The following is a 107,223-nucleotide window of genomic DNA, read 5'->3' as shown; positions in this document are numbered from 1 at the left end:
ATAAAGACATAAATGCTTATTTGTATTATCATCAGTAGAGCCAATGTTTGAAGCAATACTAGATTTGATATGGCGAAGACATGTTCTATGAGTGAGACTAGCAATAGTTTAAAATTGAGAGGTCATGTAGGACACGCATTTCTTTTTCTTTTGTCCTTAAATTTAAGCTGCATTTTCGATTATATGGTATTGTGTTTAAACTTTACACTACTGTGCTTGTTTCTGTAGTTCTGCATATAAATATTGTCAGTACGCAGTAGTTAACTCAAATAAACTAATGTTTAATTCATTAACACTTTACAATTCACGTAACTCGTTTATTTTAATGTGGCATATGCGCTTTGAATGCAAACACTAATAATTTAGAATTTGTGTTCAATAGGATGACTTATTAAAAGCATGACCTTCATACAGATATAACATGACTTTTAGTGCAGTGATTTGAACAAAATCGAAAATGGGTACTACATTTCTATTTTGTATGTAGCGCTGGAATTGTGGTATTTTGCTCATCACCAGAGCAAGTGAAACAGGTTGGTCGTTTTTGCTTTACTTTCAAGGCGTTTTTCATAAATAAATAAAAAATATCGTAAAAACATTTGGAACATATTATCAACGCAAAATATACTTTTTTAGAAGTTAGTAATACTATCTATTTCAAAACTAATAATTTTATTAGCAAGATATGCAAAGCTAATTTAATTTTGCAAATACAATTTTCAATTCGATTTGTAAGGTATTAGCCGCGTAATACACACTTTTATAAAAGCTTTAACCGACAACGGAGTTATAATCATAGTACACTATGGAACTTTTTTCCAAATTATGAAGATTTTTTACCGTGAATTAAAAAAGTTATTTATGTTTCATTACACCCACCCCCAAACTCCAAGGGCTACAAAGAGCGACAAGTAAATATTTTGTCTATATTTGATTTTTTTTCGCATTTTCTGAGATAATGAAATGAACACAACAGTTTCTGGTAAAATAAACTTCAGTTAACAGAAAACTAAAGTTCAAACGAACACATTATTGATACACATGGAAAAAAATCATTTTGATTGATCTTGTGAGTCTTCGGAACAGAGCAGTTTTTCGATGTTTGAAAATAAAAAGCAGTTTTATAAAATTCATAAAAAAGTTAAATTTAAGGCAAGCTGCTGAAATCATTTTAAATTTTATCTATGATGTCTTTTGAACAATTTAAAAGACAATTTATGATAGTTTACCGTCCAGTTTTGAGAAAATATACATAATCTCACGTAACCATACATTTTTATAGCTAATAAAATGCTTAAAAATCAACCCTTTTCTTGTAAAAAATTATAAAGCTTAATTGGACTTACTCATAAAATGTACTCTTTCAAATAAATGAATTTTACTTATGATTCTAACTCAGAATACAGAGTTTAAAAAAATGAGTGAATGATTTTTGTCGTAAGCGGCATATGCTATGGCTGTGCTCTTACGGTCTAGAAAATATCGTTGATTTAAAGTATTATTTGGACGACAAAGGTTGTTATTTTGTGTGTAAATATAAAGTGAATACTTTTGTGATTGAAAGGATTATCGGATTACATAGGTATACCGATACAAGGTACTGTTTTATCTACATTTTGACTTGACCTAGTTACGAGTGGCAGTTTTACATAATGGCGGACAATAACACAGTTATAGCGGACACAATCAATAGCGAGGGCAACGCAAGTTCGGACAGCATGTCCGGACAACAGTTGAATATACCACTTGTGTTTATTCGCGAAGTGGAATTGTTTGGGAAACGAACCCCCAGTAAGGAGGAATTTGTTAGGCATGTAGAGCTTTATGAAGCAATTAGTAGGACAATTGAACACACTCATATAACTGGTCTTCAACGCATTCGTGGAATGTGGCGTGTTTACCTAGACAATGTCCATGATAAAGTGCAATTGATGGCTGAGGGGGTAATACTTCGAGGCAAGAAGTTGACGGTCCTTCCTACAAATCCTAACCGGTTCGATGGTGAACGAACAGTTAGGGTTCGGGTCCAAAACATCCCCCTATCTGTTGAATATGGGATAATTGAGCGAACGCTCACTCTAGAAAATCTCACTGTCATTTCGCACTATCGCGAGAAACTCCGCGTCAGTGGAAAGCTCACTAATTGTGAAACCGGTGACCGAATCTTTATTGTAAAAGAGTCTACATTAAAAGCACCTTTACCCAAATTCATGCAATTTGGTAAATTTTCAGGCCGGATTTTTCATTTTGGACAGAATGTGAGGCCGAAAGTACTCAAATGTACAAAATGCTTACAAGAAGGGCACGGTTTTAACGAGTGTCCTAATGACTGGGTATGCTTATACTGTAAGCAGACAGGGCACAAGAAATCAGACTGTAATTGTGCAGATGTGTCAAATGGCGAGGAGTCTGACTCAAGCGTCGAGTCTGATTCCCCGGACAGTCAAGATTCACAGCCAATTCTGCCTTCACAGTCGGAAACCCCCGCTCCTAAAAGTAGAAGCAAAATTCCAGTTTCTGGGTCGTCTACTCCAATTCTAACCTCGAGGAAACCGGACCGTGATATATTTAAAACTAGCCAGCAGTCCATTGACAAATACGTCACACCAAACAAAGGTAAAACCTCGTGCGCGGCAGAGCGATCACCTCCCACGCCAGCTGAAGATCTTCATGACAGAACAGTTACTCACAAGGAAACAAAAAAAAACAGAAAAAAAAGAAATAGTTTACTATCTTTATACTATCAATATTATGTCAACCCCTGGTCAGTTCTACGGACACTTAGCGCTAGATTACGATTTAATGTACGTTTGTTTGGTTCTGATTATTATGATAATCGCACTTCACATGTATTTAAAAACACGCCTGCTGTGGCTATTTATCATTTAAACCCTTGTACGTTTACAAAGACCTTTGTACTACACACACATATATATATATATATATATATATATATATATATATATATATATATATATATATATATATATATATATATATATATATATATATATATATATATATATATATATATACGGTTCAATACTTAAACCACTGTATAACATGTAACTAATACTACGTGACTGTCTATGTCTGTTAACTGTGGCGATTGTTTATTGAGGCGAATAATCCCTTCCACATTAGTATACAGCAATGAATGTTTATACGTCTATACTTTTGTTAGATAAGGGCATTATTATTATATTGTACAACGATAGCATACACTAATGTGGCGCATGGCGCATTCACAAGCATTAATTGTTGTATCATTATTATTGAAATAATTATATTTGTACAACAATACACGTTTCAGCGTGTTCTACGTATTCGTCCATTGACAAGATGGTTTTTTGATAGATGTCTAAATGCAATATTTCTATACATACTAATTCTACTTCGCTATTTGAAGTATTGTTTGTTTCTGTTGTGTATTAGAAATAATTGTTTGTATGGTGCCTTTTTGCACTTCTTATCCTTTCGCATTTGTTTACGATAAGAATGTACTTCGGGCTTACATCATATTAGTTCCTTTTTTCAGTTTAGAAATCTGTCAAAGAACGATTTCTTTTTTCTCTCTCTTAAATCATCTATATTTAGGAATATCCTTATATAATGCAACACAGACAAAGAATCATTCATATTATATCTCTTAACGTTCAAGGTTTAAGGGATAGTAGTAAACGCGCCCGTTTAATTCAATGGTTAAAGAACCAAAAAGCAGATATAGCCTTTCTACAAGAAACACATTTTACTGATAATATCGACAAAATAATTAAAAATGAATTCATTGGGTGGACTCTTATAAATAGTTATGGTGAATCTAATAGTAAGGGTTGTTCAATATTGATAAAAAATGAACTTCAAATAAATATTTTGAACTACGTAAGCGATGTACAAGGCAGATATACTTTACTCAATTTAGACATATTTGATAATTCATACACATTAGTGAACTTATATGCCCCAAATGGTAAAAAAGAAAGAAATGACTTTTATACCAAATTATCAAATATCATATATGAAAATAGTTCAGGTATTAAGATTATTGGGGGTGATTATAATGACACATTAACAATTAGCGATCGAATAAGCAATTCACAAAAGACCGAGATCAATACAGTTAAAAACCTATCGAATCTAATCAAAACGCATAAATTGTGTGATATTTGGAGATTACTTAATCCAGAGAAACAACAATTTACTTGGAGGAGTAAAAATGATATTGAGAAAAGTAAAATAGATTTCTGGCTAATTGAGCATAACTTTGTACCCCAAATATATTCCACAGATAGAAGACCTGCCATCATAAAAACAACGGATCATATGGCTATCTCAATGAAAAACAAAATACCTAATAAACGAGGTCCTTGGGTATTGGAAATTTAATAATTCTCTCCTTGAAAATAATGAGTACAAAACTATTATCGGCATTTCTTTAGATACAATCATTCAACAAGATATTAAACCTCAGATAAAATGGGAAATTTGTAAAATAGAAATTAGAAATCGAACAGTTGAATTTTCGAAACAACAATCGCAAACTCGCCATAACCGTCTGAATGAATTAGAAAAAGAACTTAAGATATTACATGAATCGAATGACAATCACCCAGATGTTGAAATTTCCGCACGTATTATTTTAATTGAAGGAGAAATAAAAGAAATATATAAAAATAAAGCCATAGGCGCACAGAAACGGTCAAAGGTAGATTTTATTGAAAAAGGAGAAAGTAATTCAAAATATCTCTTAAATCTTGAAAAATCACGTCAAAGTAAGAAAGTCATTAATTCACTCAAGATTGATGGGGCCAGAATACTTATAACTCAAGATATACTAAATGCAGAAGTCGAATTTTATAAGAATTTATACACATCAAACTTTAAAAACGACGAACATTATAACCAGTATTTAAATGATATCGAATTAGATTTGACATTGGATTCAAAATTAGCCGATAATTGTGAGGGAGAATTTTTTTATGAAGAAGCTACAAGAGCACTTAATGATATGAAACTTAACAAAAGTCCTGGAATCGATGGTCTTACGGTAGAGTTTTATCAAACGTTTTGGCATTTAATTGGAGACCTAGTTATTTCAGCCTTAAATGAGAGTTATGAAAAAGGTGAATTATCTTTTACTCAAAAACAAAGTGTATTTTCGCTATTATATAAAAAAGGAGACCCAGAAAATCTTGAAAACTGGCGACCTATTTCTCTCTTAAATATTGATTATAAGTTAGCAGCAAAGGTATTAGCAAAACGACTTCAATCCGTTTTACCAAGCATCATAAGTCAAGACCAACAAGGATACATAAAAAATAGAAATATATGTTTTAACATTAGGCAAATAGATGATATAATTGATTATACAGATTTAACTGATTTAGACGGTGCTATTCTATTTTTAGATTTTAAAAAAGCTTTTGATACAGTCGAGTGGCCTTTCCTGTTCGAAATTTTGAATAAATATGGATTTAAACCCTCCTTTCTTAATTGGGTGAAAACTCTGTATTGTAACATAACATCAAAAATTGAAACAACGGATGGATCACAAACTCATTTAGACTACAACGTGGTGTACGGCAAGGTTGTCCTCTTTCTGCGTTGCTTTTTATTATAGTAACTGAAGTCTTATCAACACAGTTAAGAAAATGTGAAAATTATGAAGGTATAAAAGTTCAAGGGAAACATCTTAAAGTTACTCAACTCGCTGATGACACAACTGTCTTTTTAAAAAATCACAATGAAATACAAATTGTTCTTGATATAATCGATCAGTTTGGAAATTATTCTGGACTGAAACTAAATAGGGAAAAAACCCAAGGCCTTTGGATTGGCAAATCAAAAAATAATATAAGTAATATTATGAATAACATAAAGTTTACGTCAAGATACGTTAAATCACTTGGAGTATATTTTGGAAATGATAAACATGAATGTACAAATTTAAGCTGGAATGAAAAAATAGATAAATGTAAACAATTGATAAATAATTGGAATTAAAAAAAATCTAACTGTCTTTGGCAAAATAACTGTTATAAAATCTTTACTTTTTCCAAAACTTGTATATCTTGCTCAAAATAGAGTAACGTCTGATTCAATTATAAAGACTATAAACTCCATGGTTTTTGAATTTCTTTGGAGTGGAAAAAAAGATAAAATCAAGCGTAAACAGTTATGGGAAACAGACTTGAAGGTGGTTTAGAGATGCCAGATTTTGAATATTATTCTAAAACAATGACATTAAAATGGGTGATTAATCTGACTAATACAGTTGATGCCAATTGGAAAATTATACCATCAGTAATATTAGACCAATTTGGAAAGAATTTTCTTATTTTTCATATGAATTTAGACTCCATTAAGTCTTTACCTATTAAAACAAACAAAATCACACTGTTCTATAAGCATTTGTTATTAATATGGATTCAGTTTAAGCAACTTCCAGTTAATCAAACGAAAACACCCAAAAGTTACTTCAATATTAGAAAAGAAATAATATGGGGTAATAAACTCATAAAAATAAAAGATAAAAGTCTTCTATTTAAGAACTGGATTGATTCCAACATACTATACATAAACGATATTCTTTCGAATTCGGGCAACTTAGACGCTAATTGTATTCTTGATAAGCTAAAAAATAAACAAAATTGGATTGCAGAAGTAAATATTTTAAAACAATCAATTTCAAACACTTGGAAAGAAACTCTAACATCGGATATATCTACAAAAACAAACGTCAATCCAAAATTACTAATAAGTATCCAAAATAAACCTTTTAAAGATATGACGAATAAGCAAATATATCAAATATATATAAAGCAATTTTATGAAAAGCCTTACATTCATGGTTATTGGGATCGGCGGTTGCAAGAGCATATTTGCTGGAACTCTTGGTACTATATTGTTCATAAGTCCATTGTGGATAATAAAGTAAAACAATTTAAAATAAAGTTATTGCATAATCTTGTAGCAACGAATTTAAATTTATTTACTTGGAAATTGAAGGATTGCCCTTTATGTATTTATTGTAATGAAGTAGAAGACTACGAACACTTCTTTATTAAATGTCCATTTTTGACAACTTTCTGGAATGCTATACATGATTTCTTTAAAAGATGCGGAATACAGAAAGAAATTAAGAATTTAAGATATATAGTAATAGGTTACAAAATCAACCAAAAAGAGTATAATATTGTAGATTGCCTATTGCATCTATAAGACCTACTTTATTAGTGAAAGGAGATCCAAACCGATAAATATTATGTACCATTTATATAATGATTTGAAAGTTCTTCAAACTCGCTTGAACAATAAAAGCATTTCTAAACGTTTTTTAAACGATTTTGTTAATAAAATTACAATATAATGTTAAGGCATTTTCAAAATGTTTAATATTTACCTCAAATGTTAAATGATATTGTTCCACTTCGATATATATACTTAAATATATTGTATGTAATGTTCGTTTTATAAAATAAATAAAATAAACGGGTTGTCATGAACTGGCAATTCCAAAAAGAAAAAAAAAATGAGTGTACTTTTATACTCAAATATGTGAAGAAACAAGAACACTAAGTGGGCAGTAATGCCCCTCCAAAAATGTCAGAGTGAAATTTCTCAACTAACATTTTTTAATATTATAACATGTAAACAATCTCTGTGGGTAATTTGATGTCTCTCTGTTTTATTCTGTCATTGGTATTCTAACATTTAGATTTTTCACAATAATTCTTCACTCTTCAACATTTGAAGTTTGGTCTGTTCCCATGCGTTTGTACTTGTAGTGTGTGCACAGATGATAACTACTCAATGCTGAGTCAATGGTGATTTGGTTTTCATGCCCCTTCAGGTACTTTACCCATCTAGAATGTTTAGTGCTGTAAAGGAAAACAATTATACTTTAAAGCCTTTCTGACTAATTAATAGTATTGATAATTATACTGCCATACATATACAAAATAAAATATACACAGTTTAATATTTCTCGACATTATTTTAAAAAAATCAACAACAAGCTGATACATACATGTATATATAAAGAAAATTATTAATGTTATCAATAAAATTCATCATCATCATCATCATCATCATCATCATCATCATCATCATCATCATCATCATCATCATCATCATCATCATCATCATCATCATCATCATCATCATCACCACCACCACCACCACTTGATCACCACCTCCACCACCACTACCACTTGATTATTGAATACATTGTGTTTATAAAAAAAACCCAAGTCAAATATGTTTATATGAAATACTCACATCATCTCTACCAGATGCGACTGCCTTGTGGATAGACATGGCTGTCGAATCCGCTCTCAAGGATCCGACATAGTATTTAATACAGGCTTGAATTCTTCATAACCCCGTGTTGTTGACTTAGTAATATTCAGTCATTTCTCTGCCTGAAAAAAATAGACTTCTGATTATCAACCAGCAGAAACTACCACCGTAAAATTCAAATGCACAAGTATTAAACATTCTCCACGAATATCCATTTTAGCCAAGAGTAAGGGGTGGAAGGCACAAATGTGTAGTTGTTCTGCATATATTGTTGATAATGATTCACGACAGTCTGGGGTTTTAACGAAACCTACACCAAGCAAATGAAAGTTGCTAATGTCCAAGCAGTCGTGGCTTAATTTTGAAAATATGCATTTTGTAAACAAATAACGGGTATATACATGCATTATGGTTATGTAAGAAATAGGTCACGTACCAAAACACATCATTTTTAAACAAAATTTTAAGTCTAATATTTTTCTAAGATAAAACAATCAAATTAAAGATTACATACTCATATCATATACATAAATAATGTACATAAGTACATATAAAAATATGTAACATGTACATTAGTACATGTAAAATATGTAACATGCTGTCTCAACATTTAGCTAATAAAAATGATTTTAGAATTTCAAAGATAAATTAAAAAACAAACATTTTGAACACATCAACGTACAAAACTGCTCAAGGATACTTACATTCATAGCCCTTGGATACGAATATCTGAATATCCCAGTTCCATGCTAATTGTTGGCAGTTGGGTTTTTCGACAGAATATCTTCTCTTATGCGTATAATTCACTTATTATCCATGTTTTACTGAAATGACTCAAATTGTTAGATGTAGCGTAATCAACTGACAGTTTGCACTTTTAGTGTTTATTTATTTTAAACGTATATTCATGAGAAAAACATCACCGAGTTTCCAAATACTACGATGTAGAAATTCCTCTATTGACCTATGAATAGCGGGGAAATACCTTCTGTTTCTAAAAAAGCAACATCCGGTACAGGCCGAATACGCCCGATGTTCGTCGCGATCTGTTACGGCGAGTGGCGATATATGTCGATGTTACCCGAACACTAAGTGTGCAGTAACGCCCCTCCAAAAATGTCAGAGTGAAATTTCTCAACTAACATTTTTATTAATATTATAACATGTAAATAATCTCTGTGGGTAATTTGATGTCTATCTGTTTTATTCTGTCATTGGTATTCTAACATTTAGATTTTCACAATAATTCTTCACTCTTCAACATTTGAAGTTTGGTCTGTTCCCATGCGTTTGTACTTGTAGTGTGTGCATAGATGATAACTACTCAATGCTGAGTCAATGGTGATTTGGTTTTCATGCCCCTTCAGGTACTTTACCCATCTAGAATGTTTAGTGCTGTAAAGGAAAACAATTGTAGTTTGAAGCCTTTCTGACTAATTAATAGTATTGATAATTATACTGCCATACATATACAAAATAAAATATACACAGTTTAATATTTCTCGACATTATTTTAAAAAGATCAACAACAAGCTGATACATACATGTATATATAAAGAAAATTATTAATGTTATCAATAAAATTCATCATCATCATCATCATCATCATCATCATCATCATCATCATCATCATCATCATCATCATCATCATCTCATCATCATCATCATCATCATCATCATCACCACCACTTGATCACCACCTCCACCACCACTACCACTTGATTATTGAATACAGTGTGTTTATAAAAAAAACCCAAGTCAAATATGTTTATATGAAATACTCACATCATCTCTACCAGATGCGACTGCCTTGTGGATAGAAATGGCTGTCAAAACCGCTCTCAAGGATCCGACATAGTATTTAATGCAGGCTTGAATTCATCATAACCCCGTGTTGTTGACTTAGTAATATTCAGTCATTTCTCTGCCTGAAAAAAAATAGACTTCTGATTATCAACCAGCAGAAACTACCACCGTAAAATACAAATGCACAAGTATTAAACATTCTCCACGAATATCCATTTTAGCCAAGAGTAAGGGGTGGAAGGCACAAATGTGTAGTTGTTCTGCATATATGGTTGATAATGATTCACGACAGTCTGGGGTTTTAACGAAACCTACACCAAGCAAATGAAAGTTGCTAATGTCCAAGCAGTCGTGGCTTAATTTTGAAAATATGCATCTTGTAAACAAATAACGGGTATATACATGCATTATGGTTATGTAAGAAATAGGTCACGTACCAAAACACATCATTTTTAAACAAAATTTTAAGTCTAATATTTTTCTAAGATAAAACAATCAAATTAAAGATTACATACTCATATCATATACATAAATAATGTACATAAGTACATATAAAAATATGTAACATGTACATTAGTACATGTAAAATATGTAACATGCTGTCTCAACATTTAGCTAATAAAAATGATTTTAGAATTTCAAAGATAAATTAAAAAACAAACATTTTTGAACACATCAACGTACAAAACTGCTCAAGGATACTTACATTCATAGCCCTTGGATACGAATATCTGAATATCCCAGTTCCATGCTGATTGTTGGCAGTTGGGTTTTTCGACAGAATATCTTCTCTTATGCGTATAATTCACTTTTAATCCATGTTTTACTGAAATGACTCAAATTATTAGAGGTAGCGTAATCAACTGACAGTGTGCACTTTTAGTGTTTATTTATTTTAAACGTATATTCATGAGAAAAACATCACCGAGTTTCCAAATACTACGATGTAGAAATTCCTCTATTGACCTATGAATAGCGGGGAAATACCTTCTGTTTCTAAAAAAGCAACATCCGGTACAGGCCGAATACGCCCGATGTTCGTCGCGATCTGTTACGGCGAGTGGCGATATATGTGGATGTTACCCGATGTTTCCCGAGTTGTATTACATGGCTAATACCTTAGATATCAAATTTAAATTCATGATCTTACAATATGTTGTAAACGCTCCTTTGTTATCGTATAGATTCTACCTTTACCAAAGCATCCGTTAAGCATTGTAATGTTTACGACTAAGATATCTTTTTGAAACGGGCCCAAGGGTATCAGAATTGAACTGGTTTTTCATTTCAAGAAATAATACCATTGGTGCAAACTAGGCCATAGGATGAAGAGTATTTACTCATGTCATACTAAGTCCTAACGATCGTCTATATAACTGTGCAGTTACCACTTCCATCAGGAGCCTCTATCATAAACGTATCTCTCTAGGGACAGTGGCTATATTGTGCTCCTAGGTCAGTGTTTATAAATAACTGTTCCTTTTATTGTTCGAAAACTCATTGAGTTTGGCGTTCTTCTCCAAAGACAGTTAGGTTTTACCAGCGTATTTATCTAACCATTTAAAGGGAATGGACTCAATCCTCCAAGGAAACTAGTTATACATAGTGTGTTTCCATTTTGAGAAAAACACAAACTTGACCTACCTTGAGTGAGTTCGAAGAGGAGGGATACTTCTACTGAGATTAAAATAGTTAAGACAGTAACTGTCCTCAGACATGTTGTTAATCTGTGATATGTCCGCAACATAAAATAAACATTTGAGACAATAAGCCTGTGGATTCCGCAATTCGGGTGTTTCCCAATCGGTATATAGCAATACTGTTTTAATAATTCAGTGCGATAAAAGTTTCAGGTACAAGCAAAGTATTCAAAAATACAAACATAAACTCTATTAAGAGGCATAAAACATTGGTCAAAACAACAATACAAAAGGCTGAGAGGTAGACTTATCAAATAAGAAAATAAAGATTCTATGTTTCATCATGACACATATTATGTTGAAAAACTAGAGAGCCAATGGTGCTTGCAGATAGGTATTCGAAACATTTCACATGCAATTAACTTGAAAGTGATACCAAGTAAAAAATAGCTTTGGCCACCAGATATCAAAGATAACCTAAACGGAGCTTAGTTGTGGGTCAGATTATGTAAGATACACGGCATGATAACATGACTAACCTTATGTTAGTCTTTTGGTTAACTTGATACAACTTACCTTCGAGTTTTCTTGCAACAAATTGGCACTGATATTGAACTAGTACGTATATATGATCAAACCTCTCTTTTAACGATGAAGCAGGATTTACAATTCAGGCATCTAGAAAATCCAATACATATTGAAATATGTAGCATATTATGAGAGATCCAGAGTTTCAAATCCAAACGTTCCGCCCAATGCATGTGTTAAAATAGCACCGACAATTAAAAGTTTTACATTAGTTCAAATCCTATGAGTATTAAGAAGCAATATAGAATGCGTGCAATTTCTAGTTCAGGTTTTCTAACGATGTCTAGTAAGTGCCGATTTAAGGCAATTAAGGAGCTTAAATAGTGTATGATTAACAATCACCAAGGACAAACTTACAATAAGAAACATGAAAGAGTGTTCATCAAATAAGTTAAGGTTTCGGACGCAAATAAACTTGAAATGTGATAAAGATATAAAAACAGAGAGAAGAAAAACATTTTAAAAATAGTTTATATAGCTGAAATTCATTTATACTCACTTATGGTGGTATATATCTATTCTCCTTGTCAGGGGAGATCACTGCGTATGATATTGGATCATGTTATACTCTGTTATCGTCTTAATCATTGTAAACGGTCACTAGAAATATTACGACTTCAGTGATTTTTGTACTTACTTTGTTATCTCAAGTAACATTTAAAAAACAGTAAAAGTTTAGCTATGTGAAAAATAACTATAACTCTGTTTTAATTGTTATTCCATTGTCCGTTTTAAAATGTTGATATGTTGATATCACAGGTTGAGAAAATGTTCAGCAAGACTGGGATTCGAGCTCTACGAGAAAATGTATGTGTATGCCAATTAATATTGTTTTATTACTTAGAAGTATCTGTTGTATTGCGCAAAAGTTAAGAACAGTCATGAAGACCTTCTTTCTATGTACTCAGTTGTATCATGTTTTCACCGTCTCTGACTTTCATGGTATAACGCGGTATTTGCCATTTAACTATAGTCCATAGAAGTTATGCAGTTGGTTATCTGGGGGGATATATTGTCGTATATGTCCGTATAAGTGTAAATTGTAATTGTCTAATACATGTGCATGTACATGTACTTGATTGCCATCTTAAAAGTTAAACATTTAGCCAGCCTATATCGGTGTGCCACATTATCATGCGAACTAAGATGATTCCACACACGGCACGAAATATTCAAAGTCTTATCATTCCATGAAGAAATCGGTCGTTAACGGAACATTTCATTTTAGGTTAATGTAAAACTTTTATTCATTATTTTAATGGTGTATGCAGGTTGCGGTAAATACAAAATTATATTCAAGTTTTAACAACGCATTTATTTATTAGTTTTCTTTTTCTTTTCCAGTATTCTTTGGGCTCTCCGCAATCCATTTAAATTCGGCTGCTGGTACAATAAAAGTATACTACATACAACGATTACATTTGTTTATTGCATGTTTTCCGGTGGTCAATAGAAAGTCATCAGTGAGAATTGATATCCCACTATTTTATAACATTATTCATTCTTTTAAAATGTTCATGCTTTGTCCTCCATCGTTCCACAGCTGGGACAAACTATTAATGATGTCACTTGCCAGATGATGTCACGCCAGTAAATATATGTAAGTTTTTAAGATTACCTACGATTATAGTTAAGTCTAGTTATAGACTAATTAGAGTAAAGCTTAAACAATAAAGGACTATGTGTGTTTGGTGCGATTTCGATTATATTTCTTCTTATGAACACCGAAACTTAATAGTTTCACTTATAAATGGCTGCACCACTCTTGAAATATAGCTTTTGTTGCTTACTCGATAAAATAAAGTCAATAACGAACTGAAACGAACTTTTTTCATTTCAAGGAGAGCCAACCTTTATATTGCATGTATTGCTTTGTAAAAATCACAGAATGACAAAATGTCTTTGCTTATCGGACACTAAGTGCGTTCACGTTTAGTTTCATAAAAGCCTACAACAGTTCAATTATATTTTGATTAGTTGTTATTAATAACATATATTGGGGGTTAAAGTAGTTTATGAGTACTAAACGTTTGAGAAATGGACCATTTTCATTGGCTGTCGAAACGCCCCTATTGAAAAATATGCTGGAAATTGTTTTAAATGGAAGCCATTTTGTTTTCGTTTTCCGACTGTTTGTATTGTTTTGTGCTTTGTTTAAACCTATTTGGAATAACAAGAATATTACATTCTTCAACCACATTGTACGGTTGGTGGTGTTTACGACTTAAATGGTTGTGTACACCAAACCAATGGACAACGAAGGCAAATACAGCTAACCTCGAACAAATAACTAGGCCAATATAAAAAAAAACTAATTAATAACGTTATATATATAACTTTATGAAAACTGTACTTTTTGTTATTTATCTTATTATTAGTTATCATTAAGCAATAAGCTTTCAAAGAAGCCATTGTCTTTGGTTCAGATTAAAGTTGATTAAACTACCAATGTACTAGCGTATTTGATATTCAAATTGCTTTAAGGTGTCAGTAGTAGTAATTTCAAAATTATGGTAAAACAAAACAATGACTGCAAAAAAAAGTTTCAATATGTAAAAATATGTGGTTGTTGTAATTTAGAATTATTGCTTGATATTATGAGCTTCAACACACATGGTTTTGGATAAGGTAAGCCGGATGTTCTTTGTACCTAACATCAGCCACAATGCCAGCCACACCACTGAAACGCCTCACCACGCCAGCAAGAATGGCATCCACAACACGGAGAAGCGCAAGGAAGCCACTAACTCCTAGAAACTTGCTGTTTAATTATACTGCCAACATGAAAGCAGGCTACCGAATTTTGTCATTTTAACGATAATTAACATCTTTAAGTATTTAACGAATATACAAAAAAACGTCAGCGTGTTGACAATTGTGTTGTTTGATCCTTATTGTTTGTTTTTACTTAGGTTTATGAAGCTTTATGTACAGTTCAAACCCGTTGGCTTGAGCTCAATCGGCTCGATTTCCTAATTGGCTCAAATTGTATGTAAAGACCGATATATTTTTACCGAATGTAAGAATTTTCGCTTGGTTTGAATTTCACAAGGGTCAAGGTATTTTCGCCAGTCCCTGGGAGTGTCAGTCAATATATTTCATCGTTAAACGGGCATGAGTTCAACTGCGTGTTTTATTTTAATTTTCAATTAAGTCTAATTTGATCTGAAATGATAAATGGTTCTTATCATTGTATGTGAGCATAAAGCAATTACTTCATTTTAGGACCGGTCCGTACCTGATAAAGCGTGGGCAATCCCGTGTCATATGAACCGCACCTGACACTATTGATAAAAAACTGAACTTTAACTCACCTTTCTTCTTAACGTTTTTTCATGTATTAACTAACTATTTTCGCTTACAGTATGAATAAAGTAAAGTATATGTTTATTTTAGTGTTAACCCTTTCAATTCAGGGCCTGTCCAATGTGCTTATGAGACACATGTTTATTTCTGACATCTATCCAATATGCCGGGCGCCTAGCAGGAAGGCAAACGGCAACCATTCCCCAACTAAATGATAGGTCGGCAACCGCCAATATCAGAACCAGTCCCTGGTAAGCCACGAACGGACGCCCTGCTTAACTGACAATCTTGTTCCGACTTCTGACATATGTTTATAAACTTGTTTACATGTATAGGAAGTTCGTACGGGTCTATATAGCGTTACATGAATTCGTATTCTAAATTATAATCGTATGAGAAGAGTTATTCTGACGAGTCGATCGAGACGTTTGCTTAATGAATTAAGCTACTGGCCTCAATTTCTAGAAGCATCTTAAGTCTCTTATAACAGAATTAAGCTAAGATCACAATTTTTGTTTTTCAATAATTTGTGTAATATTTATTTCTTTAAGATTTTTTATACTTAAGATCAGAATTATCTTAATGATAATCACAATTTACCATTTTTCATTTATCAAATTTCAATTAAAGTAAGTTTTTGGATAATTAAAATAAGCTACTTAAGCCAGTTAAGTTTAAGAATTTTCGAGAAATTGGGGCCAGAAGCTTACTACACTTAAGACTTTTCACGAAATTTGGTCTATATGACAAAGCGTCCTATATAAAGGTACCAGATGCATAATTACATGGTTTTTGATCCAATGTGACACCGTTTGATTTTGTTACTAAATGTAAGGATTAAATAAGTGGAGAAATGATTCATTAAAAAACGAACCTGCAAAACTATTACAAACTAGTTTTCAACTCTGATTTCAATTGAAATGTAGAATACATTTATAAACTGCAGTACTCGTATATACAAAATTTGGTCATTCACTTTAAACATATTCCAGGAGGCAATACGCTTTTCAATGATACCAATATATGTAGGATTGGCAAATATCAACAAATAATAATATGGCTAATGGGATTGTTAAACGAATAGATAATTAGTATATCGGAATTCTGGACATATTTTAAAATATTGGACACAATTACAGGATGCCACGCGGCCAGCCATGTGACCGGTCAAGTCTATCATGTCATCAACTTTGTTACATAAATATCAGTCCTTTGTACGCATCTGTTGAATGGATGTCGAGGTAAGATACTTTTCAATAAACTTTTATTTCAATAATTAAATACATTTAATTAAAACTCTGTTTTCAAAAGGAAATTGAAAAGCAAAAGGTAAGATGCTTATAATTTTGTTAAATTAACACTACCATACAATGCGTATATATATTCTAGTCCAATATTTTAGAGTTTACGAAATACTACTTTTTATACTAATTCAATAGTTTACAACTAACGAAATAACACTTTAGAAAGCAGATCAAACTTCTATGAGAATTCCGTCTTGTCCTTTTGAATGACAATTTGATAACATGCAAAGATAAAGATCATTCTAATGTCAGAGCGTGCACTCCGTAAACAAGGTTACCTTTATAAAGCTAAACTACGCAGTTTGCGTTATCTTTCGAAATTCGCAATCGCAAACATGATCGAGAGAAATGGTTATTTTCTTTACTTTTAACAAAATGTTTAATTGCTAATTGTCTAAAATTTGTTTTTTATTACTTTTGTTTATTATGTAATTGACAATTTGATATGTTTTTAAAATATATAAGTATGAATCACTGTAATACAGTTACTTAACTTAAAGTTAAAATTTATGTAAAGTAAGCCATAGCATTACACAAAAACTGTTCAAATTACCGTACTTGTCAAATTTCAAAAGGTGCTCTAAACACTCATTGCATTTCGGTAATGGATATCTGCGTTGATACAAGTGAAGGCAGGTTTTGCCAGTATTATTATTCCAAAAATTCACCATAGCATTATGTTAACTCAATCCGAGCTAAAAATTGAGCAAAGAATTTACGTACGAGGTGCATTCGATTAATTCAAAACAATAACAAAAACATCGCAAAATCTCTTCAGGTAGGAAGCTAAAAAAGTGGCTTGACAATGACGAAAAGTAAACACAGCTCAACCATTGAGCATTAGGGTTCTGTTTTTTTTTATTTTGTATAAAACCAATTTCAATTCATTATTTTGACTTTTCATGTAAAACATAGATGGCGATGGAATTGAACGTCCGGTACTGTTAATATGAGCTTGGATTAACACCTACCTTCAATATTGTCAATATGAACGCACATCTCCACTTTCGGAAGAGGCACACCTCAGTTTAACAGTAGCATCATCGGTGCTGAAGATGCGCTTCTAGCAAGTGTTATAGATATCTGACTGAACTATCAAGCAATCATCAGGATGAGCATGTCAATCATCAACACAAAACAACAGAGGTGAATCCGTGGACTATTGTTAGTACTCTCGACTATCAAACCAGTTGTCGCAGGTTCGATCGCCCGTGTAACAGTGCTAGACGATGGCTCACGTAAAAATATCAAATAGCTTTAACTAGAGTTACATTCAGTGGGTTCTCTTTGCTTAACCATACAACACGACTAAAACTCTCAGCGGAGCTAGTCGGTAGTTTGGTGGCGTCGTACATAAAACGAAAACCCCAACTAATATAACAGTACGACATTAAGCAAGTCTAATTGTATCATCATAGTTGTCCTGATATTTGGTAAAAGGTAGTAAAATATTGACTGGAAGACTTTTTGTGTGCATTTTAACTGCACGAAGTACGTTGACAGCATAATGGCATAGTGGGGTAAAAACTTTATTCGACACTCCAATCTGCTTTTATTTCCGCTATTCATTATTTACGTTGAAGTTGGCGCCAAATAAACTAAGCCAATATCATAAATATAGAAAAAGCTATATGGACATGCTATTTGTATCTGTATTGTTTTTTTTCTCTAATATAATAAGTGTATGGTGGTTTCGCACTGCTAATGAAAAACTCTCCAGTGCATGATCAATGTACGTATTTGGGTTTCAGTTGGAATGAAAAATAAAACTTACGCAATTAAAACGTGGGTAAACAAATTTTTCACTTATCTAAAAAATCAACAACACAGTTCCGGATGTCATATTGGCTTCTTCGCCCCGTTATCAACCCGCATGGATATATCAACATCCGATTGATATCTCTCATAATTGAGTAAAACAGCAACACATATTTTTGCCGAAGCATATCGAAATCAATTTCAATTCACGACCAGAGAAATGAAAACATGCATGTGGTTGAGAAATCGAAAACCAGCTTTCAACAAAAGCCCACTGAACATTTAAAGCAGGGTTGGGAAATGTGGGAACTATGCATGTATTGCATATTGTTTTCTTGACTTTTTATCATTAAAATAAAATTCGTAACCAAAATGCAAAAGCTCTATTGACGAACTAGCAACATTCCTTATTATATTATAAGTATTTATTACAAAATCTCGACGAAATCGATTTTACTATGTAGTCCTTGCCAAAACCCTTTCTACAATTGAATTTAAATAACGTAAATAAGCATATTGATATATACATAAATCTCACGCCTGTCTATATCGAAACGTGAATACAATCAATTATTCACCATCTCAAAACCCATAACACAACAAACAGATTTGGAAATTGCATTTGTATTTAGTGAAATATTTCGACACAAACAAAGAGGGTAATATGATAAATAAACTTTTTGAGAAATACATACAGCCAGGAAAATTCTTTAATTTTGAAAATGTTTAACAAAGAAAACTATAATACACAGACCATAACAAATCAGAATCCATTTAGAAATTTGGATGCTTGGATAAACAAAGAGTTCCGTGAAAACCGTGTCTAAAAATATCTGTCGTATTTACCTCCTTAGTCTTATTCCAAAATAAACAACATAACTTTATTTTATGATTTAAACATTACAATCAATCTCTGACTGATAATAGCACCAAACGATTTAGCAGTTACAAGAATACAAATCCGATATATCAGCCGTCAGAAAGTTAACAATGTATGTACCCTCATACTGAGTCTTAATTTTGCCAATAAGGTGAAGCAGGTTTCCAACTTTTTTTTCCTTTTCACTTGTCTGGGATTGAACAATTTCGAAAGCCCAAGGTCAAGGTTAGCATTAGCATGGGTGATCCCCATTCCACCTGTCTTCAGCTTCTTCAGGGGGTGTGTTGTTAAAAGTTTCAAACCAGCTTGCTGATAGAATCGATCAACTAAGGATGCAATGTATTCAGAGTTTGCATGGCGTGTTACATGGAGTTTATAGGAGAAACAAAACCGTTAATTTCATTCATATTTGCGTTAAGAGATTTTGAAATGCTAGTAATATTTCTAAACCTGAAAACTAAATTTTCCACGTCCATACAGTCGTTCAGCATACTGTGTAAATCTTTAATATATAAACAGTTTCAGTTTTTGTGTAAATTAAAAACTAGACCCATCTGATACATCACTTTAAACAAGGTACAAAAGATAAGATTTGAACAAATTCATCGGACTAAAATCGGCCTGTCTCTAATATCTAAAACAGTCCAAACTTTATTTTAAAAAACAACATATGTAAAAAAGATACCTTTGCGTCGATTTTTTATGAAGTATCACAAAAATCAAAAACCAGATTTGAAAATGCATACATTCAATCCATACAACGATTTAAGAAATGGGGATTTTCAATGTCTGACTTAGATCGGACATAAGTAACCATTCATACATTCACATATATATGTTGGGGTGTTCGCCTTAGTCACGGTAAGTGAAAACTTGGTTTAAGGATAAAAGAAGGAGGGCGGAAGGATACATGCTTGTTTTTGTTTTAATTAATAGCTACGTGGCCACAATTTCCCCCAGTAAAAATCCTGACATTTTTATATGTACACAAAGCAGTGTTTTAATTGTTTTATTAATTAAATTCAAATTACTTAAACATAATTATGCATTTGAAATATAAAAAAATGATTTTCATCAACCTATTTTGAACACATTTACAGCGGAATTCCTTATACAAAAATTGCAATGTCATATTCAACAACCCCAAACGACACGAAAACGAAATCCTAACCGTGAGATATTGGCATAGCTTAATCCCCTACTGTTTATCATCCTTTACTGCCCTAGTGTCGCAACAGGTTGCTAAATGTCCTGTGTAGTGCGGATAGTCTAATTGCCAAATAGAAAAAGGGTTGCACAAGCTGTGTTTGGCAGATCAATTAAATTTGGCAATATATGACGATTGATATCAGTCATCAGAGGGCAAGAAAGAATGTGACCAATCAACAACTTAGTTCAATACTCGGGATTAACGAGGGTGGAGCGGGGGTGGGGTTAATTAAATTAGGCTTAAACAACGGCGTAAACGACAAAACCAACACAGTACTTTACTATAATTATTTATATGAAAACGTGTGTTTTTTCTTTATTATATCGATCATGTTGCATACTTATACCATTAAACATAACTATGCGGAAAATAATTAATTTGACCACTTACAAAGAAGGAAATGGAGAACATGGACATCTCTTCGTAAAGATAATTGTTAGAAATAGCGACAACCATCAGTTACAAGCTCATCAAGTGTCATGATAATTGTTTCATTCAAGTTGACAATTAGTACTACTTGACGCCACTTACTAATACAATCACATCAATGAGAACCGCATACTTTGAAATCGCTTTAATTTATGAGTGTTTCGAAAATACTCGGGATATTTTTTCACGTGCTCTCCTGCGTTCTTGACAGCATAGGCGTACGAAAAAAACAATTACACATTATATTTAGATATTAAATAAATATCCAAGTATCAAATATGCATCATGATTAAAATATACCTTAATCGTCTGCAGTTAAGTTTTTATTGTTAACATTTATTTAAAGAAATGAAATGCCTGTACAAAAGAATAGCCAATAATTCAAACATTGCACGACATTAATAGACAGAGCCATTATATACAGAGAAACCTTATTGTACATATCAAACAGTGTCAGCAATGCCATATATTTACCGGTTGTATGTTACAAATTGATACTAACTATTGTCAGTTTTAGCAAATACCTAAGTTTATAAATAAATATAGAATCTTTGTTTTTGGTGTCATGGGACAATATTTATGCAAAAAGCTGCAGAAACAAGCTCAGTAGCAAAAAGTTTAAACATAAACCCGGTTCAATGGCACTGGGTACACGCCAAAGACATAGAACATAAAATCGCAAACAAGAAATATAGAAGAACAGCACAAAAGTCCACAAACAGCACAGTGCATACAAACCAAATCTAAAAATTACAACCCACTTTAAACTATTGTTTAACATTTAAGTTAACCTTTTTCCTTCTGCCCCTTTTTTATTCTTACTTTATTAAGTTATGTTTTTTTTCATCCACTGCTACAAGTTATGCATTTTGCTTTCTTGCATTTCTATATAGCATTGATAACACTTCCGTCTACTTCACGACACTGATCATTTTGTGCGTTTTGCTTTCTTGTATTTCTATTTTACCTTAACTGTATCATATTTGATTATACTGCACGACACTGACCATTTTGTGCGTTTTGCTTTCTTGCATTTCTATTTTACCTTAACTGTATCATATTTAATTATACTGCACGACACTGATCATTTTGTGTCTTTTGCTTTCTTGCATTTCTTTATTACTTTACCTGTATTATATTTAATTTTACCTCCCAAAACTCATAATTTTCTACGTTTTGCTCTCTTGTATTTGTATATTGCTTTAACATGGATTACATTTGAATATACTGAAAAAGGATAGTTTTATGTCCACTGGAAGAGCTGCCTGTCTTGAATTCATACAAATATTTACATTCAGTACATATATTGGCACATCATGCAGCGGCACATTGAATTGTCATTTTGTTATATCATGAAATTTATCTTAAATAACATTCACTGGCTCGACCTTTCTTTGTGTTGTGAAATAAGGAGAGCGATTTTTAATAAAACATTTGGACAAAATAAAAAAAATATCAGTGTTGGTTTAACATGTCGTTTTGTTATATCCTTTCCGGTGGTCTATAGATATTTATCAGTTTTTCCCTGTTTCAGCAGTGAACATATCAAAAAGTTATGTGTCAACGTTTTGAAAAACTAACTCGGTCTCGGTTCCAAATCAAACTTCAGCGCGCACAGGACTGATCACAATTTCAAAGACGTCAATTCCGAAATGACATTACGCGCGCATACAAATGGGCGCATTTTTCTACAAAATGTAATAAGATTACTTTTAATTCCAATTTTAAGCATGTAATGAAATTTTTATTTGTTTAAGTGTAAGTTAATAGTATAGTTTACCTCATGAACACAAGAAGTGAATATTTCGAGGCTACACCACCCGTGAAATATAACATTTGGCGCTCACTCGGCGAAATACATAACGATCTTACACCAAAACAAACAATTATCATATTTAGTTGTCGTTATGAACAAGTTTCACGATATGCCTCCACAATCATTAATATAGATATGCGATGTCTTTCTTTGATACATTCGGCGACATTTTGCGTAACTATTATACATGTATTACCTAGTATGTGGAATTAAAAAATAACCTTATATTATGATATTTGTCATGTAATCTGCTCTTAATATGTAAGGTTTTTCGTACATAAAGTGAGCACATTCCAAGTACTCAACAATAATCATTGTCTTGGCTGGACAATTAAACCACTTAAAGCTGAAGCACGTGAGATATAACATAAGTAGTAAAATCATTGTTAGATCGAAACTGGTACTCAGCCATGATAGTATAAAACAGTCAGTAAACAACTGAACAGAGCCTGTGCATTGAATGACATTTATGGTTTGAAGTGAATATAAGGTTTCAGCAGTTTTTTATACTGCGAAAATGTCGATAATCCTTAATCTCGTTATTCTTGCCATGGTCGTTCATGTTTCTCAAGCCGCCTCACTTAAGTTTGAAAGGGAATTAATTCAGGCTACGACGGATACTCAAGGTAAGCGTGTATGCTAATATTTCGGAGTGAAGTAAAAAAGTAGTTTTTAGTTTAAAACTAAATTCATGACTCCAACATTTTGTTTCTGATTAAAAGATGACATATTCAATCGAATAACTGGGGTTTATGGCGTTTACATATTAACGTTGAAAATATAAAATAGGTAGAGAAACACACAGTCCGGAAAGAATTTATGTGTCTGGCGTTCCGGAATATACTGTATTTTAAATTTCACATTTAACTAAAAGTTCACTTCTCTCAAACTTTTTCGAACTTAACGTTAACATACTATTGATAAAAACTCCATTGCTTCGCATTCAATGTCGCGCAGAAGAAGTTTCGAACAGGAATGCTGTAAGTAGGATTTCACACGAACAGTCTGCCTTGTACTACAATTATAGCAAATATTCCATTGGTACGATTGTTGTTCTGTAAGTTTGAGAAATTTGAGCATAATATAAGCGCATGTTTGAAGATGGTCTTAAAACAGTATTTACTTCGATCAGTCAACTTCATATAGGTGTGTTGTCAGGGAAACCTGAATTCCACACGACGTGTTTGATTGAATACACCAAATTACTACAATCAATTGCATTGAATGGATTGTGTTGTAATTAACCATTTTCCAAAATATTTATCATTTCATGGTTCAATTCCACGAGCTTACAGAACAACCATCGTATATTATATTTTAGTCCCTGCAGTAAATTTTGCTTGTATTTTACAGATCTTGGTTTCATATGTAAGAACAAGGAATGTAAGGAATGCTTGAAATTCACCACGACAGACACGAGTAAGCTTATTTTTGTAAAATAGGTTGAGTTAGTAAATATATAACGTGTAGACTAATCCGTATTCTGCATTGAAACATACGCTAACTGGATTCCTATGTCAACCGGCCGGTTGTTCTTTTAAAATCGAGTCCAAAGTGTTCAAAGTCAAAATAAAACAAATAGCAATTGAATTTATCAAGCTAATTGAAGGTAACACACCCCTAATAAAAACCTCCGCTTGAGTCTCTTCAATGTTAATGCTTAAGCCAATGTTTTAAGCACAGGACTACAAGTTTTTAAGGGTTTCATGATAACGGTTAGAACCGATCCAATAGCATTTGTGTGTTTTCTTTTTTCATGAGCTAAGATTTCTAACAGAAGTTTATACAGTAGTTTCATTTTAAAGTAAATAATTTCTTTGGTTTTCATTTTTATCAAAATTCTGAAATGGGGGGGGGGGGGGGTATTTCAATTTATATTAAATTAATATTTGATGGTAAATGTCTTTTAAATTTAGTATTTTAAACCAGGAAATTAAACATAACTATTAAGAAATTGTCGAGCTGATCATAGTTTAAAATGATGTGCTACCTTAATGATTCCACTAGATTATAATTATATGATAAACCAAATGCAATATGTGCCAAAATAATAAAAACGTATCGTGTTTTATAAACTTCTTATAAAGTTCTTATAAACTAGTACATTAGTATTTCTGCAATATTATCTTCTATTTTTTCTAAATATACAAATAATTACATCGTTGTTTCTTCCAGGGGTCGTATTCAATAAGAAACGTAAATTGCACTTAAATTTAAGATGCGCTGAAAGACGATCTGCAGTCAAATATGTGATAGTTGCAAATTTTATTTGAACAATGGGAATGGGTCAAGGACATATAGATAAAAGTGAAAATTGTACCGAGGGTCAAGAGAGCTTGTGCCCAGTTTGGGCAAGGAAACAAATATATATCTATTTTATGGCGTCTTGTGTCATTTTGTATATGTAAACGTCACTTGTTCATTTGTTAAACCCCCATCCTCATGTATTTCATGTTACAATGCATGCCCCTTTCAATCGTTTCTAAAGGTTTTTCGTTGCTCTAATTAGATATCATACGATTGGAAATACATAGAATAAAACATTATATATACCATTTCCTTTTTTTTAGCATACACATTCTGTTTAAGGAAAATCATTTGTTTAAAACCAACTTCAGATATAATACCCTTTCAAATGCACAGCTTATCACTTTAGTCGACGTATCCCCCGTCGCCATGTATTTGAAGTTATAATGCATGCCCCTTTTAATCGTTTCTAAAGGTATTTCGGTGCTTTATTTAGATATGATACGTTAGGCACATTTTATGAACATACACGTTTTAATTGTTTAAGGAAAATGATTTTAGTTTACGAACAACTTTAGCAATAATTCCTTTCAAAATACACAGCTTATCAGATGGCCGTTTTCCCGCAGTGAGGACAAACACGTGGTCAGTTAATGCATGTAGAAACTATGTTTAGAATATCGGTCAATTAATGTAGTTGAAACTATTTTTAGATAATCGGAACTTGTCTGTTTTATGAATGAAAATAATTACAATTGTGCTTTTAAAAGTTTGTTGATAAATTTAATGTTATTTATGTTTTATGTAAGTACCTGTGTAGAAATAGTACTAGTGCTGTTATGAATGCTTCGTACTTTTTGGTTTTTAACAGGTTTAATCCGAACTACTTTGCTTCACCAAGCATATGCATGACGCACTGTCGTATCAGGGCATGTGAGCTTATATAAATTGAAAGCCTGATGTCTAAAACTATGCCAAGAATACACCGGAACGAAGCTTTTATGCCAAAAAAATAATTGAAAACATCTCATTAGAAATATAAACGCCTAATATCATAGAATGAATAATATCTTATTATCGTGTACCAGATGAATTATATTATTTGAATCATTAGCAACGCGAAACCTGAGATACAACTATTTTGATACTCAGACAATTATATTTGTTTCTTATCTCATAAAAGTCAAATAAGAAATGCACCATTACATATAAGCGTGCTTCAGGGTCACGTCAGGTTATAGCAAACCCTGCAGGCGATGGAACACTTGCGGTTGGTAATAACTTCTGGAATATCATGGGCTAAACTCAGAGTAAATATCAGTATGTTACATTCCTAACAGAGCCTTCATTATTTTGACCCACATTAATCTGATAAATATAGTGCTCTAAAAATAGTTGTATCCTGCTAAAATTAAAACGCCGGGATACAGAATTACAGCGCGGAAATAGCCGAACAAGCAAAAACTCATACTCGAACTGCAATGCAACTAAACTATTTTTATGGTCTTGACATCATTCTTCTAAACATAGAGCGCATTGAGACAAAACAAATGGGTTAAAACGACATGACTAGAAGTAGTTCTTTGGAGTTTGTTGTCTTAAGACTATCTGCGCGTATGCGTTTTGTTTGGCCTGTATCTTCAGCTGACCAATAGGCTGAATGGAATCACCAAGGCGTGTCTAATGAGAAATTCAAGATCAATATTGAATTCTGGACCTGGTCTTTTTAATATAAAATACCACAATAATATACAATTGCATTTCTGTATAAGAGGTTCATGTCTAAATGTAGAGATACACTTCTTAATGTAATAGTGCAGTAATATTTATTTGTTCAATAAATCGATAAAATGCCAATACGTCTAAAGATGACTAAAGGCTGATTTGTCGATGTAAACGCTCAGAAAATTTGTACATCTATAGCTTCTCGCCTTCAAAGAAACGGGGATATATTGCTTTGCACATGTAGGTTCGTCGGTTCGTCTATCAAACATTTTACGATTGATAACTGGATGGCTACTAAAAGCTTGGGTCCCCAAAAGTGTTAGGGGTATTGGTAATAAACAGAATAGGTCAGTAGGTTAAATGTCACTGTAACATTGAGCACAATAAAACCTTGTCCGATCTTTATAATGATAAAACCTTGAACCTATGGTCCACACACTAGATGGGGGGTGGGGTTGTTATATGTAGAGCCCTCCATTGATTCTTAGATCAAAGGTCAAGGTTATCAGATTGACAAAAGTCATAGTCATCTTTCAAACAGATGTTGAAAAATACAAGGATAAATAACTTTAATGATTTGCTTTAAAATTACAAGAAAATTAACCATTGTCGTATTATTATAATTAACGTTTTGAAAACCACTTTAATGCAGTTATATGCATTATTTATTAACTTAATTGCAGTGAATCCATTTAACTTATTTACTATTGTGAGGAGGTCGCAAACATGTTTTACGCGAATGTATTACTGAACAACTCCGGAAACCAGAACTGCTAAAAATATTGACCTACTATCTTCAAACTTGAAAGTGAGTTTGATCATAACCTTAAATAACTCCTCATATATTAAATGTGAAATGACTGTTTGCTGCAATTTGGGTGATATACATGTTTTACAAGCACATCTTGTTATCTAAGGACGAGATTTAATTGTAAAATGACTTTTCTTTTGCATTTCAGTGTGCATTGTGGCAACTGTGAGATTTGGTCATGCCGGGAAAATACGGTTAAGGATGACTTTGAATACCAAATTGTTGGTAGAAGGCGATATTACAGGTGAGATAGTATATGGGATATACCACGTAAAATATGATACAGGGGATATATCAGGTAACATAGTATGACTTTTGAATACCAGGTTAGATAGTATACAATGTATATGACAGGTAAGATAGTATAAAGGGGATATACCAAGCAAGATGGTATACAAGGGATTTTAATGGTAAGAAAGTATATATTGGGTATACCATATAAGATTGTACACAGGGGATATTACATGTTATATGGTATATATGGGGTATACCAGGTTAGATAGTATACAGGGGATTTTACATGTTAGATAGCATACATGGGATATGCAAAGCAAGATAGTATACAGGGGATAAAGCAGGTAAGATAGTATATAAGGTATTTTACAGGTAAAATTGTATACAGGGGTTACTACAGGTAAGACAGTTTACAGGGGATATTACAGATAAGAAAGTATACAGGGGAGGTTACAGGTAAGATAGTATACAGAAATATAACAGGTTAGATAGTATACAGGGGATATTACAGGTAAGATAGTATACAGGGGATACTACAAGTAAGACAGTATACAGAGGATACTACCGGTAAGAAAGTATACAGGGGATATTACAGGTAAGATAGTATACAGGAAATTTATAGGTAAGATAGTATACAGGGGATATTACAGGTGAGATAGTATACAGGGGATGCTACAGGTAAGGTTGTATATATTGGGTATACCAAGTAGATAGTATACAGGGGATTTAACAGGTTAGGTAGTATACAGGGGATACTACAGGTAAGGTTGTATATATTGGGTATACCAAGTAGATAGTATACAGGTGATTTTACAGGTTAGATAGTATACAGGGGATACTACAGGTAAGGTTGTTTATATTGGGTATACCAAGTAGATAGTATACAGGGGATTTTACAGGTTAGATATTATACATAGGATACTACAGGTAAGGTTGTATATATTGGGTATATATTGGGTATACCAAATAGATAGTATACATGTGATTTTATAGGTAAGATAGTATACAGGGTATATACAAACCATGATAGTATACCGGGTATAAAGCAGGTAAGCTATTATACTGGGGGTATTACTTGTAACTTATTATACAGCGGGTATATTTGGGAAAATGGTTAGGTATACATGCTGAAAGTGAGGTTTCGCCATCTGTTTTACGAGTAATAATCGTAACTGCAACTCCTTTTTATCTTTGTTTTTGTTTGGGGATTTGTTAGTAGGGAGTATGTGTATTCAAGGCAAACCGATTTTAATTTATATCATAATCCTGCGTTACATTTAAGATTTAACAACTCCGAGCATGCAATCCGAAAACTGCAAAAAACTAATTATTTTTCAATTATTAACAAAATTGAAATGCAAAATTACAAAAATGGGTTTCACATCATCATTTGGGCCTGTGTATGTTTTCAGGACCTGCTGCTCGGTCGTTTTGTTCTCGTAATGTTCCCATTATAAATATAGAGGAAATATGTCTAATCCCGAAAGATGTGGACATGGCAAAACTGCACTCTTGCCTCGATCTTTCCGTGAAGGTAAGCCCTAAATATCTTTAATGTATGCTGTTGAAGTGTTGTTATACAATGATTAGGGACACAACATATATTAAAGCAACTGTGCACCAGATGATCAATTTGCAAGAAAAAAAGGCAAATTGTCTTGGTATTAATGTTTACAATGCATTGAAACTGATTAACTGAAGTACCACATAGTTTACAATTTAATTAAGTTTAGCAGTTATTTCGTATTTTTACATTAAAAAAAGATTACTGGGTATGTCTACCTAGTAGAATTCATTCCTTATGAGTGATTGGCTAGTCGGTGTTATCACGTGATATTACCGAGTGAGGTGTTTAGCTTAATTATGTCACCTGTTTAAAGTAAGCGGTCGTAGCTCAGTGGATACGACGCTGAACTGCAATTTTGGCGACGCGGGTTCGAACCCGGTCTCCGACAGAATTATTTTTTTTTACAGTTTGGTACTTATTTTTACAATTATGATATCAAAACGTAACACATTCTATTAAATAATTGCCTGAGATTCGTCACAAAAAAAACTTATTTTGGTGCCAATCTTGTGTACAGTCCCTTTAACATTAATTTTGAGATATATCAACAACGAACAGTTTCAAAACTGCTTAAAAGCCTTGTTTAACCATTCTGTATGTGAACCTGAACTCTAATCTTGGGAATTACACACGGTCCTTATTGCCCTCTTGCGACTTTTACCATCAATCAGAAATGAATATTGATCAGTCAAAGATAAAGGAGGCAGCCCATTTTCTTAAAACACAGCCCCTACAGACAATTGACGAATAAATAATATACACTGATATGGCATTAAGTCCATAAAACTGGAACTGGAAATCTAGGGAAAAAATTGCATAACATTCCTTAAAAATGGGCCTTTTAACCGTTATTACTGGACACTGCCAGCGCTGCGCATTTTCTTAAAACACACCCCCAAATGGCAATTAACAAATAAATAATAAACACTGATTTGGCATAGTCCATAAAACAGGGGCTGGTAAGCTGGGGATTAATTTGCCATACATACCTTATACAAGGCCCTTAAACCGTTACTACTGGACACTGCAAGCGCTGCGCAATTCATTTCTGTCAACAGCATTGATCAAGCCGATACTGCTGTTCAATACATATAACGTGTATGTAGTTTGTACATCAGAAAGAATCATTGAATTTAATCATTGTACACTAAATGAAAAATACCATTTTATTTAATTAAAATAATATCGATGTGGAAACATTATTCATTCTTACTAATATATTAATCATAGTCGTATCCTGATAGTGAAACTCAGCAAGTAAACAAAAGTTGGAAAACAGATTAAATTGTATAAATGATTTGTGACAATCAATAATTAAGTTTAATTTTGAGTACGATTTATATATATATATATATATATATATATATATATATATATATATATATATATATATATATATATATATTTATATTTATATATTTAAAATCAACTGAAATGAAATACAACTGTCTTCACTTTTTTAAGTATAAAGGAAAGACGTACACCAATTCTATTGGCTGTTTCACCATTCTGGGTATGTTGGTTCAAGATCGCATCGGTAAGTTGCATTTTGTATTTGCTTAGTTACTTAGTATGAAATATTAAAATAGTTAACAACTATCACAAGCATACAAATTTAAATAGACTCTCAACGAAGAAAACAAAGTTCAAGAGACACTTAAGAAGGCATACAAAGAAAGTTCTATTGAAATTCAATGAGTCACACACAGTTCAATATATACTCATCTAGGCACACAGAGTTTATTAGACACTCATCTAGCTTCACACAGCTGAATAGACACTGAACAAGGCACACAGAGTTTAAAAGACATTGAACAATACACACACATAGTTCAATATACATTGAACAAGGCATACACAGTTCAATATACACTGAACAAGGCACACATAGTTCACTAGCCACTGAACAAGACACACACAGTTCAATAGACACTGAACAAGGCACACATAGTTCAATAGACACTGAACGAGGCACACACAGTATAAAAGACACTGAACAAGACACACACAGCTCAATAGACAATGAACTAGCCACACACAGTTCAATAGACACTGAAAAAGACACACATAGTTCAAAAGACACTAAACAAGGCACTCACAGTTCAAATACACTGAACAAGTCACACACAGTAAGAAAAACTCACCGAAAAAGGCACAGACATTTCAATAGACACTGAACTAGTCACACATATTTCAATAGACACTGAATAAGGCACACACAATTTAGTATACACCGAACAAGGCACACACAGTTCAATATACACTGCACAAGGCAAACATAGTTTACTAGACCCTGAACAAGACACACACAATTTAGTATACACCGAACAAGGCTCACACAGTTCAATAGATACTGAATAAGGCACACACAGTTCAATAGACACTGAACAAGGCACACCCAATTCAAAAACACATTCATCTAGGCACACACACTTTAAACCGCACTGAACTTTATTATACAACGACCTGTTGCAATGGATGTAAATTATGCTCTAACAAATTAATGCTCCTAAAACGAAATAAAATTAAATAATTGTAATTCTTTTATTCTTGACCTTTCACGGCCACTATGTATCTTAGCGTATTGATAATACAAAGAAAATAAATCGCCATACGTTTTATAATAGCAATACTTATGTACAGGTTATATTGATTGCTGCCTTAAATAGGCACTGCTTTTGTTTCAGCTGGTGAAGACGGTATTCCCATCAATGATAGTAGAACATATGGCTTTGATGATTCCCCTGAAGTCGTGGACGATGATATTGACGGGAGCGCCATTTGTCACAAGGGCATATGCAAGATTTGTAAAACTTACAAACATTGTAAAGGTAGTGATCTTAAAGATAGTGCTGTGCATTTAATTATGGTATCCTATATACACGTATGTGTATGTTTGATGCCTGCTAACACCACACTATTTTGGTATTATTTGGAAGGGTCTTCGTCTGGGTCTTACGAGTAGAGAAACTATATGTTTATGTTTAGCCGAGAAATATGTTATAAACAAGCTTTTGATATTGCACGTCGGATATCAGTTCAAACAAAGTACAAAAATCCACACTGTCATAGCGTTGTCTTTAATGCGTGTTCGGTCATTTACATATAAGTCATAACTGAGCAATACGCTGTTAAATAATACCAAAAGTTTTTATTTTGGGTACTCAGGCAACAAAAATAATTATTATTTCTAAAGGCTCGATAGATAAATTGCTTAAATTGTATACATTGGACAACCTAATTAATAACTTACCTTTGAAACATGGACACCTTTATAGTGTTACGTCACAAACTATCGTATCAGTATTGCACGAAAAATATTATTTCATACCCAAACAAAAAAACCGCTTTATACAGCATATTCAAATATATATAGAGATATTCAATGTATATCTTAATTTTTCATATTCAGCGTGTGTAATTGCAAAGGCCGTACACAACGCGATGGAAGTAAAGCTGGTTGCGAGCAGACATGTAGTTGTAAAAGGAAAGATTGCAAGTATGTTATGTTGTAGTTAAATGCCTCGTCAAAGAAATGTGTGTCCTATTAAAGACCTGCTGTGCATCCTTTGTTTATATTGTGGAGTCACAGCAGGGCTGAATTTCCTGTTAGGGCCATTTGGGGGTGACACATTAAGAATAGATTATAAGTATCTTCCATGGTCGAGAGTGTAAGATAGGTTCTTTCCGACCCGAGCGTAAGGTGTTTTGCGTAAACGAGGTTTCCTCAAAACACCCTGCGCGAGGGTCGGGATGAACCTATCTTACACGTGCGGCTATGGTAGATGTTTATTCTCCCACCTCAGTTAAACAAAATTAAGTATGTATTTTTTGCTGGAACACTTTTGTGTTAAGTGAAAATAATTACGTATGGATATGCAATAATTCGTGGTTGTCATGGATATGCCCGCAGGGAATCAGATTATGTTAATTTTCAAATCGGTCTTTAAATAGTTCTAAGGAGAGTGAAGCATTATTTCTTGAAAGGTGCGTGAAAACTGTTTCATGATGACTTTTAAGCGAGAAATAATTAATTAGCGTTCTAAATATTGCCACAAGACAAGGTTTCCATGATGCTACAGACGACAGTCTTCAACAAGGGAGGTAATTACAATGTGGTGACCATTAAAAAGGAGTTCCATACGGGCATTTTATCTTCACCCGTGGGCAAGTTAAGAATTTCTAGCATGGTTAATTTATTGGATCTACTTATCTGAGGTGGGAGAAAATCGCATTCTCAAACTAATACATAAACAAACTATTCAATGGAATTGATAAAATGATATATGGTTCATAGTTCATTTGTACACAAACAATTTATTTGTATGCTAACAAAAATAATATTGAGATGCTGTTTGTAAGTTTTGGAACGTGTTGTTTTGCTCAGCTAAACAAAGCACTTGAAGGATTAGTGCGGATTTAAAGCTAAAATCGTTCAAATGCTTTGGAACTTTGAAACGCTTTATAATTTGCAAAGTGTAGTAATCTTCACTTCTAATTGGATAACATGTCTGTATCGTTTCCTTTTTCCAGACAATACTGATGTCTCTTTCTGTATTCATCACGTCAGGAAGCACCCTGACATCAAATTTGTCTGTATTGTTGCCAGGAACATCAGTATTAAAGATATGTCAGCCTGCGTCAACATCACAGTTCAGGTAAATTGGGGTTTTAAGTGTTAACACGCTTCTATGCAATAATTTATTTAAGAATCAGAAAATATAAAAAATGTGAAAACTAAACATATACTTATGGATGCTTTCATTAAAAGTAACTTTTGTAATAAGGTAACGTGACTTCGATCACTATTACGCCGTGGGTGTGATTGAAGTGTTTACTGTACGACAAGGCAAGTAGCCGCTATGTCTAGTTTGGAAGATATGCGAAAAAAATCAAGGAAAAACTATGAACAATATTTTCGCATTAGTAGGAGTCATTCACGATAGTGAAACAGTCAAGTAAATTTAATTAAATATTGCAACATATCACACAATTGGGGTTATCATTTATTCGCAAAAATTGGTTTTATTACATTTTGATATGTCAGTAAATGTATGTCAATGATGCCGCTCACGTACTCTAGATCTAATATAATAAATAAATGCATGGTCAAAATAAATACGGATATAATACTACAGGTAAAACAGAGCACATTCAAGGAGTCATTTGGCTGTTTCAAAATACCAAACAAAGCTGACGTAATGCAGCCGTTTGTCTCTCTCGACTCTGAGGACATCGATGTGGAAACGGATTATATGGACTCAGAGAACATCGACGCACTAGCGGATTCTTTCGGCTCCGACAAGGACGATGTCGAGGCTGATACTCTCGAGTAAGACGTTTTCAGTCATATTGGAGCAGAGGACAATGATCCTTCAACAAGGCTTCAGAAAGCGATGCTGACCTTTTTGAAAAGTCTGCAAGACAAAACGGCAATATAACGAGGACGAATTGTTTTTGAACTCGATACTTTCTTTGTATGTTGTGCTTTCCAAAATTGGAGTCGTCTGCATGCAATCTTTCTGAGAGTCAATGAAAGTGTTCGTGATGTGATTCTATGATACTGAGCCCCGAGACTAATGTGTGTATATTTTTGTTGTATTTTGGGCTTCCTATTCAACAATGTAGTCGCCTGCTACCAATCAATGAAAGTTTACGTTGAGCGCCCAATTTGGTATTATTCAATCATACCGAGACTCGAGAGTGCTGTGTGTATACTTATGTCATATGATGTGCTTTTCCTATAAGACATTTTCAAAAGTGTGTTTTGCTTTCAATCACTATGACAGTATATGTATGTGCACCTAATAGGGTTCGGTAAATGTGCTTTATTTGCTTTACATGTAGCAATTATACGATAATTTTGAGTGTACAGATACATTGCCTCAACTGTTATGTCTGTTGCTTTAGCTATAGTTTATATTTTGTTGTGTGATATATATATCATCCTTTAACTCATCTACTTATTGAGCCTATTCCCTTTACACGCTTATATGGCCCTACACTAAATAAAGATGATACTGCATGAAATACAATTGAAATGTTTGTGTTTTATAACGCTTTATCATGAAAACCGGGATAAATCTTGAAAACCGGGAAAATATAGATTGGCTTAAGAGAAGCTGACGAACAAGATTTCTAAAAATAATGTTATCAAGAAATAAATATATGTTCTTATTCAAAACGGCCGCCGAGTTTTTAGTTCCCACCATTCTAGTTTGTATATCGTCAAGTCATTGCGGGGCGATTTTAGAAAAAAAAAACTCTCTATAGACAGGGTGATATGAACCGTAACTGACGAGTTTGATTAAAAAAGCAACGGGTGTTTTCTAACAATAACGTAATTAAAAAGCTATAATCTCATCCAAAATTGCCGCCGTGTTAATAACCGCGCCCTTATAGTTTATGTTTATATGTCAGCAGGTCATGACTGACTATTTAACAACGAACACCGCCTACAAATTTCAAAAGAACCGGTACTGCCGTGCATGTTTATAAATATGGCTTATGAAAGTACTTCTGGCTCAGGTAACCCGGCCCTACCTACCAAAAACGTATAGGCGGAGAACCTACCGTATTTATACCTATAGGCTATAGTATGTTGGTTAAAATGTTATATTGAAAAAAATCAGTGTAGCCGCTTGCATTCTACAGCTACCGTTAACGTCATGAAAATGGCACAAACACGCGATCTATGACAGCCAAAGGAAAAAAATGCGGACATACACGCAAGTAAACGAACAGTCTTTAATTTAACATTTTGATAAAATTTGCAAGATAAAAGCATTGTGGAATACGCAAGAGGGTATGCCGTCATTGTTTATTTAAATATTGAGCTCCGATTGAATGAGTGCAACGTTGTTTAACAAATGGTTAGAAAGCCATCATACTTTGATCAAAACTTTGGATGCAAATCACAACTTGTTCGGGTACGGGTCTACGTGTGTACTATGACACCCGCGTCATAAAATCGAAATTGAAAATGTTCATGAAGCAAACAATCAAAACACAAAACGTTGATAGGAAATAAAAGTCATTACAAAACAATTCACACTGGTCAGGTATACTGGTCAAGGTCAAACATCAACAAACGGTTCATGCTCCTTTCACACAACTATGGACTGTGACCTTGAGCTTCGATTTACTGAAATCAAACACAGAAGGACCAAACGTAATCTCTAGTGAAAAGACGTATAACTGACCCCATCCTCGGCTATTTCAAGTTATCGTGTGGGCACATTTCTTAAAATGCTGTTGGTCGTGACCTTTACCTACTGATGTCAAATTCAATACGTGCCATCCATTTAGTTCAACCTTAGCCTTGGCTGTTTTTATCGACCAAGTTCAATACCTTTCCAAGTTATTGTGTTGACGAAAATATATTGACGGACCTTTCAACCATTTAAATATTTACATGTACGAGTGTCCTGAAACAAAACTCCACGCTCTTGTCCTCTTTAAAACAGGCATCAGCAATCATAATTTACAAATTCAAGGCCTCCTCGCGAACGAAACCCCAGCTAAACGCAAACATCACTCATTCCAATTATGAAATTTCACAAAATAAAACATCTAAGGGTTCTGATCTCAAGTTCGTTTTGAGCCACGCATACACTGCAAATGTTTTTCATACACACGAATAAGCATGAAACTAAGATAACTTGGGAGGCGTGAACGGGAAATGTGAGCTTTGAGCAGTAAGATAATACATAGTTAAACCTGTCATAGAACGTTGATATGGGTCCCGTGTAAGTAGGATGATTTTATATAAACCGTTAACATATTGACGCTAGCGAACATAACATAGGTGTCGACCTCAATTTGAGGGGTTTTGTTTGTAATGGTTCGAGGAATCGTAGGAATACCGTATATTACATAGGGTTTTTCCGTTGTCTCCATATTTTAAGTTTAAGCAAACAAATACCTTTTTCATCGCACCCCGTTTACAATCATCGAGATTTTGAGACATGCCCACCGATGACATCATCACTCATAACATACAATAGTGTAACTAAACTATTAAAGTATATAGATTATATATAGTTTTACGATGCGCTATAAATTCAACTGATAATAGTCAGTAATGGTTGGAATCATTTTTTAATAATTGTGAGAGCATTATTTTTTAAAATATTCGACTTTTATGTATATTCAATACTTCATGTTTTTACGTGCCATCTGGTTATTTCATGACGTAAGCGTTTATCTTCTGTAACAGCGCTGTATGAAATACAAGCGTATTTGCAATATCGCGGTTTTGTTTAACAGATTACATAATAATTGCAAGTTATATAATAATTGTTCTTAAATAAACTGACTTTTAATAAACAGTGTAACTGTACTATCTAGTTCTAGATCTATATCTAGATTGCAGTTCGCCTCCGACCATATTGGTGTTTGTCCTAGCGAAATGACTTCTTACGTCTGTGAGTGTACATATTTGAAGAAAAAACTCGGTATCTGTTACTTGTTATGGTTATAATCGTTTTTGAACCCATTAAATGACAGTATTTTTCAAACTATTCGACGATTAAATTCCATTATTGTTCGAGATTTTACATGCCGTTCTAATTTGATGAATCGCCAATATATGGTCATTCACATTGAATTTGAAACGAAATTTTCTGATTATATAACGACGTAAGCGTTCTGTAATTGCGCTGTAAGAAGTACGCTGGTATTTACAATTATGCGGTTCTGCTGTATAGATTACGCATTTTTTTTAAATGCATTTTTTGTTTGTTTTAAAACTAACTCTTAATACAGTGAATACATCACCACAAATTACAAGCTTTGCATGTCGGTGACTACTTCCATCCGTTAGTCAAAGAAAAGAAACAACATTTTTTCTAGCCTGATAACTTACAATTGAAAAATAAAAATGGTATTGTTAATATTAAGATTAGTATTCAGTTGTGGGAGTAGTTATTGTCTGTTCTTAATATATTTATGTCGTCAACAATGCCCCCGGAGCTGACATGAATTGAAATTTTATCTCGGAAAAAATACAACAATAAACAATAAGAACACAATGATAAATGCGGTGAAGTACATTTGACAACTTAGTTCAGCTAAGTTAACGATAAAGAAAGCAATTTGTCAAAAACAAGATATTTTAAAATGACAAAATCTGTTTGTATTTATTTTGACACACTATCTTTAGTTAAGCGTAAATATTTCAGCGGTGAGGGTTAACACGTGCTGGATGAGATAAACGTTCCTTTTAAGGATATTAAAATTATTTCAACCTTTTTATGCATGATCATTTATGTGAAGGTTTTTATGCAAATTTGACGTTTGCATGGCTGCATTAGGCTTGAACGTTTTTTATTCTATTAAGGCCACCAAATTAGCAACAACATAATGACATAAAAGTTTCGCTAATCTTACAACCACTGCTTTAATCCAGTTATATTCAGATCGTCAGCTGAATGACGCAGTGTTTATTTTTTTAATGATTATTCATTCGTTTCAAACGTGCTGTATGCAAATTGATGAATTTGGTTAAATATTGTTCGTTTTAGCGGTTTATAAGTTAAAGCAGAACCCTATGAATATTAATCGTTTTATTGCCTCTTCTTTAATAAAACTAGTTAACTATTTCGATGAAACTTGCGAATTATATGTGTTTTAACCAGCCTAGTTAATGTATTCCAGTGTCAGGCTTTGCTGCGGACGTCTTGGGAACCTTGAGCCGATTATATGTATACCTAGAGTAAGCTATTTCACAAGATCCCGTGAGGTATCTTATATATTTATGAAGCTATAACCAGTCGACAAAAGGCAGTGATTTAAAACGGTACATACTATACCTAGAACAATTTATTTTTAGCTTCAACTTAATTTATCCCTCATGCAATGTGTACTGATCAAAATCCTGATTTTTTTACAATTGTGCACATTTTCAGCAGATGATTAATTTCAGAAAAGCAATCATTAAAGGCCTAGTATCATATTATTCGTTGCCAAGGTGTTAGCCAATGAGGTAGTATTCTTACATAGTTAGATGACCTGTAGTTTCTTACTATACCGTTAAATCAAACTAAACTCAACTAGACCAATCTCCGTTTATCATCTTGTCATAGCAAATACAAGGTTTGCAAAAGCATGCATTTAAGCAGTGTGCAATACGTTTTACAGGAGAGCAAAACTATATTAGTGCTCATAAAACAACCCTGATAATATAGTTGCTAAAATTGTATGCATGTGTAAACATTGATACGAATTGATGAAGAGCAATATATTTGTCAGATATCATTTAGTCGACAAGATCATCTTCATCTTTAGAATATATACATGTTGTTTATAGGCAAATATATATTCTTACACTTGTTACTGATTTAATTAATTTTCCACATAAGTTACGTAGTGCGATTTACATCTCATATATAACATGGCAAATTATTTGAATTACAATTTCTGTTAATTTCTCTTATCATTTCAAGTCTTATCTTACACATTTAACCTGTCAGGTTTTGCTGTTTTATATTTTGCTTTGTTATTGTCATTTTGCATTCAAACGTTTAACCGGAATTTACAAACTACTAGAAGTTGATTTTATTATCTCGGGTAAGTAACACAAATCAACTGTTCAATTCATTTACGAACAAACAGCAAGCAAATTAACCAATTTAAGGTAATCGACTGTCAGGATAACTCATTGACGGTGTCTCGGCAAAACAGTTTGTTGTCTTTGATGCGAAAAGAGTATACATTCCGTAAGTCTCTCCGCAAGTTCCCCTGTCTTCGCAGCCGCGTGTTGCGTCGGATATATTCATTAAGCAATAACCGGATGACAAATGGCACCCGTCCAGACAGAGTTTATTACATGACACTAAACAAGTCCCATTTTGCCGGTCACAAGCCCTGCATTTGTACCCGCAATTTTTGTTGCAGAATTGTCCCCATTTACCTAGGGGGCATTCGCTGGTGCAGCGGCATAATTCGTCACCCTGAGAACCGTCCGGACAGTCCGCTGGACAGGGTCTACACCTGCCACAACCTTGGTCGCATGTCCAGTAAGGCCATTTTTCCACACAAGTACCACACATTCCGGTTGTTGCAAACACATGGCATCCTTGACGATCGAGGTAATATGTCAATCCTGTGTTACTGGATACAAGCAGTCCCATGTACATGCAACAGAAAAGAATTATTATATTTTTTTCATTCCCCATTTTAATCACAACTACAACACTGTATGCAATTTCTAGTTTAATAAGCACAACTGTTTTCGCTTTATCTCAATTGCTTTTATAGTATATCTATGCGAGGGATGATCCAAAAATGAAACAAGAACGAATGCTACTTTTTTACATTGAATAATCGAAATTGAAAGTGACACTATTATTCAAAATCAATACAACTATATGTATTACAAACATAAATTTTGAGTGATTAATCTAATACCCCTTACAAAATAATCCATTAATTGAAAATATAAATTACTGATAACAAGTTTGTAACCGTAAATGTAATGGCTGAAAACACAAAAAAAATAATGATTGGTGAATGCTTAAAGATTTACTGTGATCTTCTATCGTGTCATAAGGTAGTATTATCGTGTTTCTGCAAATTTCTTTCGAATTAAACTCGGTATCCTTCATAAGGACCATTGTTTTCGACATTTTTCATCGTTTTTCTGTATATTAAAACAATTGTTTTAATTGTGGTAAATCTTATTTCGTGTCACTCTATCCAGTTGCTCAAACTATATATAACGTCTGGCGAATTCGGATTCAAAACTGCACTTTTTATATATAACAAAATAAAATGACCTAATTACATAGAAGCAAAATCATAAATAATGTAATTTAGATTACCATTGTTTATGCATTTCCCTGTACTTTCAAACAAGGTTTTCGAGGTGTTAAAACAAAGGTTAAATGAAAATATATACAGTATTGTTGAGCACTCCTCCCAATAAACGATTGAAATATTTAAACGAGGAAACAGCACAGACATGCATTCATCTACAAAAAATCACATACACGAATAGTTATTTTGATTTGTCACTGTCACGATATTTTGACATGCGCAATTACGCAACGGTTCATTTACGTTTAATTAAACAAACACCAGCCTTAAGATACGCTATGAAAATCGATTACGGCTCCACAGAGGTGCCAATCTAGTGCGGGAAAACGTCAATCGGTACAAGAAGGTACCACCTCTTTGATAAACAAAGCAAAATCTTCGATAATGAACCTATGTGTTCTTTAAATGTGTGTTAGAATGTATTTGGCTTTAACAGAAACATATTTATGTACAAGATGTAACATTAACCTCACAATTGTTGTTATGGCCTATGTTCAATTTTGTTTGGAAATTGTTTATCTTTAGAAGTATACGGTTATAGGACTACACTATTGTCAAAGTCCAATTAAAGCCCTGAATGTCATACCAAAGGGAAAACAAACAAAAAAGGACATTGATTTTGCAGAATGTTCAAGCTACTCGTAAGCCTTAAGGCTATGGACACATACGTTACCACAATAGAAATAGTATAATTTAAAAGTGGAATCGGTTTTCGGCGTAAATTAGAGTTTCATTTAAAAGATATGATCACCTTTGCCATTGATGTTGTTGGGTATTATTCAGTGTACTCGCTTTCATTTTACAGCTACCATTTACGTCATGAAAATGCCAAATACACGTTATTTATGCCAGACAAAGTTCCCATGGTTTGGCAAAACAAGCGGACAAGAGTAAGCAGAGAAAGGTACGCATATACGCAAGCAAACTTGATTTCATTTTTTTTATAATTACATTCGCCAGATAAAATTTCACGTTAATGATGTCATTGTTTATTTAATGGTATTCCATCTACAGATCGACCGACCGACCTATCGTCCTACCGACCTATTTACCATTTACATGTTTACATTTACAAATCTTTGTGTCCCTCAACAAAACTTCATCCTCTTGACTTTTTTTAAAGCAGACATAGCACTCATATTTTACAAATACAATGCCTCTTTACGAACTAAATGGAAAACCCGCGATACGCAAGCATAACCCATTCACTAACATCTAGGAAATGTCCACTCTTTTCCATTTTGTAAGGTTATCATTGAACCTTATCATTTTATCTATAGTCAAAATATCCGTTTTCTATGTACATCAACTATTATGTTTTTAGTTGGTAAAAAACAGATTTAGCAATTGAATAATGGCCTTTAAGAACTGTGTGCATTTGGAGTCAAACAAACACTGCACGTATTTTCCATTTAACATTTAAGCATTAAACAAAAATGCCATGACAGTCAAAACAGGGAAAATGGGAGCGGAAAGGTAACCTACACAGTTAGATTCGAACAACCCAACAACCCAAATAGCTTGCTATACAATTAGATTTTTAAACTTTGCATTTGCGATAGGCCTGTGCACGAAATGACATTTACAATTTATGATATAAACAAACTATATGCATGTTCAGCTAGGTCCAGAACAGACGGTGTATTGTGACTCACAGCAATAATTCATATCGAGGTTCGCGCAAAACACAGTATGGTGATATAAGTAACGTGTTAGTAGTATGACATTACATATTGTTAACATATGGACACCAGCGGACTTTATTATAACATAGGTGTCGGCCTCTATTAGAGTTATTTTTTGTTATTGTTCGAGGCATTGTGCGCATACCGGATATTAGGTTTTTCTCCGGCTTGTACATAATTTTAGCTTTAGCAAGCTTACACTGGCCGTTTACATGGCAACTACTTTACAATCATCGGGATTTTGAGAAATACCCATCAATTACATCATCACTCGTAACATAAGAGTGTAATTAAAGTATCTAGATTGTATCTTTTTTTCCCGTGCGTCGATTTCTTTGTGGATCGGAAATCTAACTTATAATCGTTAGTAATGGTTGAAATCGTTTATAAACCCATTTGATGACAGTACATTACAATTATCGGGATTTTGAGAAAGGCCCATCACTTAAACCATCACTCATAACATAAAACAGTGTAAATAAAGTATCTAGTTTGATTCTTTTTTCCCATGAATTAAGTTCTTAGTGGATCGGAAATCTATCTTATAACCGTTAGTAATGGTTGAAATCGTTTATGAACCCATCGTACTACTTTGTTGAATCGTTGATATATTGGACAATCACATTGAATTTGAAACAAAATTGTCTGATTATGTTATGATGGAAGCGTCTAACTCATGAAATAACGCTGTAAAGGGTACACGGGTATTTGCAATAATGCGGTTTTGGTGAACGTTTTTCACATGTTTTTTTTTAAAATGCAAATTTTGTTTTGTTTTGGAACTGACAATACAGTGAATAAACTAGCCCAAACCAAGAGTTTTGCATGTAGATGACTACGTTCGTCCATTTTTCAAGGAGGACAAGTCAACATCTATTTTGGTCTGAAAACTTATAATTAAACAATAGAAATTTTATTGTTAATTTTAAAATTCGTATTCAGTTGTGGTAGTAATCAATCACTGTTATGAATTAATGTTTTCATTATATTCATGACGTCAACAATGACTCGTGGCTGGCATCATGAATTGGAATATTATCAAGAAAAACGAAATAAAACATAACAATAAACAACTGCATAATATTAAATGCGGTTAAGTACATTTGGCAACTCATTTCAGCTAAAAAACGAAGAAGTGAGCCATTATTCGAAAACTAGATATATTGAAATGACAAACTCTACATGTATTTATTTTACTCCAATTTCTTAAATTAAGCGTACATATTTCAGCTGTAGGGGAAGACACATACCCGTTGAGTGGTGTGCCTTGACGGTAGCTAAAATTATTTCAACCGTTATAAACGTTACCATTTATATGAAGGTCTTCATGCAATAAAAGAGTTCGCATATATGATTTAGGCTTAAATGTTTATTTTCCATTAAGGTCTCAAAATTAACAATATCATTGACATAGTTTATCATACATATACAGGATTAATACAATCATATTTAGAACGTTAGATGCATGACGCAGTGTTTATTTATCTGAGCTATTGAAATAGGATTATTCCGCTTTTTTCTCTTTTTAACGTACTGTTTGCTCTTTAACGGATCTCGTTTTAATAGTATTCGTTTAATATGGCTATATTAAACCGGATACAAAGACTAGCACGTGGCACATTTCTATTCAGCACGTCAGCTGCATGATTCAGAGTTTATCTATCAGTTTCATTGAAATGAGATGATCCCGTATTATTTGTTTGTTTCAAACGTACTGTATGCGGTTTTACGGGTGCCGTTTCATTTTAGCGTTTTTTAGATCACTCAGAATATAAATCGTTGTATTGTCTCTTGTAAAATAAAATTTATAAACTGCACAGGTTGCATTTTGAAAGTTGCTGATTAAACCTGTTCAATGTATTCCATTGCCAGGCTATGCTATTGGTGTTGTTGCGGACGGACGGCTTGGGACCCTTGAACCGATTATATTTAGCCTTGAGTAAGCTATTTTACATACAAGAACCCGGAGAGGTGTCGAATAGATTCATTAAGCAATAACCAGTCGACAAAATACAGTGGTCAATAACTGAACATTCTTTATTTATAACAATTTAATTTTTAACTACAAGTTATTTTATCCCTTATCAACTGTTTACAGATCAAAATCCTGATTTTCTTACAATTGATTTTTAAATTATTTTTTTTAATACAACATTCATTTACAGCGAAAGCAATTGCAGATAGGCAATCATAAAGTACCGGAATAAATATTTAGTATTTCAACTTTCACTGGTGTTTGAAGGTCCATTTACAATGGCCTATACACACGCCCTGTGTCAGATTTTGCGTTGACAATGTGTTAGCCAATGAGGTGGTATTCTATGTCAGTTTAGGACCTGCACTCACTCCGCCAATACTTAATTATTAAAAGATACTTCGGGTCATGTAACTATAATTTAAAACTCAACCCAACTCAACTCATCTCCGTTTATTATCTTGTAATAGCAAATATAATGTATGCACCGACATGAATTTAAGCAGTATAAAACAGTTTCCACAGGAGAGCAAACCAATACTAGTACGGATAAAACAACCTTGATATTATATATGTTAAAAATGCATGTATGTGTACACATTGATACGAATTGATAAAGAGCAATGTATTTGCCCGATATCATTTAGTCAACAAAATCATCTAGATCTTAAGAATCAATACATGATGATAATAGGCTAATTTATATACTTACATTTGTTACTGATTTAATTAATTTCCAACATTACTCATATAGTGCGCTTTACATCTCATATATAACCTAGCCAATAATTGGAATTACAATTTATGTCATTCTATTTTAATGTCATATCTAGTCTCATCTCACACATTTTTCATGTCAGGATTTGCTGTTTATGTTTTACTTTGTTCGTGTCATTTTGCATTAAAACGTTTAAACGGAATTTAAACACTACTAGAAGTCGATTTTATTCCCTCGGGTAAGTTAATCAACTGTTCAAGTCAATAACGAATTAATAGCAAGAAACTTTTTAAACCAATTTAAGGTAATCCAATGTCAGAATTACTCATGGACGATTGCTGGGCAGAACAGTTTGTTGTCTTTGATCCGAAAATACCATGTCTTCCGTAAGTCTCTCCGCAAGTTCCCCTTTCTTCGCAGCCGCGTGTTGCGTCGGATATATTCATAAGGCAGTAACCGGACGACAAATGACACCCGTCTACACAGAGATGATTACATGGAACTAAGCAAGTCCCATTGTGTCGGTCACATGCCCTGCATTTGTATTCGCAATTTTGGTCGCAAAAATCTCCCCATTTACCAAGTGGACATTCATTGGTGCAGCGGCATAACTCGTCACCTTGAGAACCGTCCGGACAATCGGCCGGACAGGGTCTACACCAGCTACAGCCTTGGTCGCATACCCAGAAAGGCCATTTTTCCACACAAGTACCACACATTCCGGTTGTTGCAAACGCGTAGCATCCTGGATGATCGAGGTAATAGGTCAAATACTTGTTACTCGATACAAGTAGTCCCATGTACATGCAACAGGTAAGAATTATTGCATACTGTTTATTCACCATTTTGATTACAACTGCAGCACCGTATGTGCTGCCTAGTTTATTAATCACAACTGTTTATGCTTTATCGCAATTGTTTTTTGTAGTATATCTATGCGAGGGGCGATAAAAAAGATAATAGAACGAATGTAACTATCTTACAGCGGAGAATCAATAACATTTCGTAATGCAATCCGCTGAGAGATAAAAACAACCAAAATCTGTAAACACCCATCCAAATTTTTAAACTTTAAAGTTAATTCATTCATCGATAATGAAAATATGCTACTGGTTACATTTCAAAGTGATTTTTTAAGTAATAAGTAATTCTTAAGTTTTCAACGAGAGCTTTTTATATATTAAAGTTAGTTAAGAAACATAATAATACCATTGCTAAACAATCATAATACGTTTTTGTTTGTATTACCTCCCTTAAGTGTTTACATCATGATAGAAGCGTCATTATGGTGATATTCAACAATGCAATTCATGTGAAAATAATGTATTGGTAATTCAATATGAATTTGACATAGAAACAATCTCGATGCTTATTTGTAAAATGCCCTAACACATCCTTGTATCTTAACGGTGGTCGGCTTACCTTAACATAGATTAAAAGGCACTCCAATGATCGGGTGACCTTAACATATTTTTTTTCTATAATAACTATAAAACGCTCACTTTTACATCATGCAATTATTTTAAAAGTACATTAGCAATATAAACAAAAACAACAATGAAATCAAACAGCTTTCGTTGATTGATGTTAACAAGTCGCAAAAAGGGAGACCTTTTTGACGCAATATGCAATCGTCGGATAACCCAGGTTCTTGATTACGTTTAGCGCTTCGGCATCATCTTATGTATTGTAAACATAATTTGAACCGTGGATGACGACGATGAAATTCGATCGAAGTAAGAACAATCATTTTTGCTGTTTATCACTCTGTCAAACTGCTTATACTCAATCCAGCTACTATTTCAAACATTTTAGTAATTGCCTCTCTTCCGACAATAGTTTAATCTGCTTAAACTATGGGTTCTCTTTTTGTCACTGTTTCAAGCTGCTTATATTCTGACTGGCTACTGTAACAAGTTCAAGCTGTTTATACCTTGTCTCGCTTCTGTCACTGTTTCAAGCTGCTTATATTTAGACTGGCTACTGTAACTAGTTCAAGCTGTTCATACCTTGTCTCGCTTCTGTCACTGTTTCAAGCTATTTATCCTTGTCTCGCTTCTATCACTGTTTCAAACTGTTTAAACTATGGTTCCCGTCTTTCACTATTTTAATCTGCTTAAAGTATATCTTATGTCTGTCACTCTTTTCAGTTGCTCAAACTCGGATTCCTAACTGCACAAGTTATATACAAATCAACTATAGTGACGGTATTTGATGGAAGCGACATCACAATTGATGTAATTTAGATCGAAAATATATGTTTATGCACTTTCCTGTACATTCCAACAAGGTGCAAGCTGTACAAGGTATCAAACCAAAGGTTTAATGAAAATAAATACGGTTTTGTTGACCACTCCTCGTAGGATAACGATTTAAAAGTTTAAACGAGGATACAACAGAGATATGTAATCTTTTACAAAAACTGAAGTTATCTTCGTAATTTGTGCCACATTGTGTGAAACACATTTGATGCTAAGTGCCGATGGCATCCTATGAATCATTTAATAACACAGATTGTTCATATCACCTACATGAATAGTTATTATATGTTGCCACCGTCGCAATATTTTGTCATGCGGAAGTACGCAAGGGTTCTCATTAACTGACACATTTTATTTAATCAAACGGACACCAGCACTGAGATAAGCTTTGACAGCCGCTTACGACTCTACACAGGTGCTAAACTAGTGCGGGAAAAACGCCACTCGGTACAATAAGTTGTACCACCTCTTCGATTAACAAAGTAAAGTCTCCGATTTTGAACCTATGTGTTATTTAAATGTGTGCTAGAATTTGATCGGCTTTAACAGAAACTTGTTTATGGACAAGATGTAATCATAACCACACCATTGTTGTTTTGGCCTATTTTAGAAGTATACGGTTATAAAACTTCACTATTAACAAAGTCTTAATATCACATAAAGTTTTATTTGAAAGAATAAAATAATAAGGTTATATGACTGCACAATTGCCAAAGGGGTATGATCACACTGAATGTCATATCAAAGGAAAACATAACACTAAAGGGACTTGATTTTGGCAGATTGTTAAAGCTACTCATGAACCTAAAAGTTCAATTTTCACTGATGTTGTATGTCCGATACAAACGCTCTGCATCATATTTTGCGTAGACAATGTATACTCCCATGAGATAGCATTCTAAGACAGTTAGATGACCTGTCGTTATATTTGAATGACTAAGAAGGGCTCGTTCGTTTTGCTCAATTCGCAAATTCTTAAAACTTCAAACTCAACTCAATTCAATTCATTTCTGTTTATTATCTTTTAATAGCAAATACTACGTACACAAATGCATGAATTTAAGCAGTAAAACAGTTTTCACAGAAGAACAAAACAATATAAGTATTGGCAGAACAAGCTCAATAGTATATAAGTTAAAATTGATTGTAAATGCAATATATATTTGTTATCATTACATCGAGAAAATAATTCAAATCTTTAGACTTAAAACAGGTTGTTAATGGTCTTACATGTATTTGCATTTTAACCTATGTTACTGTTTCGATTCATTTCCTTCACTTCGGGAATACAATTTATCATAATATCTGATATTTTTGTTTGTCTGATCTTTACACATCTAACACGTCAGTTTTTGCTGTTTTACAATTAAGTATAGCTTGTGTCATTTGGCTTTAAAACGTGCTACCGAAATTCACAAACAAAAATGAATGGTTTTATTGTCGAATTTGTTACACTTATAAACTGATCGGTTGGTATACAAATAATTAGCCAGAAACTTAGCCAATTAAATGTATTCCAAAGTCAGGATAATTCATGGATGATTTCAATGCGGAACAGTTCGTTGTCCTTGATCCGAGAAGAGTATATCTTCCGTACGTCGTGTCGCATGTTCCAAATTGTCGGCAATATTGTTTGTCTGTAGTGTCGGATAAATTCAGTAAGCAGTAACCGCTCGACAAATGGCACCCGTCCACACAAAGATTATTACATGACACTAAACAAGTTCCATTGCGCCGGTCACAAGCCCTGCATTTGTATCCGCAATTTAGGTTGCAGAATTGTCCCCATTTACCTAGGGGACATTCGCTGGTGCAGCGGCATAACTCGTCACCCTGAGAACCGTCCGGACAGTCGGCTGGACAGGGTCTACAATAGCCACAACCTCTGTCGCATGTCCAGTAAGGCCATTTTTCCACACAAGTACCACACATTCCGGTTGTTAAATACAAATGACATCCTGGATGATCGAGGATATAAGTCGCATTACTCGATACAAGTATTGTCAAGTACATACAACAGTACAGAAATATTGCGCTCTTCTTATTCCCCATTTTCATTACAACTGTAACACTGTTTTTGACTAGTTTGTTAGCACAACTGTTTTCCCTTTATCGTAACTGTTTTTGTAGTATCTCAATTGGAGGGATGATCCAAAAATAATAACAGAACGAATATTACTATCTTTAAAAGGAAACAGTTTTGGCATTTCAAAGCCTGATTCATCTCAGTACGCTGAGATGGATTCCGATATATATCATCAACTATTTAATAAGTTTTCAATACAGATTAATAGGTACTCGTATGAAAAACAACAGCAATATCCTTAATTGATTGGTGATTACAAATTGCAGCAGCAAATAGTGGGTCAACGTTTTTCAAACAATTTATATTCGTCGGATAACACAGGCACTCAATTGCACTCTGTGCATCATATGAATATAGTGCAGTATAAACAGCATGAGTACCGGGGATGAGTACCGTGAAATAATGCCATGAATGAGTACCAAGTTTTCTCGTGGATTTTACGATGGATGAAAGTCGTGAATGAGTACCGTCGATGAGGACCGTGACAGAACACCGTTTATTAGTAATGTGCATAAGTATTGTAAATGAGTTCCGTTGGTGAAATACCGGAATGGTTATGATTGATGAGTACCGTCAATGAGAACCAATTATGAGTTTTGCGAATGAGTACCGTAGAAGAAAACTGTCAATGAGTGACGTTAATGAGTGACAATAAAGCAAGTTTCGCGGGTGAGTACCGTAGAAAGAAAACTGTAAATGAGTGCAGCTAAAGAGTGACGAGGTTAGAGCCAGTATCGCGGGTGAGTACCGTAGAAGAAAACTGTTAATGAGTGCCGCTAATGAGTGACGAGGTCAAAGCGTGTATCGCGGGTGAGTACCGTAGAAGAAAACTCTGAATGAGTGCCGCTAATGAGTGACGAGGTCAGAGCGAGTTTCGCGGATTAGTGCCGTAGAAGAAAACTGTAAATTAGTGCCGTTAATGAGTGACGAGATGCGAGCGAGTATCGCGGGTGAGTACCGTAGAAGAAAACTGTGCATGAGTGCCGTTCATAAGTGACGAGGTTAAAGCGAGTATCGCGGGTGAGTACCGTAGAAGAAAACTATAAATGAGTGCAGCAAATGAGTGACGAGGTTAAAGCGAGTATCGCAGTGAGTAGCGTAGAAAAAAACTGTAAATGAATGCCGTTAATAAGTGACGAGGTTAAAGCGAGTATCGCGGTTGAGTACCGTAGAAGAAAACTGTAAATGAGTGCCGTTAATAAGTGACGAGGTTAAAGCGAGTTTCGCGGGTGAGTACTGCAAAAGAAAACTGTAAATAATTGCCGTTAATGAGTTAAAAGGTTAAAGCGAGTATCGCGGGTGAGTAGCGTAGAAGAAAACTGTGAATGAGTACCGCTAATGAGTGACGAGGATAAAGCGAGTATCGCGGGTGAGTACCGTAGAAGGAAGCTGTAAATGAGTGACGCTAATGAGTGACGAGGTTAAAAAGAGTATCGCGGGTGAGTTCCGTAGAAAAAACTGTAAATGAGTGCCGTTAATGAGTGGCGAGGTTAAAACGTGTATCGCGGGTGAGTACTGCAAAAGAAAACTGTAAATAATTGCCGTTAATGAGTTAATAGGTTAAAGCGAGTATCGCGGGTAAGTAGCGTAGAAGAAAACTGTGAATGAGTGCCGCTAATGAGTGACGAGGTTAAAGCGAGTATCGCGGGTGAGTACCGTAGAAGGAAACTGTAACTGAGTGACGCTAGTGAGTGACGAGGTTAAAGAGAGTATCGCGGTTGAGATCCGTAGAAAAAACTGTAAATGAGTGACGCTAATGAGTGACGAGGTTAAAGCGAGTATCGCGGTTGAGTACCGTAGAAGAAAACTGTACATGAGTGCCGCTAATGAGTGACGAGGTTAAATCGAGTATCGCGGTTGAGTACCGTAGAAGAAAACTGTAAATGAGCGACGCTAATGAGTGACGAGTTTAAAGCGAGTATCGCGGATGAGTACCGTAGAAGAAAACTGTAAATGAGTGCCGTTAATGAGTGACAAAGATAAACCGAGTACCGCGGATGAGTACCGTATATGGTGCACAGTTGCTTTAAAGCCGACATGTAAAATTATCACCAGACATTTAAATCTGTGCAGCTTATGAGTGCCGTTCATGGTTGCGGTGGAAGACTGCCGTTTATGAGTGCCGTTTATGGTTGCGGTGGAAGACTGCAGCTTATGAGTGCCGTTTATGGTTGCGGTGGAAACCTTTGACAGCCGCTTACGACTCTACACAGGTGCTAAACTAGTGCGGGAAAAAACGCCACTCGGTACAATAAGTTGTACCACCTCTTCGATAAACAAAGTAAAGTCTCCGATTTTGAACCTATGTGTTATTTAAATGTGTGCTAGAATTTGATCGGCTTTAACAGAAACTTGTTTATGGACAAGATGTAATCATAACCACACCATTGTTGTTTTGGCCTATTTTAGAAGTATACGGTTATAAAACTTCACTATTAACAAAGTCTTAATATCACATAAAGTTTTATTTGAAAGAATAAAATAATAAGGTTATATGACTGCACAATTGCCAAAGGGGTATGATCACACTGAATGTCATATCAAAGGAAAACATAACACTAAAGGGACTTGATTTTGGCAGATTGTTAAAGCTACTCATGAACCTAAAAGTTCAATTTTCACTGATGTTGTATGTCCGATACATACGCTCTGCATCATATTTTGCGTAGACAATGTATACTCCCATGCTTTAAAGCCGACATGTAAAATTATCACCAGACATTTAAATCTGTGCAGCTTATGAGTGCCGTTCATGGTTGCGGTGGAAGACTGCCGTTTATGAGTGCCGTTTATGGTTGCGGTGGAAGACTGCAGCTTATGAGTGCCGTTTATGGTTGCGGTGGAAGACTGCCGTTTATGAGTGCCGGATTCTACTCTTACGTTCAAGTTAGATTAAAGTTGGTTATTGAATATTGCCACTTCCAATGTCTTATCTCATGCCGAAAATTTTCGGCAGTAGTTATATACATAACTTTATATACTGATGTTATTTAATGCTGAAAACGTTATTTGTGATATAATTCAGGATATCAATTTTTCATTTGATGCATCGAACTAAACATTTCTATAAGTATACATGATATCAAAAGCTGGGTTTATTAAACAACCAACGGTATTGTTGACCACTCCTCGTAAGTTAAAGATTTAATAATCTTAACGCGGAAGCAGCAGAGACATGCATTAGTAACGAGCCGAAGTTATCTCCACTAATTGTTCACATCGGGTAGAACAAATTGGTTTCTTAGTGACAATGACATCCTATGTAAACGGTTCAGTTTATTAAGCATATAGTAAATCTCTCATACATGCAACGTTCTATTAGGTTGCCACGATATTTTGACATGCGGAAGAACGCGAAGGATCTCATTAAATGATAAAAAGTTGTGTTTTATTTAACGGACACTTGGGTCGGTAGTAATAAAACATCTGACACAATTTCCTTACTTAATTCATTTTCTCAGGTAAGGTATCTCACTTATCCTATAATATAATAACTGGATTATATCTTATATACCTTTTTCATTGTTTGGATCAATACCTTTATATTTAAAAAAAAAACAATAACAGGAGTTGTCCGGTGAGCGGAGTTGTTTGTGCACTCGCTTCCCACCTAGGCGACCCAGGTTCGATTCCCGGCCTGGGCACGTGTGAGTTAGTTAGTGGTCGCCAAATTGATTTTCACCGGGTATTTCGGTTTCCTCCACAACACAAGTCAACACTGACGCGGAACATCGTGCCAACAAGAGTGACTTAGTATCATATCTACTATTGGCTTCCGACGTAGCATTTATGTGTATTTATAGTAATTTATCACGTGGTATACACACAGTGAAAAAGTGAGAGAGTCTTTTTAATAGTATAACCAAGACGCAATTATCACTACTCTTGGCTTTTGTCGTGTACTTCCGCATGTCAGCGTTTTATAACAGCGACAAAATGTATACTTTATCCAAAAGGATACATTCAAGCGATATTCACTTTGTTCCTAATAAAAAGTTACTGAATCATGGTATATGTCCATTGCATGGAAATGGAAGTATTTTCCTCAATTTGCAAAGATGTACATATTTCGTTAAATAAACGCCTATCTAAGCTGTCTTTGGATATATATTTCACGCCTAACAATCTAAAGGCCACCTGTAAAACAACATAAAAATGTCAGATTTACACAACGTATCTAAAGTATTTTAAAGCTCGAGGTTTGCGCGATTTTCTTTTTGAAAACATAAGCTTAAATAGACAAAATAACTTCATAAAACTTAGTTGCTTAAAGAAAAGTTTGATAAACTGTAATGTACTACAAAAATGAATATTTTATAATGGTATTTTCTCCCACCTCAGACAAGGATTAAAAAAATTAAACCATGCTAGAAATTCTTAACTTTTCCACGGGCGAAGATATAACAAGTACCCGTATGGAACTCCTTTATAATGGTCATCACATTGTAATTACCTCCCTTGTTGAAGACTGTCGTCTGTAGCATCATAGAAACATTGTCTTATGGCAATATTTAGAATAATAATTTATTATTTCTTGCTTCAAATGTTACCATAAAAAAGTGTTCACGCACCTTTCAAGAAATAATGCTTCACTTTCCTCAGAACTATTTAAAGACCGATTTGACTATTAACATAATCTGAATCACTGTGCGCATATCCATGACAACCACGAAATATCACATATCCATACCATTTCTTTTCACTACTAAGAGTTCCAGCAAAAAATACATTTTTACTTAATTTTGTTTAACTGAGGTGGGAGAAAAAGCATATACCATAGCCGCTCGTGTAAGATAGGTTCATCCCAACCATTGCGCAGCGTGTTTTGTGGAAACGAGGTTTACCTATGCTCGGGTCGGGATAAACCTATCTTAACACTCTCGGCCATGGAAGATACTTATAATATTTTGCAAATAATGATCAGGATCAATTTTGAATGTTTTTTTTTTTTTTGGTAAATTTATTTTTCATTTCATTCTGAATACGGTAATCGGGCTCAACCATTAACTTTGATTATAAAAACAAAAACAACAACTTAGGAGCCAATCAAGTTTTTATAATATGTCATATTGTATATCCTGATATGACATGTTTGCATACGTGTTTTTTAAAAATGTGAAATCCACATGTTGTTTTTTTTGTTTCTGATTCGCGATTTCATAATATATATTACTTGCAAATTGCATTAAAAATATTGCAATATAAAGGAAAAAATACTTATTTAAAAATAATTTTGATTCTAAAGTGTGCAAATCTCACACAAAGATAAATATTCTGATCGGCATAATGCCTTCCCGAATATGTACATGTATCTGACGCTTCGCCAAAGCGTTAGGTATTTAATGTATGCTTTAAATTCTGATTTCAAAATGAAAGGTAAAGTAAAGCTAAATAAGAAATCATAAAAAGTAGAAATTAGTTTTCTAATTTATTAGTGTATCCATTGAAACAATATGCCTCATTGGTTGAATTTCATGCTTTCATTTGTTTTTTTCTGTCACACCAAACCAGCGTCCTTAGCCATTCCATAAAAAACACTGTTGGTAGCAGTCAACAGTTTCTGGGGAGCGTCAAACTCACTGATTGCCCCTGCATCCATTACCATCACTCTATAATAAACCAGAAAACAATGTAAATTTTTGCTTATCAAATAAAAAATAAAAATAATACATGCAAAGACCAGCGATTTACAAAACGGGTCATTACTAGTAAAACTGTTATTTTACAAGATTGGTCCGAGAACAGATTAAAAGAATAGTATGGAATTAAACTGTATATTTAATTGGACAATATGAATCATGAGGAGATCTCGTGTACTGTAGCGTCATTATGGAAATTAGGTTTAATTGGCCAATATGAACCATGAGGAGATACTGTACTGTAGCTGGAATATGTTAATATAAATTATGTATTTTTACATTTTTGGTCGGTAAATTCACAGTGAACAATAAGATGTTAATACGATAGGTAAATGTTGTTATTTAAAAGAAAAGAACACGAAAACAATGTAAAAAATGTTGCATTGTTAAAGGCACAAATAAGAGTTACCTGTCGTAGTCCATGATTGTGTTAAGTCTATGGGCCACTGTCAAAATTGTGCATTCCGTGAAGTGTTGGCGTATTGTATCTGAATTACACATGAATAATACTCGTGTAAAGGGTCGGTTTTAAACATTTATTGTATATTCGAATAAACATGAAAAAGGACATCCAAAGGGAGGTAAATATAAAACAACTCTCAGACTCCAGATTTGCAATCCACCGGTTCAGAACATTTAACTTTAATTTCAGGCAAGAATTATGGAAAATCAAAAACAACATGTATCATATTAATATAAGAAGAAATACTGCTACTTTATAAGAGGATGTAACCCAGAGAATCTGTAGAGAATCATTTATTTCTAAATTCGTTACTAAAATTCAAGCAAATTTCATTGACTTGAATATATTTAATATTAGGCCTAAAAAAATATTTGTTTGGTTAGGGTTACATCCTTTTCAAAAATAGGTAGGGTAGGTAGGCTTTTTGTTATTAGGCTATATATAAGAATGTCAAGAATTATCATCATTGGAGAATGGTGTTAAAGTTATCTTCTGTATAAGCATTTAAGGTTTTAAACTGCATATTGAAAAGCAATTAAAACAATTTTTTGATCTGATTTTTTTAGTTTTTCATTTTTTTTCAAACTGACTATAAAAACGGTAGGGTCGGCGCCTTTTTCGTAGATAGGGTCGGGTAACACGAACCAAATATATTTTTTGGGCCTTAGTGACAATAACGTTTAAAGAATGACAAGGATAAGTGTGTCTGCTAAATATAGGTTCTGTTCAGTGTATTAATAAACGGTCATTACATTGTTTATTTTTAAGTTCATCGTAAAAAAGATTATATCGTTTAAATTACTACCTTGTATTAATTGATCAGTTTCCATGTCAACAGCGGCAGTTGCTTCGTCCAAAATAAGAACACGTGTCTTGTGAAGCAGAGTTCTGGCCAAGCAAACTAGTTGTCGTTGTCCCACGCTGTAACAAAAATTACATCAGTTCGAATATGGGGCTGGATGGCAGTAGAACGCCTTTTGCTCTAACCCATTCGGGTCGGTTGCTCACCTTTTCTTAACCAAGTTTATTTTTCTCAAATTATCATCTTAGATTACTAAGCACCTTATAACTATATAGTTAAAATGTCCGCATATCTATTACTACCGTTGTATGCGTATATAACTAGTTTACTAAATACGCTTATGAGAAGAAACCCATTCCAGTTTCTTTCAAGGGAATTTTTATTGCATTCTCATGACTAACACACGCGTTATATTACTCAGCACACTCCGGATACAAGGCACATAAAAACGTATGAGTTTGTTCTATAAAACAGATACTCTATAAAAGGCAAAACTGGATAACAATTTCTCAAGAAAAAGGTAGTATCCGGCTTTGGAATACAAGCTACATTGTCAGCCAATGGTATTACAGAGGGGCAAACATTAAATAGTAGAGTTAATCATTAAGAATTTCAACTTTCGCACGTGTTTAAAGGTCCGCCTACGGCCAATCATCTGATACACACTCCCTGCGTCAGAGTTTGCGTTGACAATGAATCAGCCAATGGGGTGTATTGTATTCTAAGTCAGTTAGATGATATGAAGTGAATTATTAATGATTATAATGGAATCGTTCGCTGCGCTCACTCCGCCCATTCTTAATTATTAAGAATTATCCCCATGTCATCTTACTATTATTAAGATACAGAGCCAAAGGAATCAAAACTGTTCTATTAAATCGCTCACTCTCTTACCTTAAATTTTGTCCTCCTTCCCCAACATCATAGTTCAAACCTTCTCCAGTTGCAGCAACGAATTCCTTGAGATGAGCTCTATCTATTGCTTGCCAGATGGCATTGTCGTCATAGTGTGAAAATGGGTCTAAATTAACACGCAACGACCCCGAAAATAGAACAGGGTCCTGAAAAATATGGAAATTTGCAAATCGTATGAATGTTAATCAACTTTGTGAAAGTATATTCGAAACCCGTTGGCTCGAGCTCGCTTTGCTCGAATTCCTCGTTGGCTCGAACTTGACTTAGAGGATCGATTTTTTATACTGAAGGTAAACAATCCTGCTTGGCTCGAATTTTCCGACGCTAGATAGTATTTTCGCCGGTCCCTGGGAGTTCGAGCCAACGGGGTTCGACTGTATGTAGCATTCTTTCGAGTTGGCGCAGTCATAAATCGGCTATAGTGATATTATCAATAACGATACTTGCCGCGGTCCTCTGATTCTGTTACTGACCGTATTCAATTAACTTCATAGAGTTTTTGAATACTAAAATCATTGTGGCAAAATTTCAAACTTCCCCTTAAGCTGATGAAAGATGATGTCAACAATATGAACCGCGTCAATAACGGTTTAATCGCCGCATTTCCTGCTATCAAACGGAACAACCTTAATTGATTCCATCACTTATATTCATATAATTTGCGTGTTGAAGATTCTATTTTGTGTAAAAATCGTAAGCATCCTTCTTACCTGGGATATACCAAATTCAGTGATAACTATACAGCTCACTTCTACCTACATTAACCCAAAACCGATTCAACCAACTCAATTTATGGCAATATCTTATTAATAATATAAATGTAACACAAATTTACCTGTGGTAAAATAGTAAGTTTCCCTCTTAATTGGTGCAGACCAAGATCAGCAATATTGATACCATCAATAACGATACTGCCTCCAGCACCCTCAATCAACCGGAACAGACTTAAGGCCAAAGAAGATTTTCCAGCTCCAGTTCGACCGACTATCCCGACCTGTTTATGTTTAAAGGGACTATTTAACATATATTATATTACAGCTTTAAAAAAAGGGTACACTTAATGGCAACTTGCAAACTTAAAAATGTACATATTCTGCCTTTAATGTAGACGATTTGGAAAATTGCTTTAACGCGAATTTGATGTTACAGGAGTTCAGAAAGTTGAGAAGCTGTGGGAAATGAATAAATTAGAATTTAAATAAAATTGGAATCTCTCATTTCCCTATAGTAATTCAAATATTCCAACAAGAAAAATAATCATACGCATAACCAAAATGTTCCAATAAGTCTGCATTCCTGTAACATCCGGTACGCATGCGCAGCACTCGCAAATATTCGCAGGAATTTCTCTGTTAACCACTGAGTTGGTACTGCTTGTTTTGGTTGATATTCAGTAATATTTAGAAAAAAAGCCATATGAAATATGAAAATATTTAAAAGAAACAATTTAGTATGAAAATCAATGTATACATGATTTTACTGTTAAGATTCCTATGTGTTTAAGTGACATACTTCAGTAGAATTATGTATTAACGCATTTGAAAAACAATCTTGTTAAATGTTGATGCCAAATGACTCCATATCATTTCGGGGTAATTTGAAAGGGTTTGTATAGAGGAAGAATATGCACATATACTATCGATGAAAAAAATCTGTCATTTCACTTCCGATTTCATCCATGGTCCATGTTTCTTGTTTGTGATGTTTTGTTTTTTGGTTCTATGTCTTTGGCGATTACCCCCGGCCATTGAACGGAGTTTATGTTTGAACTTTTGGCTATTGAGCTTGTTTTTTTTTTCATATAAATATTCATCTCATAAGAAACAAGAATAATCCTGCCATAACCTATTCATGTAATAAATTATGGGTAAGCAATACACTTTCAAATGATACCAAATCTACAGTTGGTCACAAGGCTTCAACTGTAACGATATAGTCAAAGTCTTGCTTATTTGTAAATAGGATACCTTAAAGATGCACTCTTTTTCCTAAAGAAGATTTACCACAATTAATAATATCGTTTTAACATTCAAAAAAGGATGAACAAATGTCGAAACAATGGTTCTTAATATTAAGGATACCTAGTTTAACTTACCTTCTGAGACTATAGAAGACCACAGCAAATCTTTGAACATTCAGCAATCATTTAATATTTGTTTGCGTTTTCTGCTATTAAATACATGGTTACTATTCTGTTATCAGTAATTATTTTTTTCCATATATGCATTATTTAGTAAGTAGTTAAAGGTTTATGCGTCAAAACTGATGTTTGTTTATTTATGTGTATGTATTGATTTTGAATAAGAATGTCACTTTAAGTAAAGTATTCGCGATTCATTAATTGCTCACTACCTTTTCTCCGCCATATATGTGACATGACAGTCCTTTCAAGACAAGATCTAACCCTTCCCGGTACCGAGTTGAGTAGTTTCTGAAATGAAGCAATTAATTACTAATAAGTTTAGTAAATAGTTACTTACTTACTTACTTACTTTATTACCGTTTACTCGAACTCGCATGGACCGGCGAAATACCTCGAGCCTCGGAAAATTCGAGCCAAGCGGAAACAATTACCTTCAGTTTAAAGAAATAGGTCCTTTATATTTATTTCGAGCCAACGAGGAATTCGAGCCAACGGGGAATTCGAGCCAAGCGATTTCGAGCCAACGGGGTTCGACTATATTTAATAGTTTAAACACGAACAACATGCAGTAGATAACAAAACAACTGAAGCTAACTGACACAACACATCATTGTATAAGAACTTCTGAAGTAAATACAATTTCGAAATATTCACCTGAAATCTATGACACCCTTTTCTGGCCAATCAGAAGACACTCGGTTATCACTGCTTCCTTCCCAATCAGCCTAAAAGGAAGATGTGTCTCCCTGATAGTGTATAATCAGAGCATTTTCATTACAAAACTTACTATTTAACTTATATTTGTATATACAAAAATAGTTTTGTTTTCTTACACATGATTTGTAAAAAGAATATTATAATGAGTTTCAAAATATTAAGTTAACAAGGGTGGTTATTTCCCTTTTACGGAAACATGATTTTTAGAACTATCGTAAATAAACCTTCTATTGGAGCTTTATTGCAAGAATAAACTCTAATTTACAAACTATTTCTATTTTGTTTTACTTTTTTATTGAAATAAAAATTGCTAAAAATTAATGACACATGAACTTCATTTTATTTTGGGTCAAAATTAGTGATAAATAATAATACATAGAGATATAGAGATTGACGTACCTCGGACGGAAGTGACGTGTACTCTGTTACGCGTTCGGCGGATATGACGTTCATTTCCATCTCGCTTATCGCGAAGACTCCAAAGTTCAATGTTATCACTAACTAGAACCCAAAATAGTATGTGATATGTACAGAGTGCAAAATAGTAGTATGAACTATAATTTCTGGTCCAGAATATTTCCAAGTATGTCCGTGTTTTTAATTTGTTTTAATACATAGTAATGTATGTTGTTTTCTTCAGACGCATTCTAAGACGTGCATAAACGTGCATTAGAATGTATAATGTAATTGCCATGTTGCAATCTACAATCATATTAATGATAATAGCCAGATAAAAACGCAAATTGGAGCCTTGTGACACAATTCTGATAAATGATACGATCAATTGTAAGCAAATCAAACATTACTGCAAATTACATTATGTATCAATTACTTTAAAACTTTATTGCTGAATTTATATTTTAGATTCCAGCTGACAATACGAACGTTGAAAGCTATCTGGAATAGGATTTAAGTATTACAATGTATTTTTTCAATGTGGTTATTTCATCTTGACGCCAGAATGTACACTATATAATCGTGCCGGTGAACAAGTCTCTTTCTTAAGTTTGAAAACATCATCATGAAATATTCAGTATTGATTCCTGAAGTATCCCTTCATTGAAATTTGGAGTTAATACAGAACAGCGAATTTATGTGTTGTGGCTCAATTAAAGTTTAACATTCTTCTTGTTTAGATAGGCGTTGATGCTTTTCTTTCCTAGTCCTAATATTTATGAATCAATCATATGAAACATTTGATACCGTCCGTGTTAAAACATACGAACCTGTACAGCGTACGTTATAGAGAGGCCAACTTGCGCACCGTTGAGATCATTTAAGGTCAGAGCAAATATGGCGGCCAAAAACGATAAGAGGTTGCCCAGGAACTCAACACGCCAACCCATCCATCTTAAACACAAAGAGAACGTAAACTATTCAATATTCATTACCCAAATTGTCTTGAACCGAACGTCAATCACAGTTTAACCTTACGCTGTCTAGATCAATCAATGATCAATTATGGGATGTTAATAAAGCTATCGTCGTTTGGGATTTGATTCTATATCTGACCCACACCTGAGCCTACAGACCCAATAAACTTAACGTTGTTGTTCGTTGCCTGGTGACATTTTGTTGTCATGATAAACGAAAATCGGACGTCAATTGACCATCTTTGACGGCCATACAATCTTGTTTGAAAAATCGTTTTCGGTCAATTCTGGGTTTTTTTTTGTTTTGTTTTTTCTTTTCTGTACTCAAAACTATTGCCAACGATACCAACGTGTTATGGAAACACTAGGCAGCCAAAATTACACATATTTGCAGTCGGGTTCCATACACAAGCCCGTTGTTTAATAATTGAGTACTTGACCCGCCCCTGTAGTTCTCATAGTTACTGTTGCTACCCTTATCAACCTAGTTCATGAATATGCATTAGTTATACCTAGTTCCTGTGTTGGCTGCATAGTAATATTTAGTATTATCGTCAACTCTTCGACGGGATTCCTAGAAAGAAAACACGACGAAACAATTTTAAAAAGATCGGTAAGAATGCATTATTTTATTACTGCGGTCACTTTTTATCCCATGGCAAATGATATAAGATTGTAGGTTGGATCACAACGTTCTCGTGGCCTCTCAAAAGGACAAAGTACTTTAATGATTCTGCACAGGAAACGGACTCGAGAGTGATTTTATAAGCTATAAGCTTTCGTTACAATCGAGCTAAAAAATATTATAAACAAACCGAATGACATGACATTTTTCATGTGAGAATCGTTACCAATTGAAGGTCTGGTTATTTAAAGCTCGAATGCCACATGGTTGACTCCATTTAACGCTACATAACTCTATAGTTGTTCCTCCGAACATAACATCGCTTGTACAAATCCACACATATATGCACGTTTTACACTAAATAATGCTCTTATGATGTCGCAATAAAATGGTGATATATAAAACATCCATAAACCACCCTCCCCCGTAGTAGTCTTGCTTAATGAATATGCGATACTTACCTGTACAAACCTATCGGAGCACCTATATGCACGAATGACACTCGCGCCAGTAATGGTTTCGCTAAAGTGGTTGTATATCGGTGAACGACGGACAGACTCAGTTCTTCTCATTGCCCGGGCAGTTGGTAGGTAAAATTTCTACAATATATTTCAATTACAAAATGCATTAAATCATATTATTTTGAAGTGTAATAAGGGATTCTTTACTAACACATTAGTATAAAGAAAACATTCATTTTTATTGAGTTTATTAACACCATATGAAATGTGTTCTGTGTTTTACGAAATTTGAACGTTTATCTATGTGTTTTCTTCAATCTAGCTATTTCTTATTAAACTTGATATATAAAAACCAGCAAAGAATCCTAAAATTCAGACTGTGTAGACATAAAAAATAAAAGGCAGTAGTGAACAACACACATACCAACAAAGAGGAGGACGTAAAATATCGTTACTGTACCGAGAACCGCCAATATAATAATGGGTTCATATACTAATCACAGCCACAGTTGGAATGGTAACAAGGATCATGATCGTCAGTAAGTAAACGAAATCTTACCAAGAAAAAGACGTAGATTATGGAGACGGGAACAAGGACTGCCAACATTATAGGAGTGGATATGACAATCACAAACACAGTTGCAATAGAAGAGAAGATCATTATCTGCCATAGTCGGAAACTGTCTGGTAGTTTGTTATCGATGATGTCTATATCACTGGCAAACCTTTATAAACGATCAGATTAGATCAGATAATATGAGATATAACATTTATTTAAAGTCTGTAACGCAAAGTACAAACATGATAACCCCTAAGGAGACACTATCGTAAACAAAAGGAACGTCGAAATGGTGTATATTTGGTAACATATGTGTATGTATTAAATGGCACACGTTTTTGTACACATAACTTTCACTAAATACATTTCAAAATCTAGTTTATTTGTTAGATCTTATTAAGGAACCTCAAGACCCCGAAGAAAATGATCTTTATAAGCTTTTAGCTTTCGATCAAATTCTTAATTATTTAGAATATAATTTATGTTGTCACTTGTATATTTTCATGAAATAAATATGTTTAAACCAAGGAACCTCTAACAAGGCATTTGTTATTTCTTTAGCTGCTTGGCGTGTCTCTATTGTTTCCTTTTATCTTTATCACATTTTTAAAAAAAAATGTATATTTTCCATTCCAAAATATATTTTTTTATTTTAATAGCAATCGAATTGCTATGTGTGCGTTTTCGCTGATTTCCGAATCAGTTTCTGGTTCATGATATCTTATGACAAGGATCAAGTGCTGGGTATTATGGACGCTAGGACATTTCGAGAGGTAGAATATAATTGAACTACGTTCTTACTTAACCGACCATTTATGAACAACATTGGAAACAGCAGTTGAAATAGTAGCATTAAGAATTACTAGTAATGCCTTACCTGTTCATAATCCTTCCAACGGGGGTCGTATCAAAGAACGACATTGGAGATCTCAAGACCGAATGCAACATTGACTCGTGCAGGCGTTGCGAGGCACGTGCCATACGTGTCATAGCAACGTAGAAGGAAATGTACACTAGAATTCCTGGAACAAACAACGTCATATAAATTCAACGATTATTTTTTTCAAAAACATTATATCAACATTCATTTACTCAGAGAGAAACATTGTTGCTGTTGTGACTTTACGCCCTGTTGCTATAGGAAGATCCATTAACAAACCCATTCACCCCTTTATTTAAAGAAACTTGTCCGGAAGAAGAAATGCATTTTACAAGGAATTGAATAATTAAAGGACATGTAGTTCTGATGAAAATCGAGCAAGAATTGTTCGTGCTAGGATCTTTTTAAAAAATCAGTAACGATAATACCAATTTCGAAAGTCAAACAAAATAAATGAATAAAAATCCTAAACGCAAGGACTAAAATGCTGAAGAGTATTGGAAGTTACTGAAATAGTGTGATACTCTGAAATCTCCGAAAATTCATTCGCTCGACTCGTTTACTGCATTTTTTAAGGATATAAGTCAATAATCTATCTAATCAAGAAGATATGTTTATTTCAGTTGATAACGAGTTCATATACATGTAACCGGATCTTAATAGGGACACCTCAAAGCTTAACTTAACAAAAGGTGCAGGGCCTGATTCATTGTGAATGTTTTATTTATTGAAAGTCAGTTTTATTGCCATATTTATTGAAATTATTAAGCAAAATATTAATATTAGAAAAAATAATTTCCAGAAAAATAAACGGAAAGTAATATTGTGCCATTACATAAAAAAGCAGAGTATTAAAACGTTTTAGGGGAAGAACTTATTTAAGCGTTTTAGGTAAACAGTTTACTTATTTCATTAATGAAAGGCTCTCATAATGTGCAGGGTACGGTCACGCAGATATAGGATTTGGCGCAACAATTGATAATATATTTGCCTTGCATGGGCTGATTTAGCATTAAAATATATTTTATTACATGTTTATGATGTTTTGTTTTTGTGTTCTATGTGATTGGCGTTAACCCAGTGCCATTAACCCGGGTTTATGTTGAAACATTTTGCTACTGAGCTTGTTTCATAGCTTTTCACATATAACGTATTATTAAACCAATATTATTTTACGGGTTAAAAAAATGAGGTGCCGCCAAAAGGGTTGCAATCGAACGTAATCATACACTTTTTATAAACGCAGTACTAAGTATCAAACCAATAACACAAAATGAGCACTTTGCATATAAAAAAAGTCTGACAGAATAGGAATTTGTTCATGTTTGGATAGTTCAGGGTATCAATACTATCCCTCTATTCTTGTCGCTTTTGTCAGGGATAATTTATTCAAAACTTTGAATGTAGGATAAATGACTCTTACACAGCAATATTTTAAAGAACTTACTTCACGTTTTGATTTCAACCATGATATCTCAATTGCATTAATATTGAACAATTTCAGAATCTCGTTAAGTAAATTAAAACGAATAAGCTCAAATAGATTAAATGAAGAAGTGGGTAAATGGAATCGAATACTTGTGAATGAAAGACAAAGTATAATATGTAATTAGCTAGAATGCAAATTTTATGTTTGAATGATGAGCGTTAAGAGTTGTCCACAGTGCAAAGAATTGTTTGAAAGACAAATATTATATTTTTTCAAAGTGTCTTTTTCTATTGAGTTTGAAGGTTTAATGTTTAGCATGCGTAATATATACATTATTACAAAAATTATAACCGTTACAACAAAATGAGCAAATTTTACGTAATAATTATTTATCAGATTTAGACCGGAATGAAATCATAATATGTCACAGGCTAACCAAACTTTGAATCGTTCTGCTATTTAAGGAAACTACGACAGTGAGATAAAAAGTCGGATACCTTGCAATATTCCATATACGGTAAACAGCACAAGATAGTAGGTAAACGTCTGCTCATACTGGGATGTCCCGGCCAGCGTAATATTCAGCAATACCGGATCCTCCGTCCAGAATGTCAACCAAAAATTGGAGAATACATTCAGACCTGAAAGAGGAAAGGCATCCAATGATTAAGAAGTAATATGCTGTTTAAGTTAATGATCAAGTGATGTGTCCAATTTAACGTATTAAACGCTATCTCGCGTCTCCATTGTCAAACGTCCGTTCATAATGAAAGTTTACAACAGATACAATGATTTATTATAAGTTATTATTTTTGAAACAGATGTGTTGACTTTGTTTACCCCAAATGCGTATGATATATAAACATCTATGAAAAACAGGTCAAGTTTTTCTTCAAGTATGGTTATCTACCATGTTCTGGAATAACCCTCGTACTGCTAAACAAACACCAACAGTTGCCATAGGGTTAGTATAATTATTCTCATGAACCAAAATATTTGCTAAACCATCATTTCACAATACCAAAATAGTTTGTAATGAAAATCAACAAAATTATTTCCTTTTACAATCTTAAAATTCTTTTAAAAGAGATAATTACACAGATTATACCGGAACAGTTCTGAGCTTAACTTAGTCCTGTTTTAAGGGATATAAGACTGTTTGAAGAAATGGGGACATACTTATATACAGTAATAGTTCATAAATGAACATTGAATGTACCTTGATACAAGGTCATTGATAGTAGTACACACACAACAGAGGGTATCCCCATAGCTCGCAAATAACGAATTAACACCTTTGGATTGACCTACAAAAGCACAATATGAATTATATACAGAATGTCTGTTTGATAAAAATTCACAGAGGTGTCCATTATCTGTCTCTTATTAATACAATTTCCAAAAACCAAATTTATTATATAGCATGAATTAGTATGAAAATGTATTATAAACTATTTTAAACATCTTTTGAAAATCACGTAATATTAGATAAACATTTTACAAATTGATGAACATCTATCGAAATCTCGACAGATTTTTTTTTTACAGAATACACATCTATATATAATTACGAATAATCGAGCATGAATTATATCGAAGGCATTCGATATTTTGGTTCAAATCAGGGACATATGAAATATGACTGGTTGTTCCGAAAATTAGTATTAAAGGAATAATATCAAAACCATATATCACCGATCCTTCTTCACTTGATTCTTCAAGTGTAAGCCTTGTTAAATCCCCATGTGCAGCGGAGAACGTGTTAACCGTCTTTGACTGCGTTGCACTGGCGCTGAAACTTGTTTGTCTGGACTTGCGACTATTAAAATAAATTATACCATAAATGACGTCCCCATCAGAAAGAAATGGAATTTCATATGTTCTATTCTCAAACATAAAGCAAATAGTCAAGAAGTTACGCTTGAGAATGAATATCCATGAATAACGTAATTTCACTAGATACTATTCCCTAGGTATATTCTGTAGACTGTTAAAAGATTTAAAAAAAAACATAGGCCTTGTGTACAGTTTTATAAAATATCAATTTATAGTTACGTGGCCACAACTTCTCCAGTTAAAAAAGCGCCATGATATCACAGATATTTTTTTTAAATCCGTATATAAGTGTTTCGTTTTTGTTTTGATCATTTAAGTCAAATTAATTGAACATAGAAATGCATTGAAATTTAAAAATGTAAAGCATCAATTTATACTGTGCCTTTTTTAATGATTGTAATTTATATTCGATATATATATATATGTATATATTTCTTACCGACGTCTAGTTGTCGACGTTACGTCATCTTCCGATGTCATTCCGCCATCCGAACGCATTTCCTCCACTTGCTGAAAAATCTTTCGTCGCATTGCTGCAACTGTATCGAATAAATAACTCAAGATAACTATGATTAAGAAGATGTTTTTGAAACACCAAAAGAACTGTTTGAACAAAATGTATATAGGGTGTCGCAAAAGAGAGGAATTTTTTGTATACAATATAGCAGTAACTAGAATTATACCTACTCAATTATTGATTTATAAATGCTTTTTACGAGATGTATATGTAAACTATGATTATGTCCTTCGTATTCTTTATATGTTCTGCAAAAATATAAATATAGATTCATATAAAATAGGATCTAGCTCTTAAGTATGAAAACATTTCAGAAATGGGAAATACAGGGACAAGACCAGTAGCCCATTTTATAACCAAAACACAATGCAAAAATCGAAAGCAAGATACACGACGTTTCAACAGAGTTAACATGAAGCAATATATTCCTTATTATTATAATAATTATTCACTATACCTTCCGGATCTTCGTCCTCATCTGTTTCGTGGGTGTTCTCCTGTCTGTACTGATCGAGAAACTCCGCAAATGCTCCATTTTGACCTATCAGTTCTTCATACGTTCCTGTTTCAGATATTCCTCCTCTACTCAAAACAAGTATTCGGTCTACAAACGGCAGCCAGTGAATACCATGGGTGACTAGAATTCGTGTCTGATATGAAAGGTTAGAGTACATTTGTCTATAAAACAAATACAAATTTCGCATTCGTGTAAAAAGAAGGTTTTAGGCTTAAGGCTAGTTTTTATATATAGTATGTATGCACTGGGCTATTTGTACAGTAGAGTTTTGTGCTGTTCTTCCATGTTTCTTGTTTGTGATTTTTTTGTTTTTGTGTTCTATGTCTTTGGCGTTTACCCAGTGCCATTTAACCGGGTCTATGTTTAAACTTTTTGCTACTGAGCTTGTTTCTGTAGTTTTTTAACTAAGTATCAAGATATAAAACTCAACTTTCAATTTGTTTACGTTTCTAAGAGATTATTATCCATATACAATCATCTGTGTTTGTGATTGTTTTAAACGCAAAGGGACCAACAGGTTTATTGCAGACTCACTCAAGGCTGCTCTGAAAACTTAGCTTTTGAGATTTACTAGAGATTAATGGTTCACATAGTCATATTTTATAATCCTGAGCATATTTATTTGATCTTCAAAGATTCAGTGAAACAACCATGTTTAAAGGTTATTCCATAATAGCACAGAAAATGTTTCACATTTACCTTATTTTTCAGTATGCCATTCCTGCCTACAACCTTTTCAAACAGGTGCTTGCCGACATGACTATCAACAGCGCTAAGAGGGTCGTCCAAAAAGTACACATCTGCATTATTATAAACGGCCCGCGCTAAACTGACACGTTGTTTTTGACCGCCACTAATGTTGATACCCTGAAAAGATAACATTATCCCAACAAATAAAGCAGACGGGTCCATAAGCAAGACGAATTAAATCTATAACAAACACCCTCGTTAGTATAGCCTGTTTCTGATCTTCCAATTATGCAAATACTTCGAAAATAATAGCACTACATATACGAATACAAAATTCGTTTTTCATAATCAAAGTCATCCTTGAAACCATAGTCCGCCTAGCCCGAATCTGTCAGTATACATACGTAAAAGAGGTCCAAAACATAAGAATCGGCATAATAAAAGGCAGCTTTCGTAATATTCACTAAAATTTACAACCACTGGTGTCATTGTCATAAAAAGTTCACATTAAATACTTTTAATAGTATCTAAGAAGGTTGTCGTACAAAACATTAGCAATTTTACGATACCGAATCAATGCATATCAAGATAAACCACGGCACAGTATCTCTTTAAATTCTTAATAACTAATTACTTGTTTAAAATATTATATCTTACTTTTTCTCCAATTTCTGTCAGGTCGCCCCCACTTAGAATTTCAAGGTCACGTTCGAGGGCACAGCTTTGAATGACCTTGAAAATACATACATGAATGCTCACTGCTAAGATATGACACAACCATATTAACCAGGCCCAATTTTCTGGCAATATTTTAATATTCTTAAAACAAGATACAGCTAAGCTCCCTTTTGTTTTTCTTTTACGAAATTGTTCGTATATGCTTAATATTTACTTATCTAAAAGGTTTTCTAGAGAGATATATATCTACTTTGAACAAGATTTGTTTTTGTCATTAACACAATAAGAAGTTTCAAGTATAACAATCAAATTTAATTATTTATTTTGCCTAATTGAAAGTATGTTAGTCTTAAGAAGTTTCGACCATTTTTTCCTCATATTTCTTTCACCATAATATAGATTTTCAATATGATTATGAAAAGAATGTTCCATTGTAGTAAATCCGTTTGAACCGTCTTGCTAGGTAATCTACCCTTTTACACTATAACTTCTGAATGTATATACCTGTTGGTGCTTTCGCTCCTGATATATATATATATTATTCAAAATTCCGTTCTTCAATTGTTATGACACAACCATAATGACTAGGACACAACTTATCGCAACATTTTAATAACCTTAAATACAATAAAGCTTTTAGACTTTGAATTGTCTTTATGATAACCCCAATCAACAATTTGTTCAATCATCAAAATTAAATTTAATTATTTATTTCGGTTAATTGAATTAAGCTACATAAGCATTTTAGTCTTAAGAAGTTTCGAGGAATTGATTATTCTTTTTCTTATATTTCTTTCACAATAACATATATATTTTCAACTTTATGAAAAGACTGCCCCCATGAAGTAAAACCGTATAAAGAACTAGTAGCCGGAATCGTTCTAGATATTGACCCGTCTTGCTAGGTCTTTATGCACTATAATTCCTGAAAGTATTTACCTATTTGTGCTTTCGCTCCTGATTCACAATTTATTCTTTCGCTTCTAAAATGGTCCTTTGCTGTACCTTCGTTGGTGACATCCTTGACATTTTTTTGTCTTATGCTAAAGATCTGTTTCACAATATTTCACAGTTTTTTGGGCTTTTTCGAAACTGACTGTATTAGGGTTTTATACACCTTTTGTACATTCGCTACAGATATTATTTACCCTTTGTACATTCGCTCCTGATATTATTTACCTTTTTGTACTTTCTCTCCTGATATTATTTACCTTTTGTATATTCGCTCCTGATATTATTTACCTTATTGTACTTTCTCTCCTGATATAATTTACCTTTCTGTACTTTCTCTCCTGATATTATTTACCTTTCTGTTCTTTCTCTCCTGATATTATTTACCTTAATGTACTTTCTCTCCTGATATTATTTACCTTTCTGTACTTTCTCTCCTGATATTATTTACCTTTCTGTACTTTCTCTCCTGATATAATTTAACTTTCTGTACTTTCTCTCCTGATATTATTTACCTTTCTGTACTTTCTCTCCTGATATTATTTACCTTTCTGTACTTTCTCTACTGATATTATTTACCTTTCTGTTCTTTCTCTCCTGATATTATTTACCTTTCTGTACTTTCTCTCCTGATATTATTTACCTTTCTGTACTTTCTCTCCTGATATTATTTACCTTTCTGTACTTTCTCTCCTGATATTATTTACCTTATTGTACTTTCTCTACTTATATTATTTACCTTTTGTACATTCGCTCCTGATATTATTTACCTTTTTGTACTTTCTCTCCTGATATTTCTTTCCAAACAATATGTTGTCTCTCAGCGTCATGTTTTGTATCCAAGCTTCCTGGGGAACGTAAGCGATATTTCCCTGAAAAAGGCTCAAATGTTAAATGTATTGTTGTAGGGTTTGAGCCAGGTTTGCAAAAACAACAGAGAGCCGCAGAAATGGACAAGGCGCTAAGGAAGGAAACAACACATTATATTGTGCTGTCAATTTCTTTGGCATATTGTTTATAATTGTGATTAATTGTAGAAATATTAGGTTACAACTGACTCATATGTATATTTTGTATTAATTCATTTTAAAGTTTAAAACGAAAACGAAATTATTTGATGTCTTAAGCATTTTACTCAATGAAGACAGAAGTGTATACATGGTGGTCTCAGAGAGCACAAGAAGGATACTTACAAAAAGAACAGGATAAAAAAACACCTCTATAAATATGTTTCTTTAACCCAACTGTTTAGCATAATATCAATCTTTGTTTTCTACACATGAATCCTTTTACTTTGGTTATCGAGAATTCAAAAGTTCACATTATCATTAAAGTGATAACAAGATCATAATATTTATAGGTAGGGTACCTTGACAGTTACTGAACCTTCTTCTCTGTTCATTTCACCAAGACAGGCACTGATGAATGAAGACTTTCCACAACCGACTGGACCCACAACAGCCACTAGTTCACCCTCGCCAATACGGACGTTAATACTGAAAGCATTTGCAGTAATGTGTATTATTATGTGTAGTACATGAAATAGTAGCATTCATTTTCAATGGAAAAATCCAAATTTAAAACAAATACACAAAATAAATCCATAAGTTCGATCGCGCGTTATTTCTGGAAATATATTGGATAAGGCACCGTGTAAACATATGTATGAATAATGCCTAATAGCACACCCGGTTGCAGATATATTAAAATATAATTACATCGGATTAACATGTATGACTTACTTTCGTAGAACTGAATCCTGATCTTCCCCCCAGCTAAATCTTCCTCTGGTTATTTCCAGAGCCGGTTTAAAACCATCTGTAAAATAGCGGGAAATGGATGAACAGAGTAAACGAATGGTAGAGGTACCCGCCTTCCAACCAGAAAATTGTTGGTTAGATCGCAAACATGGATATTGTCGCATAACCTTTTTTATGTAATGCATGATCTGGTTTCAACAAGACTACTAAACTTATTCGAGATGGAATCATCTCACATTCCACGGTCGAGCTTAAAATAATAGTAGTCAAAATTCAAAATTACGAAGTCTTTTGGACTTTTGCAAATACGAGATAATTAATATTCGATTTAACCGAACTAAAACATGTCGTACTAAACCAAATACATTCAAAAACATTTTGGCACAGCCATATTATCGAGATAAAAAAGTTCGGCATAGTCATGCATTTTATCTGTATACACAAAGTATATTCTTTTTTTTCATCAATGGTGAAAACCATAATAATGCACTTTACTAAAAGAAAGTACAAATGCAAACATGAAATACAAACTATATGCAATTTGGAACCATTTTCCATACAAAACAAATATTTGAAAAACATCAGTGAGATAGGTCAACTTGGCCAGAAAGCATTCTTATTCGCTTAAAGATCATGATTTTTTTATAACATTTTGATAAAATATTATATATGATTGTTTACCATGAAGATTGAAATAATACGTTTGCTTAAAAAACATGACATAGACAATTGCAGAAAAATCGTTCAAGAATACCAAAACGGTTGCACAATAACTCCAAAGTATGCACTACACTAATAGAAGTTATAAAAAGGAGGCGTACCGATAGACTGTACGAATCGAACACTGTTATTCTGAATGTCATCAGAGAGAAGAAATTTCTCAATTCTTCTGACAGATATCATGGCCTGAAAATAAAAAAAAAGAAAGACAAATTTAGTTCATCAATAGAATTCTCAACAACAGCTGTGGCTTTATATAAGAACTTAAGCAAAAGAGATTCAATAGGTTCCTGCAGGGTAACCTTTTTTTAAATAGTGATAGACTTTTCAGAGCTATGTCTCAAACAAAGGGGTTCATATATATTGACCAGCTATATATCTTTGAATTCATGTAGTATTTGGTACTCTTCTAACATATATAATATACGAACGTCCCTTAATTAGTATCTCTGTTGTATCGAAATCAACTGAATTTCAATGTATATTGAAACATTTTTGTCATTTGACTTGACCAAAAAGTGTCAATGAAATTTTGTTCCTGCATAACACCTACTTGATCTTGATCCGCTCTCTTAACTGTATGAAATAATCATAAAAATCTGAGCTTACTTAACATCTTATCTAAAATTAATAATATGATATAATACTTTAAACAGTATCATATATTCGTAAGATTGATCAAGTTTATGTCATGTGCATGTTGTGCGATACTGTACCTGAATTCCGGATGTCAGAATAAAAGGCACCATAGTTAAAGGAAACTTCATAATGTTGATAACCGAAATGGAGGTAAATGTTTCATCTGCTCGTAGGCTGTGTGTAGGTGATACAAGAACCCTTATTAAGACAACTACGAACAAAATCTGAAAAATGAAAGACATTTTAATCATTTATGCGTTAATGTAAAAAAATAAAAGGAACTAGATGAATAAGTCAATCACTGTCAAATATGAACAAGAGTGTCCATATCACTGTCAATTATGAACATATGCACTATGTACTGCAGGAACAAGTCAAACCTTCTAAAATATGAACAAAACGTATTTATCACAATCATTGATGGAATTATGCACCATATACCAAAGGAAAAAGTCAGGCATTCTTGAAAATGAACAACACTTTCTTTTTCATTGATTTTACATTAAAATGGAAAGCGAAGGGGCTAGTCAATTATTCTGATATATGAAACACAATATCTATATAATACTCAATAATGGAATCATAAAATTAAAACGACAGGACAAGACAATCGCTCTGTAATATGAACAAGAATATCTATATCACATTCGCTGTTAAAATATAACAATGTAACTGCAATGACAAATGTAAAAATGGTTTATATATTACTATAATGATTAAGGATGAAATAATGCAATGGAAAAGACAAGGACAAGTATGGCCTTTATATTGTGCCTCTCAACAGGGTAAACGTATTGGCTACTGGGTTTGTTCTAATAGATTCTTTGGGTTTATTCATATGCCAAACAATGTATGTCTTCCCTCTCCAAAAGATGGTTTTGACATATGTAGTTTGTTTTGTGACGCTGTGTGTCGTGTACACACAATGTCGAATAAACAAAGACAGGATGGCTCTTGCTATGGAGTGGAATCTATACTCCGTACCACGAATGTGAAGCGGAGCTGATTATTACATGTCTCAAATGCAAATTTAATCTGAGTTTTAACAAATGCTTTGTGGAGTTATCCCTATTTGTCTAAGTTACATTGTCGAGTTACCTTGTTTGAAAATATTTATTCAGCAGCAGGATTTCTTATTTACATGATTAAACATTATGTACATTTTAGCACGCCTATCACGAAACAGAGCATAATCATTTTGTAAGTAACCACTTGAAATGTTAAGTGTAACAATATCAGTGTGTATATACCACGTGATAAATAATGTCATAAATGCTACGTCGGGAGGCAATATTTTGCTTCAACGGAAGACTTTAAACAAATAGAACTTTAAATGAAACATGGCGCCGCTTATATAGTGCTTTCGTCAATCTTTTACTAGAGTTTGATTGAGAGTTTAGTTTCTACAAACAATCAGACAAATCTCACAAAATAACCTACTGTTGTAGCATTGTCAAAACATTATTATAGAAACAAGTGTTTAAGGAAACTAATAACATAATCAAATTCCGGTAATAAAACGAAGGCAATGCGTGGCTCTTATAGCGGCATAAACTGCGCTTTGTTTCGCTTAAAATGGTGAAGAAAATGAAAAGTTATCGTTGTTTTAAGTCATCATTCAAGCAAAATGTTGCCTCCCGAAGTAGCATTTGTGACGTAATTTATCACGTGGTATACGCACACTGAATACTATAATTGAAACTACAGGATCAAGTAACTTAAATGTTATCTAGGGCTTCTTAGTATGCATAAAGTTAAGGCATAGCTAACAATAAATAAGATTAACGCAACGTTAATAACTAACGCTTACAGACGACACAAGAAGGGGCTAGTCCATTTTATTACGTTTTTATGATTTGGACATGGACTCCAATTTTCTCGAAACAAGTTATATTTAGTCTTAATTCAGTTAGGTTGGTTTACCTAATTTAAGACTGAAAGTATGAATTCCGTTGTATGTTCTAGCGATATTCACATGCAATGTTCCCCTTGACAATTTCTTAAACCGCCTAGTAAAAACCTTCTACCTACAACAAACGTGCTATGGACGGCTAAAGATACAATATATGGTTGAATCTACAGGGACAAGTCCAGCAGCAAAAATAATAACGAAAATCAGTCAAGATGCACAAAGGTAAGGCCTTAAATGAGGACACACAACATAACGAACCAAAACATAATATGAAGTGCGTCCTGGATATGGCGATAGAGGCGGCTGAACATGGGACTCCTACCACGAACCGAAATATATTTGTTTTAATATTAAAGTTTGGTTTGCCACTTTATGTCTAAATGGGTGAATGATGGTTTTAGTTCTTACGAATTTCGCATAGTATTACAATGTTCACTTGAAATCTTCTTAAACCATCTATTAAAACCTCTCTACTTACAACAAACGTGCTATGGACGGATACAGACACATTTATGGCCGTCAGAACGCCAAAGGTCCAGAGACACTTAATCTCCTCAAGGCGTATGGCTCTGATTTTCCCCATAAAAGAGGATTCCCAGGCGTACATTTTCAGGACCTAAAATAAATTTAAACCGCGCTTACTGTCATTCAACTATCAAATTGAACAAAAAAGGTTACTATTCATCATTTTACTGAAAGAACGCTGTTGCAGCATCCACTTCATATTTTTATCAGCCTCCAACAAGTGGTCTAGAGAAGCGAGATTCGCATTGAGGTAGTTGCAATTTGCATCTTTCATCCTTTTACATGTAAAACGTTTAAAATATATTCAAAATCCATCAAATTTTACCATTTTAATTAATTTTATATTAATTACCATTTTTGCTTAATGGATTTTTTTCTGTTCAGCACAGAGATGTTACTGACACGAAAAATTGCTTAAAAATTGTTCTTACTCAACAATGTGCTTCATACTTTTTATATTAAAATAATGAATAAACAAGTATAAGTTATACTGGGTGAGTACCTATATCGGAACACTTTTGGTACTATTTTTGAAATATTTTTAGTTTAACTTGCACCACAACTACAAAATTTCCATCAGAATACTAGGATACAAAACCAATCGATTGAAATAAATGTTATTTTTTAAGATACTACCAATCTACATGAAAAGTATTTTATTAACCGCACAGTCAATGACTGCCATTTTTGTCCTCGGAGTATCTAAATATCGAACAGTTTTAACTCTTAATTATTTTAATGTATCCTTTGAAAATTATTGGAAAAAAACTCTTTATAAAAAGTGTTCAATATTTAGGTACTGTTTCGATTAAGGTACTCACCGAGTATATTACCAGTACAAGATTAATTAGTTGAGTCTTTACCTTTATCCCGTTTATAACTTCACTGATTATTTTGACTCGTTCTCCCTTTAACTTCAGCAGGTGCCTTTGCAGTTTTGTTTGCTTGGCAGACACAATCCCAAGAACAGGTATCAGAGCAAATATGACTGCAACTCCACCTACGCTTGCTACACCTAGAACACAAGAGCACCTCTTAGCAAACGCCAACTGTCGTCTGTATCATTTTTTTCGATCTATAATCATATCGATAAATACCAGGCTGAGTGACAGGCCAAAACAGGCATATGCGTATTGTTCCTTGCAACACTGTTTCAAATGATAATCTTTTACAACCTTTGAGTTAGGTCAAATGGTCTGGTGTTGTTGCTTATTGCATATCTACAAAGGACCATTACTATTACTATTTTATACCTACTAAGGGCCATAACTGAACCAAAGCCTTTTGCAAACCTACAAAGGCCATTACTGCACCAAAGCCTACTGCATACATACAAAGGACCATTACTGCACAAGTATATATCATACCTACTAAGGGCCATAACTGAATCAACGCCATGCCAATAGTCACAAAGCCAATGATAATGTAATAGGAGAAGGTAACCGCATCTTGAACTCGTTGACAGTCAACCGACATATGGTTCACAATCTCCCCTACAGTGGTTGCCTGGCCCGTGCTTCTTTTCATCGTAAGAGCCTGAAATAAAACAGTTCAAAAAGGTAACTGTATCAAATGATAATATGTTCAAGGTTTTGTTCCGGGAGATTGAGTTCGACTTGAGTTGATTTGTCCAGATCCGGATTTTACAAGGCGCAAGATTTATCAATCTTGAGCAATATATCTTAAACGATTTACACAAATTAAAACAAAAATATATATATTACCCCATTACCTTCAAAACACATCACAACGTGAGCACAGCACTCCTATCTCAAATATAAAAAAAACTATTAAGTCATAATATTTGCTTACGTCATATGCATTATAAGACATGCTTGTTACAGTCCTTATGTTCAAGTTTATCTGACATATACCTTCTTGTATATGAGGCAGATCAAGGATGACTTTAGTCTCAAACCAAACGCCTGCATGTGATGATATGATAAGTGATAGAAGCATGAACTTATGCACAGAGTTATAAAGAGCATCACACAGAAGAAAAATCCTTGCCAGGCCGGGTACGAGTCTTTGTTTTCCGCTATGTCAATAATGTATCTGGAAGTAGGAAACAATAAAAATTATTTATGAAATGTTCTTTCAGATGTCATTTAAATAATGTTAAATGTGTCTCAAACTTAGAATAAAGACAAACTCAGGTTCAGACAAGCAACATTTTAATTATTTTGAAAATGCTAATACAGGAGTAAATATGGTCAAAATTCTATATAAACTATTAAATGATGGGTGAATTATAGAAGATTTACTGTGGTCTACTTTAGTCTTATAAAGTAGAAATACCGTATGTTATGCTTATTTTTTTAAATTAAACTCTGTATCATTCATAAGAACCATTGTCTTTGACATTTATACCTCCTTTTTGGAAAATTAAAATAATATTATTTATTGTGGTAAATCTTATTTGGGAGTAAGAGTGCATCTTTAACTATAAAAGAAACGGTAAGGGTTAAGAGCAGTGGTATAGGTAAACCAAAGTGGTTACGGGTTCAATCCCCACCAGGCCTTATATCACGAAAATACTTAAGTCAAATCTCAATCTCAGTCTCATTTACCACATAAAAGCAGTGTTCTTCAAAATCGTGAATGTTTTTCTTTGTGAAAACGTATTTTCTCATAGAATGTGTTATTGAAAGATATTGAGAATATTTCAAAGAAAACTTATCCTAGAGCAGAACAAGAGTAAATGTTAAAAAACAATGAATCGTACTCAAGTTCGTTTGTGTGATGTAGAATATTTTTTCAATAAATGTTGATGTTATATGGTACAATGGGTTAACATTGAGTTTGAGATTTGACTTAAGTACTTTTCGTGATAGGGGCAAGAGAAGACTCGAGTTTTCTTTGGATCCTTACCAGGAATCTTACTCAGGTGATTCATATCAACTTTCAGCTGTTAGCACGATCGAGCTTTTATACATAAGCATAAACGAAAAGCAAAGTTAAGCATGCATATCACATACTATTCAGCATAAACATACCGTAAAGCAAAAGGCTCAAGAAGCCAAAGGACTTCAGCTACTCCTCTGTAGAATACGGCTTCTAGCCAGTCTAAGAAGAATGCGCCAGCCATAGCCCTCATCAAGCTTGGTCTCATCAGGTTGCCATCTGTAGCAAGTTTAATGGCACCTCTCATTAAGAGACCTCGATGTATCGGACCCAGATAAAAAAGCTAAGTACAGCCCTCTAGATAACTGTGCATTAATACCGAAGAAGAATATTGATTTAATAAATCAATAATCTACATGGTTAAAGTTATAATTCGTTTATTATGTAATCAATAATTCAGTTAAAAGAACGTATTGATTGAATGTTTGTCATGAAAAGATAAACAATAAGAACCAAATATTCTTAAAATAATGCATTTTCGACCTCCATTGCCGTCAAGCAAAGGGATCCGTTCCCCTGTTCGTCCACTAAAGGTAGTTTCTATGTCATATGATTCGTCCATATGTGACTTGGTTTGTCTTTTCCTGAAAAAAGCATGTTTAAACTGTGATTGCAAACAAAGAAATTATTTTCTCGAGGTTCTGTTGTTTTTTTTTTGTATTATTGATTTTTGTTGGGATTGAAAAACAAACTAAGCTATGTAGTAAATCATATAAATAAACGTACACTAAAAGTAACGTTTTCCGTACAACTATTATTGATTAAACAAAACTCAAATCTGACTTTTTCCAACCTGTTTTTAGTGTTGCACCGATCCTTTTCCTCTAACCACGCCTTCTCAAGACGTGGTCCAATTAGGTCGCATTTCAGTTTCGGAGTTTGGTCCCAAAATGTGTCTGGATTGAACGTCTTTTTGTAAACACTCCATATAACACTTGAAAATATGTTAAAACCTTTCATGAAAATACGATAGGTTGATACAAAAAATACCTCAAAATTCACATGATGGTTAAAATTTGTTTATAGATATCTAAATATTTTTTCGGAAGCATCTGGGACAAATACAAAAGTGTCACATTCAATTATGGACCCTGATTTGGTAGATAGTTAATTTATTTATATCTGAACATTTTGTTAAGAGCACAAGGGTCACATACAGATATGTCACATTCAACTATGGAGCCTGAATTGATATATATGTATATCTGAACATTTTATCATGAGCGCTAGGGACAAGTCCATGAGTGTCACATTAAAATATAGATCCTGAATTGCTATATAGTTAATTTTTGTATATCTCAACATTTTATCACGAGCGCTAGGGACAAATCCAGAAGTGTCACATTCAACTATGGAGCTTGAATTGATAGATAGTTAATTCACATATATCTGAACATTTCATTAGGAACACAAATCCAGAAGTGTCATATCCAGTTATGGACACTCAATTGTTAAATGGCTAATTTTTGTACATATATGAACATTTAATCACAAGCATTGCGGACAAATCCAGAAGGGTCACATTAAATTATGGACCCCGTATAACGAGGTAAGGGCGTAAAGGTCAATAAACGAGGGATACACCGTACAAACACTAAAGACAGACCACAGCCGTATCAAACTATCTCAATCGATATATGTTGGAAATATCGACTTGGTAAAGCCAGTGCTACACGAGTTCACTAAGGATTTAAACAAGTTCAGATGCATATAACCTCTCAAACGCCCAGCACATATCCATTATCACAGAATCAATAATAAAACCCAAATCGGAGCCAACATCAACTTGTGGAATAAAGTAAATCTGACATATACACCATTACAATTAACCAATAGACGTAGGACTTATCGAAAGTGTCGTTCGTAAAAATGCAGGGATGGGTTAAGTAATATGTTATATGTTCTATCTTAAGGCAAGGTACATAATGTGGTACAGAATGCATTCTCTTTATTTAAGATAAAGAATGCTATTTTAGATTTGTATTTTGTTTAAGTCTGTGAAATGTACATAATAGTTATTACTTTAAAATCAATCCTATGCCTGCACTTAGGGAGAAAAAAAATCATTAATATCTCAGAGATTTTATATTTTTTGCAAGAACAGAAGTTGGCTGTCTTCCGGTTATATATGGTTGTCATAAACTTATAACGCTAGCAAAGGTATTTTTCCAATCTTAACTGTGGCCTATAAGCATTTAAAAGTATTTGGAAAAAAATAGTAGAGTATAGCACAATGTAAATAAGAACGTACGGTTGAATCCAGATATAAAGAACTCGACTCAAAATGGATGCCTTTTCCTCTGGGCATGGGTACTTGAAATGAAAAAATGTGACGTTTCAAAAATTGAATCTGAAATATCATGTTGTAAAAATGACCCTTTAATGGACATGAAACAGTTATTTGTATAGGAAAATATGTTATTTAAAATTAAATATAACCATAGGCGTGCTTATAAAACTGCATTTTAAATCACTAACAGAAGCGGTTCAAACAAATTTCAAAAATCGCAGCTATATCTTTTGTATATTTGAAAGTTAATTCGAGATGGGGTTTTTTTTCAGAGAAGTTGTGAATCGTACAAACTTATGATTATAACTAGTAGCATTACTAAACTTCATTTCCTTAAATTCTGTACGCAGTCATCACCCTTATCCTACAAAAACAGCTCGTTGCATGTATTGACTAAGTGAGTAAGTAAATGATGTTGTTTTTTTAAAATGTAGTCACATAATTTTGATAATCATCACGTGATATGTGTGGTGGTAGTGATAGCTGTACGACAAAGGGAAACAACTGCTGTTTGGTGTTACAAAATGTTTAAACCCTAAACACATAACTGTAAGATAAGTGTTCTATAGGTGTAATGTAGTAAATATGAGATATTTCAAGATCGTACAACACCGTACAACATTTACAAGAACCAATTATAGAAGATTGTTTTTATAAATGCCTGCACAATACATTCTAAGCTTAATGGTTCCATTAAACAAATCGCTATCAAGTATGACAACTTGTCATTGATATTTATGAGCAACTCGATAACTGCTAGAATATTGTACAACAATGGATGTAATATCAGCAATCAGAAGAAAAAAAATGCTCTAAAACAAAAATAAGGAATACGACTTCTGTTTCCTTGCTTTACAGATACACTATTGCTCCCACATAAGATATACTATGATAAATACTATATTTTTGATAGTCAAAAAAGGATTAGTAAATGTCGAAAAAAAAGGTTCTTATGAAGGATACCGAATTTACATTGAAAGAAATTAGCAAAACACACGGATTTCTACCTTATGAGACTATAGTAGACCACAGTAAATATTTTAGCATTCAGCAATCATTTTATTTTTTGCGCTTTACGCTATTAAATTCACGGTTACCATCTTGTTATCAGTAGTTGATATTTTCCAGAATTGCATTATTTAGTAAGTAGTTAAAGGGTTGTCAGTCAAAATGTATGTTTGTTTTACATGCGTATATATTGATTTTGAATAAGAGTGTCACTTTAACAAAAATATATAAACATACTGTTTTACTTTACCAAATAACACAAAAACACATTGTTGGACCTTATCATTCGCTCCCTGTGGAGCAGCTCTGTGATGTTCGGCAAAACAATGTAGAATTAATTGCAGTATGACAAGTCCAAAGTACACAGCAAATACCATGTCCTCTGCACACCAACTCTGAATATAGAAACAGTTAGAATTATAGATCTTAAATCATCCAGATGATAGAGTAAACCTTTTCTATTTAGCACACCATTGAACTCAAGATACATATAAACGTTTTGCGTTTTTAAAATCATACAAACGTAATCATTCAGTTTTGTTTTCTTTACTTTTAAGCCCTTTTCATGGAATTGCAAGTATGAAATATTTGTTTTTAAAGAGTGCAAAATGGATGAAATATGACAATATAATTGTTAAGCTGGGTCATCATGCCAAAGTTAAGTGTAATTTAACATTAAAATAAAAACGTATACTTGCCATGCAAAAACATGACCTAAGTTCTTCTAAACATCCAGTTAGGGGCGTAACCATTATATTAACAATCACATGAAACGTTTTCATATCTCCAGCTCTATAGAGTTATACTATACGACAGACGTACCACATATGAAAATTTATGCAAGGAAATAATATTGATCGTTACCTTTTTGATAGCACGAGTGTACATTGCAACAGCTTCACAGATCATCTGTAGAAACCAGAATATGAATGGTACAGCACTTGTCTGAACTCCTTTTGCTCTTTGCACCTGTTGGACTACAATCGTTAGGACCTATATGAGAGAAATAATATATCATGGAAGAACAAAATTATTTTATAACATAGGATTATCTTTTCTTTCCGGATTGGAATTTCCGTTGAATTCAGACGTGATGTTAAACTTAAAAGACGTTATATTACAGGAACTTCTTGGCGTATGCAGGAAATGAAAATTACTGCGCATCCTCGTTATCTAGTAATGCAGGTGTACTCCGGTCGGATATTTCTATCCGGACTAGAAACACATTCCATATATTATTAATCATACATATGAACTCCATTTGTTCTTTGTTGTGATTGGACCACTGTAATCCGGACCAGCCTAAGAAAGAGAACAGCTTTGGGAATACAGTAAATGCTTCAAATGGGTCGTCTTATCATTGTCCATGCCCTTGGTAGAAACCAGTACCTATTTCAGTTCATAAGTTTTCCGCAGAGTTCCATGCACCCAGTTCCCAGCTTCTTGCGTGAGAGGCTTATTCGTTACAATTAGACAACTCGGCCATAATATTTTCTCCGGGTTTCTTAGTGCCAAACCCATGAGCTCTCGGTTAGGAGGCGTCTTTTGAACTACTTCGACCAATTGAACGTTCAATGGGTAGCTAAATGCCCAACACACAACCTCTTGGGTTAGAGGCTCATTCCTTACCACTAGAAAAATTCATCAAATATAATTTAATATGACAATTTGGACCCTGCAGTGAAACAGAAACTACAAACAGGGGATAGATAGCTTGGTTATAATAATTATAATAAACACATCTGGGGCCGTTTCAATAACCAATTTGGATTAAACTTAAATTGAAGATTATCATCTAAGTGTTATAATTGGCCTGTATAATTAGCTGACCAATAGGCTGAGTTGAGGCATGTCTAAGGATAAGGATACTATCAATATTGAATGTTGGCCCATATATTCCTTCAACTATACCCTTGACAGATGTTTCGTTAACACAGAATTTAGTGCACTCGCCTCATATCGAGGCGCCGTGTTCAATTCAAGGCTTGGAAATATGTCCGGACGTGTGGTTTTCGTCTGGTTTCTCAGGTTTCCCACGAATACAAATTAAAATTAAAAATAATATGATTAAAGCTATATAAAACTGTTTGAACATTTACTTACGAAAGTTATGGCTTTAATAACAGTTGCTTGAAGCGCTGAAGGAGGAACACTCATAGCATTCAAACACTGGTACCCGTCTTTGCTTTGCAATACGTACATGGACACAACAGCGCAGCATAGTAGAAGAGATATAACCTAGATGGGGAAATGATAGTTCAGCTTACATATTAAAACCCGTCTAACCTTAAAAAGATATAAATTAGGACACAATCAAACATTTCAATTTGGAGACAGTAAACTGTCAGTATGATTGATTTTGTATTTCACTCGCTGTCTCATATTTACAAAGATTCTGACTCTTAACCCGAACTCTGAAAAGCAATTTTTTAAAATTTGAAATAAATAAATAATTGCATTCTTGTCACAATGATTGATATATAAAGATACATGGCACTTTGAATTAGTAACATTAAGCAACAATACAGGCAGTCAATTTTCTTAGTTTGAGACAACTTGGTAAGAGCAGGCTCTTATAACAGAAAACATTGAATCGTTAGGCATATACCTTTCGTAATCATATGACCAATGTATATGTATAAGTGTTTGGACAAGTAAAATATTTAGGGCCGAATTCAGAACAATCACTCTCACTCACACTCCATGAGTTATAGAATGGTTTAAAGTTTATGGCTCATGTTTTGGTAAATGCACATTTTTTATATGACAAAATAACGTGTGGAAAATCACAAGTGTTTAAACTAAGATACCAAAAGCTGAAACCCTTCAACCTTCAACCTTAGCAATCGAATTGCTGCCAAAATGCGCCAATTTCATACCAAGCACTTTGGAGAATGAAGGGGTGTGTGTTTGGGGGGGGGGGGGTAGTAGCGGATTGCTCCCTGATATAGGTCGGCTACTAATACTTATAAAAAAGAAACAAGAAGAACGAGTCAGTCAGCCAAAAACCCTTGAAAAATACTTCTGGTACAGAGATAACAAAATAGTATGATCAATTAAATATCAAACAAATACATGGGACAACTCACGCAGTCATGTTGTTATTACCGCCATTGAACTGTCGGCCTTGCTCCTCTAAGTTATGATGGATGTTTCAGTTGTTTTAATAAATATTCCTTTGCTTTTCTTTATCATAAATGAACTGATAATTAAACGCATGATAATACTTATGTAGAAAGGCAAGTGTAGTCTAAATAAGGTACTTGAAAGAATATAAATCTTAGTTTCACATCTTGACAATCCAAAGTACCACTTGTAATAACCACTTTAGAGGCAACAGGTTACGAGTTTTACTTCAAGCTTTGATTTGTAAAGCAGTTTTATTATGTAATTGGCGACATTCTGCCAACATCTGTAAAAATGTATGTTTATCTAAATAATGTTTTTTTTTGGCGATAAATAACCATCGTTTTACGGATGAGGGTCGTAGATGTTGTTGTTGCTGTTGTTTTTGTTGCTGTTGCTGTAACAATTTTGTTTTGTTTTTGTTGTCTCAGTTGTTGTTGTTTAGGTTGTTGCTGTTGCTGTTGTTGTTGCTGCTGTTGTTGTTGGTGGTGGTATTGTAGTTGTTGTTGATTACGTTGTTGTTGTTGTTGTTAACTATATTATATAATGTTGCGTTGAAAGGCTATCGGCCTGCTTCGAGTTGCTAGTACATTCATGTTATTGTAAAACAAATTAACATAAACATCTAATGATAGAATATGCATGCTCATGGATTCATTCGCAAATAGTTTCAATTAAATCAAAACCAAGAGTCACTTAAATAATCATTTAATATGTGGAGTACCCCATAAATTACTGGTGTGTATGAGGTAATACTCAAATGGATATAATATTTATCTAGAACTTTGGTTTCATAAACAATCAATATAACACTTCAAGAAATGCACTTTTGCGGATAATGCATTTAGGCATTTTTGAATTAAATTTACTCTACCATAAAACTCCACGGAGTCGTAATTAATTTCAAGGGCATTAATGTCAGGTGTTTACAGGTTTCCTGGTTCATCATTTGGAATGAAAACGTTCTCGATTTGGTGACTTTTGGTACAAGCAATCTTCTGTTTACGATGACGCTTGTTTTAGATGAAAATCATGTCTGTATTTAAATATCTCGTGAAAACAATACTCGTAAACTATCTTACTAGGCTTACCGACTTGCTCAATGTACTTTATGCTTAAAAACAACTATTTAATACAGTTCTCTTTCGCGCCAATCTCATTCGATACCTTGTTTTGGTCAATGCAAGATATTGTTGTTGTTTTCCGAGTGCAGATGTTCCGATTTCCCCGGGTAAATTTGCGGGGAATAAACCTGTCCGAATCTGATGGCCCAGATTCTAATACACGTTTATCTTGAAATTATTGGCATATTTTGCTTTTTATATTGCGATTGTAACTCATCGATATTAAACGAATTGCGCTTTCTACGATTTTAATTACGTAATAACACAAACACGCAGCTTATTTGCACTGTTTAAATCTCATAACTTATTAACCATACAACGCTACTTTTAGCAATCTACTAAATAAGCAAAATTGCAGTTCGTATAACGGACGGAAGAAAACACTTCAGAAATGTATTAGAGTAAAGGATCACAAATTATGGAACGCATATTCTTAAGGAACATTTAGCTAAGCGAACAGTTTACTTTAGTTACACGTATACGACTGTGCCTATTTTTTGCAAGAAACGGATCGGAATTGTAAAGATATATATTGATAAAAATACGGAACTATAAAGAGACTGGTTCTAGAATAGACTGAAACATGTTCGTTTGGCGTTTTATTCTGGTGCTTGTGCTCCTCCCTGCTGCAGCCTCGAATGATTTAGAAACATTGACTTTAGAAATATCTAAACTCGGACGTAAAATGGACACATTTCAGTCGTTTGTGTTTCAGGTACTTATAATTATTATTATTATATATTACAATAATGAGGTGGTAGTGGTAGTGATGGCGTTGCCAGTGTTATTGGTAGTGTTAGTGGTAGGTGAATTAGTAGTAGTATATGTTGGATTGCTGTTGGTGGTGGTAACATTGCTTTTCGTGGGTGTGCTAGCGGTGGTGAGTGTAGTGTTGTTATTGGTATTGGTGGTGGGAGTAGCAGTGTTAATGGTGATGGTGATGGTGGTAGAGTTGGTAGTGTAGGTTATGTTGACGGTGGTTGGTGTTGTTGTTGTTGTGTTGGTGGTGGTAATGGTGGTGGTGGTGGTGGATGTATTAAAAGCGGCAACGGGTATCAAAAGTAAAATAAACTAATTAAATAGAAAGGTCGAACAAACGTTTTAAAGAGCCAAAATTCATGTATTAAGTGCTTAAAGCAAAATTGTTTATTGCAGGATATTTCGAGCATCAAAGACAAAATCCACAAAATGGATTCAAAAATGGACGCGATTTTAAGACAAGGCCAAAATAGAGAAGACATACATCAAGCACAATCTGGAAGCCAGACTCATGAAGAACAATCTTTAAATGACATAGTCGAGCCCATCGCTCTACAGCAGCAGTTAGAAAGAATTAAGAGAGGCTTTAAGGAGGAGAAAGAAGGGATTAGACATGAGTTAGATGATCTGAAAGGCATTTCACAGAATCTTCTTGTTGGAAAAGACCAAATTACGGAATACCTCCTAACATTAGAGAAAAATGTTAACACATTTCTCAATAAAATTATTGGTGAGTTGAAGGATGGAATTCTCGACATAACCAAAAATGTTCAGAGAGATTTGAACATGTCGATTGAACATAGCGCTGATGGCATTGAGGAGAAAGCCCAATCGTTAAAAGAACTTGTTGAACGAACAGACACTATCAGTAAATCCAGATCGGACATGATTACTGAAACTCTTACAACAGCTCTATCTGCATCAGAGAAGACCATTGTAGGCTACCTTAACGACACCAGCCTGAAGACTGCCGTCCTTGTCGACTCAGTAAAACAAGATATCAACATAATCAAGGAAAACACTGACAAAATCATAGCGAATGCAAATATGACATCTCCAGTGCGTCTTGCCAATAAAAGTGAATACTTAAACGGTGTGCAGGGACGTTTGGAAATACTACATGATGGCGTTTGGGGGACAGTGTGTGATGACGGGTTTGAGGAGATTGATGCAAAGGTTGCTTGCAAAATGATCGATGTAAATTTGAGCTTCGATAAAGTTCAGCCAAGTACATATTATGGTCCCGGAACTGGTATGATTTGGCTTGATGACATGTCTTGTAATGGAGAGGAACGTTCTCTATTTAACTGTCCAGGGGTTGTTATTGGTAAACATAACTGCGGCCACGTTGAAGACGTTGGTATTAGGTGCTGGTACCGATAAATTCAGAGATACTAAATATGTGCATACCTACCTTGTGTTAGGATCTGAATTTAGAAAAGGAAAGACAAACTTGCACGATTTTGAGCAGTGTTCTAAACAAAAAGTGGTTAGGATGTTTTGGCAATTATATTTTTACCAAATTTAACAATATCCGCAACGAGAAAAGTAAACGTACTTCAACTTCAAGACACAATTATATAAAAATTATTTATTGTTTATAAGGGGAGGTGCATACATAGATGGACAACAAATATGTCTTTGTCCAGTTCTTGTTACCAAATGGGAAAAAAAATAAATATACTAAGGAAATCAAAGATGTCCTCCTTTTCGTATGCTTGGAATATATTGATTGTGAAATAGCATATACACAATAAATGTACTTGTTAATAATTTTGAAATTGAATACACGACAAAAAAAACGAATATACCTGAATATATTCTTAGCATTTGCCAGTGGTCAATGACATTTGCAGGGGCGTGCAAACGCAAGCCATTTATTTGGAGAACGTTTTTCATCACATGTGATTGATTATCATTTCTAGCACACCGGATAGGCACTTCCGGTGAATTCAGCCGTGCTGGAAAACTCCATCTGGCATCCCCCCATGCCAGATGAGTCACGCGCTGTGACGTAATATTTTTCATTTCTTTTATTTTACATTTTATGTAACCAAACTTATGAGATTTCAATAGATGAGTTCCATAACTATTAACTTTACAAAAAGACACCTTCAAAACAAAAGAAAATAACCCTTAAAAGACGTGATACTGAAGGCACATCTTGTTGTATGCAGTAAATAAAAATTACTGCGCGTCATGACGTCAGCTAAAATCATCGCACGTGCTTTTTGGTGAAATTTACAAAACAGCGCTTTTCTATGCATTTTTCACAAAAAAAAATGTAATTCAAGGTATGCTAGAAAAAATATCTATCATGTGTGTCCGTTCAGGATCGAAAAATCCAACCCTCTTGCACGCTGCGTAGCCGGTAACTCGGCAAGCCTCGTTACCTGGCAACGCAGGTGCCCTCGGGTTGGATTTTTCGATTCGGAACGGGAACGCATGACAGATATTATAAATTTTAAGTCACGTTAGGCGAGTACAATAAACAAGATTTTATTTCAGGTCGAACATACGGATATATGATGCTAAATGTATAGTATATATTTATCACGAATAAACATTTTCAAAGCCATTTAAGATTTCAGAAATAGATGAAGACCGATACAACTGCAATCCAAATAGTAAACAATCATACGCCTTGTTTAAAAAAGGAACAACCGGTTTCTTATACCAATAAAAAGTACCAACAAGAACAACCCAATCAGCCGAGCAACCTAGGATACTAGTTTTAGTACAGTTATAACGAAACAAAAGTTATTATAATTTATCAAACATACTCATAGGGCACCACGAGCAGTCATGTTGTGGTTACCGCCCTTGAAATGCTGGCCTTGCTTTGCTAATTAGACGCTAATAATTGTTTTGTTTTAATAATGAGTACTTCGCGATTCACCTTCATGAAACAACACAGCATTGTACGCATTTAATGACTCTTATCATAAGGCAAAAGAAGTCTTAATAAGGTACTTGAAAACATCTTAAACTTGCTTTCACAACAGGAAATCTAAAAGTATAACATATTTATACCATCATTTAAGTGGCAATTATTCAAACGTTTTACCGCAAGAAAGGTTTTGTTAGCGGATATTTTATACAACTTATAAAATATTTATTATAGTATTAAGTTTACAATTGGTAACTTTTTATTTCTAGATAACAGTTGTTTATTTTCACGATACAAGACTCACAGTTATACGAATGAAGGATACTGTTGTTATTGGTAATGTTGTGGTTGGTGGTTATGGTAGTCGTGGCGGTGGTTTTGGATGATTGTTAATGATCTTGGTGTTTACTGTGGCGGAGAGTGCGTTAGACGTTTGGGTGTTGCTGCTTTTGCTAACTGGATGATATGATGTTCGAATAACACCATTATTTTTCTATTAGCAATAACATTTCGCTATCAAAAAGTGTTTGGGTAATCAATTTGGAACGGCCTGTGAACAAATATTTCACTGGAAACTAATCTAGCTTAAATAAACAATAACATCTTGGGACTACCAGTTGGGAAAAGTCAGTGCAAAAAAATACTTCACAACTGTAATTAATCTAGTTTCTTAACATCGCTATCAATAAGTGTTGCATATTTGGATTCGTCAGTCAAAAATACTTTATTCGTGAATTCTAGTATGACGGTTCCAAGGCGGTATCTAACAATCATTGATAAACATACATAGTTTTCTTTTTTATAGTATGTATGCACTGTGCTGGAGTTTGTGCTTTTCTTCCATGTTCCTTGTTGTTGTTTTTTTTTTTTTTGTGTGTTCTAAGTCTTTGGCGTTTACCCAGTGCCATTAAACCGGGTTTACGATTAAACTTTTTGCTACTGAGCTTGTTTCTGTAGTTTTCACATAAATAGTGAATACATTTTTTTATTCTAATGCATAACGATATGAAAGATTGTTCCACTCTCGAATAGTAAGCGCTTGACAGAAATAAATGGACGGAAGAAAATGCTTTAAAGAAGTTTATGAAAGTAAAGGATTACACGTTATGCAACAATCATTCCTAAGCAACATTTATCCAAGCAAACAGTTTACATCTGCTGCAGCAGAACAATTCTTACCATTCGGAAAGACGGATCAGAACTCTAAATATATAGATCGATGAAAATACGGCATTTTAAAGAGACAGTGACTAAAACAGACTGAAACATGTTTGTTTGACGTTTCTCCCGTGTACTTGTGCTTATACTGCTGCCGCCGGGCGTTTCTCCCGTGTACTTGTGCTTATACTGCTGCCGCCGGGCGTTTCTCCCGTGTACTTGTGCTTATACTGCTGCCGCCGGGCGTTTCTCCCGTGTACTTGTGCTTATACTGCTGCCGCCGGGCGTTTCTCCCGTGTACTTGTGCTTATACTGCTGCCGCCGGGCGTTTCTCCCGTGTACTTGTGCTTATACTGCTGCCGCCGGGCGTTTCTTCCGTGTACTTGTGCTTATACTGCTGCCGCCGGGCGTTTCTCCCGTGTACTTGTGCTTATACTGCTGCCGCCGGGCGTTTCTCCCGTGTACTTGTGCTTATACCGCTGCCGCCGGGCGTTTCTCCCGTGTACTTGTGCTTATACCGCTGCCGCCGGGCGTTTCTCCCGTGTACTTGTGCTTATACTGCTGCCGCCGGGGGTGATTTAGAAACACTTACTTCAGAAATATCGAAACTGGGACGTAAAATTGATTCATTTCAATCTTTCGTGTTTAAGGTACTACTTATTATTATTTTTATTATCATATTTATGCGGTAGTGATGTTGTTGCTGGTGCTGGTTATGATGATGATGGCGTTGCCAGTGTTTTCGGTAGTCTTAGTGATAGTTAAATTATTAGTAGTATAAGTTGGAGTGGTGGTGTTGGTGGCGGCATTGAAGGTGGTGGTTGTAATGATGGCGGTGACGGTGTTGTGGGCAGTGATTGTTCTTGTCGTAGCAGTCATGATTACCGAAACGCTAACAAGATTACCGAAACGCTAACAACAAAGCCATCTGCTTCCGAGAAGACCATCGCAGGCTACCTAAAAGACATTAGCATGAAGACTGCCGACCTAGTCGACTCAGTAAAACAAGACATCAAAATAATCAAGGAAAACACTGATAATATCATAGCAAATGCAAATATAACTGTTCGGCTTACCAATGGAAGTGAGTACGAAAACGGTGTGCAAGGGCACTTGGAATTATTACATTACGGCGTTTGGTGAACAGTTTGTGATGACTGTTTCAGTCAAAAGAATGCAAGAGTTGCTTGCAGAATGATCAATTTAAAAATTCACTTCCTCTGCATTTCATAAAGATGCATATTACGGTCACGGAACTGGAGCGATTTGGCTTGACGATATTAAGTGTAATGGAGAGGAGCGTTCTCTCTTCAACTGTCGAGATGCTGTCATTGGTAAACATGATTGCGGCCACGACGAAGACATCGGTATTAAGTGCTGGTACTGATAGCTTCATATATTTTAATGTGTACACCTATCCCGTGTTTGTGTTTGAATTTAGAATAGAAAATGCACTGGTGTTGAATGGTATCCGAAACAAAGTGTGTATATGTGTTTGATGCAATTAGATGCCTTTTTACCAAATAGACAATAGAGAGAGAAACGCGAACGAGAAAAGCGAACGTACTTTAGGAATCAGTTATGACTATAAGATTAATTGTATGTACAGGAAAGCGCATAAACAGATGGACAACAAATACAACTATATCTTGTTTTCGATTTTCAGATTCCAAATGGAAGAATAAAAAACAGACATCCTACTTCAAATAAATGAAATACTCCTTTTTCAAACGGTTAACACGGATTGTTGCTATGATCGACATTTTTACTTACTAAATAAATGACTCACCCCTTTGCAAATGCTTAACACAGGATGTGCCAGCAATCAACAATTACACTAATTCAAACTAATGACTTACTCCTAGGTAAATGCTCAACAAATAATATGGAAGCGGTCGACAGTTATACTAATTTAAATTAATGACTTACTCCTTTACAATTTTTTTTACACAGAATATGGAAGCGGTCGACAATTATATTAATTAAAATTAATGACTTACTCCTTTGCAAATGCTTAACAGAGAATATGGAAGCGGTCGACAGTTATACTAATAGAAATGAATGACTTACTCCTTTACAATTTTTTTTACACAGAATATGGAAGCGGTCGACAATTATACTAATTGAAACTACTGACTTACTCCTTTGCAAATGTTTAACACTGAATATGGCAGCGGTCGACACTCCCTGATCTTCCAAAGGAACCATATGAACGAGGGCGTCAGCATCCATAAATACCCACATGGGATCCATACCAAAATCGTTTCAATAAAACATAATGAAAATTCGGGGACCTCTTGGTTAACTTTGCCATAATCCTGAAAAGAAAATATAAACTTAAGAAATATGTTTGTAAGAATATGGGGTTTGAGCAACGTTTTAAAGGTCATAGTGCTGCAGAAAAGGGCTAGGGTGCTAATGGAAAAAGGAGCACATTGTGTCCGCCTGTGAAATTTTGAAAATTATGGTTTCACAGAAAAAGTTAGGAAACATACTGAATTGAAGTTGAAATATGTCAAGTTTGTACGAGTTCTAAGGGTTTTTTTATTTCAAATCAAAACAAAATGAATATTAGATTATCATAGACATTTAATTATATGCCTACAGGAGGATGCATATGGAGAGAGGGTAACTACCAAAACAAAGAAAGGATGCCTTTCCCTTTACTCATTAGCTTAAAATCTAAATATATATATGGGAAAAGGACTGTTTGTTTTGGACACAAGCTTTATATTAACAAATGCCTATTTTGGAGGGAATAAAAAATGTGGATAATACTTAGTACCAATTAATAAAAAAAAAATTCAAGGTTAAGGGAAATTACGTTAAACGTCACTGAAATGATGAATAATACAACGTGTTCACTGGTTGAAATTTCCATCTTATGTTTACCAGTCATTCTCTTTTTAACTTCAAGTTGTACAAATAAACATATATTGTATTCATACTTTCAAACTTGTTCTCCTCTCTAAATAACAAATCATGTATTTTTGTTTAAATTTTCGTTTAATATTGTTCCATATGTTTCATGTCTTTTAAATCATCGTCTGGTGTGATGCTAGGGAAGTGTATGTATTGAATTAAGCAATGATTTCCTTAGATGTATTAGTTTCTGTCATTTTCACCCAAACATATTCAAAGCTGTATGCATGCAGACATTATGTAATGGTTTAATAAATTAGGTATGTTAATTCAAAAATAGATTGTTTGATGCGATGCAATGCTAACAATAGTTAAATTCGTAAGTGGTCTACATTATATTTTGTCAACGATGCACTAACTGGGCTATCTACTGTTTGTACCAACAACTTCACCTGATTTAGTTCGATTAAGACTGACTGCCGATTTATTTAAGTGAGTGTAATGGAAAACTGGAGAATAGTTGACTTCCAATTAGATAAAATATAATGTTGACCACTAAATCAATTTGATGAACGCTACATCATTTGGATCATATTAAATTTATAATATTAAATTTAAATAGTCATCAAAAATCCACGTTAGCATTAGAATTATACATTTACATGATCAGGTTCCAAACAAAAATACATTTTTTTAAATTATAGATTACGTTATGAAATATATCGAAAACTTGTGCAGTTGCTGTAAATACTGATTCGATATTTAGCTTAGTTTTGGCATTTTGATAAAATGTGCATTACATGTGCACTGAACCACTTGAAAACACTATATTGAATATATGTATTTGTCGACAAGGACCATGGCCTTCTGGATAGTTTGTAAATAAATTGAATTCAATAGATAACACTTTATGTCCCGATTTTTTTTTCGCTTGTACCTTGAATTGAAAAAACTGATTTATAAAAGCATTACTCTCAAAGATTGACCGTTTTGACAACGTTTATTTTTATTTCAGTCTTCGAATGCTTCAATGTTTGCGTAAATGTTTAAAAATCAGCGATATAAAAAGGCTAACTAAAGATAAGATTGTTGTTTGTCATATTTATGGTTGAAAATTGGGTTATATGGCTAAAAGCGTTGCTTAAACTCTCAGCAAATTGAAGTTTCGACCGTTTTTTTACAAATGAGATCTGTTCTATTGTGAGTTATCTCATATGACTAAATAGAAGGCATTGATGTCAAATTCAGCTGACTCTGAGACAAACCAAATAAGAAATTCAAAACTGTCAATATGTGAGAGTGCAGCTTTAAACATACTTATGATAGTAAATAAGCTATTTCTAACATTCGTTGCATGCATGAGCATAGCTATACTTTGTTTCAAACTTTACCCATAGCATTGCAATTTCACGGATGATATTCATGCATGATTTGATTAGGTTAGACATGAAGACAAGTAAGTAGGTCTACATTAGTTGTGTTATATACATGTTAATAGAATTGTTAAAATCTGAAAATAAAACTACCATATTTTAATTGTCCAAATGTATAAAGGATCTGTAAAAAAGAGGATTTCTCTTACTAATGATAATATGCTCATCCTCATATTATTCATGGATGTGCATTTTTTGCATTTGCTCATGACAATTTATTTATTTATATTTGTTTTCAACCTACATTGTTTAGTAATATGTGACTTGTTGAATTCATATATGTGATCGTGTTCGATATTATTTGAATATGTACGTTCATGGTACACGTCACATAAAATTCTGTTCTGCTCTGTTCTGTTGTCTGTATGAAATGATTCTATGCAGTATTTCAACAATCTTCGGCACCCCGACATATTCATAATATAAATAATACCCTGCGCTAAAAAAATCTCGTCCTCATAAATAATTAATGATGTAAAATCCAGCCGCTTGATTGGTCGCCTGAGACACAAATGTCCGAGGAGGTACGGATGGAATCTCAGTTTCAAGCGATCCAATGAGATCACGATTTTCAGACTATTTTAGGCAGGAGATATTTTGTCACATTAGCCGATAGCTTATGTTATTACTAAATCGTTATAAAATAGCATTTAATGTGGTTAAACATGGAGGCAAGTTTATTATTATTTTATTTTCAAGATTGTTAGTACATGTAAGATCATCAAGCCCCAATGTGAAAAAACCTTTGATGGTTATATCAAAGAAAATAATAAATGATTATTCAATAGAAAAGCATTACATGTTTTGGCTGTGGAATATTTCACTTTTAAATCTTCACCAAAGTGATGTATCGACATATGCAAAGCATCACCCCCCCCCCCCAAAAAAAATAATAATAATAAAAAAAAAATAATCAATACTTTCTTTTGAACAATTACACAAAAATATTGTATATTCAAATTATATTTGATGTGTTTCCTTTGTACCCTAATAAACTATGTGTACAATTTATTGTGCTGAAAATATTTGCGTAATCTATACATAATAAAATAATAGAGTTTTATTAGTGTTGTTGTTGTTGTTTTTTTTTTGTAGCGATTGCTGTTGCTGCTGCTATTGATTCAGTAAAAGAAGACAATCATGTTACTTTAATTCAGAACTTCAAGAAACATTCAACTATGAAGGACAGTAAATCATCAGGCTCCAATTTCTCAAAACTTTGTAAGTCCCTAAAAGCAGGATTGAGCTAAGCTCACTTTTTTGTTTTTCAATAATTTGCTAAATATTTACTTGTTAATAGGTTGTTGTTTTTTTTACTTTAGATAGGAATTATTTTTATTATTATCACAATACATCATTATTTTCATATAACAAAATTCAATTTAAGTTTGCATTTTGGCTAATTATTTGAAATAATTTTCTTAAGCCTGGCAAGCTTAAGACGTTTCGAGAATTTCGGGCCCGTTAAATAGGTTTAAAACAAAATGAAATCAACTTACCCACAATGGAACACCTCCACAAAACTGTGGGAATATATCCAACACCTCTCCAGAAATTGTGGAAGAATTCATGGCTCTACACAATGATTTACTTTTATTTGGTTGTTAACCATACCGGTGCTTATTTGCAACTGAATGTCAAATCTTATACGGATACGCAAAGGTCGGCCATTTAGCGCATGCGCACAGGGTACAAACTGATAATAAGGCTGCGTTATTCTATTAATCAATTCTTGTGATATTTACCGTTTACTTTTGCTTGTTCGTTTGGCTTGCGGGTCAGGCTTGGTTTGAAAAAAAGTAATTAAATATCCTTTTATGATTGGCAACTGGGTTTATCACTGTTTTTTTTCATTGAACCGTTCGCCCCTGTATCTTCTATTGTCTTGTTTAGACTTCTGAGCATATCTCGGTAGTTTTCCATTGTATTCGTTTTACTTGCATTTTCGCTTTAGATTTTACAATTGTCTTTTTCCACGTAGTTTTCCATTATATTTTTATACTACTTGTATTGTCTTTTTTTAACTTTAATAACTGTTTTAGTTTGCCATTGCCTTTGCGACTTCTGGGCTCGTTCCTGTATTTGACCAATGCATTCAGAGACTACTTTTCTTGTCCCTGTAGGCTGCCATTGTACCTTTAAACTTCTGTACTTGTCCCTTGAGTTTCCAATTGATTTTAAATAACTTGCCTCGCCCCTTTAGACTTCCGTTATATTTTTATACAACTAGGCTTGTACCTGTAGTTTTCCGGTGTATTAAGGCAACTTGCCATTTCCCTGTAGTTTTCCACTGCATTGTTAGGCTTCTGTGCCCTGTAGTTTTCCACTGCATTGTTAGACTTCTGTGCCCTGTAGTTTTCCACTGCATTGTTAGACTTCTGTGCCCTGTAGTTTTGCACTGCATTGTTAGACTTCTGTGCCCTGTAGTTTTCCACTGCATTGTTAGACTTCTGTGGCCTGTAGTTTTCCACTGCATTGTTAGACTTCTGTGCCCTGTAGTTTTCCACTGCATTGTTAGACTTCTGTGCCCTGTAGTTTTGCACTGCATTGTTAGACTTCTGTGCCCTGTAGTTTTCCACTGCATTGTTAGACTTCTGTGGCCTGTAGTTTTCCACTGCATTGTTAGACTTCTGTGCCCTGTAGTTTTCCACTGCATTGTTAGACTTCTGTGCCCTGTAGTTTTGCAGTGTATTATTCAGACTATTGGGCTTATCCCTGTAATTATCGCTGTATCATTAAGACTATATAGGGTGACCTTGTATATTTCCCTTGTCTTAGATAAACGTCTGAAAGTATCACGGGTGTTTTCCATTGCATCTAAGACCACTTGTCTTGCCCTTATATGTTTCAATTGTAATTTGGAACGAATGGACTTGTCCATGTTTTCCATTGTATTTATTGTAAGACTTGCAGGCAAGAGGGTGCAATAAAAGATTAATTAAATTGTTCTGCCTGGTAATTTCTAGTAGCAAGCCGGTGCTTGTTTACCATTTTTTGCACACGGCCAAAATAAATTGCATACACTTGTATGATAGACACTTACTAACATATGCAGAAAAACGACTGGAAATGCAGGATCATTTTTGTGATCGTGAAAAAACAAACGGTTTTGCAAATATTCTCACGAGAACGCGTGGTTTTTGTGTGCTTTTTAGTTCACGACATGACCATCAGTTGATTCGGGTACCCGTTTTGAATAAACATATTTGAACAAGGGCGCCTAGAATGCAAGAGCAACGGCGTTTTCAACAAGTTGGTGCAGGAATTCGTTTTGAGTACGTGTTCATGAACTAGAAACTATGCATTTATTGTCCTAGTTCTTGGTTTGCTTTGCAAATATACTTCATCGTCTCTGCAAATTAAATGTTTGAATAGTATAAGTTGATCTGAATAAGAAATATCATTTTGACCTTTTTTGTTTCATACAGACAGTTTATTACAAACACAATGGCACCAAAGCGTTATGTTTATATAAGAGTTTAGTAAGAAATTGCGTCGTCAAAAAGTAGGAGAAAAGGGACCGGAGCGCAGCGACTAGCTGGCTGGCTGGCTGGCTGGCTAGCTGGCTGGCACGCTCGCTCACTCACTCACTCCGTTTTTTAAAAAAATCACGAAAGAAATCAAAGCAGTCGAATACCGGATCTTGAATAAAAATACGTCATGTTAACATCGCGCATCGATACTTGTTATAACGTGACGTAAGCAGATTGACGTACGGCCGATTTTCTATAGGTGGAGTACGAACAGAATGTATTTTTGATACATATTGCTTGCAATTTTGACGACGTGTGTATAATTTGAGATTTGCATGTTATGCTCTCCAGTGGTAAATAAAGATTTATCAGTGAAATGTATTTAATATTTTACTGTTTCAAACAGTGAAAATAAAAAAAAAATATAATTTCAATTTTTCGAAATTGAATCCCTCAAATCTCGATTACAAATCATACGTCCGCGCACGCCAAAATCGAATATTTCAATCGTGACTCAGCCACTCTTGAAATATAAGTTTTGGTGCTAAATCGGTAAAATATATAACGATCATGCATCTGCATCTGCTTTTTGAAACAAAGTTCCGGTAGTTATGAAACATATCAATCAAGCGTCTGAAACAAGTTTACAAGTATCTGTGAATTGTGATATATTCTGGAATTTCGAAGTTTTATCAGGGTTTTCATTAAATGTAATTATTAAAATCGTGTTGATGAATAGCTTAAACTAAATGGATATGGTATGTTAATATATTAATAAAACTTACGATACTAATGTAAACTTTATAATGACACTAATAATTTACGTGCCGAAAATTTAGAAATGATTATGAAGAATTAAAACATTTCAAACATTTCTACATCAGGCAAAATGATTTAGCGACTCAAGGTCATCCAACCATCATTATAGTGACTAGACACCACATAATATCATTGCAAGAAAAAAAATAGTCAAGAACTTGATATCGTAATGCATTGAATCTGACTTATTGGTGTATACATCGTTAATGACAAAAGAACCTTAAGTTCTTGCGCAATTTTCCGTTACGAAATTTACTGCTCTGTCTACCACGTAAATCCCAGTTTATTCGAGAAAAAAAAACATCGGTATTTCTATCTGTACTATTCAGGTGACTTTTAAATGCTAAATATACACGAGGTACGCTGGGAAACTATTATGCGCTATCATAAAACGGTTTAACTTATTAAAGACAGCGAGAAAACATTCTAATAATCATGTATAATGATGTATTGTCGGCATCTGACTAGCTCTTCTAAGATTGTTTTGCGGAAATACTGTATTTGCCGATTTCGGGACCAACTGGTGTCTAATCCCTTTAATACCCCAAAAAATGTAAATTGGTAAAGTTTCACTGAAATATTACAAAATTTTATGTTTGAATACTTATAAGGTTTTCACTGAGAGCATTTTATATAGACAGTAAGTTATTAAGAAAAAAATCTTTAATATATCATTTCATAATAATATCGTCATAAAAGTGTTATTCAAATACTCGCTCACTCCGCACATTCTTAATAATTGAGATTTAAATTCATGTCATCTTATTATAACTAAATACAAACCTTGGTAGTTCAATATATTTTGGATTTCAAAGAGTGTGATATTTTGTTTATTTCATGAAACACCATTTTGATAATTTACAGTGCTTATAACAAAAATGTCTATATAATTACAACTTTGAGCAGGTGCGAGTAAATGCTTAATTCCTATTGGATAAAACACCCCATGTGACATTGATTTTTTTTCTCCATGAAACATTCGTGTATCAGCTTACTAATATTCAGAACCGGACTAGTTTCTTTTTACAACCTATGACGTCACATCATAGTAGGAAATTGTTTACATTAGTGAGCGCATTAACTATGAGTATTTTTCTTCTTAAAATAGTTGGGGTTAAGAAGCACTTGGCCAATAAACCTTTTCAAAAATATTCTTCTGGTTTTATGTTTTGTAATACATGACAATAAATTGATTGTTGAGAACTGGAAGCTGAAAGTCTGCAGCAAAGAGTAAACATGACGGATGATCTGTCAAATTTCGACCTTTGGTAGTTATGAGATGTTTGAGACGAAGTTGACTGAGGGAACTACTGCTGCTGCTGCTTATGCTGCAGCTGCTGCTGCTGAGATTTCTCTAGAAATTGAAGAACTGATGATTTTGTTGATTTGACTGAAGTAAGAAATCAAAATGAAAGAGAAAATAAAAGTTTAGATCTAGCCTCAAGGTCAACAGCTTAATAAGCTAAAAACTTCAGCGAACACTTTATAAATAACCTTTTTGGACGTGCTCATGTGTAGTAAACATCAAACAAATGAATATCTACATTAAAATTATGGAAGCCAGAACTACAGCTAAGGCCACACCAAATTGATATTTCGTTCCGCGGATTTACCGCTCCTATTTTTTTGAAAATGTAAAAAAAATATTTTTATTTTTTTTGTGCGCCCGCACCTCCATTTTGATCGCCAAGTAGATTTTTTCAGGTAATAATTTATTTAAAGGCTAAAAATAATCAAGTATATTTTTTCTACGCTAGTTTTCGTGTTTTTGTAAAGGGAAGTTACCGATGCGTAGTGTTTTTATACTGTATATCGATCGGTTTAGCATGGGTTTCAATAAATTTAATCAAAATGGCGGCTTCCGGTATAAACAATGTGGCTCGAAGTTTGGAAATTTAATCTTATTTTTTACAATAAATATGTTTTAAGCATGCAAGTCATTGTTGATCGTCTCATGCACTAAAGGATCATTATTTAAAGCAATCATTATGCAATAAAGCATGTGTATCTAAGACTGATAGCGATTATATTGCGTAATTAGTGACTCGTTTTGAATGAAAATCGGACAGGTCAACTTAACTGGAACATGAGTAATTGTTTGGTCCAAATTGATGTATCAAGCTCATTTTTGATCAAATTCTGACAAAACAACAGTTATGAACAAATATCTTTTCACAAATAGCGATATAAACACTGGTCTGGATATACCTCAACATAAGTAAGCGGCTAAGTTCATCACCTTATATTTTGTTTTTATTTGCAGCATAATCCGGGATTGTAATATACTTGTCAATTGTAACCACTGCCCCGCCCACCCCTCGCCCTTGTTCCAGGGGTATACCGGGGACAGCAGAGGCAATGGGCTGTGTTTTTACCTTTCAGGTGGCCCCGCAGTGTCTAGTGAAAGTGGTTTTGTCTTCATATTGAAGATAGACAGGAGTGGGCCTCACATATAGGTATTCGGGGTTGCGGGGCCATTTGGCAGGGATTTTACCAGCAGTGTGTCCCTGCAGTCGGGTATTTTACCCGGGTTTTGAGAGACTGGAAGTCAAAGTCCCCGCTATTCCGGACTTGGGGGGGGGGGCATATACAATTGGAATTGGCTGGTGCATAAAAACATCTCAATAACCCAAAAAAGTACTCTGAAAAATACCCTTGTTTTTTTTGTTTTAATAAGCACATGTCATTGCATTTCCTGTGATAATAAAAACAAAATTTAGTCTATGTTATATGGAGTCTGATGTTTGATGATGCCTGTGTAAGTGATCATTTTTTACAAATCCCAAATCAATCCTAAGTTATGTCTAAATACAGTTGCATATGATGTTAAACTGATTCAGGTAGATTTATACAAGTCGTTTCAAACTTTTTACTAAAAGCAGGGTTATTTATTATTATGAATGATCGTCATATTAAAGTACGTTTTAATTATATAAGACATTAGATTTATCGATATAATGTTTGTACTAAACACGGATGAATAAATAGTATGTATTCCGACATTTTCCCAATGTCCATTTGAGGTTCAGTTCAAGATGGCATTAAAATGGGTTTAAGGGCAATTATTTTGAACAATCTTTCTTATTTATATTGAATATTAGGAAAAATATATTTTTCGCTCTTCGCTCGCTTCGGTTTTTATGAAAACTGACAAACTTTTTTTTTTTTTCGCTCGCTCGCTCCAATTTTTAGAGGCAAAAATCCGAGGAACTAAACATTAATTTGGTGTGGCCTAATGGAAGAAATGACATGCCAACCATGCATGAAAATAAACAACAGGGCAGTAGGTTTAATGGTAAATATATTATCTTAGGCAAGGAATAATGAAATGTACATTTCAGAGTTTAAACAAGTCACCTTTACGTTCATATCTGACCTGAAAAGTGCTGTAAATCCGTTTGGAAATGGGAAAAAGTGAGGAGACGGCAGCCATTACTGGTCTCATTGTTACTAAGTTTAGCTCCACGTGTCTCCAAGACAACGATGTATGCATACGCGTGGGGAGGCTACATGATACTTGGAATTATCGAGTGATGAATTGCGATTTTTGGATAAAAGCAAAGTGAAAACTATTTTTTATTTGTTATAGTTGTAATTAATAAGTATTGAACCTTAGTTTATAATATAACACCGAAGGTGTTTATGTACAAATTAGGTGTAATTTTTCCGACACTTCATACATCAATGAAACGCAGAAAAATAATGTTCAATTCTTAAATAATGACGTAATTCTATAACGGCGGCGTCAATTACGACTTCGGGCTCCACCCATTTTGAACAGCCCCATTGCATACCATACCCCAATAAAATGCAACATGTCGAATTTTAATCCTTAATAATTTACGATATAAAAATAATAATACACGTTCTGGTTGTATGACACAAACAACGTCATGTGATAATAAAAAGAAAATGTTGAGTAACAATAAATACATCGCACAATTTGGGACTTTAATACGAAATTTATTGCAAAATTTGATTACAAATTAATTACGATATGATATAGGCGATTCACTCATTGTTTAACTCGCCAAAAATTCCGATGGGTAAGTGAAACATAACTATCTGTCTCTTAATCTAAGGTCACTTAAAATAGTTTTGCGTTTAACTCACTGCTTTTACCAACTTAAGACAAGTCCGGAGGGTTAACGCAAACAAGAGCTATCTGTTTCTAAATTTTATTTTACTTCTAGCGTTTTCGCGTTCGCCTCTCGATTAATGCGATGGGAATATGCCCCACACTTAATTCACATGAATGTCAATGTTTGACAGCTGACCTGAGAGGCGAGCGACACCTGGAGCTGCTTAATTATGCTTTATGATTTAATCACTGTATTGACAAGACACAAGTGTTTCTTTGATATAGAGAATTATGGTGTAATAAGTGGGTCACATTTACGTGGTTAAATTTTATTGAAGCTATAGGGTCTAAACCTGGGCTGGTATTTAATGTTGGTCTGAATTGGATCTAATAATGATGCAGCTAATCGGATTACTTGTTATAAACAACTACACAATAGAGTGAACGAATTTAATGATATATGACCTTAAGAGTAACTTAAATTACATATTGAATACCGCCCCTGGAGCTTTATGATTAAATCACTGTATTGACAGGACACAATTTTTTCTTTGATATTGAGAATAATGCTGTACCAAGTGGGCCACAAATACATGATTAAAAGGAAATTGTTTCTTTTACATATAGAGAATTATGGTGAAACGAGTGGGCCACACATACATGGTAAAAAAGTTGTTTCTTAAATATATAGAGAGAGTAATGGTGTAACATGTGGGCCACAAATCCATGGGTTAAATAAAAGTTGTTTCTTTTATATAGAGAGTTATGGTGTAACAAGTGGGCAACAAATCCATGGTTAAGTAAAAGTTGTTTTTATATAGAGAGTTATGGTGTACTAAGAGGGCCACAAATTCATGGTTAAGTGGAACTTGTTTCGTTTACATATAGAGAATTATGGTGGAACAAGTGGGCCTTAAATACAGGGATACATACAAGTTGTTGATTGTTATATATAGAGAGAGATATATGGTGTAACAAGTTGGTCAAAAACCTCAGTCACTGTGTACAATTTTAAATAAACGTAAGAAATCGATTAAGAATACAACTAACATTTTTGGTTAATGAAATATCGGATAAGCAATCATTAAGTACTAGGCTTAATCTTTAAGAATTTAATTTAAGAACTTTTGTGGGTGTTTGAAGGTCCGCCCACTGCCGCTCGTCCGATACATACTCGCTGCGTCATATTTTGCGTTAATAATGTGTCAGTCTATGAGGTTGTATTCTAAGTCAGTAAGATGACCTGCAGTATTATCTTAATGATTGAGAAGGGCTCGTTCGCTAAGCTCACTCCAACCATTCTTTATCGTTAAGCTTTTAATTCACGTCATGTACCTATTGCTTATAAAACATCTTAAGTGTATGATTATGCCTGTCTTGTTTAGGGAAGAAAAGACAACCTTCAGCTTTCTCGCCTATTGAGGATCAAATATGAGCATGATTACCTTTTGACGGTACCAAATTGATGTCCAGCAGATATTTGCTGTCAAATGACTTGAAATACATTTAAACACCGATATTCCGAACACCGTTTATCCGAAATGATCGCTATTTCGAATTTATTTTTCGGTCCCGATTTTATTTCTTCTTTGTTTAATTATGGGTATGTTAAAAACTGATCATATTCCAGTATGTGCTCAATATAGGTGAATAATAATGTGATTAAAAAATAAATGAGCATTTTTTCATCGCGTTCCCTCTATTGCTGTTAAAATTTAAAGAAAAAAGCCCATATAATTTCGCTCGCTAATTAAGTAATCTATGTGAAATATTTTCTCAATGCATCTTCCATTTGGAATGAGAGATCTTTTTTAGTGCTCAAATGCACGTCAGAAAGCAAATTCTGTAAAAGATAAAACAATAAAACCACATTGATGTACGCACATTTTTATGCGGTTCAATTCAGGAAATAAAAACAAAACGGTACATTCTCCTAAAAAGTGATGTGTAATCTTCACAAATTGTTACAGCAAAGAAAATTTATTTTTCATACAGGTTTGTGGTTCTTATAACCAAATTAATTTAAGACCAAGTTCACCAGGCCGATCTTCAGACAGACGCGTTTATTGAGACAAGCATACGGCTATAAAGACAATAAACCACGTTAGACGTAACGTTCATTGTTACGTTATTGACGTGTCGACGAAGCGGAACGTTACCGTCTCAGTTGATCGAAACCATCTATACCGCAATTTAATATTAAGTGATTAATTTGAGCAACGTTCATTTCAAAAACGTTAACATCATTAGTACGCGAGACGTTTGTCAGAAAATAGCTTGCCATATTATATATAGAAAAAAAAACTAAGTGGAATTATTCATTGTAATAAATTAAGTGAAATGAATATCGGTCATATTCATTGCGAATGGATTAAAGGATT

The 107,223-nt window shown here is 33.9% G+C and overlaps 3 protein-coding genes across 5 annotated transcripts; 2 read left to right on the top strand and 1 right to left on the bottom strand.

The window, feature by feature from the left end:
• Window positions 1-23,429: 23,429 nt before the first annotated feature.
• LOC128222004 (uncharacterized) lies at window positions 23,430-35,657 on the top strand. Of its 3 annotated transcripts, none has more exons than XM_052930727.1 (9): window positions 23,433-23,664; window positions 24,392-24,457; window positions 27,970-28,065; window positions 29,468-29,589; window positions 31,087-31,159; window positions 32,292-32,453; window positions 33,035-33,121; window positions 34,156-34,280; window positions 34,761-35,657. In XM_052930727.1, exons 1-9 carry the CDS (start codon window positions 23,556-23,558, stop codon window positions 34,956-34,958), a joined length of 1,038 nt encoding a protein of 345 aa, XP_052786687.1. In that variant the 5' UTR covers window positions 23,433-23,555; the 3' UTR covers window positions 34,959-35,657. The 3 variants fall into 3 exon arrangements, with proteins under 3 accessions (XP_052786689.1, XP_052786687.1, XP_052786688.1); XM_052930728.1 differs by having other exon boundaries at window positions 23,435-23,664; window positions 32,310-32,453; XM_052930729.1 differs by lacking the exon at window positions 24,392-24,457 and having other exon boundaries at window positions 23,430-23,664.
• Window positions 35,658-55,637: 19,980 nt separating this feature from the next.
• Window positions 55,638-98,067, bottom strand: LOC128222002 (multidrug resistance-associated protein 1-like). Its single transcript, XM_052930725.1, has 38 exons — window positions 97,969-98,067; window positions 94,316-94,492; window positions 85,221-85,355; window positions 83,982-84,110; window positions 83,396-83,512; window positions 82,071-82,132; window positions 80,613-80,753; window positions 80,303-80,403; window positions 79,912-80,038; window positions 78,790-78,970; window positions 78,283-78,451; window positions 77,779-77,930; window positions 76,869-77,006; window positions 74,556-74,702; window positions 73,941-74,025; window positions 73,102-73,177; window positions 72,729-72,855; window positions 72,130-72,231; window positions 70,388-70,462; window positions 69,740-69,907; window positions 68,981-69,173; window positions 68,446-68,545; window positions 67,866-67,989; window positions 67,390-67,477; window positions 66,668-66,811; window positions 64,739-64,883; window positions 63,862-64,027; window positions 63,303-63,440; window positions 62,729-62,790; window positions 62,070-62,193; window positions 61,243-61,344; window positions 60,781-60,851; window positions 60,336-60,414; window positions 58,819-58,977; window positions 57,963-58,129; window positions 57,072-57,187; window positions 56,213-56,291; window positions 55,638-55,773 (listed from the first exon to the last, which is right to left on the bottom strand). The coding sequence occupies exons 1-38, from the start codon at window positions 98,038-98,040 to the stop codon at window positions 55,662-55,664; spliced, it is 4,650 nt and encodes a 1,549-aa protein (XP_052786685.1). The 5' UTR covers window positions 98,041-98,067; the 3' UTR covers window positions 55,638-55,661.
• Window positions 87,784-90,721, top strand: LOC128222003 (scavenger receptor cysteine-rich type 1 protein M130-like). The gene is made up of 2 exons (XM_052930726.1): window positions 87,784-88,082; window positions 88,523-90,721. The coding sequence occupies exons 1-2, from the start codon at window positions 87,951-87,953 to the stop codon at window positions 89,507-89,509; spliced, it is 1,119 nt and encodes a 372-aa protein (XP_052786686.1). The 5' UTR covers window positions 87,784-87,950; the 3' UTR covers window positions 89,510-90,721.
• Window positions 98,068-107,223: the final 9,156 nt, after the last annotated feature.

This window comes from Mya arenaria, chromosome 16 (genome assembly GCF_026914265.1).
Source record: "Mya arenaria isolate MELC-2E11 chromosome 16, ASM2691426v1".
Lineage (NCBI taxonomy): Eukaryota > Metazoa > Mollusca > Bivalvia > Myida > Myidae > Mya > Mya arenaria.
This window is presented reverse-complemented; position numbering and strand designations above follow the sequence as displayed.

What these genes read in the sequence shown, in the direction of transcription:
- LOC128222004 (XM_052930727.1), top strand. Translation starts at nt 23,556, where the DNA reads ATGTCGATAATCCTTAATCTCGTTATTCTTGCCATGGTCGTTCATGTT. An exon ending in GCCTCGATCTTTCCGTGAAG is followed by an intron (nt 29,590 to 31,086) that starts GTAAGCCCTAAA and finishes CACTTTTTTAAG; the next exon opens with TATAAAGGAAAGACGTACAC. An exon ending in GTTGGTTCAAGATCGCATCG is followed by an intron (nt 31,160 to 32,291) that starts GTAAGTTGCATT and finishes TGCCTTAAATAG; the next exon opens with GCACTGCTTTTGTTTCAGCT.
- LOC128222003 (XM_052930726.1), top strand. Translation starts at nt 87,951, where the DNA reads ATGTTCGTTTGGCGTTTTATTCTGGTGCTTGTGCTCCTCCCTGCTGCA. An exon ending in TTCAGTCGTTTGTGTTTCAG is followed by an intron (nt 88,083 to 88,522) that starts GTACTTATAATT and finishes TGTTTATTGCAG; the next exon opens with GATATTTCGAGCATCAAAGA.
- LOC128222002 (XM_052930725.1), bottom strand. Translation starts at nt 98,040, where the DNA reads ATGAATTCTTCCACAATTTCTGGAGAGGTGTTGGATATATTCCCACAG. An exon ending in CTTTATATCTGGATTCAACC is followed by an intron (nt 80,754 to 82,070) that starts GTACGTTCTTAT and finishes CATATTTTCAAG; the next exon opens with TGTTATATGGAGTGTTTACA. An exon ending in CGTATATGGAATATTGCAAG is followed by an intron (nt 64,884 to 66,667) that starts GTATCCGACTTT and finishes TGTTTGTTCCAG; the next exon opens with GAATTCTAGTGTACATTTCC.